This window comes from Akebia trifoliata, chromosome 16 (assembly GCF_017979445.1).
Source record: "Akebia trifoliata isolate Shusen 1 chromosome 16, ASM1797944v1, whole genome shotgun sequence".
In the NCBI taxonomy this organism is placed as follows: Eukaryota; Viridiplantae; Streptophyta; class Magnoliopsida; order Ranunculales; family Lardizabalaceae; genus Akebia; species Akebia trifoliata.
The window spans coordinates 29,087,443-29,230,645 of NC_141390.1; the positions used below are offsets into that span (position 1 = coordinate 29,087,443).

Consider the following 143,203-nt stretch of genomic DNA (forward strand, 5'->3'; position numbering starts at 1 on the left):
TTAATTATATATGGATTGATAATTACAAATAAGACATTTAATCGTTTTGTTGTAACCATTAAAAAACATGGTTGGTTTTATTAATTTTTGTAGAAGTCAAGGCTATTTTTGTAGATATTTGCTATTGACACCCCAACTTTTAATTGTTACACCAATTAAAATAAAGATAAATAAATGAAAGATTTTCTCAACATGTGCCCTAAGGGCACATGTTAAGGTGCATTAAATACATATTGGAAATAAGCATTTGAGGGCATTTTTTTATATGGAATTCAAATTTCAAGTTGTATTTGATGGATGGATGAGAATAAATAAAAGTTGGAGTGCCAAATAGAAACTCTCTTTCTTTTTTTTTTTTGATTTTTTTTTTTCAGATTTCTATCGATAAGATTTAGATTTTATATTAGCCTAATCCTAGTTGTACACAATTGTTGAAGTTATTTGAATGTGTTGTAATGTTGAGGTAACAACTTCAACCAATTTTTTAAAGTACGTGAATGGTGTGATTTAATTATAATTAGGGTGTGATAAATAATTTAAGAAATTAAGGTGCCAATAGCAACTCTCTTATTTTACCTCTAATGGTACAAGTGATTTGTTTTGCATAGAGTGTTGTGAACCAATTTGTTACTCGTTGACCAACAACCTTTTGACATGTAGTGCGAATGACATAAGTAAAATGAGAGAGAATTTCTCTCTCCTACCCGTTAGTGGTTCATATAGATTTTTGGTACGTTGGTTCACCAAGGAATGGACCACATATCCAAATAGTTAATGGGTCCCCAAAAATGCCACATGACATAAAATGAGATGCCACCTGACCTTAGTTAGGAATGAGACACCGTTTTGGATCCCTACTTTAAAAAGTGACTTTTTGAACTTTATTTAAGGTGTTGAAAATGGATTGCTATTGGGCGCCCAAACTTAACATTTGAGCTCAATCCATGAAAAATATTTTTTTCTTTCAATTTATAGAATTTCGTCCTCTACAACCCTATGGCATCGGAGCAACTCCAACGGATGTCTCTATTTTGATATATGCTCACATTTTAAAAGTGATTCTCTCCTTTTGTATCTAAATGAACTCTAACTAACGGGTCCCAACCTCTAAATCACCGTTCAAGTCTTTAATTCACTATTCACAGAATAGAAAATAATATATTTACTATCGGGCAAATTATAAGCATGTTAATCCAGTGAAACACCACAAAAAAAAAAAAAAAAAAAAAAAAAAGTTTGAAATCTACTTTTTATGGAACCAATTCAAACAACAAACAGTCTGTTATAATTATTGAGTCCGTACAAGGTTATCTTCAAAGCCAATAATTAAAATTCTTCCACAGGCTACACAGTTCTACCACACAATTTCTTTCCTCCATTAATTCGTTCTGTTTCTGAAAAATCCTTTTTTTTTTTTTTTGTTGCCCAAGTTGTCGAAGAAAAGAAAGAAAATATCTAGAACCCATGTGACCTATTATCTCATGTAATTACCTCGTGCAAGGTTATTCTTCAAAACCAACTATTAAAGTTCTTCTAAAACATTCACATTTTCATTCCTTCATTTCTTATATGTTTCTAAACCAACCAAAAACCCAATATTTTTTTTTTCTTCTCCAAGTTGTTGAAGAAAAAGAGAAAAAATTCTGAACCCATGTGAGCTCTTTTGTCAATCTCATGTGATTACTTCATACAAGGTTGTTCTTCAAAGCCCACCATAAAAGTTCTACTAACTTCCCCATTTTCATTCCTCCATTTCTTTTGTTTCTAAACCTAAAACCCAACTTTTTTCCCAAGTTGTTGGAGAAAAGTGAGGGAAAAAAAAAATCCAGAACCCATGGGAGCTATTGTGTCACGAGTCTCATATAATTACACTGTTCAAGATTTCTTCTTCAAAGACCAGTATTAAAGTCCTTCATTTTTTATTTATTTATTTTTGTTTCTAAACCAAAAAACCAACTATTTTTTGAAGAAGTTGAAGAAAAGAGAGAAAAAAACCCAGAAACCCATGGGAGCTTTTGTGTCCAAGAGGGTGAAGTGGCTGAGTTGGAGTGGATCTCTGGAGTTAATAAAGGAGAAGGACATAGAATGTGCAGTTTGCCTATCTGAGTTGTGCCATGAAGGAAAGAGAGTTTGGGTTCTCCCCAAATGCAAACATAGTTTCCATGAGGATTGCATCCAAAAGTGGCTACAAACCAACTCAACTTGCCCAATCTGTAGAAACAAATTTCCTCCTCTTCATCTTCAACAAAATGGTGTCATTACTTACTTTTGCTCACTTGTTTTTGAGAATTTCATCAAAAGATTAGGGGCTTATCTCAACTTAGAAACTCTCTGGGAAGTATTTGAAGGTCCCCAATATATTTGCCGTAATTACACTTCTTTCTGAGGGTCGGTTCATCTGTGTACTTCTTGGAGACTATATGATCAAAACTCAGAATGAGGATGTACAAGTTTAAGATAGTTTAATATTTCTATTTAATATAATCTTAGTGGAGATATCCATCTCTCTCTCCACATATATTGTTTAGTTTATCTAAAGCTCATTTGGCATTTGATTAAACATAAAAGGTTGAATCGTCCAATTTATTATTATTATTTTTTATTAGGGAGGCTATCGCAGATCTCTTTGTTCCCACAATTTTTTTTCAACTCTTGGTTACCCTCACATGAGCAAAATTCTGACTCCGCCTCTACCCACCGACACTTTGTAATTTGTATAATTACTACTACAAAGACTTCTCAAGAAATTCTCAAGTTATAGGAAATGGGGCTAACACAAATCTATGGCATGACCCATGGACTTCGAATGGGATCTTGTTCGACAACTTCCCAATAGAGCTAACTAATGACTCAAGGATTAATGCAAAGGCTAAGGTGAGAGCTCTTATTAGGAATGGAGATTGGGTGATGCCCCGATCAGGAGTAGAGGCTCTAAACTCAGTTTGGCAGGAGATTGCTCAGATGAGAGAGTGGAGACCGAAGAAGATAGGGTAGTGTGGACTGCTGATTCCACTGGGATTTTCACCACCTCTTCGGCTTATTCTTTTCTTTGTCAGGAAGCTACCAACAAGGACTGGGCCAAGATTGTGTGGAGCAACAAAGTGGTCCCTAAGCATCGGTTATATCCTGGATATGCTTTAGTGGCAGCCTTAAAACCCAAGATTGGTTAGTCAGGAGAGGTAAGCTTAATCAGGCTTGTTGTGTGTTTTGTCGCGCAAATGAAGAAAATAGAGACCATCTTTTCTGCTCATGTCCCTTCACCAAACAGATATGGATCAATGTTCTCAAAAGATCCCTTACTACGAGAGCGCTTTCCTCATGGGAATCTGAAATCGAGTGGATCACAAGAAATTGGAAGGGTAATGAACCGGCCACTGAGGTCAAAAGAAGCAGCTTTTGTGCTTTCATCTACCATGTTGGACAGAAAGATGCCGGAGAATTTTCCAAAATGAATACCTGCCAGCTTCTCAGATCGAAAGACTAATCACTAATGATGTTCGATTGAGATTCTCTTACTTAAGGCTAAAAGTTGAAGACATGCCTTATTCTAGACAGTTTTTTGACTCTTGGGCGATTAATGTGACTTTTTACCACAAGGAGTATATTAGATGCCAGTGGAAAAAACCTCCTTGTGGATGGCACGCTCTTAATACAGATGGATCTCTTAGAGGACTTTATGGGGGCCAAGGGGCCATTATAAGGGATGATCAAGGATCACCTCTAGCAGCTCATGCCAGCTGTATTATAGGAGACAATGTTCTAATGCATGAACTCCGAGCTATTAAAGAAGGGTTGAAGTTGGCTATCTTTCTACAAGTTAACAAGCTGTGTGTGGACTCTGATTCTAAGCTTGCTGTCCAATTTCTCTCGGGTCAAGCTGTTATGCCTTGGTATGCAAGGAGGATGATCAACTCTATCAAGGAGCTTTCGAGGTCTTTTCAAGAGGTCAGTTCTCGTTATCTATAGAGAAACAAATAAGGCTGCAGATTTTTTGGCGTCGTGGTATAGGTCCTTTCAAAGTTCAACTTTGTATCCTTTTGAATTTCCAACACAGCTAAGTTCCATTGTAATGAGGATGCCGTGGGCAAATCCTATGTGAGATTGTAACCTTCTTTAGTCGGCTGGGGGTCCGCTAAATACCCCCATTACCTTCCAAAAAAAAAAAAAAAGAAATTCTCAAGTTGCAAGTTTTTTTTCTCATCCAAATATTGTATCCTTCAACTAAGTCATCTTGGAGATTTTAAGCAATGTGGAAAGAGAGATGCCTCTTCAACTAGCAATGATGGACCACCTTCAATCTGAGTGGTTCTGGTGGTAAATGACACTCCTACGTCAAGATCAAAACTAGCAAAGCAAGGTCGTTCAACTTTATTGGAAACGGTAGTTATTCTATCTTTTGTTTTAAGATAATGTTTATGGTAGATAATTATTTGTTATAGTAGCCAGTAGCTCCGTTATTAATCTCTCTTATTGTCAGTCGATTGTGGCTCGTGTGTCCAAACAAAGAGAACATCTATATATATAGGGTTGGGTTCCTGCGACACACATTGCGACAACGTGCTTGTCTTATATGGGCAAAAATGTTTGGAATGGGCTGATTTTTTGTGAGGATGATCTCTGTGATGAGGGGATCAACCTGACAAAAAATCATCCCATTTCAAAACTTGTAACCCCATCCAAATTGATGTACAAAAATTGGACGGTCTATAATTTTCAACAAAAATTGGATGGCCTAGAAGTTTCATAATGAGCTGATTTTTGGCAAGGATGATCTCCTCACCACAGAGATCATCCTCACAAAAAATCAGCTCATTCCAAACATTTTTGCCCATATAAGCAAAACACGTTGTCTATATGTGTGTTGAAATGGTTGTCGTTTGAACCTGACCCATATATATATATATATATATACACTTTTTTCTATAACTGGGTATCCTGTAGACAGCGGACCGGGCCTGTATATGAGCTTTGCCCAGTCCATAGAGTCTTGTCTAAGGACTAGTCTCGAGACATGTGCAACACCTGCACATCACATGCGCCAGATAATTGAGGGTGCACCCTCATGAGTGGCCCCTGATGCTCATACTGGGTATCGAACTCACAACCTACAGGTATTAACCGCTCATCGGTCCGAAATTGACATTGAGAAAATCACTTGGGGTTTATACATATAATTTTAGTTTATCTATATCTATTTTTTTCCGGTCCTTAATTAGAGACACAAGGTTGAGTGATCTATTTCTTTCTTTTCATTGAGAAAACTTATGAAAATAACTCCACTGACACCTTTGTACTTTGAATTATTACCATCAATCATTCTCGCATGATTCAATCAATTTTTTTTAATTGGGTAATAATTGGTTAATTGATGATTAAACAATTAATGGAAAAATAGCCCAATTTTCTTATTCTTAGTCTCATTATATGGATGTTTTCGAATGAGAGGGGAGAGCTCCTGAATGAGAGAGGAGAGCTCAAAAGGAGGGTCATAATCTTTAGAGTTATGTTGTGGTTAGGTCAAGGCTTTATATGTTTTGTTCCATCATGTTATTGTTTGAAAGGAGGGCCACATAGATCATATAAGCAAATGTCCCCGTAGTATCAAATATCGTAATTCTTATGATATTTAATTGAAGCTAAAATATTGTAATTCTTACAATATATGTTGAATCATCCATGACACACTATATCACATTACAACTACCAACTCTTGCTCTCATTGTAGTGAAAGATGGATGAACAACAAGAGAAGCCATTGATCAAAGCAAGACAAAGGGGTTTAACATGTGAAGGATTCTGAAAAATCTTGCATTTGACAATGATCGTGGGAAAAATGACAAGATCCCAATATTATTTTTCTCGAGTTTCCTTGCCTTCTAATGCATGAGAAAAGAAAAGATAATGATATAACAATGAGAATTATATTAAGAATGATATCTATGTAAAAATATGAATTTTGTTATCTAGGATGTAAAAAATATGAATTTTATCTCTATCTGGAGAGAATTCTCCGCATCTTTACTATTATAATGAGAGAAGGCATAGTAGAAGTGCTTCGATACCAAAATTTGAATTTCAAAAATGCCCTTAGCTTAATATCTAAATTTAATATAATCAAGGTCATTTTGGTTAAAAATCAAGAAAATTACTATCTCACATCCCTATAATCACATTGCTTAGTTTTCAAAATTACAAAAGTGTTATTTTTTTCTATGTAATCTTTAAAAACATTTTACTCAACATTTTAAATTACAAATGAATCCTTTTAATACATGTGTGTCTGCATATGCCACCTTTTAGTAGATTATAAAAGTAAATGTTACACTAGTATCCAATATTGTAGTTCTTACAATGCTTGATCGAAGCTAAAATGTTGTAATTCTTACAAGATAAATTGAGTCATCCATGATACTATGTTTGTCACCTTACAACTACCATCGGTTACTCTCAATGTAGTGGAAAGATGGATGAAAGAAGCAAGACAACAAGGATTAACATGTGAAGAAATCTACAAAATGTTGTATATGTTGATCGTTATAGAAAAAACGACAAGATCCCATAATTTATCTTGAGTTTCCTTGCTTCTAATGCACGAGAAAACAAAAACATGATAAATTTGATTTATCTATATATAACAGTGAGAATTATACACTATCTTTGTATTTCATCGGGGCCACCTGTGAGGGTGCACCCTTGCTTACCCAATGTGTGATGTGTGGGCGTTGCACGTGCTCAGGGGAAGGGACCCATATGCCTTGGCTCTAGTTTTGGCTCTTCCGGTCACCCTAGTCGAACGTAAGTTCGGACACCCCCGTCATAAATAAATAAAAAATCTAAGTAAAATGTATGTATTTTGATCTCTTTTATCAACACCGAATCATCTGATTAGGAAAATCACTTTGTATAAATTTGGGAGTTTTGTAGTCCTTCATTTTCAAAATTGTTGATCAAATCAGTTTTCTTATTTTTAAAAAGAACTTATATTGCTGCACCAACTTTTGCAATTGAAGTGGCATTAGCAAAAGTTGGTGCGGCAATAGAATCGCTCTTTTCAATTCTTAAATTTTCCTTAATAGGATACTACAGTTTGTCTCTAGTGATAGTGTAAATTTTCCTTAATAGGATACTACTCTAGTTATAGTGAATGATGTCCGTATAGTGCGATTTCCACGTTGTCGAGCACGAAAAGACGGGACCATTTCTCTCTCTTCTGTTTGTATTTATTTGTATCTTTAAATTCAAACCTAATTTTGTCCATTTATAGAAAAATATAGTAAAGAAAGCGATAGTGAAGGACATCGTCCTTGGCATTAAAAGGAGTAAAACTGAAAAATGAAAATAAAAAAATTGAAGGGGTATTAACTATGAATCGTTATAATTTGACTATCCCACGTGACAAACTCAATCGACTACAGGATACACGATTGCAGTTCCCCATAAAAATATGTATCTCCAGGGAACCGTGTATCCTGAGAAGCGCAAATCTTCGATTTCCAAACTTGTCATGTCAGGTAGTCAATTGAGTATGCCACGTGGGATAATCGGACTATCACAACTCATTAACTATTAACTATGCTTATTTCTACTTGAAATCGAATTGAGCGTAAGATCATATATGATTTAGTCTCCATAAACCAAATCCTAATCAAAGGAGAGACACACACACACACGCGGGTCAAACAAATGTGGTACATTATTAATAGTGTTGTACTATGGAACATAAGGCCCACCATTGTATATGCATGCACAAACAAAACTAACTTAGATTCATAATTTTTAACCATGAATTTTTTTTAATTTTTTTTTAACGTGGACTTGATGAATAGGTTTATGAGATATTATGATGGAAAGTACTTGAACCTTACTAGGAAAAATTATTATCTATAAATCTCAATGTTGTACACTAGAGTGGGTGTATACTTTATTCAATCTTGTGCTTTTGGAACATTTTAGGGTTGAGACTCTCCATCAACATGACCCCTTATGATTTGAGGAAAAATGCAAATTTCTTAGAGATCAAGTTCAATTTTTAGGGATTAACACACTTTTTCTGAGGCAAAATGTTGTAGTCACAATGTTACACACTGCATTGATGTAGAGGTGCGCATGGAACCATAGATATTTTTTCTTGGGATATGAGTGAAAAGCATTCTATGCATACCTTTAATCATTTTTTTTTTATTAAAAAAAGAAGAAGAAAAGCTTCATGTACTCATAGATGAATTTTTGAGTTACATACTCTCTGTTCTCTCGCAAATCTTGAATTTACAGAGAATTTAAGAAAATAAAACCTAATCTAATTGGGGAAGAAGACTTAAGGCTAAGAACTGTCTTATCTTTTTTTACAAAGGCTTTAGGGTTCTATTTATAGACCTAATTGGGTTCTGGAATCATCTCATACTTGTAGCAGTCATCTCTTCAATCCTTCTTACGCGTGAGAATCTACCATGCAAAATTAGAGTGACTTGATTGCATTAGGCTGCAAAGCGGTTAAGGTTAACAGCGGCGCGGTGAGCTTGCATTGAAAATTCTTGAAACTCAGTCCTACCCATATTTTGATACATTGATGGTCAACAGTTGCTTGAAAACCTTGTTCTTGTTTATTTTCATTCATTTGATTTTTGGTCTGTTCGAAATGGACATACATGTAATTATTTTTTTCGAGATTATAAATTTACATGCATTTATGCTATGCAAGGCATTAAAATAATCAAAATGCATGATTGTACGTTGATCGAGGTAAAATTAGGTTAGAAAATCTAATAAGTGCCTCAATAATTAAGTTTAAAATGTGGATTCTTAAGCACTAATCACACCTCCATGAGATGCGATGCTTTTCCCAGATATAATGGAAAGTCAAAACCCTGGGTTGAGGCTAGCTAAGGCATAATTCAATGATTGATCTATTCCTATATACACCTGTGCATATGAAATCAACTTGATTCGCGATCTCTAGTCAGTACATTCTAAGATTTTACCTTGGACTTTATGAAAAATGAAATAGCAAAGATAACACAATCGCACAAAACACAAGTATTTACGTGGTTTGATAGTGTACCTACGTCCACAGAACAAAACAAGAACAATCACTATTTTTTCAAAAGTTTTACAACCATATAAATCTCTATTATATAATCGAGAATTACCAAAAACATGTAAAACTCCCCAAAAAATAGAAAAAAATCCTTAAGAAAACATTATATGATTGCCCTTTTCGTACCACAACTTTGTGTAGCGCAACAAAATACAAGACATTTACACAACATGCTTCATGAACTACTTGACTTGTGGGTTTTACCAATAGAAAGATAATAGAATTTTATGGTTCAAAATCACTAATAAACTTTATTTTTTGTACTTAAGTTTACGTTGTGGAAAGTTTCATGTAGGTTTGTTAATGGATGATCAAAAAAATTAAGAACGAGAAAGAAGAAGAAGAACAAGGTGGGAGAAGTTCTACCACAACCCCCCTTTCTAATCCCTCATTCTCATCACCCTATTAATTACTTTAATTATTTAATTTCAAGCTTTTATTCATGTTTATTTAATAATGTAGGTCTCTAAGCTTTAATCTAAATGCTGAGGGGGTAAAGAGTAATCCCTTGTAGAGGTGATTTCCCCCCAATAAGTCATCAATAAACTCCGTAATAATACTATAATAGGTTGTATTTAATTTCTTTACTTATGCAATTTAAATTCATAGTGTAGATGCTTTATTTTCTTTATTTTTCTTGCATTTTAAGTTTCCTAAAATAATGATTTTTTATTTTATTTGGTGACAATAGAATTAGAAAGTAAACCCTCTTAAGAGGTAATCTTCTCTTGTTAAGTCCATCCCATGCATATACATTCCCACACACACCACATTTTACTTTACAGAAGGGTTAAGAGTAAAAGTTGATGATCTCTTTGGATTCTCACATAGCTTTTTATACCAACAAAAAAATAGTCTCAAAAGGGATACAAATCATGCATGAAGGTCCCTAGTCTTTTAAATGGTGGTGTCCAACTCATGGACACCTCCAAAAGATTAAATCAATAAAAAGTTACTCCTTAGTGAGTAGATAATCTTATTTTGAAGCTTTGAGACTCAAAATGGTAGAAACCAAATGGATTCTAATTAAAGTTTTTGGCTCACAAAAAATTCAGTAAGCACCTACTTCTAGTAGGGACTTGCTCATCATTTTAATTTGCTCATTTTTCAAAATAAAACTATAGCCAATTTTTCCCTAATTTCATTTATGTTCTCCTCTATCTTCAAAAATCCAAAAATAGTTTTTACAACTTCATCTATGGTCATATTGATAACCATCTTTGGATGGGAGGGATAAGGTGCCAATACCTTATTTGTCCCTCAACAAAATTCCCTATTTAAAACTCTAGGTAGACCTTTACCTATTCATTTGGATATGAAAGTCACTATAAGTCAATAAAAACAAATTTCAAAACAATTTTATGGTGTCCATTTATACGTTAATTGAATGATGGCAACTCCATAACCCAAGTAGATGAGTTTAAACATTCGTAAGGTTTTAATACCCATGTATCTACAATAGAGTTTAAATTTTTCTAATTAAATTTCTTGATAGAATTGATCTCTCTATATAGAGAACAATTTCAAAAGTCACATCCATTCAAAAATGGACAAAGGAACCTAATATGTAAGAAACTCATTAGAACGTGTCCTTTGGGAGGCACCCCTTTACATCGAAATCCAATGACACCTTTTGGAACCACTAGACACATATTCGGATCTGAGAACCCAATAGGCCCGTCGTGACATCCTTTGGGCCAGTTTGGAGCCTATCCAAAGTTGGACGGGGCCCTCTTTTTCTTTATTTTTGTCTGTCTTTCTTTCTTTTAAATTATATAAAATCTAAAAATTGTTTAAATTTTTTTATATTGCTAAAATGCTATTAGGAGCTCTTGAGGAGAGAGTCTTTGGAATGAAAAAAGAGGTGAGAATAAATTTTTATTTATAGGTTTCAAAAAACCCCCTCCTAAATTTGTAAAAAGCAATGTAGGATTTACAATATATTTTAAAAAAGAGCCAAAATCACTTTTTTTCACAAATTCTATCCATGCCTGTAACTGGAATTTGTCGAATACGTGTAAACCAACTCAATTGACTTTTTTTAGTTTAACACCTATTTTCTCATACATTTATTTCTATTATCTTTCCTATTATTTCCACACATATATACCAACATTATCATATTTGCTACATTAAATTTATTAATACGACACTTGTTGACCATTGAACATTTATTTTCATAAACTATAATTGGTCCTCTTACCATTGTATACATTTCTTAATTTTGATTGATATACAATCGCTTAAATATCATTCCAAAACAAACCTCCAATTTAACCATCTAGTTCGCTAAACATACCATCAAGATTCATGTTGGGAAGTAGTGGATTTTAACATCGAAGATCTTCCTCCTCAAATATGACTTAGAAATGGTGTAGGTGCCAACTAGTTAGTCGGTAAAGTCTTTGGGTGATGATACAAGAGACCTGGTTTCATTCAAACCTAGATTATTTAATTTATTAAAAATAAGCTTATCATATTGGGGAAAAAAAATGACTTAGAAATGCTGAAGCAACATTAAAATTGACATTGATTCTCACATTGCTGATGTGGAAGTGCACATATAGCCATAGATACTTTTAACTTGTATCTCGATGAGAGTATTTATAATTCCGTACATATATCCACGTTAACAATGTGAGAATTGATGCCAACTTTAATGTTACTTCAACATTTTCCTAAGAGGAACACTACATAAGCAAAGTGGTAACAATAGATACAGACAGACAGTATGGAGGATGAGGATTTTCCACGTCAGCTTACATGTCTAATAAAATATAAATGGTGTAGTGCACTGCAGAGAACATGTTTAGTCGGCCCTCCAGCGAAGCCTTTTCCAACCTTGCCAACCAAGTTTACCAGCCTCAAGCCCTCAAAGCACCTAGTTTTCTCTTCTTTCCTCCTTTTCCCGTCTAAAGCTGTTTAGAACTGAAGAACAAAGAAAACCAGCAAAGAATCTCTATCTCTCTCTTTGCAACTCGCAATCTCTTGTTCTCTGCAATCCATCAATCATAGTTTCTTAAACCCTCAAATCGAGATGGAGGAGAACAGTATAGTAAGCAATGTTGCTCGAGCCATAGCTGCAGCCTTAAATTGGAACTCTTCACCTGAAGAAAGAAAAGCTGCTGTAGCCTACTTAGAGTCTGTGAGTTTTATATTACCTTTTCAAAATCTTTCTGGAAGGATCATCTACTCATCTCTACTTCGTTTTATCAGTCAAATTATTTATTTGTTTGATTAGTTGAATCACGATACGTGTTTCCTTTTTACAGTATTAAAACACTATCTCCAATGATCCAATAAAATTTTAAATCCCTGGAAGTGTTTCGGTAGAGTTCTTGGATCAAATACATATAAACTCTTGCAAGATTATGTTTTTTTCTTTTTTCCTTTTTCTTTTTGTTGAATTTCTTTGAATAAATTTTTGGTATTCTGATGTCTAGAAGTAGAATTGTGTAATGGAAATTGTTGTTACGTGGGTTTCACTCGATAAATTCGTGTATTTGTGTGTGAAAGGCAGGGTTTTGGGGGTTAAAAGTATTTGGCTTTGGCATGTGTTTTGATTGTAACGGTTTTTAAGTTCGAAAAAACGTAACTTGTCCAAAGAAGAGAGGCCCATTGAACCAAACAACATTATAACAAAAAAAGAGAGGCCTATTTTAAATTAGGACATTTGTGAAATACTGTGTAAAATTGCATCCGAGCATCCCCTTATACTTTGTTTTTGATAATTAATGAAATTTATTGAAAAAGTGGTTGAGAAGACCAAGTAAGTTACAAAACCCTAAGTAAAAGCAATAGAACAAAACCAATCCCACGGAGCGACAAAGTCCTCGAAGAACACACCCCTATACTCAATAAGCAACTTACACAAAAAAAAAAAAAAAAGAGATACATGAAAGGATTGATAAAGAAACCTTTGAAACATCCACACCCTTGCTATCAAATCATCTTTTGTTTCGCTCCTTCCTAATCTCACAACAAATGGCAAATGGATTATAACCCTCCAAAGAATTCTCTCGGCATCAAAGAACCGAGAGCCCCATTCCTGCCAAGACTGAAAAAGGCACAAGGCAGAAGCATGAAGGCAACCTTCCACACCAAATCTCCCTAGAAAGAAACCCAAACTTGTCTCCCAAAGGTGCAATGCAAGAGTACATGATCAATAATTTCCTCATCCCTCATGCAAAGCAAACAAATATTTGGTCCCCCCACACCTCTTAACATAAGTTGGTCCATGGTCAAATTCTCCCTCAAGGAAGCACACCAAATGAAAAAAACCGCCTTCAAGGGAACTTTCTGACCCCACCCCTCCTTCGTTGGGAAACTAGAAGGATCCCCTTGTATTGCCACTACTCGCTTGCAATTTTGGGACCTTAACAGATAAAACCTTAAGAGTTGATGTTTATGATATCATAAACTAATTTTTCACGAAACAGTGAACCGATAAGATTATTTGTATTATCTGGCATTTGATTTTCTTCACTTAGCAAGTACGCCTTTTGGCTTTCTAACTTCCTATTTCTCATTTACTCACCTACTTCGCTTCAACTTTTGCAGATAAAAGCTGGAGATATTCGGAGTTTGGCAAACACATCATTTGTTTTAGTCAAGAAAGATTGGTCATCTGAGATTCGGTTGCATGCGTTCAAAATGTTGCAGGTTCGTATTCATGTTTTAGTGTTCCTTGCTATTTGATGGAAAATCTTATGTTTCTAAACTGGTGGACTATAAGGACAATTTACCAATGAAGTAGGGATCTTTGGCGCACATTGGTGAGCTTGGGATCCGTTTTCGATGGGTTCACTTAAGAGATTTCATCAACCAAAAATCAATAAGATTAGTTGATTGGGTTGGGTTGATATTGAATGTCCCGTTGTAAAATCTTGTTCAGGATCCTAGGGATTTATGTAGAGGGTTTAATTCCTAAACTTTTAATTATTTGGAAAACAACAAGAAATAATGTGGATACCATGGTATTAAATTTCAACATATTTCCACGAACTATTTTTATTACACAAGTTCCGACATGAAATTTAATCAACAGTTTCTTTTTGTATATATTTCGGTGGAAATCACTATTCATTTCGCGAAATATTTCAATGAATAGTGAATTTTGACCGAAATTATCAAATTTTAATTATAAAAATGTAATATTTCGATGGATAGTATATTTCAACTGAAATATTCTTTTTTGAAAAAAACTTATAATTACTTTTAGAAAGAACTTGTAAATTACACATAGTATTTACTAATGAAAAATTGCATATAACATTCATCCGTTAGTATAAACTATAAAAGAATTATGACTGGTTAGTTATATCTATTTCATCTTAGTTTAATATTTTCTAAGTATATTAGTACGTTTATATAAGCACACACACAATCGGCCATATTTTAATTAGATGAATACATTAGCTATTTATACATATTCAAATAATACAAGAAATATTATAACACATGAATGCAATATGAAATAGTTTCTTCATTTCAATGTGTTACATATTAAGTTGTATGTAGTTAACGCAACACTATTATTCTTATTTCAACTGTCGGATTCTCAATACTTGGTATATTTGTAGCAACATGTTGTCAATCTTCGATTTCACACTCCATATGATAGTTTATTGTATTTTGATAATTCAATGAATGTGGTTTAATGCCTATTTTATCATTTCCCACAAGGTCAATGAAAATTTCTTCATTATTTCTGTCATTTCCATAATGTCAAAAAATTATATTAATTTCTCCACTAATCGAAATATACCAAAATCAAAATTTAGTACTTGGTGGATACTGATATATCATGGTCATGGGAGTGTCTTTGTTGGAGTCAAGGAATCGCGTTTATACCTTTAGAATGTTTTAATGGAATCTCTATTGACCTATAAAGAAAAAGTCAGTACATAAATTTGGTTGAATATTTTTAGTGTTATCACTTATCAGCTGAGATGGAGCTTTAGTAATTTATAGCTATCCTGGTCCCGTAATCATTTACCATGTAAAAGCCTGCAGACATTCATTTATGTGCTAATTATCCTAAAATTAACCATTATCATTGTCTTTAAGAAATTGAGTAAAACATACATGCAAATTTCCCCAAAAAGGATTTCCCAGGAAAACCTGTCAGCCTAAAAACAAAGTATTCCATGGAAAAATTATTGACCCACTTGTTGTTCACTCATGAGGTGAAAATTTCAATTTAATTATATATCCTGATGTATTGTGAATGCAAGGTATCGTGTGTCAAGTATGCTAGTCCACTATGAATGTCCCAAATTCGGACAACCCTGCTATTTCCTCCATTTCCCTAGTCCATCAGAATGATACTCTAGTAGGAATTTCTAAACAATCTCTCCCAGTAAAAACTCTTTCCTTTAATTGCCTTACATGTGAGGACTGAATAACGTTCAATGGGTAGCCTGACCGTTTTTCCTCTTTGTATCTGTCTGCAGCATTTGGTCCGGTTGCGTTGGGAGGAATTGAGCCCCATGGAAAGAAGAAACTTTGCCAATGTTGCTGTTGATTTGATTTCTGAGATGGTGAACCCTTGTGAAGAATGGGCATTGAAGAGTCAAACTGCTGCTCTTGTTGCTGAGGTTTTTTGCTCAACTTTCTGTCAACTCTTCTGCTAGTAGAGAACTCATTTTTTTTAATGTGGCAGATAGTTAGAAGGGAAGGACTAAATCTATGGCAAGAACTGCTTCCATCCCTCGTTTCCATCTCTAATATTGGTCCTATACAAGTATGCTTCTATCTTATGCCATTTGCACTTGTTGATTTGCCTTGTCACTTTGTAATCTAAAATCTGCATGAAGTTGTTGATATTTATATTTTTTAATTGATTATTGTAATGTAAGAATCTTTGTCTTATTCTAGGCTGAGTTGGTTTCCATGATGCTGAGGTGGCTTCCCGAAGATATCACGGTTCATAATGAGGACCTCGAAGGTAATGATTATTTTGTATCATCGTAAATATGTTCTTTCCTTTTGAATTCTGAGCTTAGAAACACACACACACACACAAATATACATGTATATATATATATATTTGTGTGTGTGTGTGTGTAGCGATATTGATGATCATGGTAAGCATTGTATTGTTGGGTCATCCAATATAATATTCACATGAGCTGTAGTACTTGGGAGTAGCTAAACTAACGCTATATATAGGTAAAAGTTACCAAATTTTTGTTCACATGGGTCAGCCCATTCTGATATTTAGCCTTGTAAAATGTGGTTTGCAAGTTCAACAAGTATGGACCATCTACATTTGTTAGGGTTAAAACTTTCAAAAGGGGCTGATTTTATGTATGTTCAAGGAAATTTGGTCAGTTGTACTTACTTAGATTCAAACAAATTTTTTTTTTTTTTTTTCTGGCCATTACTAGATTATAAAAGAAAAAAGACGAGTACAAACAAAGAGGATGAGGAGACCTCACTAGTCGTTATCATGAATCATAGATAAACAGGAAGACTTACTGGCAGGAACCAAAATAGTACAAAGAGAAAAGAAAAGGTCTCCTGTATCCCTTCGCAGATGTACCCCATCTAGATATAAGGTCCTTGAACACAATTCCCTGCAATTCATAAACTATTTGCCCTCCCCCCCAACCCTAAAAAACAATAGTAGTAGACAAGTAGTAATTATAATAGTTATAATTGTGATTATTCTATTATCTTTATTATATGTGTGTTTGTAGATATTGATTTTGTTGCTTGCATGTACTGTGCTGTTTCTGAATAGATATATTGTACAGGTGATCGACGTAGGCTATTATTACGTGGGCTTACTCAATCTTTGCCCGAAATTTTACCATTATTATACACTGTAAGTCTTGGTTCTTAACTTCTCGTACAAAACTATGTTCTAGGACTACTGCAAAGCCCTAATTTGTGATATAGTTACTTGAAAGGCACTTTGGAGCTGCTTTGAGTGAAGCTGGCAGGCAACAATTGGACAGTGCTAAAGTACATGCAGCCACAGTAACTGCCACTCTGAATGCCATTAATGCATATGCAGAGTGGGCCCCCTTACCTGATTTTGCAAAATATGGTCTGATTAATGGGTATGAAGATTTTCCTCTTTGTAGTTCCCTCAACTCTGTTTCGTGTTGGAATCTCTGGTATGGAGAGTCTTACTTTACTTTTTCTAACAGATGTGGTTTCTTACTTTCTTCCCCCGACTTCCGCCTCCATGCTTGTGAATTCTTCAAACTAGTCTCCTCAAGGTACCTAATATGATGTCAGTCTAGTTACATTCACTACTTTTCTGGTGAAAACATTTTTTATGTATTTAAGTTCATTGTGATATGTGACTTGCAGGAAGAGACCTATCGACACATCTGCTTCTGAGTTTGATTCTGCAATTAGTAGTATCTTTCAGATCCTGATGAATGTATCTAGTGACTTCTTATATAGATCAAGTTCCACTGCTGGTGGTATCAATGAGAGTGAATTTGAGTTTGCCGAAGTTATATGTGAGAGTATGGTGTCTCTGGGTTCTTCGAACTTGCAATGCATTTCTGGGGATAACAATATACTTTCTCTTTATCTTCAACAGGTATGTTACCTATCAACTAACATAGTTCATCATCATCTTCTAGACTTTATCCCAAAAATCTGGGCTCAGCTGAACGAATCATGTTCCTCCATTCAATTGTATCTAAATCCATGTCTTTTGTTAATTCAAGTGTCTCTAAATCTGCTCTCACTTCTGAACTCCATGTCTTTTTTGACCGTCCCCTTTCTCTTATAAACCTTCAGCTTGCATATTCCATCTAACTGGGGCTTTTATCAGATTTGGTGATTTTGAAGTGTAAGCCACTACTTATGAAGTGTATTGCTCTTTGTAGAATATTTCATCGTATGACCCATAGAAACAAGGAGAGGAAAATAATAAAATAATAGACAAAAGCATAACCAAGGCTAGTTGTGGAATTATTTTCCTCATGTAAACCTTATTCCTTCCAGGTTTGAGTGTTCATATGGGTGTCAAAACTTTTTGAAAAAAAAAAATCTATACAAAGTTCCGTGACGAATTTGACTATTGTGAGTGCTTACAAAAGGAATCTGAGTGGGTTTTCAATATGTTACTCTTATACAGCAAGGGAGGCACAAGCCCGGTATGGTGTGGATAGTACATATTCGCCCAAAATTGGAGCATCTGATACGGATATAGCACCCGTGAACTATGTGGATAGAGCATTTGACCTATTTGTGACACAGGTTGTTGAATGTAGCATACCAGTGTTTACTTTGGACGGATTTTGTGGCTAAAAATAAAAGAACATCAATATCTTGTCTTTGTCTCTGTCTCCTGGACCTACCTCCTATAACATCCAAGTGAATTCTTTATGTAACCACTGAAAATGCACATTATCCCTAGTACTAAATCATGGTGCCTTATTGTAATTTTTACATGTTTCTTAGTCACTTCCCTGTGTAAATTACTCTGTTTATTGTTGTATTTGGTTTGGAATTGAACCATGTATGCTTGGTTTTAACACCTCATTGTTATTTCAGATGCTGGGATATTTTCAACACTCTAAGCTTGCCCTTCATTTTCAGTCTTCGCTTTTTTGGTTGGTATGTGAAGTTTTTTATCAAGTAATTCTACGATGAGCTGGCCAATAATAGAGGCTGGTAACTGACTCCTCTTTTAAATATTTTATATTCCTGTTTTCTTGTTCTGTTAGGCACTAATGAGAGAATCGATGTCCAAGCTGAAGATCATTCCACAAGCAGCTGGAGAAAATCCTGTTGACAAGGCAAAGAAAGGGATTTTGATTTTGATTAATGACGATATCTGCGGTACTATTTTGGATGTATCTTTCCAACGCATGCTCAAGAGAGAGAAAGTTTCACCTGGAGCTACTCTTTCTTTAGGGGCATTGGAGTTGTGGAGTGATGAGTTTGAGGGCAAGGGAGAATTCAGCCAGTATCGTTCTAGGCTGGTATATCTTATAATGGAAACATTTCTTTTTAGCTCTTTAAACTTAAATTCAACTATAGCCCAAAAGCTTTTATTTTCTATGAACCCAAGGTCAGCTGTTTGGGGGCACTTATTGCAATGGCCATAAGATTTTAGAGGTGTTTATGTTATTCCAAAATGCTTAGGTATTTTGTGCTATAACATAATTTTTTTTTTCTTTTCCATGCATTATTTACGCAAAAGGTAGAAAAAAACAAGAATACACAAAGAGTAGGAAACTAACTTAGTTAAGGAAAAAAGGCCTTTCTAAGGCTCATCCACAGTCAAAACCTCAAGATTCATAACAAATCTCGAGGTTTTATTTTGACAATGGATGAGCCTTAGTAAGGCCTTTTTTCCTTGCTAAGTTTAGTCAGGAAAGTGTTTGTGATACACAAAACCTACATTATCGAAGTTCCGAATCCACAATGATTGAAATGCACATAGGTTTAGTGTTTAAGTAGTCTTCAATAGGGTCGTTAATGAATGGATGTAGTGCTTTGGTGGTCTTTCTTCTCACACTGACTCATAAATTCTTCTTGCAGCTGGAACTTATCCGGTTCATCGCTTCCTACAAGCCCTTTGTAGCCGCAGCTAGGGTTTCCAATAGAATTGATACAATTATTAAAAGCCTCTTGCATGCTCCAATACCTGCTCAGGTCTTGTTAACAAACTTTACTATGAATTTGGCCCCTGAGGCTTTAGTCATTGATTTAGGTTATAAACTCTCTTGTTTAACCCTTTTCTTTGTGCTTATTCGTTTGGTATTCCAAATTTTCAGGACGTAGCTATAATGGAAAGCATGCAATTAGCATTAGAGAATGTTATAAATGGAATTTTTGAAGGATCCACTGAATTTGGAGGTGGTAATTCTGAAATTCGGCTTGCGTTATGTGGAATCTTTGAAGGTTGTCCAGTGAGTTCTTCATACATTATTAGGGCTTATAAATGATTTCATCCTAAGGTTTACTGAAACTTTGGCTATCAACGTGCACTGAAGGTTTACTGCAGCAACTTCTTTCTTTGAAATGGACTGAGCCAGAACTAGCAGAAGTACTTGGCCGCTATTTAGATGCATTGGGTCCCTTTCTGAAACACTTCCCTGATGCAGTCGGTGGTGTCATCAATAAACTTTTTGAACTTCTAACATCACTTCCATCTGCTCTTAAGGTTAATATATATGTCTATATATTTCACTTTTTATCCCTCCTTTTGGTTATATTCCATTACATGTAAATGCAGCCAGACTAGGCATGTATTTAATCAGTTTTGAACACCTGATTGTTTGCAGGATCCTTCAGCAATTAGTGCCCGGCATGCAAGGTTGCAGATTTGTACCTCATTTATCCGCATTGCCAAGACTGCTGACAAAAGCCTTCTTCCTCATATGAAGGTAATTCATATTTTCCACCACCTAGCAGGAAATAGTATTAAGATAAAGTTGATATTTTCAGTTTTTTTTTGGGTGGAGTGATTCAAATGGTTGTGGAAAATCACTAATTATCTGGATGATTGCTTTGGACTGGAGATAAGAGTTAGGGTCAATTGGCCTAAAGTCTTGGAACCTGCAAAGAGTCGGGGACCCATGCATGTAGCACCCATATGGTGATTGTATATAATGTAAGTCATATGGGGCTCAACCTAGATGGGTTTAGTTGCCCCTTGGGTTGGTCTTGATGCCACAGCCTTATTAGATTACCCCTATGCTTTAAGAAGAATGTTGGGCTGTAGCTTGGTTGGCAGTAATCCCCAAGTCCTGGAATTCCTTCCTTCTAGTCACATGGCACTGCACCAGAAGGAAAACTAAAGTTAAGCCTAGACAATAGTAAGGCTTGGACCTTGAGCGTTCCAGGTGCTTGTATATTGCAAATTGTAGTCGAGCTCTGTAGGCCTGTGCTGCATGTGTTACGAGGCACATAACTTTCCCATTTGTCAGACATTTTTCTTTGGCAAGCAAGTTCTGTTGCTGGCAGCATTATGCAATGTGGTCACTTCAGAATGTGTCTAACCTGTTGAAGACCACATGTCTGCTGGTACCAATCACAAGGCTATGCACCCTGTTACATTATCCAGGGCAGATAGATCATTGCTCTATTGAATGGTGTGATTCTACAGTTCATTGAACAGCAAAAGTTATAGAGGGCAACCAATAACCCACCAAAAATTTGTGTTGACCAAGCTCTGTCAAATATTTTTCTTTCAGCTATAACTTATATATATATATGATTTTAATATCTATCAGCTTATTTAAATACAATCTTTCTATGTTGTAAATTTAAATACAATCTCGAATAGGTATTTCAAGAAAATATTACTTCTAATTTATTGAATAAATTGTATGGCGTATTTCTGTATTGGGTTCATGGGGATCAGCATGTCTAGACTTTGTGTCAATGTTGGACACAGAAACACACATCTGTCTTTGTGAGATAGCTTAAATGCATTTTAGAACACCCTCGGTTTGTGAAGGCAACCATATGATGCATGATCTTTTTTGAGAATGCTAGTTTAGCAACGCTAACAGTTGATATTGATTATGCACTATATCAAAATGAAACATTACCTGATGGTACAATGGATGCTTGAAATACTTCCAGAGGTTTTTGAATTTCCATTTAGGAGAAATTTAAAAGGGAATTTATTTTTCAGAGGAAAATTTACCTTCTCTAGATAAACATATCTTTTCACTCCATTTTACTTCATCCAGTGAACTGAAAAGGAATGGAGAGACAGTTAGTTATTTTGAATGAGTAAATGTTATCTGGAAAAATCTATTTTCATTCCAAAATATCTAGCCTTTAGAGTAAGCGAAAAACTTCTTTGCATTATGGATCTAAACATCATATTATACTGATATACATGTATGTTATGTACATATATTGTTCTTACTTGTGGATATATGTAAGTGTGGAAATACCATTTGATTTGTTTACTCTGTTATTGTGTTGAATTTACAGGGAATTGCTGACACTATGGGTTATCTGCAAAGAGAAGGTCGTTTACTTCGTGGGGAGCATAATCTTCTAGGTGAAGCATTTCTTATTATGGCATCTGCTGCTGGGTAATTATTTACCAAGGGCTGGTTTTGTAGATATTTTCTCCTGATCGGTCTGCTTGATTTTATTCACAATGTCTACTTACTTGGATTTTTTTTGTCATTGAAGGTTTTTTAAGTTTCTAAATTCTGATGCAGGATACAACAACAGCAAGAAGTTTTGGCCTGGTTGCTAGAACCTTTGAGCAAACAGTGGACACAGATAGAATGGCAAAATGCTTATTTGTCTGAACCTACAGGTCTTGTCCGCTTGTGTTCTGATACAGCATTTATGTGGTCACTTTTCCATACTGTAACATTCTTTGAAAGGGCTCTAAAAAGAAGTGGAATTAGAAAAAGCAATTTGAATGTGCAAAATGGCTCACTAACAAATACCAACTCTAAGCTTTTGCATCCAATGGCTTCTCATTTGTCATGGATGCTGCCCCCTCTTTTAAGGGTAAGTTTATCACTCATACGTCAATATTACGTTGTATTTATTCTTTGTCTTTATCTGCACTTGATGCATTTCAAAAACTGTTACTTGAAGAACACACTGAACATATATTGGCGTTGAACATAAAATTTATGTATAGGATTACGATCAAGAGCCAACTATTTGGCCAACATCCTCACAAAAAATCAGTCCAATCTGAAACTTCTAACCCATATAGGACAACATTGGCTGCTGAACGCTACCCATACTATATATTGCTGTTTATGCAGTTACAACCCATACTTTTTCTATGTAAAGAGCACTTCATAGTAACAACTAACAAGGTACTTTTTATTTATTAACATGCAGTTGCTTCGTGCTATACATGCTCTTTGGTCTCCACCAGTAACTCAAGCACTGCCAGGAGAGCTGAAGGCAGCAATGAGTATGAGTGATTTTGAGCAAGCCAGTCTTCTTGGGGAAGCAAACCCTAAACATCAAAAGGGCAACTTAACTTTTACAGATGGGTCTCAGAATGAAATGAATAAGGAAGGATATGCAGAGCCGAATGAAAATGATATACGAAATTGGTTGAAAGGTATCCGAGACAGTGGGTGAGTGAATATTTTTTGGGATGATAATTTTACCACCCTTCAAGAATTTTGATCTTATGGGCTTGAATCTATTCTGATGTTTTTTCTTTTTCAGCTCAATACATGTTTTAAAAATATCTGAAATCCATCTCATTGATATAGTACCCAAGCTTCTCATAGTCTTAAGAGAATTATGTATGCAAATCTTGGAAGGAGTTCTTTTGACGAGTTCCTCTGGCTAAGGCTCTTTTATTCATTTCACATAAATACGCTTATTTAATATTTTTATTCCTAAAGTAGAAATATTTCTCCTGAAGCAATTATTCATTGTGTTGGAACCAAATTCATTTGGTCAATTTCTTTAAGCATGCTTCAAAGTGTTGTTCTGTCTCATAATGCCTCGGCTGAGATGTATTAGTCTAGGAAATAACTTGAATAACGCATTGGGGATTTGTCTTGCCTTGTATCAGTTTGTACATCTTGATCAGTGAAGTATTGGTTTTTCTACTAAGAGACGTACCTTGGCACCAAGGCTTTAAACATATGATTGCTGGGGAAATCGTGTAGCTGTAGCACATTAGCTATTCTGTGAATTTTGTATCTAGATGAATTTTTTGTTTTTTCCTCAACCAGGGGAATGAGGTACTGTCTTAATTTTCCATCATGTTCTCGAGGTACTTCTAAACACGTATCACAATGTTTTACCAAACAGAACCATAACATATGGGTACATATAGAAAAAATCTTACTAAAATCAAATGTTTCGCAAAACATACTGGAACATGTCAAATGCAATGTTTCAATACCAAATTAACCATTAAACAAATTTTGGAACTTTTAAGATACATTTAATCAAATGAGAAAGACTAAAACAATGTTTTATATATATATATAATGAGAAAGGCTAATCCAGTGTTTCAAGGTTTCTATGTTTGTTTTAGAATGTTTTGAAGTATTTCTAATGCTTAACAATGTGAAAAGAAATTGTGATTTCTTAACTCTTAACTTTCATTTTAAACCCCAAAGAATAGTTTTCTATATTTATTTATGAATAGAACTTGAGTTTAATAATTTGAAGTGAATGTCTTGGAACATTTGCATGTTTTGGTACCTTTTTGGTTTTTGGAAAACCAAAACAATGGAGCAATACTAGATTTTAAACCTTGGTTCTAGATAATAATGACAAATCTTGTTTGGGATAAGGTTTTGATGATGATGATTTACTAACACATCTTTAATTGCTGTAGGTATAATGTTTTGGGTCTATCAACAACCATAGGGGATTCATTTTTCAAATGCTTGGAAAGTCATTCCGTTGCTGTAGCACTTGTGGAGAACATACAATCGATGGAGTTCAGACATATAAGACAGCTTGTTCATTCGGTTTTGATCCCTTTGGTCAAATTCTGCCCTTCAGATTTATGGGAAGAGTGGCTAGAAAGATTCCTGCATCCATTGTTTCTCCACTCTCAGCAATGTCTTAGTTGTTCATGGTCCAGTCTTCTTGGTGAAGGTAGAGCAAAGGTTCCAGATATACATGGAAATATTTATGGATTGGACCTAAAAGTTGAAGTAATGGAGGAAAAGTTACTTCGAGATTTAACTCGTGAGATATGTTCTCTCCTCTCGGTTTTAGCTTCCCCAGGGTTAAATAGCGGGCTGCCTTCTTTAGAACAGTTTGGACATGCCGGTCGTGTTGAGATGTCTTCCCTCAAAGATTTAGATGCATTTGCCTCAAACTCTCTGATTGGGTATGTCTAGAGCACTTCATACATCATGGGTCTTTTGTTACATCTGAAAAGTTTAGCTTTATTGTTGTCTAACAGTGGTTCATTTGCAGATTTCTCTTGAAGCATAAAGGTCTAGCTCTTCCAGCACTGCAAATAAGTATACAAGCCTTTACATGGACAGATGGGGATGCTGTAACTAAAATTTCTTCTTTCTGCGGATCTGTGGTTCTTCTAGCTGTTTCAACAAATAATGTAGAACTCCGAGAATTTGTTGCCAAAGATTTATTTTATGCTATTATTCAAGGTTTGGCCCTCGAATCAAATGCTATTATCAGTGCAGATCTGGTTGGTCTCTGCCGCGAAATTTTCATGTATCTTGCAGATAGGGATCCCGCTTCCAGACAGGTTTGCTTATATTTTAGTTTTTGATTCTTAGTTGAGTGAATGTTTGGTTGTTTGATCGTTTTTAATATGATGTGCACCGAACCAAAGTTTCTGATGAGTAGGATATGATCTCTTTTTGTGGGTTACAGGTTTTGCTCTCTCTACCTAACATTACACCCCATGATTTGCTTGCTTTTGAGGAAGCTTTGGCAAAGATATCTAGTCCCAAGGAACAAAAGCAGCATATGAGGAGTTTGCTTTTATTAGCTACCGGAAACAAGTTGAAGGCACTTGCTGCTCAAAAAAGCACAAATGTAATCACAAATGTTTCAAGTAAGCACCCTGGCATCTTTATTCAATTCTTGAATTTCTTTTATTTTTTGAGAGATTTTGACTTCTTTCTGCCTTATGTTTTGGTACACCCTTTCTCCAGTTATGGTAAGAGGATTTGGTTTCTTAATGTTCCAAAATTGCACCAATTTTTCTGTATAAATCTATTTACTCCTGGGTTTGTTATTGCGTTGGGTAAACAAGATTTAAAAAAAAAAGCACTATGTACGTAAGGAGAAATAAGGGAATGCTCTCCCTTATAACAAATTTGCAAGTTCTACAGCTAATAATTCAGCATTACACATACTTGCTCAAAATTTTGCATCGAAATGGAAAGGTACTATTAGGATCTATGAAGCCTGAGGAGCTGATCGGTGCGCTATGACCTTGAAGTCAAAGCCTAACATTAGATTTCTGTTTAGTGTTGTCATAATATCATCTCCCTTGATTTTGTACTCTTTGGCATACTTTATTACCTTCCTAAGATGCCACTCAAATTTATGCTTTGACATAGTCACAGAAACAAAACGTTTTTTTTTTTTTTTTTTTTTCACATTTAAAACAGGTTTTGTCCCTCTAGCAAATAAAAGCAAGTAAAAAAACTTGACTTCTGAATGTGTTTTTACATTTTAAACTCACTTTTTTAAGGAATTTTTTTTTTCTAACAGTTTTTTGTGAGCCTATGGTTAATATTTGTGGTCTGGTTGTTTGTGATTTGGTTTCTAAATTTTGTTTAATGTGGGATTTGATACATAATATAAGATTTGGTGATTCATAAATGTAGTTTAATGTGGGATTTGGTGATATTATCTTGATGTTATCGTTGTTATTTTTTCTTTTTCGATCGATAGTTGTTAATTTTTTCAATAGTGTGTTATTTTGCTCAAAAGATATGTTAATGGTTAGACTTTTATTTTATTTTATCGTAGTTGCATAATTATATGTGGATACATGTTATCATGTATGGATTTCCAATTGTATGTTATCGTGTTTAGAAATCCCCTTTTTTCCAAAGTTATCCTTTGCCTTTTCAAATACTTCAACTTGGGTGATATGTGCTCCAATGAGTGTATGGCTGGTTATCAAAGGCTGCACTCTGATTCTAATGAGTCTAAGTAGGATTTAATCGAGTCCTGATCAGCTGTTGACTGGGAATTCTTGCCGCAAGACTGTTTTATATTGAACTTAGTACCGATTTGATCAATTATAATTGGAACAATACAATAATACAATCGGTGTCCAAATATTAGTGTATTTTCTCTTCAAAACCATATGTGATTGTCATCATTGTTGCATCTTTCATTGTCAGTTCCCTCCCAGTTACGACTCAGGAGGTGTCACTTCTAGCATGATTTTCAAGTCACACCTGAGCTGTCTGGGTGTTCTTGAGGACAGTACATTAATGCTAGGTCTTCAAATGTTTTATGTAATTTGTCTTCTGCTCTTCGAATGATTATCAACACTGTTAGATCTTTCATTCTCAGTTGACACTATGAAGTCACCCACGTTAACGTCAAATAAAATGGTTGGTTTTCTAGTCAGCTAATGAATACTGTAGTGGTAGAATCTAATCTGATGCATAAACAAAGTTTTGGTACCAAACACATGATTCTGCTTCGTGGGGTTGCAAATATTTGCATCCATAGCTCACATTATCTCATACTATTCCTCAAACTTAAAATGATATTTCTTCAACTTAAAACCAGTTAGTTTTAACTTTTAACATGGAAGAGGATAAGAAATTTTGAGCCATTCTTATCTATGCTTGAGATTTAGAAAACAATTTGCTAACAAGCCTGTTTCCTCTGATACATTCCAGCTAGAAATCGCAACTCCACTTCAGCGCAAGAAGCCAGCACCGAAGACGGTGAATTGGTGGGATTGGCAGCGATTACATAAATTACTTTTCAACTACTGGATATACAGAAAATGTGATCTAATTTATAGAAGGAAAGACATCTTGTTTAAGAAATACAATGAGGGCATCGGCAACATTTTTATTTCACCGTAGGTCGAGGTCAATAGAAGATGTAAATTATTTCACATTCTGAGGTTGCCCAATCAGAGAGACATTTCACATTTTGATCAGTTTTTTAGAAGGCGTTTGAGGCAGCTTGCACATCAAGATGAGTGGTGATGTTGTGGTGGTTATTTATAATATCTTGAAAGGTTTAATTTTATTTTATTTTTTGGTTTTTCCCTAATCCCTAATCCCTGGTTGAATTATTATTGACTTAATTTTAAATTAAACAAATATAAGATGAAAATATCTAGTTCCCCATATAAGATTTACCCCTCTTTTATTTTTATTTTTTTAAATCTCCAAACTTCTCAGATAAATGGACTGCTCAAGCATGTGAACTTCAAAAGAAAATTAAGGGAAAAAAATTGAAATTCTTGAAAAAGTGAGAAGGGAAAAAAAAATCTTGGGTTTAAATGCGTTTGGGGGAAATGTGGAAAAAGTAGTGTTGGGTTTTCAATATTGGGAGGGTGTAATGGTGAGAATAACATCAGGAGATGAGAAAATATCATTTTAAGTTTTCATATACAAAATCATTCTTCAAAGAGGAATATTATTTTTTCCCCATCTTACCTGGTTTGATCGGTTGGTTCGAGTCCAAGTTTGTGGTTCATGGTTTGCCACTCTTGAATGAACCCGGTTGGTAGAGTTCGGTTATGGTGGGTATTTAAGTCATTTATGTTAATCTCGTATAAGAAGACTCAGTCAAGAGGGCATATCATCAGTTTGAAAATAAAGGGGTATCTTTAATATTAACCAAATCTTGGGATTTCTAAAATAATGGTTATCTCAGAGCCAACTATTTGGCCAACATCTTGGACAATACATTTTGTCCTACATGGGTTAGAAGTTTTGGAATGGACTGATTTTTGGTGATTCCAAAACTTCTAATCCCATGTTTGTGAGTCGAAGAATCATGGACCGTCCATTTTTAGTATATCACTTTTGATGGGGTCAAAAGTTTTGGAATGAACTGATTTTTAATGATGAAAGCTTCCTCATTATAGAGATCATCTTCATAAAAAATCAGCTCATTCCGAAACTTCTAACACCTATAGACAAAATGTGGTGGCCAAAAAGTTGACATATATGTATATATATATATATATATATATATATATAATTTTTCTTTTTTAAAAGGAAGGGGGGAACTATTTTCCCTCAATTTTTTTTCCCACAATTATAGAGGACCCTTATTTGATGTTCTTCATGACGGGTAGATTGCCGATCAAAAATTAGGTTAGTCATATTCATGACCTTCTTTGGACTAGTATTGAAAAATATCCCAACCCAATGGTTGAGGCCACGAGATTTACCATTACAACATCATCCCACATGGAATAGGATCTCGAGGCAATGGTGCAAGATATCTAATGAAACCATAGTTAGAATTGAGATTTCATTCAAAGATAAAGATATTAAATATCTCGAGTTTCCTCCTGTATCTTATTCAGATGATCCGATCCACATGAACAACTTGTGATCAATTGAAACCGTCCATTTAATAGATGAATCCTCAAAATTAAGAAAAATAGATTCATAATCATGTGTCTTGTTAACGCGTGCCCTTATAGCACACATTAAAGTGCAATAAATACACTTTGGGAACATGCATATGTGGGTATTTTGATATATAAAAAAAAAAATTAAGGGGGTTTTCAGTACAAATTCAATTTCCTAAGTGTATTTATTACACTTAAACATGTGCCCTAATTTCCTAAGTGTATTTATTACACTTAAACATGTGCCCTTTAGGGCACATGTTAACAAAACCCCATAATCATATTCTAAAGTGATATGGTTTGTATCATAATACCCATATAAAAGAAAACATATGAAAAGTGACTTTTTCATTCCATCAATCATAATCATCACTTTTTCGAGGTTGTGGATTTTTCTCTCGTATTCATGGTTTTCAATCTCCAAATTTAATCTCGTCTTTTTTTCATGAACGATGCCAAGATGACTCAATATCTCAGATGAGGCATCTCGTTATCTAAGATAAGATAAAGAATTTACTAACATTACCAAGATGACTGAAGCAAGTCATCTCTGTCTCGAACGATTTTCAAAACCAAGCTTGTGTTAGAAAATACTGTGCCATATATTAACTCACATATACTATTTGACACATTAATGTACAATGTGGAACCTATACGTCGATAAGGCAGCAAGACTGGTTTTTTATGATATAAGATCGTATTAATCGTAATTGAATCAATTAAAACTTAAAACACTTCTGAACCATTTTTTGTTTATTAATTTAATATCTCAAATGGATTAATAAAATAATAAAAATATTTATATTAAAAAATATTTATATTTTTTAAGTTCCGTCAATTTGTAACAAACCTTAAATCATGGTTGGATCCAAGGGTGGAGCTAGTAAGGAGGCAGTGGGGGGCACTTGCCCCACAAAACTTTGAGATACCCCTTATTTTCAACTAATTACATGTCTTATTTGCCCCCACTCCCTCATTATTTGCCCTCACCCTCTCTCCCTTGACTAAGTCTTCTCTCATAGGCTAATTAAAAATGATCCAAATATCCTTTTCTTCAACTTCTAACAAAAACCCTCAATTTTCTTCCCGAAACTATTTATCTTCAAACTCTTCAAGTGTACCATTAACGTCAAAAAAATCTTGGCTCCGACCCTGGTTGGATCTTGATTCATTTTGGCCGAAACTAAAAAATACAACATGATTTTTCATAGATTACTTCTATAAATACTAATAATATATATTTTACAATTTTAAAATTTTGTATTTTTAAAACACTTAACCTAGATGTTCAATGTTGACTACTTGACTATTAACAAAAGTGGTTAAAGAACCATTTCTATATGAACCGAACCAACTTTAGTACAAAATCTAATTGGGTCCGGTCAGACCACCGGTTCAACTCTTAAAGGACTGGTTTAAGTCCTTTCTTTTTGTTCCATTTTTACCCTTTGTGCTTACATGCAAAAACAAGCTCTTTTCAACTCTTGGGACCCACCCTCTGTTCTCTTTCCTCTCTCCTTTCGCTCTCCCCATTGTGACAAAATTCCCCCATCTATTATTATTATTATTAGTTTTTATTTTTTATTTTTTATTTTTTTTTAGAAGTTGATATTAGTTATAAGATGGTATCTTTTTCAATAAATTTAATTTTTTCCATATAATAACAGAATGAAAATAATATTTTATATTGTTCATAATTAATAATAATAATTTTTATTTTTTTTCGATTTCGTGAATTTTGCTGATTTTTTTTCCCAAACCCTAACTTTATCACCATGTTCTCCATCCAAAATTCTCTATAATAAATTTGATCCATGATATAAATTTATTTTCTTAATATTATTTGTGGGGCAAACTATTTTTGGAGTTTATAGCTCTACATTTATTATGGTATCCTAAGGAAGGTGTGGTCCCAAGCATCATTGTTCATTCCCTTTGTTCTTCTCTTTTCTTTTATTAAATTGTGACTAAGGTTGGACGGTCACGATTCTCTTTGTATTCCACAAGTGTGTCAACATCTTATCCCAAAAATTTGAGGTTGATTGAACGAATCATGTTTCTTTATTTAATTTTAGCTACAATAATTTCTTCTGGTCGTATTCATATCTATTCTCACTCTCTCAATCCATGTTCTTTTGTATCATCCTCTCGCTTTCTTACAACCTTCAACTTGCACATCCTTTCAAATTGTACTGTGCTTAGCCTTCGAGACATATGGCCGCGATATGAATTGATTTTCCATTAGTATATCACTTATTGAGGTGCACTTTTAAATTTTAAGAATGCATTTATTGTAATTTTCTCTTTATTAATATCTTTAAATAATGATTTCCTGACCCCCCGCCCCCTCTCTCTGACACATATCCCCTGACATGGCATGTGCTAGAACCATAGATTCTTTCCTCGTGATACACAACAATATATATTTATGGGGATATGTAGTTGTGTATCTCGACCATGCGACATTAGGGGGCATCAGAAAATCACGACTCTTTATCTTTTACCCATTTATCCCAACAATAAACAATAACAAAGCCTTGTCAATTTGGGGTTCTTGAAACAAATCATGATCCTCCATTCCACCCTGTCCAAAGTTAAGTCTTTTGTTATTAGGAGTGAGTTCATATCTGCTTTCATTGTTTTTATCAAAATCCTTTTGTGTTTTTTTCATTAACTTTTAGAACTTTTAACTTGAATATTTCTTCTAATTGAAGTTATAATCGACCTTTATTACATGCCCAAACAATGCCATCCAACAAACTCTAAGTTCATCATCCAATAAAGTCACAATTTTTTTTTCAAATGTGTAAGTTTTTCCACTCATCCATCGAAACATCCTTGAAAAAACAAAAAGTTGGGGGTGCCAATAGCAGCTCTCAATACTTTTCTCAGTAATCCAACACCTTCTTCGAAAAATTCAGATTCAAATTTATTTATTTTTCAAAAAATAATTTCTTTTGAGCTTGATCAAAAGTTTTAAAAATGGACAACTACCGAACTTTCACATAACTCCCGAACTTAAAATTGAAATTCAACGTGGAAAAATAACTTTTTTTAAAAAAAATTCATAGAATTTTGTCCTCTACAACCCTGAAGCATCGGATCATGTCTTTGTATGCAACAACAAGGTGAGCCCAAGACCCTTTGTGAGGGTGAAATCCTTAGTAAGGCTTAGTTGGACTCATTATAGATAATACCTCCACTTTGACTTGCCTTGCTTAAGTTCTATGGGCAAAGCCTCGTCAATCCCTGTTTGGAAACAAGTAAAACAACAAGAGAAAATAGTGCAAGAGAACCCATTTCCCCAGATTGGAAGACCCATGTAGAATATGATTTTAGAACTCATTTTGGCGTCTCGCCTTGTCCATGAACGAGACCAAGTTGCTTCGAACGAGATATCGGATTTATTTGAGTCGTGATAAGATTTATAAAAAAAACTTTGAGATGACTTGCCAACCTCGTCTCGTTGGTGGACGATACCAAGACAACTCGGACAAGTCATCTCGGTGGACGAGATTTAAAACCATGATGTAGAAAGCCTGGTAAAATACAAGTACGTGACCATCAATCTATAAATATTTCAAATAACTAATTAGTGATTATTACATATGCCTCCACAGTTGTTCAGTCTGTGTTGTCTGTGTTGGGTTACTATCTGTCCCCCCTCTCTCTCCCTCCTTTCACATATGATGTGTGGTAGCTCTTGTGGAGAAAAAAAGAAAAGAAAACAAAGAGTGAATGAATGGTGGTAATAAAAGATGTGGTCCTCAAGGAATCTATCACACAACACAACATTCAAGGCTCTGAGGCATCTCTGTCTCTCTGAAAATTACACCAACCATTTGATGAAAGTGAAACCTATATGTTTCTTTTGATTTCAACCATAAAATACAACAATTGAATGAAATTTTAAACCAATCTACCATCTTTTCACACTGATGGATACAAAGGCAGAGAATACTGGGCCCACTTAGGAGATTGAAAAAGAATACTGAAAATGAAAGATCATAACCGTCTGATCTTTTACTTACTTTACATAACTGATGGTTATGAGCTAGTAATTAAGATTACCAATCCAATATATATTTGAGATTTTGCAAAGCAGATGTTTGTAGATTTGCTAAGATTACAAACAATTAGTTTGATTAATGTCTACCCAAGCATCTAACAACACAATGGCCAACCTATAAATCTCTAGACATCGACGAGGAAAAGAAATCTACACATCTACTAATTAGGATTAGCAGATCGATGAGAATTGATACTAGTACACGGTTTTATAAATGGATGAGTTATGGTTAGCCCTGATTCTGTTGGACCCATTTGAGTCCCAACTCTTGTACATACGAAAATTGTGTTCATTTAATGTCAGTACTGCTCTGGATTCAAATAAAAATCCCATATATGATTCCACGAGGCAAAAGAATCGAGCAAAGTGAAAAATTATCTCTAAGTCGAGTTCAATTCCAAATGAGACGGAGAAGAAACCACCAATGAGCAATTTTGTTCCACAATATGATTTATTTCTAATGGACTAAGAATTCTACAAGTTCTGATAACATCGTTTCAATCGAAGAAGAGAAAAGGTAACATTACAGACGCAATGATAGGCGTGAGAGCCATTGAAAGTATACAAACTAAGATCATGCTGATCGACTTAATCGGATTATTAATCTAATCAGTAGTTCTTCTCCCATGCTCAGCCAAATAATAAAAGAAATGGCATTTGAGCTTCCAATCCTATACCATCTTTACTAAACCCTCGCTATAATCCATCCAATCATCGCTGAAGTTTAAGTGCCCGAAAATAAATAAATATAAAGAGGACGCTAATATAGAACCTTACCGATCAACCCTCCCCTTGATACAAATATTTGCAACAATTGCTGAACTCGAATTAAATCACCGTTAACTTAAGACAGCCTCGAGGAGGAATTTCCATCCATTGTACAGACAAAGTCTGGCATGTCAAATCTGGGCCCAGCTACTGTCCTGTAAGCATAGAGCCTCTCAACATAACAATCATCCGATCTTGAATCTGGGGGTCCTCTCTCATCAATAACCTCAGCGTTGAGTCTCAACATCTTCTGACCAAGAAGCTTGCACGCCCCAAAACTAACAGAGCATGAAGACATCCAAAGGGATCGCATTGTCTCCAGCTTCTCTGCATTGGCCAAGAGGGCCTTGTCACCAAAGGGGCAGTCCCTAATCTCTAGCTTCCGAAGGCTCTTACAACCCGATAATACATGATGGAGGCCCAAGTCACTATCTCCAGCAAAGGCCACCGATAGCATTTCGAGCTTCTTTGCGTGAGTTCCAATATACTCGAACACACGGTCCGTTAGAAGACCGGAAAGAGAAAGACGTTGGAGGTCCTTGCAGTGCTCGACGATGGCACCAAAGCCCGCATCAAGTGGTTGTAGGGTCAGGTAATCGGGGGTGCGAGGCACAATGATGCAGAGACGGAAACGGGTCAGGTTTGGACGGTTTCTAGCAACAGTAAATAGTGCAGCATTGGACATCTGGTGACAGAAGTAGAGGACTGAATGAAGCTTGGGACAACCTTCGGAAACAGAGACGAGGCCTTGTTCGGTCAGGGATACATTATGCTCCATGTCATCTAGTTCGGAAGGGAACACTCGTAGTTCTTGCAAGTCCTTACAAGATGCTGCAACTGCTTTAAGGCCACCATCTTCTATGAAATCTAATACCTGTAGGAGTGCGTTTCTTTATGAGAAAAATAAAATGCAATAAACACACTTGAACAATTATTGCATGCAAAATCACACATAAGTAAAATAATAATAATAATAAATCCTTACTAAGTAAGATTTAATTGAGCTCAAATGGATTACCACATAGGCAATCCATCGCCACAGCCTTTTATATTTCATGGAAAAACTCATAAAAAAAAATTTAGTTTTTGGACTTGATCCAAGGTGCTGAAAATGGATGGCTACAGAACTCCCAAACTTAAAATTAAAATTAAATTTCAATAGTGAAAAATAACTTTTTTTATTATCAAAGTTCATAGACTTTTGGTTCTCTAAACCCCTGTGGCATCGGATCATGGTTTTGGATGTCACAATGTGAGTTCAATCACCCTTAGTAAGACAGTAAGGCTAGCCCCATTCAAAATAATACACTGGCAGATGGAGAGAATGGGCATACCCACAAACGCTGCAGATTCCGACATTGGCTAACAAGTTTGATTATATCAGGGCTTTGGATACCAGCATAGCTCAAGTTCAAAGATGTCAGTCCAGCGCAAATCGTGTAAACAGCTGGAAGATAGGCAGGGGCCACCGCCCAGAACCCAGACAAACCCTTGAGCCCCTTACATCCTGCAAAGGCACCAGAAAGCTTCGAGTAGAGGTCGGACCGGTCATCAGCCGAGAACTCACCTGTACCCAGATCGACAAGCTGTGGGGCCCGACATAGAAGGTTGGGAATCTTCTCAAGGGTCACGGCATGATTGAGCCGAAGAGTCCTCAGGTTCGTGCACCTACCCACTAAGCGTTCCAGAGCAGAGAAGCTTACCTCCCCCTCGAGACACGCAAAGTTGAGGGAAACCAGTGATGTACACGATTCGGGGAAATGGCTAAGCCAATGGCCACGCCGATCATCTACTTCACACTCTCGTAAGTCCAACTCTTTCAGATTCCTGCATTAGCAGGCACCCACCAAATTCAGCTGAGAATTTGAAATAAAATTGTAATGGTGGGACTGCATTATGAAATGAAACCAGTTTCTTACTGAAATTCAATGTTACGTCAACTAGTTCTCTCTTATTTGCTTTTTTATCTGGGGCATACTTTCATTAACGCGAGAAGAAACAGAATTTCACTAATCAATAATCAAATCGCAGATATGAACAGAATCAGTAATTCAAACCAGTAAAGATGAACTTCTCTTTTAATTCCAACAAATGGGATACCCAAAATTCAAATAAGTACAATCCCAAAAATGTAAAACACCAAAGAATAGTATAAAGAATGAAGTAAACAAAGCCATTCCATTTATTGCAATAATGCAAAGAAAGGAGAAAAAGGAAAAAATAAATAAAAATACAATCTGGGAATCCAAAAAGAACCCACAATGCTCCAAGAAACAAGCATCCAAAATATGAGATGCACCCCACATTAACAATAGTCCATAATAAAACAAAAGACGAAAGAAAAGGCGACCAATTGATCTTGACTAGATTTTCCACATTACCAATTCAAACGCTAACCCTCCCAATAGATCTCTCAAAGAACAAAGGGGAATCACAAGTACAACCCAAGCTTCAGAATCATGGATTCCTAATTTTATATGTCAAAAACATAACCACCTGAACAAAACCAATTTTTTTTTCTTAGGGAAGGTAACAAAACCAACTATTTTCATAAACAAACCACAAATGACCTACCAAATCACCATTTAACTTGGGTTTCAGCTCAATCAACCAAAAATGGGGATCAAAATAACCGAAAGGAGTAGAAATAGAAAAGATCTTAGAAAGAAAAACTCCAATTCAAAACCAAAACAGTCAAATAAAGCAGAAAACCTCACAAAATCAACTCTTTCCACAGAATCAACTTTTTTTTCAGGAAGGTAACGAAACGAACTATTTTCATAAACAAACCACAAATGACCTACCTAATCATCATTTAACTACGGTTTCAGCTCAATCTACTAAAAATGGGTGACAAAATAATCAAAGTGAGTAGAAATAGAAAAGATATAAGAGAGAAAAACTACAAATCAAAACAAAAAAACAGTCAACTAAAGCAGAAAATCACACAAAATCAAATCTTTCCACGCAGTTTACTATCAAACTAAGGCTTCAGCTCAGCCAACCCAAAATAAGTAAGAAAAAAAAAAACCCAAAACAAAGGGATAACTAAAAAAAAAATAAGAAAAAAAACCTGCAATTTGCAGCAATGGCGGCTAATCCATCAGTAGTGAAACCCTCGCAAGAAGAAAGAACCAAACTTTTAAAATTCTTAAACGACTTCGAGATCAGCTCCAAACCCTCGTCTGTAACCACCATTCGCTTCAACCTAAGCTCCTCCAACCACGTATACGAATCTGCCATGGCCACGATCCAAGGATAAACATACCCTCCCCAACCTTCTGGAACCAGATTGAAATCTGCAAAATGTGGTTTCCCCTTCAACGAAACAGATCGAATCTCTGGGAATCGTTGGATCACAATACTGGGTTTTACAGCGTAACAGTTCCCAACGAAGATCCTTCGTCGACAACACCTCTCGATCTCATACCAAGATTTGCAGACCAGTGATATTGCGTTTCGGTCCTTATCGGAATCAATGAAGGAGAAAACGTGTTCTAATACTTCTTCTGGAAATGAATACGACATTAAAGCAAGCTTCATGTTGCAGAGCTTTCAATATCACAGTAATGGCGATTTCAAACTTTGTAGTTCAAAGAGAGATTTAGGGTTTGGCGATTATAGTGGAAGAGATCTGCAACGCCATTAACGAGCTTAGAGAGAACGAGAGAGAGAGAGACAGCGAAGGAGGTTGGGAGGATAAAGTTTTCTTTTATGACCGATTTTGGTTCACACTTAACCGGGGTTGAATGATCCCGTGTTAAGTGTGGTTTAATTGATCGACGATTAAAATATTGACAGGTGTCTTTCGTTGTATTTTAACCGTTAGATTAACGGTGAGTTGTCGTGAGGAGGCGTCCTTATCCATTTGAAATGAAACGCAGTCGCATTAGAAAATTTTATACGGAAGCGTAAAACCGTATAAAAGGAGGCCTTTGAACTTTAACTCTTCAAGTGTATAATTGAAAATATCGTATCGGCAATTTATCGAGATAAATTTGAAGAAAATTTTTGAAAATTCAATTCTTCTTTCAAAAATGGTGTGTAAAATGCTTTATGCATCTTTAATGTCATGTCAACTTTTCTTATAACACTCCAAATACAGAATAAAATCAAGGTCAATGAGAACAAGGGTATTTTGGTCTTTTAAATTAGACTTATGAGTAGACTAAGGTCAATGGATTTATGTGATGTAGAGTGATTTGGATTTATTTTAATTTATAAAATTTTAAATATTTGTGATTAGTATCAAATAGAATCGTGATAATTTTATACTCTTTTTTGTACGCTCCTTGTCTAACAATTTAGAGAATCACAAATCTTTGTCCTTATGTATCTCGGAGCAAAGGATTTACGATTATGTGAAGGGAGTGTACAAATAACGACTGAAATAGAGCGTCAGATCACAACTCTAACAAATAAGATAAAATATGTTAAAAGAAAAATTATTTTTAAAATTTATATATGTATGTGTGTGTGCATGACGCACAGAGACGTGTGTGTTGTTAGATACTTAGACCTCCTCTAGGAGTTGTATTTATGTTTTCTAAGTAGCTAAAATCTTGTCGAAGTAATAAAAGATAAGATATTAAAAAATTATGCGACTAATAAACAAAATTAAAATAAAAAATTACAAAACTAATTACTATTTATGAAACAATATAAAATATAAAATTAAGTTGAGCATTGTAGAGTTGATCACCACCAATCCAAAATGGTCTCGTCGCAAAAAATGTAAGAGTAGATCCAATAAATAATAAATCAAGAGAAAGTTGATTGAAATAGTTTGATTATACTTAGTGAAGTTCAGTTACATTAGTGGCTCTTTTGTAATACTTTTTTTTTTTCTAGTTCCATGTAACATTTTTAGACGATTGATGGAACGCAATGTCAACAGGACAATAAAATCAATCTGTTTAAATGTAGTTGCTCAGTGACCGTTATTTTAAAAACCTATAATCAGACAAGAAAAAAGGTTATGTCTTTACTATTACAATGGTAGAAGGTGGAGTAGAAATGCTTCGACACCCAAATATGAATAATCATAAATGCTCAAATTTTTATATTTAAATTTAATATAATTAGGATTTAAAAAAATTAAAAAAATTACAATTCACGACCTAAGAATCAGGGGCAATTTACATTAGGGGTACTTGCCCCCTTAAGAATTTTAAAAGTCTATAGATTAATGAGTTATTGCAACAGATACTAACGACGGATAAAAAATCTTTAATTATTGTCCCCACAAAAAAAAAAAAAAAAAAACTCTTAGTTGCTTCCACAAAATATTTTTTTCACTCTAAATTGTCCCTACAAAAAAAATTATACTCTTAGTTGCCCCCACATGGGAAAAATTATGGCTCTGCTCCTATATAGAATTGTGTTGTTTTATTTTCAAAATTACAAAAATATAATTTTTTAGTATCTTAAAAAAAAAATTTGAACCAATATTTTAAATTATAAATAAGTCATTTTGATACGTATGCATCTGCACATACCGTCTTCTAGTACGTATAATACAAAATCTAGATCATGAAATCCAAAAGTGTTATTTATTATTATTTTTGAATAATGTTGAAGTGACCATAAGATTGGACCTCACATTACACACCCTGACGTTAAAGTGTACGATAATCATAAATACTTTTCTCGAGATATGAGTGAAAAACATCTATGATTCCTATCTATCCAACGTGATGCTCTCAAGTATGTGAAAAGTACTTTGGGAAGTTAAAAAAAAAAGTTGTTGAGAGGATAAATACAAGAGAAAGATCCAAAAGAACTTGAATGGTAAGAATTAAAACATCTTTTAAATTACTCTCAAAAATAGAAATCTTGACCTTTTCTTTTTTTTTTTTTTTTTCGGAGTGGAATGAATGGAAGAACAAAATCCGTTATCACACCCACCAAATCGTAGCATACTGGATATTCAAACTTGAAATATCATACTTTTGCTTTTTTCTCGAGATGATAAAATATGACTAAATTCCTATAAACAGAATAAGAATTAAGAAATTACGTACTTCTAATATTCCCAAAATATACGATTTTGTATATTTTATATCCTTTTAAAATGTTTTTAAAAATAAAAATACGTCACTTATTAAGTACACCTGTACGTAATTCCTCCTCTCTCAGTCTGATTAACTGAATTATTGATTTTCTTTATGAAATGACATAATTACCCTTACTAGTAAGACTATAAACTTCTTTCGGTTTACAAATTTAAAGGATATTTTGATAATTTAATCAATGGAAGCAGTAGTATGGGAATTGGGAAGCTGTACAATTTACCTGTCCAGCGGTCCTTTCAGTTTAGATGGTAAAGAGTTAAAAATGGACGGTTGAGATTTAGTGGTGGAACTGGAATGATCTAGACCGTTAATATGTGCTTTGGATTACTTTGGTTGGCGTCTCTATCGATGGCAACTGCAGCGTTTGTCTCCATCGTACTCTATTCTCAACCATACAAAGGAAAGATTTAAAAAATAATAATAAGATACTACCAGTAGTATTATAATTATAATACTCTTCTTTTTAGATTAATAAAGTGGCCCACAATATCATCAATCTTGTATGTCTCGTGTGATAAACCCGAATCCTAAATATAAATTAGATTCTAGACTTAAAATCATAGTTTAAAAACTCGACTCGGCTGATGTCCACTGAGTAGTATATTTTTAAACTCGTCCAAGATTGAGACGTATAGCCTAAGTTAATTTGGTATCAGAATTGAACGAGACCAACTCACAAAATCATTTTTTGATTGAGATTTACGAGTCACAATTCAATTTATTGATTTGTCTCACGAGATGTCTCAAATGTATCGAAAAATTCATTTGAAATGATTCGGTATTAGAGCTGAACGAGACGAGATGAAATATCGAGTTTAAAAATCATGTTGAGTAGAGACAACTCAATGACCCTTAAATTTACCATCAAATTCTTTACCTGACTTAGTAATGTTTTGAGTTGACTCATCCAAATTTATAAATATCTAAAATAAAAAATAATTCCACAGAGTTGATACCATCTAGAAATTTAGTAGAGTTAAGTTGACTCAAATAAGTTTCGAGTTGACTCAACGAGTTCTCAATCTGATTTCGTAAGTTGTGACTAGCCGTTTTAAGTGGAGAGCAAGTTCATGCGAGCTGTCCCATGAGAAGGTGTGGTAAAGCATAAATAGACTGACACCGTGACATTTCATTAGAGGTACAGATTTACTATCTTTCAAGTACATAATGCTTGATGCAATAAAAGTCTTGTGGGGCTTTGACCATGTTAGCATTCATGTTTTTTTTTTTTAGTGGATAGATATGATGACTTTTTATTATTAAAATAATAATTATTGATTTTAATTTTTTTTTTTTTAAGACTCATAAAAGATGATTTCAATTGGAAATGAATCACGTGGATTTGGATTGACGATTTGGGTTCCTATAGGTTTCGATTAGAGATCGAATAAATTTAGATTTGAGAAAATATGAGAAAGTGTATAAATTATGTTATATTTTATTTAACATATGGAATTTTATTCAAATTCTATATACATCAAATTAGGTTTGACTTAGTTCAGACATGATTTGATTGTTATTGGACTATGTCAAAAGGGGCATCACGAAATAACGACTCAAATGCCTGAACTACTTTGAGGTCCATTAAATTTGAATTTGGTACACGAACCCAAGTCATTGGATTTGATTAAAAATCGATGGTCTTTATGGGATTTGAAATTTCACATTTAACTGATTTTAAGTCATATAAGACAAACATGTTAGCTCTATGTTGATTGTCAAACCTAACTTATATACATATAAAAACAGAGAGATGGGGTTATATAGACCGAATGACCATTTATTTCTATGGATCACATGCCACCATTAGGTATCACGTGTATATAAAATGTGAAAATTTTATGAATTTTCAAAAAAAAAAAAAAAATCACATTGAATTTATTTTAAGAATAATGCTAAAGTGATTTCAATTTAGAACCTCATATCGCACTTCTTGACTTGAAAATGCATGAGAACCATAGATACTCTTATCAAGATGTAAGTAAAAAAGCATCTATAATTCTTATCCACTTTCATGTCGAGAAGTGTGATATAAGGTTTCAGCTTGAAGTCACCCCAGCACAACTCTTATTTTAAATTTGGGAGTTAAGTGATCATCAATTTTCAAAACTCAGTATCTAGTTAAATATTTTTTTTTTTTCAAACCCAATCTAGATCACAAATCAAAAGTGATTGAGGTTCAAATGTTAATCTCAATCCATGCAATCTTTTCTCATATATATATATATATATATATATATAACAATTTCGTGGTTATGATGACATGTCGGCGTGGGAATAGTTCACATAACTTTTTCTATGTGAGGAACTCGCATCAAAGTGTCTTATTGATATAATGTATAATTATTATTTAATTATTACGATGAAATTCATTATTTAATTGTTTAAATTTAAATAATTGTTATGTGAGTTTTTTTTTACTGAAATATATTATTTAATTATTGTAATGTGAGCTGGTTAGCACGTAAACAGTATTTTTTATTTAAATCATACAATAGAGATTAATAAAAAATTAAGAAATAAAATAATTAAAATAATTAATACGCCCACGCTTGGATTTCCGGGATTCTCTCTTCCCCTCAAGGGGGTCTTTGTACTTTGTTGTATGTTGTATACATTCTAACAAGAGTTCTTTAATAAATCTACTATTGCCACACTAATTTTGTGTATTTGAATTGGTGTGGCAATAGTATATGTTAAATATTAAAAAATACAAATCTCAATTAAGAGATAATTAACAATAAAACTTTTGACTGTCTTATCACATCAGTTGCAGTTGCATGTGATGGTTACCTCGATTTCTCTTAATCTTTAATTATTTATTATTTTATAATATATTAAGGAAGAGTTCAATCAAAACTCTCCCTCTCCCTCTCATCACTTATTACTATTTGTCGGTTTCTAACAGTCTCTGAAGTAACTTTTTTTTATAACAAAAAATATTATAGAAAGAACTTTATCTACCGTAATTGATTGGTGCGATTTTGAGGTGTTATGAACTACATAAAAGGTAAAATTTTTATAGATGTCTCGTATTGATTTTATATTGTTGTAAGTGGGAATCTCGATGAATTGGGTTATTGTACCAAATCCAAATTTGATGGACCTATAAGTTTAGGTCTAGACACAGTTGAATGTGATATATATTTGAGTTGCGATTTCCTAACGCTCTTTGTCATACACCCCTTGATGTGGCATGAGTCGAAACTATAGAATTTTTCTCTCGAGACATATAATTGTGCATTCTCGTAAATATGTGCAATTGTATATTTCGAGGAAATGAATTTATGATTCTAGCACATGCCACGTCAGGGGCGTGTGTCAGAGGGAGAATCAATAAATCATTATTTTATGTATTTTTCCTGATAAAAATTAAAAAACTTTATATCAATCTTAACTGCTTAATAAAAATATACACAACATGCAATATATATCATTTATCTAAATAATATATAAAAATAGATTATTTGAGGGATAATTGATTTAAAACCAATTTGATAAATTATTAAATTGGAGTCTTATCAGATCGAGTCTTTATCAAAACCTAGATCCTTTTGAAAATGTAGTTATCAGATCAATACGAATTAAATTTTGGGCATGACTTGATCCATTGATAAATCTAATTCTCACGAACAAAAAGATTTCACCAGATAATATCACCCACGTGACTGATGGACAAGCATTATTGAATGGAAGAATCATAATTTTATAATTATAAAATAAATATGATACACTTTTTATGTACAATATTTTTTTTTGTTGACTTATCATGGATATCCCCCACTTTATACTTACATATTAATGCACATCAGGCACCCTAGGACATGGCATGGCGTGATTAGATGGTTTAATGTGTAAGGCATATATAGAAGCAACGAGCTTTGGCTCAAAGGTAAATTAGCATGAGTGGAGACTTGACTAATGTTCACAATGAAACTAAGCGAATTAACTAACTAGTTAAAAGAAAAGAATAATGATTTTCTAATGCCCCCCTTTGACATATGCCTTCATCATAGAATTGTAAATCACTTGCCTTAGGATACACAAATCATAAATATCTTTTCTTGTGTATCCCGGGGCAAACAAACTATGATTTTGTGATGAGGGCGTAAGGGGGCATCAGATTATCACAACTAATAAGAAAATTGTATGAACCTTCCAATTAACTATTGATTGTTGGTGGTACTTTAAAAGGATACACCCCTCTTTATATATTTATATATATATGAGCGGATCAAGGGACATATAAAAAAAACATATGTAAAAACAATGTAACATTAATAATTTTTCAAAATATGGGTTAGAAGTTTCGGATTGAGCTGATTTTTTGTGAGAGTTATCTCTATGATGGGAAGATCATCCGAAAAAAAAATCAGTTCAATTCGATGCCCTCACCATGTTAGCCGAGTACAAACCTAATGAAAATTTTATACACTTAATTTCAATCTTGAGGAAATCACACAACTCCTTATATTTATCTTTGATGGATTTTCTTCCACTTTGATATATAAAAAAATAAAAATAAAAACATATTCGATGCCCTAAGACGGCAGATAGTAAAAGACATAAGACCTAATTTGAAGGATGGGAACGGTGGTGGGGTCCAAGTCACATAAAATTTTCTTCACTTTTAAAGATGGAAGAGAAAAAGGTTACATACAAAGCGTGTTCTAAGGCCCCTTAAGCTTTATATCCAAATAAATGGGTCTTGACGTAAAACACGAATCTACCTAAAAGGAGTCCCTGTACCACCTGACTCACTCATGATGTCCAATCTTTTGTCAAATCGAGTACACGTGTCGCATCTCCATTTGTCGAAGTAGTTGACCAATCTGCTCAGTTCCACACAAATCTACCAACTTTCCTCAATCTTTTCCTGCTTCTTATCTTAATTAACGAAAGAAAAACTAATCGACACGTGGCTTAAGTACAAGAGACTTGGATGGGTCCCCATATAGAAAATGACCATTGTAACCCTAATCTCTGGGATTAGACTTGATTATGAAGATGATAGATCATAGAATTTCAATGGTCTAGATGTTGTACTGATTTTAGACTCTTGTTGACAAGTTGTGCAGTTGGACAAGAGTGTGGGATTGTATGTTTGTCTTACAATAGACTTGAGATGCTATAGGGTTCAACGAAAGGGTGTGAACATGTATATCTAATTGCATCTTTATCCTATCCAATATATCCAAAATTGATTGGTTGATTTTAGATCTATCATCATAGATTCTTTTACAAATAATGAGTTTTCGATGCCCCCATCTAACATACGTCCCTTGACGTGGCATGTATCAGAATTATAGATTCTTTCCTCGAGATACATAATTACCCATTCTATGTCAAGGAGCGTGTGTTAGAAAATCACGACTCTTCTTTTATTTTTCAAGTTCTAAATGATTATCTTTTACAAATCCATTTGGATACCACAAGAAATCCAATAGTAGATTTGTTTTGCTTGTAACATATTTATAAAGGTATTAAGTAGTAGGTCCCAACTAATTTAGTTGGTAAAGTCTCTTGATGATGATATTAGAGACCTGGGTTCAAATCTCATTAGTGATAGGTTGCTGATTTCATTAAAAAGAGGTTTATCGATAGAAAAATGATATTAAAAATTCTAATTAAGTAATTAACGAGAGAAATAATTAGAACTACATGTATTTAAGCTGAAATAAGAAAAAAAAAATTGATTTGCCTGTTGATTTCATTATTAATATCAACTATCAAACGGGAAATTACATGTTAATTTTTTTTAATATTTTAGTCAAAAATAATTATCTATCTTATCAAGTACCCTATTAATAATTCATCTTCAAAAGATCGAATATGGTTCAAAGGGTTTCATATCTGGAATCGAAATAAATAATTAGTTTTATTTAAGTTTAAATTCTACATATAGAACCAAACAAAAATAAACCCGTCGGCAACGTACTAAGATCATAATAAATCTAGGTCAACAAATATAAATCCTTCATTGACCTCAACAATCTCTAGTCTCTCTAAAACGTGTTTTTCACTTATTCTCATTTCGTGGCTTCAACTATTTACTCCAACAAAAATAAGAGATTTGACAAAGTTAGGCTCCTCATAATTTGATACGTTTTGTTTATTTGTGACGGCACCACAACCAACGACACAACCTTCCCCGATTGGTTCATTTTAACCAATCAAAATTTCGCCTCAATGAATCACGCATTGTTCATTATCCACTAAATTAAAAACATTAAAAACTGTTCATCAACTTAATTTTAAGCTCGGGACCCACACATGAGGTGGTCAATTTACTTCACAGAGTAATGCATGATAAGCTACAGTAACTTAAATGTAGAGATTATGGGATCCCCCACCCCTCATCAACTCTGAAAGACATCTAGCCGATTTCAATTAAGATGGAGTACCTTAGATATGGGGCCCACAAATGAGGATAAAACAAAGTAAGTTGGAGCGTTGAAATGAGATGGTGTGGGCCTAGAAGTAAACGTGGGATTTGATAATACACCTACCATGCCCACATGCACGCCAATGGATCACACGTTGATTACGGACATTATTAGTACCACAATTCAACGGTTAGATTGCAATCAGTGATGTAGGTCCCTTTTTTTGATTGGTAATGTGGGCCTGTGTTTTGGTTAGGTGATTAACCTCTTTCGTCAATTTATATTTTTTTATTTCTATTGGGAGTCTTTTAAATGTGTTTTTAAAAAAAAAATTGGTAAAAAATTGTGCTTTTGGTTTGGTTTGGTTTGATTTCTAAATTTTAAAAGTCAAGGGTTTTTAGTCAACTTTTTACTGCTGGTGTAGTTGCGTTGCATTTTCTTGTACAGGGTTTAATTTAATTATTTTATAGATTTTTAAAAGTTGGTCAATAAAAGAAGGTAACCGAGAGATTCTTTGAATTTGATTATCCAATTGTGCCACGTGGACATTTTAAACTTGATTGAGTGGGAAATGTGTATTAACACACACGCATGCATAAGTAGGGATAGTCAACGAATCGGGTTTGGATCAGATTGGTACCAATCTCAAATATGTTAGGTATGGTTTGGAATCTGATCCGATTAGAAAATCACTATCTTTGGATTGGTCTAATTACTCAAAATTATATGTATAGATTATGAGAGCTTCTATAGCCACACACCAAGTTTTTTTAAGAGCACCCCAATTCATATGAATCCACCTAAGAAATAACATACATCTTGGGGTGCTCTTAGTAAAAGTTAGTCTGGCAATATAAGTTATCTCTAAAATATAATACATGTCACATATAGGAAATCCAAATCCTTTATTTTGTATCATAGTTATTGGATCAGATTTCCGGTTTGATCCAATCCGTTGACATTTCCTACAGATAAATGTGTCAAATGGATCGGGCATTTTTGAAAAAAATAGCATGTTCAAACCAGTTCCACCTTAGACTAACCCGATTGGATTTGGATCAGTTTGACAGACCGAGAACTACTTCCCTCCTTTTGAGAGAGAGAGAGAGAGAGGATAGGACCGGGTCACAAATGGTCTCCAACCCAACCCAAAACTCGGCCCTTTACTTCAAACAAATGGGCCAAAATATTCAAGTTTAGTTCCCTTACCCAAGTCTGATCCATTTTTAACCCGATCCGGGATCAATCCAACCCGACCCATTTAACACTCTAATACACCAACAGTGATATAAAAGCAAAGTAAGTTTATTTTTTGACCATGACCATATCCTCAATTGACTCTACTCCCAATGGATATACATGCCACGTGGCATACTTTTTTCTAGGCTTACTGATCCATAATATTGGCCTACCTCTTCTAAGACATTCAAAAAAAAAAAAGTTTGATTGGTGGTGATATAAGTCAAAATCAGGATGATATTTTTCGTGTTGTTCTATGTTTAGGTGGGCCCAACATTTAGATAATTTAACTTTACAAAGATATCTGAAATCAAACTTTATTTCAACTAAGGGAGAGGTAACTTTTAATGGTAGGCAGAACTAAATGGTATTTTAATCTCTTCTTCTTCACCCACCGGCCTACCCCCAAAGACATTAATAATAAAGATAGAAAGAGAAAAACTTTTTTTCTAGAGTGACCTTCCAAAACTCTTTCATGTTGTTTATAATGCTTTTTCTTCACATGTGGAAGCTGATGTTGTCAATCAAAACTCGAATCCAATAGCCAACCTTGAAAGCAATGTTTTCAGACGATGCGACGTGATGAGGCAAAACGCTCAATTAGTTAGTGCCTTGAGGCCTAAGTTTCATTTTAACGGTTTTTTTTTTTTTTAAATAAATAATATAGGCTAATAATAATATGACTTGAAAATTTTAACTCGATCTGTACTCGACTGACATGGTAAGTGCCCAGAATCGTAGAACTTTTCATTGTACATCTCGAAGAAAATGATCTATGGTTTTGCGCACTTGCCATGTTGACGGAGTGCAATTGGAGTGAAAATTTTTGAGTCAAAATATTGTGACTCAATAATATAACATGCATAAATAATTAAAATTAAAAAAAAAATCAGGGTAAATATTTGGTAACTATTATATATTTATATTAAAAATATAACAATACTTTTTAAAAGTAATTTTATATGTATAATTTTAAATAAAATTTAAATAAAATAAAATCAATTTGACAAAGTCAAGTTTATTTATCAATGCTCCAATCATATTGCATGACGGCAAAAAAACAAAGAACTAAAAGAGTAAGAATAAGTGAACTACAATAAAAATATGATTAATATATATTTAAAAATACACTAATCGAAAGTATATTCATATATGCTTTCACCATCTCAATATATGTTATTTTTGTTTCTCTCTTTTATGACATTCCTTGTAATTAGGATTATAATATGCTTTTGATGAATATGCCAAAATCATCTTAATTGACTTTTTCTTTTATTTTAAAGCATAATTAATTTATTCAAAAAAAAAAAAAAATCCAAATTAGGTATTGAAGTTCAATATTGAATCACATTTCAACTCTTATGAAAGAAAATATTTGTGGAAAATTTCTTATCTGCTATACAAACAACAAATTTAGAAAGTGATAGAGTTATCGGAATTTTAAAAAGAGTGATTTAGACATGCTCACTCCCATTTTAATCAATATTAGAGACACCCTTTATGTTTTCAGATAGACAACATAACCTTTCCCACGTGTGGAATGGGAAAATTATTTTACTCTAGGATCAACAACAAGTTTCGACGAAAAATCAAATTCAAAGAACATGTATAATCAAGGGATTGGCTTAGTGGCAAGCCAAGCCTTAATAAACTCCTCAGGAAATGTCGGTCAAGTGTTCGAAACCTCAACGAAGCAATAAATTCCTTGAAGCCACCTTCTAGGGTTCGATTAAGGCTTGACTCAATCAGTTGCCCATAGAACTTTTCGAGGGGGCAGTGTGTGTGACCGTGGGATTAGTCTCAATCGAAGGGTGGGGATACCCACGATTAAAAAAAAAAAAAAAGGCCACAAAAGTCGATTTCGCTTAAATCTCAAAAGAATAATGAAAATCTAACACATTATAGAAATAAATTTTGTGAGCATGTTGTAGAGTGCTATTAGGTTGAACTTTGCTACACCTGGGAAGATCTCTGGACTGCAGCTCCAGAAAACCGTCCAAATAAAACATCAATCACAAGGTGGTCCTAATCACCTAGATGTATTGTAATTTTCTAGTGGACCTACCACGTGTCCTGAAAATATCCGATTGAGAAGAATTGTCGCCTTGTTGTGTGGAGTCCTTATTTTTTTGGTTTTTATTTTTTGAGTGAAAAACAAATTCACAAAAACTCAAAAGATAGGCGGCTTCAAGACAAGTGATGTGATGGGAGTGATTTTTTTTCTTTCGGCCCAGCCCAGCCTGGCCCAACCAATAGAAAGATCAGAGTTGGGCTTGGGTTTTGAGGCCCAATTAACAGAGGACAAGCCCATTGACTATCCCAATTTTAGTTGGTTGGCTCAATTAAAATTTGGATAAATCAAGCATGTAAGCAAGTTACGAGTATAATCATAATATTAAAAAATATATTAAATTTTATAATAAAATAAAAATACATGTATTGAATCAAATTTAAAATATGAAAAATATATATATATATTTTTTAAACCCATTAAGATCGTGTTAATGGATTGACCATCGCCAATCATTGAAAAAGTGATCATAATTAATATATATATATAAAAAAAAAAGATGGATCGAGGAGGATACCTAGAAAAACTTAAATTGAGGTAATGAAAGAGAATATAATTGAGTCGTGATAATCTGATGCCCCCCCTCTGACATACCCCACCCCCTGCCCATATCACAGAACATAGATCATTTGCCTCGGGATACACAATACACACGAAAAGATTTATGGTTATGCATATCCCAAGGCAAATGATCTATGGTTCTATGATGGGGGGACTGGGGTGTACGTCGGAGGGGGGTGTCAGAAAATCACTATTCAATATATTTACACTTCTAACAATAGAAGACATGGACTTTTGAAAAGGGCCGTAAATGGTCCAATGAGAATTGGATCTTGAAATTGTAGTCCAAGGCTCCATGCCCAATCTGTCTAATAGTCGGATCAGGCTTGGATGGACTGCGAACGGGCCTACTTTCTAAACCTAAGATCGAAAAATAATTAATTGGGCCTAGTAGCAAGACCTAAACTAAATCCATGACGGACCACGCCCACATCCAGCCCATTCACAGCCCTACCTACACTTTAGTGATAGGGGCGTACTTTCTAAACCTGAGATCTACCCAATAATTAATTGGGCCTAGTAGCACGACCTAAGATAAATCCATGATGGATCAGGCCCATAACCAGCCCATTCACAGCCCTACCATTCTGTTTTAAGGCTCATTTATTGGGATTTTTGGACATTTTATTATGTGGGCTTCTAGATCGTCCACAATCATGGTTTTAAATCTCGTCCGAGTCATCTCGGTATCGTCAATGAATGGAATGGATAAACAAGGCATCTCACCTCTGCAAAATCTCGTGAGACGATATTTTAGAAAATTCAATCAGGATTTTGTATATTTTAATTAAAATAATTAATTTTTGTTTTTAAATTTAAATATTTATTATCTAAATAAAATATGATTTTATGATTAAACATCTTATATAATCTACCTCATTTTATAAATATATAACTATTTTCATATAATATGTATAATTATAAACATAATTAAATGATTTATTTCATCCGAGATGAGTTGACTCATCTAAGACAACTCAGTCTTGTCTATGAACCATGTCCACAAGACAAAATAAAGCCATAATTAAAAACATAAACCCCAATAAGAATTTGTCAATCAAACTGATTTATGGCATATGTAAAAGGGACTAATTAGTTGCACACCACCCATTACCAATTGCACTCCATTTGGACGATTGCACTAATTTTTTTTAATAATAATAATAATATTGTTCCACTATTTTTTTCTTCTTCAACTACACCCACGAAAAATTGTTAGTAGTTCAATAATTTTTGTAAGAAATACTTGATCATATAGTAAGCATGTTTACAGTATACATGAACATATAAGACAAAGCCACACAAATGTGAATATCCCTAAATCCTTATGTAAACTTACTGAAGTGCAATTAGAAGTTGAGCCGTGATCTTTTGACTTGAAAATTTTCACTCTGTCGACGTATCAAAGGCACAAAACCATAGATCTTTTTCTTCAGGATACACAAGGAAAAAGATCCATGGTTAGGTGCCCTTGCCATGTCGACTAGGTGAAGACCAAGTGAAAATTTTTGAGTTAAAAAATCATTTGTGATTTTCTAATGTTTTTCTGACTCAAAATGACTCACTTGGTCTGTACGCAACTGATGTGGTAAGGGCACAAAATTGTTGATCTTTTTCCTTGTGTATTATGAAGAAAAAGATATATGGTTATGTGCCCTTGCTACTTCGGCCATATCTAGACTGAGTGAGTCTTTTCAAGTCAGAATATCAAGATTGGCGTGCAACCAGTGACTAGTGAGGTGGCAAAATCATGAGAAGAGAAGTTCTGTGTAATGTTAACTACTGGAGTAGAGGATCAGCGCTCCCAATTTAAAACCATAGAATGATCAGTTTTCTCAACTAAAACCCTAGAATACAAGAGAGAGAGATTGGTCTTCAAACACGCCCTTTGTCCGTTATCTTCTCTACTTTCTCTCTCTCTCTCTCTCTCTCTCTCTCTCTCTCTCTCTCTCTCGCTAGTCTTAAATTATTGTTTGATTTTCTTATGTGTATGTATATGTGTGTGTTTCTTATTTTGTAGAGTCAATGATGAAAAACAAAGAGCATGAGCCTCCACAAGAACCGCGCACCGAGGTTGTTTTAAGACCCGGCTTGTGGGTGGCTAAGACTAATGTGCCATTATGCTAATCTGAGACTCATTCTTACATTTTTTTTTTCCCCTTTTTCCTCCATCTGTAATCTTTCCCCACTTTTTTTTTTTTTTTTTTTTTTCTTTTTTGTTTATTGGGAGGGGTGTGTTTACAGAAAAAGATTTAGAAGAAAAAAAAAAATCAAAGCGGGAAGGTATCAAGTACCAACATACTAGGCACTTTTTTTAGTTTGAATGGATCGAATGAATAATTATCTTTTTCAATTTATTAAAAAATCATAATTTCCCCCATATCAGAAATTATTAGGGATAATCTAACTTAAAATGGGTCATATATCATAGGCTGTGTGTGATTTCTTAGAGTTATATATAATAATATATAAAAAAAAAAACTTAAGAGATATAGTTGCAAAAAAAATGATTTTTCTCACAATTATTATGTTTCCAAATTAACTTGAATAATTTATATATATGGTATTATGGTTCAAAATACTGGAATGCATTGGCTGGTAGAACATTGGTATTGGCCGAGAGCTATATGAAGCATTGATCTCAAGACATTGAATAATTTTGAGAATGTATCTGAATGTTTCAAAATGTCTTATTTTTGAACTTGTCTATATGGTATTAGGGTTCAAAATACCAGAATGCATTGGCTGATACACATCAGTATCAGCCGAGAGCTATATGAAGCATTGATCCCAAGACATTAAATGTTTTGGGAATGTATCTGAATGTTTCGAAATGTATCAGCCAATACTTTAAAACTTGTCTAATGGTATTACCACACGTAAACTTTACAAACTTACCAAGTTGGCACCTTCAAAAGGGTGTGCAAATATCAAATCCTATCATTTTGAATGGGATTGTCTCCTACATTTTTAGTATCAACAATGACAAGTAAGGATATTGATTATTGGGGTTTATTTCTCATGATTATTTATTGATTGGATTGGAATCCAATTTAAATTGTAGAAGTAATTGGAAACGAGAATCCAAGGGGTACTCTTTTGATTACTTTTCTAGTTTTATTGTTGACACATGTTTATTGGAGCCATATACATATTGGGAAACCTAATATGTAATTATCCATTGTTAATCATGATATAGTATACTAAACATAATAACTAGATAGTGTTTCGATAATGTTTGTTGCAATTTATGTTTTTGCTAATAATTGACATTCTTTATCTTTGATTATTTCTACAAATTCAACCTTATTTTCTATATCCTGCATTTCTAACCTTCTTCTTATATTTTGCTTCCTCATTGATGCGAGCGAAGTATATGTGGCAAGGCCTTGTTGTCCTAGTTGTGGGAGTCCCTCAATGGTGTTACTTAAAGTTGTTAAGTATACTAAATGAGGCAAAAAAAAAAATGTAGTTCACGCGTACATAGTCCCAGATGTGAGTGAAGTACATGTGTTAGTTTGCATACAAAGAAGCTTATATTAAAGCTGTTGAGGTGACGTCCAAATTGTGTGTTATTTACGCTGGCAAGAGCTCCATTGTTGGATACGAACGTGAAGGGGTATGGGTGGAACAGACACGCATCATCGGAGCCAAATGCAAATGGTTTATTTCACATAAACATACATTAATATGTGTATATATATTACCTGATCACACAGTATGATTGCAAGGGATCCATTTGAATGTATTGGAAGGTCCTGTCTTTAATGGAACAAGTGGTGAACCAATGCTCACTTGGGCCATATAGTATGAAAGACAGAGTGGTCGACACCATAACCAGGACCGATCCCAAAATCTCCATTTGTTGTCATGTTGGTCATGATCATTATTGGTGATGCAAGTTAATTGGTTCGTTGTGTTCACCAGAAAAGACGTGATAGCTGCCCAAGTCTTTCTTCTTGAGTGAGGTTTGTTTCCAAGGGAATGAGCTTTGATTTTTAAGCCATTGGGGCTTACTCCTTTTACAAAACAGAGGTAACCGATGAGAGGGAATACAGGACAAGTAAAAGGGCTCCTCTGTGTGAAATAAGCTGACGACATGTCTATTTCCCGAAGTATATTTAATATAAGAGAACCAATAAATAAACAAGAAATCCAAAAAACAATGAAAAATCCCACCACAAAAAATGTGAAAACATGCGAATAAGATAAGAAAGTTATAAATGTGAAAATTTGACAGTAATACTAGCTCACTCTCAGCAGTTGCAAACTTGTTGCTAATTGAACAAACTCATTAATCAGAACATGCAAGGCTAAAACAGGGGGGAAAAATAGGCCGATTAGCTTGTAGAGTTGAGGTGCTCACTTGATGGAGAGGACTCACTAGAAGGCTCTGAACTGGTGTTTCCGTCAGAGCTTGTTTCTGATGCTATGCTGACTATTTCTTCGGCAGTCTCCTTCTCACCATTCTTATTATGTTCGTCAACCGCTGCTGCCTCGGCCATTACTAACTCCTCTGCCTCGACCATTACTTCATCCTCATCGCCAACCATGGTTTCAACTCCATTTTGAAGTGGACTAGAGTGGGCTAGGGGCTCTACACTTCCTTTATCAGGTTCATCATCAGGTTCAGTTTTTTTTAACATTGATGATAGATATGGGTCGGTAGAAATAGTTAGAGTAGATGTTACCAACAGATTCTACAAAACGAGAGAGAAAATAAGAAAAATCTAGAAGGCACAATCCATTTTTATAAATTAAAAAATGCATTTGATGGCAATGATAACTTTGCCAAGCAAATAATAATCACGCTGAATGTGGACCTAAACCAAAGGCAAATTACAATTATTCTTGACTGTCAAATTTAACAAGTTCATTATGATAATGCATGCCTTTGCACAAGCTTATGATATCCATTGTGGGGGAGGGGGGGGGGCTCATTTTCTCTTGGAGCGAATGTAGAGTACTTTTTTAGGACTTCTCATTCAAGTGGGATCTTTTATGTGATATGTAGTCTTTTGTTTTTATTTTATTTTCCTGCATCTTTATGGAAATTTATCCCCCCTCCCCAAAACAAACAAAAAAAAAAAGTTTAGGACTTCCCTTCAAGTTTAGAAATTCTTTAGCAAAAATATGAGTGTTTAAATCCTAAATAAATATACTAGTGAAAAGCCGAAACCTCTGTCAACATACCTTTTCCAGTGCGAGAGCCAGCTTTGAGAGGTTGGGATATATGCTTCGTGCGGCCAATAGAATCTGTCAACACCAAAAGAACAATGAGATACAGTACACATGTAATCTTACTTGTATTTAAAAAAATACAAAAAACTATCCAAAGGAATCAAAACATCTCAAACATCTTGAAAGGATGAAACCAAGCTGTTTCAAAATTTAGAAGACTTTGAACGTTCATTTATGGCTTCTGCATTAGGTCCACCATAGGAAAATTCAAAGGTCAGCCTAGAAATTTCGTGAATACAGGGATCCCATGGACAAATATGAACACAATGCTCTAAAATTAGTATATAATGAAATGAGAGTACATAAACTCAACATCGATACTGGAATCACCTCACAAAGTCTCTGCAGAGTAAACGGAGGACCTTCTATGAAGCAAAGAAGTGCTGCAAAGCATAAGAAGTATACATTGTCAATTCCTTCTCATAAAAATAGGAAAATGATGACATATGTCTGTAAGTATCATGATAAGCAGATACAATTTGTCATCATAGATATCAACTGGCTCGGTTGATGATGTCCCAAATGTGCGAAGCCATTCGCACACTCCATGAAATACTCCCAAACTAACATACAATAGCCATGGATATGTTCTTTTTGTTTGCTAACCACAAGAATGCAGAACATGCACGGAGGCCTAATTAACCATTTCAATCAGTTGCTTATTTCCAGACAGGCCTATACATGAAAAGGAATCTTCACTTACACTCAAAAATGGACAAGCCTACTATGCAAGGGAGGCAGAACTCTGAGGTTCTCCAAATTAGTAAAATCTAGTAAAGTTGAGCCACGTGTGAATTAGACCTTCTCGGACTGTATGCCAATCAATACCCATTCGTGCTCATTATTGTGGTGTGTTGAAGGTGCCAACTAGCTTAGCTGGGAAAGTCTATGGGTGATCATACCATAGATCTGGGTCCAATTCCTGCCATGACACAATTTTAGTTTTCTTTCCCTTTATTGTTTACATATGTTAAAACTCATGTAAAAAACCAGAGGTGTCTTACAAGATGTTTCAAGGATGTGTCTGGCCTTCAGATTAATCTGAGTAAGATAAAGATCTATGATATTGAGGTGGAAGCCTTGGAGCACTATGTGTTAGGTTTGGGTTTCCATATGGGTCGTATGTTGTTATCTAGGTTTCCTATGGTAAAGGGTTACATAATGAAGGCCAATTCGGCGCCCTGTTAGAATACGTTTCAAGAGAGATCTATCAAATGGAGGAATGTTCACTATGTTCAGAAGCACCCTTTCAAGCTTACATATATATTTTCTCTCCCTATTTTCAACTCTAGTGGTGATGGCTAATCATCTCGAGAAGAGATAAGAAGTTTCTTGTGAAATGATAGGAGAGTCTATGGAGGATGTATGGAAGGAAGGTATGGCAAACATCTGAATGCATTAAAAATGGCATCTGTTTTGAAGTGGATTTTGAATCATCGATTAGCTTTAGGGAGGACTAGTGGGTCTGGGTATGCGCCTACAAATGCTTCAATCTCCTTCATTTCGTGTTGTTGACATTAAAGGTACCCTTACCAATCAGACTTAGAATGATCAATAGATCTCTCTCAGTACAAGGAAGAAGAAAATTGATGGGGAAATCAATGGTATGGAAGCCCTTGGCATAGAGAACATCATATTTTCAAGCCTAGACAGAGACTTTGGAGATGGTCTCCTAATAATAAATTTTCTGTAGGATTCTTTTGTAAAGAAATTACTCACAGGGACCTTTTTCCATTCCTCTCCAAGAAGATTTGGATAACTCTACTCCTGTCTACGGCGACTTTCTTTGTTTGGATGACTATCCTGATACAAGTTTTATTCCATCATTAAACATCTCATTAGTAAGGTCACCCAATCCCCAATATGTATATTATCTGCAAATCCTTGGGAATATCAGTGAGGCATTTCTCATCCAGTGCCTAATTGCTTGGGGTGTGTGGGTGGAATTCTAACATGATTCTAGTATGAGGTGGATCACCCCTTATTTGGTTCATGATCTTTTCAAAAGATAACACAAAGGCCTTCACAAAAAGTTGTGATGATTCAAGGAAAAATTCCTTGGGAGTTTGTTGGTACTTTTGTTAGGAGAGGAAAAGAAAAATGTTGGGGGATAAGGAGGATCCCACGGATTTAGTGTTGAAGATCAAGGCTATTTTGGTTGCATGGACGGTTTTCTTGTCGTAGTTCAGGGCTTGCAGACTTGAAGATAAGGTATTCAGATGAGATTGTTTGATTTTTGTTTCATGGACCCCTGGTGAAGCTCTTGTTCACTATAAGTCATTTTTGCACTTCGATTATTTTTTTTCTAATAAATTCTTCTTTAATCAACTAAAGAAAAAGCTAGCATAGATAAAACATAGTGTTTATTCATATTATAAAAATAAAAAGATGCAGAACAAACAGAAAGCATATGATACATTCACTTACATGTGCAACAACTCCAGACACAGATTCAAAAGCTCTACTTGAAAATACTAATTGTAAAAAGTACATGTGCAAGCCAAAGACACAGACGAAAGGAAAAAAGATAATGCAAGAGGAATGAAGTAACAAACACAAGGTAATAAGTGCAAATTTAGCAGAATCGGAATTAAACATACGAAGACAAACACGTTTTGGTCCCCTCACAAAAATGGGATACCTAATAGATAATGATAGTTACATTCTTCACTTTTATATCCATAGCATCACATCGATCAAGACATGGTTATGAATGTGAAAATTTTCAAACAAAAAATAAATTTGGGGAAAGAAATCAACATCTTAGAAATACCTTCGTCCAACCTTTTTACTAACTCAGGGTAGGTTTCTCCTAATGAAGAAGTTTGTTGATCGGTAACCATCTGAGCTTCAGGATACTCTGCCAAGACCTTTAGGTAGTTCAAATTGAAACTGAGAATTAGGATCATCCATAAACTCCATGACTAACATAAGTAATGTAAAACTATGAATTGCCATCACTTAGTAGCATGAGACTAATATGCTGGCGTACCTCGCCATACCTGCTTCAGCCGAAAGGACAGCAAGTTCTTCAACATGTCCCAATCATGCCTGAAATACAACTAGGCAATATGAGTACTTTCAACAAAAGTCTATCAGGTAAACATCAAACTTAGAACTTCATCACATTATTGTGTGGGCATGGGCGCGCGTGTACGTGCAGGGGTGCGAGGGTTTGTCTGTAAATACACAAAATAGCATCCATGGTCTAAAATATCGGAATGTATTGATTGATACGTATTGGTAATGGCCAAGACCGATACAAAACATTGAATGTTTCGGGAAAGTAGCAGGTATGTATCGGTACGTATCGAAATGTCCGATACCGTATTGATTTTTTCAGAAACCGAAACATTCAATCAATATGATATTTTAAACCATGATGGCATCCCATAAAGGAATTTGTGTAATGAATCTATTTTATAACCTAAACATTCAAAATGTCCGATACCGTATTGATTTTTTCAGAAACTGAAACATTCAATCAATATGATATTTTAAACCATGATGGCATCCCATAAAGGAATTTGTGTAATGAGTCTATTTTATAACCTGCAAACAGCACATACCGCACTGGCACATTGCATCAGCACATATGGAATCCTTTCTATGCTAAAAATGGAAAAATGGCCGACTCATTTCCGTATTAATAATTGTCCCTAGTATATTTACTATACATAGATTTAAAACACAAGTCTAGATACGAGGATGGACTACATACCAAAACTTCCCAGTGGCCGCAATAACTTCCAGCATACTTGTTACTTCTACCTCAGTGATCTCACACTTAGTTTCTGTGTCCCTAGAATTTAGGAAATAACACATAAAACACAGTTTTAAAATAACCGTAAAGATAATATAATAACCATTATAACAGATTAAGCAGGAACAAATAGCCCGCTCCTTTTTTTGTATTAAATTCTAGGGACACTTAGTTTCTGTGTCCCTAGAATTTAGGAAATAACACATAAAACACAGTTTTAAAATAACAGTAAAGATAATATAATAACCATTATAACAGATTAAGCAGGAAAAAATAGCCCGCTCCTTTTTTTTGTATTAAAAAAGGGCAATCCATTATGGGGCCATTTACCGTATATAGGGGCCATTATTTGAGCAGATAATGGTAAATAACAGCTATTATAACAGGTCATAACAGCTCTTTTGAAATATATTTTGGAGGAAAGATGTTTTCAAAAACAAATAACATCATGATTTATTTTGACTTTTAAATAGAGGACATAATAAAATGCAGACTGGATTGCTATACCACCAAATGAGAGCAAAAAATAAACATACGTTGTAACAGTTTCATTTGCAGTCATATTTTCAATTTCTAGCCAACTGAATTAAGAGTTCAATGACCAACAAACTCGATCTTTGTGGAGTGTGATACCATTGAACTCCAAAAGAGAAAATGTAAGATTATAAAATACTTTTATTTGTAAAAAAAATAAGATGAAAAATGATATGATCATGTCTAACATAATCTCATTTTTTTAATAAGCAGAAATTCATTGATAGGGACAAGGTGGGGCAAGTTGACCGACCAAGCGAAACAGAAACAAACCAACTAATCTCTTACAATACGACAAACCCCTCCCAATTTCTCACAAGATCATCAAACAAGACCCACCTTAGCTCTTTAAAAACTTTTGACCAAAGGAAAATTAAACTCAAAACAGAAAAAATAGTAGAATGGTGACAGACCTCATTTTTATAGATCTTCAAACATAACCTCATTTTTATAGATCTTTTGATCCTTATGCATGACAGGCCACCCTTTCATAGCCCTAACCTTTATGGACATTACATGACTATAAACAATTATCTTAAGTATGCCTCCAAAATTCAAATGCCACACTAGCACAAGAAGTAAATATGAGATCACACTAGAAATGACCGACTAACAAATGAAACATGTACCCATGATTTACGAGTTGTGGGTCCAGATTTTCACTGTGATGTCCCAAGTCATTGGAAGAAAATGTTGAGACTTCTGAATTTTCAACTAATGGCAGCTCCATCACCAGGCCTTCTTCACCTGCATAAGAATAAGAGTAAAAAACAGTTATTATTAACCACAACTTATATATGTAATTAGAGAAATTATATAGGCACCCCAAGTTTTACTTATTACATCTCAATTACTTAAATTATTTACCACTTCCAACTAAAAATTAACATACACCATTTAAAATAGGAGTTAACATTTTCACATCCAAATTGTCTTCATAATACTTGCACAAGATAAAAATGCCACGAATTGCCACTGACGATGTAAAAAAAAAAAAGAGTTGGCATCAACGACAAGCATCTACTTTGACCTCTTGATGTTGATCTCGTGCTATTCGCTATTTAATATCTCTCCGTCAAAGAGAAGAAAATATAAATACCTAATGTTATTTCCTAGAGTGAGAGAATTATATTCTCACCCTATTAATTTCCGATTTTTTAAAATTTAGCTGGGGTGTAATAATTAAAGGTTGGGGTGCCAATAGAAGTTCTCTTACAGTCTGTTTGGATTGAGAGAAACAGAGAGATAACAATAAGCAACTTTCTCTCCACCCTATTTGGATAGATAGGAGAGAAAAAAATACAATAGGAAGTAATTTGTTCTATTTTTTCACTCTCTTTCCCTTTCTCTCCAAATTTCTTTGATTTGGGGGAGAAAAAAAAAATTGAACAATTTTCTCTCCTACTTTGTCTCCATTTCTCTCCATTAACTTTCTCTTCTCTCCTCATTTAACTTCCCAGACAAGAGAAATGGAGAGAACCAATTCCTTTCTCTTCTCTTCTCTCAATCCTAAAACCAAGTATACTGATGGTTATGGTTTGATAACTAACACTAATGCTGAAATTAAACTTGCAATTTGTATTAACGTCCTCCACCCCTAGAACTGTGGGAAAGGGGAAGGGGCTATTGAGCATGACCCACCCCCCTCTTTGCTCTACCCACTTTGGGGGGGGTGTTGTTCTTTGAGCATGAACATTGATGAGGACATCACAGGCATATCATCCTAGGGTAACATTCACGGTCCTGCATCAAACATTAATCCACCTTCCCTGTCGGGAGTAGGAAAAGGAATGTTTCCTCCCTCACTTCATTTTGCCCTCTCAGGGAGTGTCCACGCCATACCCTACTCCCTTCTTCCGGACCCTCAAACCCGCCGCTTCACTCTGCCCCCTTGAGAGGGGCGTTAAAGGGGCAACCTAAAATTATCATTGGACATATAAATCTTTAGCATGACCAGAACCGAAATTATTGTCTTGTACAAAGTACTTCAAGATGTAAACATAAAAACACATGTTTATGTCTTACTTAAAGGAAAGCAAGATAGTTTCACACAAAATCACCGAAGAACAGAACTCGTGCAGCCAACACCATATAATTGAGATATACACCTACTGCTGCTATCTTTAAGAATTAAGAACAACATTTTGAAGGGATAAAGTAAAAGTTTTGTGACAAAAATCATTCTCCCAATTATGTGTCCTTTAGGTCACAAAGACTTCAAATTAGTTACTAATCTAGGAAATTATTGCATCAAAATTGCTAGAAATTTCTGCAGATCTTCTACACTCAAATCTAAACAGTTATAAACAATGTATAAATTGAATATGATCGAAAAAACAATCATCGACATAAAAAAAATTAAAAAACTAATAACGAAGTCTGAAACCCTAGTTTACTTCCTAACAGATTCAATAGTTGATAAACAAGACGATAAAACGAATAGAAAAAGATCAGATTGAATATTAAAGAGATTATTAGATAAATCACCAAAAGTAATTAGAGTCCCACAAACTTCTTCTTGAAATCTGATTTTCAATCTGCAACAAAATTTGGAAATTGGGAGGGAGAGAGAGAGAGAGAAAGAGAGGGTACACTACAAATAGAAGACGTGGATGCTCTGGAGTCTGGAGTCTGGAGTTGTGCTGAAGCCTGAAGGGGTTGGAGGATGTGAGAATGTATTCGGTGCAATTGGAAGCATCATAGGATACAACTTCTGAATTTTGTTGATTCAGTGGCTTCTATTGGATATTTGGATTGATTAGTAGATGGGTAATTTAAAATACCCCTCCTGATTTTGATGAATATTTGAGATACCCCTTGTGTTTTCAAAGTGACGATGAAAGTACCCCTGGACTGTGGTCTTCTTAAAATGACAAAGATACCACCCAACCCTTTTTTTTTCTGCAAAAATTAAGCATCATTTACCTCTTCAATGTTTAAGATAATTTTTTTTTTTTTTTTCATTTTAATAGATAATAATTGGAAAGGTTTAAAATATTTGTTTCGAAACAATAGTAAGCGTTGAAGTCTTGAGAGATTCAGGGTTTGATAAAATTCTGATGACCAATCACATGAAGCCTAATGCAGTTAGTTTTGCAAATTTGGGATGACCTTAATACATATGCGGGTCATGTGAGTGGTAGATCTGATATTTTGTTAAATCTTGGATTGACTTTTTGTGATTTTTTTTTTTTTTGTTATTTTCCCCTGTGTCTTGTTGGAGTGACTTCAAGATGGGAATCATATGTGCTTATCACTCGTATCTCGATGAATGTCTATGATTCCCATACACTTTCACGTCGAGGTATGCGATGGGAGGTCCAATCTCGAGGTCACTTCTGTATTATTCATTTTTTTTTTCCTGAACTCTCTATGTCTTATAAATTAGGAATCAAGACTGAGAGCCTAAATCCATTATATAGGGAAAATTACTTAACAGATCCTACATAATGGACGTGTTTGTAAATGCACCATGCGTAAAATCAATGCCCCCTTGCTCCCATGGCGAGGTCAAATAGTTGTGATTGACAATTCACATCATTGACTATTTCAATCGTCAATCTCATGATATGAATTGCTAATCTCGATGATTCATGTTGAAATGTTGAGATCGACAATCATGACTAGGTTGATCTCGACAATTTACAACCTTTAATCTCTACGATTGTAAAGGATGATCACAACGATTGGAACAAAAGTCCATCTCAATTATGTGAATTATCAATCTTAACAATTTGAAGTGTCCATCTTGCCAATTGAAATGAGGGTCCACGGCATTAAGAAAGAAATAAAGTTTACAAAATACTTTTTTTTTTTTTTTTTTATTATGGATTTTTCTCAAAATATGCGCAACTTATGTCCAAATTCTTATTTCGGTATAGTATTCACTTTTAATTCCCAAAACATGGTTTTCTTATTAATTCGTCACGTTTATAATCAACGAAATCGTAGATAAATTACCAGCGAGATCACTGGTAAGGCAAAATCCCTAGTATTTTATCAACGAATTCATAAATTATAAAAGTGACGAATTCACTGTAAAAACATATTTTGATAATTAAATTGAACAGTGTATCGAAGCCAGAATTTCATCATTTTCAGTGCACGAAATGGAGATTAACCCTTTTCTTTATTTTTAATTGAGGTGTAATATGTAAAAGTTGAGGCACCACTAGCAGCTATAAAAATTTGTGAGGAACTTAGGGTTAAGTAAATTTCCCTTTCATTTGTCCTATTAATTTCATAACCTTAGGTCTGCCGCATCATAAGTTGTGTCACCCGAAGATACCACCGGGCTGGTTTGGGTCTTGTTACATGGGCCCCATTTTCTCAAGATAATTACAGTCAAGTTGACCTCAACCGGACTTGGACCCGGACCCGGACCCAAATCCATAATCCCACAATGGTTGCATGAGAATATCAACATGTCGGCCGGAACTCTTCCATAGATGGTTTCAAATCTCGGCCCAGATCGAGCCGATGTTGTTTAGAAACAAGGCAGATTTATATCGTGTCTCGCGCTTCATATCATCTCACGAGATAAACAAGATGACTCAGACAATATTTTGAAAACGTGAGATTTTATATATTTTTTTATAAATATAATTATTTTTTATGATTTGAATATTTAATATTTAGATAAAAAATGATATTGTGACTAAGCATCTTATTGTCTATATTATTTATATAAAAAATATAATAAAATATATATATATATATATATATATATATATATATATAATATATATATATATATATATATATATATATATATATGAATAAATAATTGTAAATCGATTTAAATGGTTATCTCGTCCAAATCTGTAGGTCGACTCATATGAGATAACTCGATCTCGTCCATGGACGAGACTGAACCATCAAACCAAGATTTGAAACCATTTGTCTATAGCATTACGTAAGGAGATGTTTAGGAAATGTTTAGTGTGCTACCCCACCCCCACAAATAATAATAAATAAGTCAAAAGCGAAAGGCACCGCCTTGACCTTTCAACTTTTCCAAAATTCTGATAGAACTTTAAACGATAATGTCATCAATTTTTTTAATTAATGTCCACAATTTTTTTTAGAGTATTTAGAAGATATTAGTTCAATGATCAATATTTTCAAAACTTTTCTACGCAAAAAAAAATATCTTGAGAAATCGTTTGATGACCAGATATTTTACAACGTTCTCTCGATCCTAGAATGTACTTTTCAAATAAGACTCTTAGTACTTGTTGGTTTCATATTTAGAGAGTGCTCTTTGATACATTTGATTGTTTAAAAATGCTTATTGCCTTAAAATCACCATTTTGGGAACGATGTGGATTTTTGCTTCTCGTTAAACACAATCACCAAAGATATATAACTTGCGCAATCACATTTCCACTCCTTTTGCTTCCAACACTTTCGCTCCACAATTCTTATGAAAGTGATTCAAAGAGAAGCACGATCACAGAAGGCAATGCATTCCCGAACAAGGCTTAATAACCCAAAAAATTATTGATCCTAACCTCAAGGGTAGAGTTCAATAGTTAGATGAATTCAAATTTACCTAAAAAACTCGTAAACATGATAGAGAGATACTATTGACACACCAACTATTTTTACTTATTACACTTCAATTTCTTAAATTATTTATTATACCCTAGTTAAATATTAAAATACACCATTCAAACATTATAAAAGTTTGATTCAAGTAATTTACTTCAACAATATTACAAAAGAGTCATGCTGGAGTGAGTTCGGGATTGTACCTCATATCACACTTGTGTGCAGGAATCATAAATGCTTTTTCATTCATCTCGATGAAAAGCATCTATGGTCCCTGCACACTTCCACATCAAGAATGTGTGATATGAGGTACAATCCTGAGGTCACTTCAGTATTATTCTATTACAACATATTCAAACAATTTCAACATTTTATAATTATGATTAAGCTCATATAAAAACGTAAATCTAGCAAATAAAAAAAATTAAATAAGAGAGAGTGAGAGTGAAGGAGAGAGTTTCTATTCCCACCCCAACTTTGACTTATTCTCAATCATTGACTTATTTTCTCATACTTTTTATTGGAATGTTACAAGTAAAAGTAGGGGTTCCAACGGAAACTCTCAAAATGAAAGGGGTATTTAGGTAAATTCAAATAGAATTTAGTGCGGTAGGTGCAAATTAGCAAAAACCTCCCAAACTTAATTTCGTATTAATGGCTTGTGAAAAAAGTAGAGCCTTCTTTTATCGTAGTAGTGAAGGAGTAAGCAAACTCAGCAGTAGAGTTTGTAGTAGAAAGAGAGAGAGAGAGAGAGAAGCAAAAGCAGAGGTTTTTAGATAGATAGATAGATAGATAGATAGATAGATAGATACAGGCAGAGATCATAAAAGGGCGTGAAAATTCAGTTTGTTGTTCAGATCTTTTTAGCACTTATTCTTTCTTTTTAAAGAGATCATCTTCTTTCACCGGATTTCAACTTTTCCGGTCAATCTGATGTCAGTTTCAGGTGGATTCCCGATCATTTTAATGACCCACAAGCCGGAAATTCCAATAGTTTGAGAGAGGAAGAGAAAGGTTAGTAATTTTCATGTGTTTATCAAATGGGTTTTTGTTTCCTCTTTGTTTCTCTTGAGTTTTTTGAGGTTTTATGTTAGTGGTATCTGTTCTTGAGATCTTAGAGTAGTTTTTTGGCTGTTTTGGTGGGTTTTTTGGGTACCCTTTGTGGTATTTTGAGTATATGTGAAGTGGTTTTTTCTATTCGATTGAGTTTTGGGTGATTGAGTTGAGGTGGGTTTCTGATATTGGATTTTTTTTATTATAATTTTTTAAAGAAAATTAATATTCTGTTGTGGATTTCATTGGAGATTTGGTTAACTTAGTGTTGAAGCTCCAATAAATGAGGTTTAAATTATGATTTATTGGTTTTTGGGACATTTTCTGGAAGGTTTTTGATTGTAGGGTTTGTTTGGAGATCTGGGTTTGGTGAGTTATAAGTAGAAAATTCAACTTTTATTGTCTGAGAGATTTATGGTTGTCAAACTGTTTGTGCTCATTTGTTTGTAAAGTACAGTAGTTGGAGCTGGAAGTCGATTTATTGGTTTTTAGGACTTTTTCTGCAAGGTTTTTATTATAGGGTTTGTTTGGTGATCTGGTTTTGGTGAGTCATAAGTGGAAAATTAACTTTTTATTGTTGTTGAATCGATTTATTGGGAGATTTATGGTTATCAAACTGTTTGAGGTCATTTGTTTGTAAAGTACAGTGGTTGGAGCTTGAAGTCCCTTTAAATATATATAGGGAACGGATCAAGGGACATATGAAAAACATATGTAAAAACAATGTAACATTAATAAATTTTCAAAATATGGGTTAGAAGTTTCGGATTGAGCTGAGTTTTTGTGAGGATGATCTTTATGATGGGAAGATCATCCGGAAAAAAAAAATAGTCCAATCTAAAACTTCTAACCCCATTAAAAGTGATTTAGAATGTGGACCGTCGATTTTTTACCAATTTTTGCCAATAATTTGTAAATCACTTTTGATGGATTTAAAAGTTTCAGATTGAGCTGATTTTTTGTGAGGATGATCTTCTCATCATAGTGACCATCCTCGCAAAAAATCAGCTCAATCCAAATCCTCTAACCCATATTTTGAAAAACCATTGTTTTTACATATGTCCCATGAACCACCCCCATATATATATATATATATATATATGTATATATGGATGTATAAACTTCTAAACTATTGGGACAAGACTTTGATGATGATGATTGTTATATGATAATGACTATGATTATGATGATTTACTTTTACGATTCTATTCACTTATGTGGGAGCCGAGTATCCTAACCATGTTTTAAAGTATTGTACCGATTTGGAATGTTTCGTCCAAGACAGAAACAAAACATTGACCTCAAAAAACTAAATGTTTCTGGTATGTTTTGGCCTCAAGACAAGATTTTAAACCTTGATCCTAATTATCTGCAATTCAACACATCTGGTAAGATCATGTAGGGATCCATTAAATTGCTTCTAGCACACCAAAATGAAATTTGGTGGTTTGAGTTTCTAGCTCAAGTAGAGGATGTTGTGTCAGATATATGAGTTTGCAGGTTATCCCATTTTGCACCACAAAAAGGTGGGAAAAACAAACAAAAGAGAAGGAAAGGAGTTGAAGGCTTGTTAGTTATAGTGTTTGTCACCAAGATAGCTTTTATTATAACCAATAACTTTTTAAATTGTTTGTGGTGATTGGAACATATTTGATGACAATTTTTTCCAGAACGATCTCAATTTCATGGTAAAATAGTCATAAGAGCAAAGGGAAGGCAATTTCTCACCTGTTTTTTTCGAAGTAATTCTTGAAAATACAATAGGTTTCTTTCTTTCTCTCCCCCCTCCAAAAAAAAAGTTGGGAACTTAAAGTTTCATTTTTATTGGGGGATGAATCCTTTTTGTTTCTTTTAATTTGTGTTTTATTATTATTATTATTTTTATTTTTTCATTTTTTCCAGATTCGATTTTTGGTGTACGTGTGGTATCACATCCAGGCATGTACAAGAACCAGTTGCAAGAATTAGCTCAGAGAAGCTGTTTCAACCTGCCATCATATGCATGTATCCGGGAAGGACCAGATCATGCTCCTCGATTCAAAGCCACTGTTAATTTCAATGGGGAGATCTTTGAAAGCCCAACCTTTTGCACCACTTTGAGACAAGCAGAACATGCTGCAGCTGAGGTAGCACTTAACTCGCTCGCGAAGAGAGGCCCATCTAGATCACTTGCTGCAAGAGTTCTGGTATGCATTACACGCCTCCATTTCTTTATGCCATCTATCTCAAATTTGGTGCATGGAAATCTAGGGCGAACAATTGTTTGATCATGTCTCACATGTGTAAGACGACAGTCTTAAACAGTGGCCCAAAAAAATAAATGCAATTAGAGGCTATGTTTTCATATCATATGTATTCCCATGAAGTTAAAATAAGGATTTAGGCTGCTGTTTTTTTTTTTTTTAATTTTAATTACTGCCAAGTTGCTTTGCAAACTATTGGGATTTCTTAGATTAGCACCCGACAAGATGTTTTCAGAGTATTGATTTATCCCTGCTTCAATACTTTAGCATTTTCTATCTTAGTGACATATTGCCATGCAAAACTTTAATGATACAAAATGCGGGCTAGGTAATGGGGGTTCAGTGAGATGAGACCTATGTTAAAAAGGAGGGTGGGATTCTTCTCCAAAGACCTTTCATATCGCGCTGGAAAATCATTTCTAGAATATAGAATGAAAATTTGAAGTACAAACATTAAAATACTAAACAATATTGGTGATCAACTATTAATTGCAATATGGAGTCCCAGCTGGGGAGGAGAACAACAACAAAAATAAAGGTAAACAGAAACCGGACTTTTAGCAAAACTGGTATATGATACAATAGAAATGGTAACGATCTTTTACTTGTATCATCTTAATGTTACCATTTTCCAGTTAAGTTTTCATGGCTAGTCACCTACTTGTCACTAATCCGTGTCTAGTTGCACCGTCATATTTGCCAAAAATGTGTGCTTGCTTGCATGCGTGTGTGGCAGGTTTTTATAGACATGGCAGATGAGGTGATGGCCATAAGGATCCATGTATTTCACCATCACAGCATATCCCTATTTTTTTTTTTTTGATAAGTATAAGATATATTGAAGAAAGGAGAGGAACAAAATACAAGAAGAGAAGGCTGAGGTAGCCCCTCAAAGAAAAGCAAAAACGAACACAAAAAAAAAATCAAAACATCAATGATTACACAAGGAATTTCATCTAAAAACAAAGTCATCGAAAGTAGTTCTCACAAACTCTATGTTCAGATTTGACCAAAGGTATAGAAAGCCCAAGATCTCCAAGCATATCCCTATGTGGCACCCCCCATCCTAATTGTGCTGTTCTAAGTGGCAAAAATAAATGGTAGAATTTAGGCTTGACATGGATAGTGACAATATCCAATCCAATGGGTCTCTATCATATAGAAGGTATGGATAGGTCACATCACCTCTCCATTTGTTAAGATGTACTCTTTGTCTTCATTGAAGAGGTCTGAAGTTTTACTCCACCAAACCTTTTCCCATATATTCATGTGTATCATTGAATGTACATATGTATGTGGCGTGTGTGTGTGTGCGCATGCGTGCGGGTGGGTGTGGGTGTGTGTGAGTGTGTATCTCTATAATTTTCCTACTTTATTGTTCTGATTTCTTTTAGGTTCTCATTGAAGAAACCAAACCCGAACATTTTTATACATTCTATACCAATTAGTTTGAAATAATCACTAATGCCAGAAAATTTGAGTAAAAATGTTAATAAGGCCCTATTCTAATAACTGTATGTTGTTTCATGAACACAAGGATGATTTCTCGTGGATTTTGCTTTGAATCATGCAAAAAAATAAATATTTGGGATGAAGTTTGGAATGATAATGAGTGACAAAGGAAATTGCTTGTTCGAGAAATTTGATGACTATGGCATCCAGTTATTAGTAAATGACTCAAGGAATCTCTCTGGGAATTGAGAGAGAATTTAAGGTTTATTTGTATGTCCTTAGTTTTCCGCTGATGTTATGTAGTTATGATCCCTATATCTAACTGGAATCCAATGGTCAGAATCACCCCATTTTCATGTAGTAAGAGTTTTTTTTTTTTTTCTTTCTCTGCTGAGTAGAATAGCTACATTCTGAAGGTACCCCATGTAATCTCTTGACTCAATTGAGATATTGCTTCTATAATCTTTACTATTATAATGAGAGAAGGCGAAGTAGAAGTGGTTTGACATCAAAATTTGGATTCCAAAAATGCCCCCACCTTAACATTTAAACTTAATATAATCAGGGTCATTTTGGTCAAAATTCAAGAAAATTACAATTGCACATCCCTAAAATCGCATTAGTTTTCAAAATTTTTAAAAAAATATTTTTACTATGTAATCATCAAAACCACCCTTTAATTAATATTTTAAATTACAAAGAAGCCCTTCAGAGATTTGCATTTGCACGTGCCACCTTCTAGTTGATATAATGTGAAGTTTTTTTTTTTTTTTTTTGATAAACCCTCTTCTCCTTTTAATTTCATTGGCTATCTTTCGGGAAAATATCACTGCTTCACATGTGATATAGTTGTTAAATTATAAGCCGTTTGCCAGAGTAATATGGTTAGTTATCTGAGGTCTCTTTTGATGTTTTTTTACTTAACAGGATGAAACTGGAGTTTACAAGAATTTGCTTCAAGAGACAGTCCATAGAGCCGGATTAAACCTACCAGTTTATACAACAGTTCGATCTGGACCAGGCCATGTTCCTGTATTCACATGCACAGTTGAACTTGCGGGAATGAGCTTTGCAGGAGACCCCGCAAAGACCAAGAAGCAAGCTCAGAAGAACGCTGCCATGGTTGCTTGGTCTGCCTTGAAACAATGTATACAGCTTTTTTCTTTTTCTCTTGTATTTTTGTTTTGGTTTTATTTCTGTTTGATCAAAATATAAAATCTGAGACATAAAACCATACGTGAGAAATTGTTCCTATTGGATGTTCATGGCTGTCCCATTTATTTTGGAAGACCAGTAATCTATGGTCCATCATATAATCATCATGGCTTTTACCGCCATTGATCAAGAGATATTCTATTGTCCACGCCAACTTTTACTAAGAGCACCCCAAGATGTGTGCTAATTCTTTGTTAATATCATATGAATTGGGGTGCTCTTAGTAAAATTTGATGTGGCAATAAAATCTCCCTTGATTAATATATGCCCATGAAATCTGTTACCAATGTAGTTGTGTTTGCAATTCTGATTCCTTTCCTGGTGCACGTGCAGTGCCTCATTTACGCTCTTCTTCATCCTCTTCTTCCTCTCCTCTATCATCAGAGTCTGAACGAAATGATGAACAAGAACAAGTCATTGTTGCTCGTGCTCTTGCAAGTTTGTGTCCTCCTGAGGCAAAAAAGTCATCGGTGCAAGATGATAGGCATCGTGGACGGCAGAGATCATCGGCTCCTGTTCGTAGGGACATGAACCCATCTGGCGGTGGCATGTCATTGTATCCTATGCAATACCCAAGTTGGCCTTATTCAAATTTCTCCCCTGAAGTGGCCATGTACCAAATTTGGCAACAACAACAAGCATCCCAACAGCAGAGTCGCTTATTAACACTTCCCATGCCCCCGAACCCACCTGGTCCTCAAATTCTTCCATTTATTCGTTCGATATTCCAACCCGATCATGGGCAGTATTTTCTCGCAAGAGGTCAAGAACCCATCAGTGTTGTACCCGGGATTACGGTCTCTCCCACTGGGCCATCATTTTACATCTCTAACCCTTCTATGCCTGTTCAAATCAGTAGGTCTCAAGTAACCATACAAGAGATACAAGAGGAAAGAACCCAAGGGGAAGAGAATTGGTTCCATGGTGATGCAGATCCCGACACTCGGAAAGTCAATATCCAGTCAAACTCCTCTCTGTTTAGTCCTCCTTTTGAAGTTCAAAGTCGCCCTGTTTCAGGTGAGGATTCTTCCGAAACACCGTCACACGACACACCTCATGAGGACCAACAAAACAATGCTGTCAGTGGGTTAGAATCCAATGTTGGAAAATCTGTTCAACCAGAAGGAACCCTAAGTGAGCAATCATCTCTTGGATTTGACTCTAGTGCATCTAATGTTAAACCTCATCATCTCCCGAGACCGAGCTCCGCAGGAATGGCGAGATGTTACACGCCACCTTCATCTGCAACTCCTGTGAGAATCAGAACTGTCGGGCCGGTATCTTCGGTGAGACCCAGACCAGAAAGTTTGAACACCCGTGTTCCCACTCCTGTAACAATCAGAACTGCAGTTCCTCCACAAACAACTAGACCCAGATCGATGAACTTTGGAGGGAGGCCTTCGGTTAATTTCATGGCCCCCGCAGTCCAAATCAGATCGGTTATACCAGTTTGTTCGGCACCGCCAGCTAGGAAAATATCGGATTCAGACCAGGAGGGACCGTCTTCTAAAACTAAAGAAGAAGAAGAAGATGCATCATCGGCAAGTTCTGAATTGGGTAAGCTTCGAATATGATTAGCAAATGTGATTGTATGTTTCGATATCGGGTTGATCCTTTCTGATTATCCCAAGTGCAAATTTTTTTTTTTTTTACTTTACTTTATAAACTTATTTATAGCTGTGTGATTGAGAATTAAGGGTGATTTCCGAGGCCCCGAAACTTCAAATTAATAAAATAACAATGAAAGGATCATTTTTTTTTCTCTTGAAAAAACTGATTTCAACTTTTTTTTTTTTTAATTTATAACTTTCGCCGTGTTGTCAACTGGACTGAAAAAACTGATTTCGAGTTGTGTTGTCGAAGTTTGTGATCTTAACTTGGGATTTGTAACGTTAGATGATAAATGATTTTATCGATGAGAATAATAATGGAGATATATTATCTAAGTTACACTCAACACTTGATGCATGGGGGATTTAGGGACTTTTTTTTTATAATTTTGATGTCCTATGCTTATCAGAGTTTGATGTTAGGGAAAAACATTGGATGGATAATTGTTGCGAGTGAAGACCTGCTGATGAAGCCCATGGGCCTAGTTAAGAAGCCCATAATGAAAAATAATAAAATTCAATGTCTGACTGAAATTATCATGTAGACTGATTTTCAGTTTGTAGGTGAGACAAGGGGGTCCAAAAGTCAGTTAGTATTGCCACGTGGCAGATTTTACGTGACCTATTTTCTGTCTGATTGAGTAGATTTTTCCAACGTTGAAGTGGTTAATCGGATGGTCAAAAGGGCACCAAAATCAAACCCAACAGGCTTAATTGTCACGCCAACATTTGTTTCAAAAGATTTAAAACAATAAAATTTGTTAAATATCAACCAATTTTCTCTGTGATTGAGTAAACATTTCCAACGTTTAAGTGGTTAATCAGATGGTCAGAGGCGTGCCAAAATCAAATCCAACCGGCTTATATTGCCACACCAACATTTGTTTGGAAGATTTGGTTTGACTATTTTGTTTGTACCACATCAAACCATAAAATTAATTAAATATGATGGGTTTACAGATAACTTTTATATATATATATATATATATATATATATATATATATATATATATATATTTTTTTTTTTTTTTTTTCTTGTTTGCTTCCCCTCTAACTAACGAGTCTGACTTTGAAATGGCTAACCCACTTAATATTTTGGGACGATTATTTTTTCAAGAATATGTACTAATTAGTCCCCTAGAAAAGAATATGGATCATTTAAGTCTCATTTAATAAAATATTCATTTATTAAGAATCTTTTGAATATTTTTTAAGAAAAATACTTAAAATACCCTTTTAACATCTTTACAAAGTGGTTTAAATTAAAAACATATTGAGTCAAATAAAAAACTTGACCAATTTATTTGATTATTAATATTTTTATCATAATAAATCATAAATATTTTTATTTATAAATTCAATATAATTTTAATTGACTCATTTAATTAGATTTTACTAATTTTTTAGTTGAATCAATTCGATGAACATTCAAGTCGAGTTTTAAAATAGCATTTTAATTATTTAAAATTATTTATATTTTTTAATAAATCTAATATACATAACTCAAATTAGTTGATGGTGATGATAACCATATTCATTATCATCATCATCATCTATGCGAGTTAAAAATCACTAGTTATGGAAAGAGTACACAAGGAATTTTAATTTTCATTTAGGGTATGTTTGATTGCATGGAAAGTCACTTTCCATGGAATTTGAAATCCATGGAAAATTAGTTGTGGAAAATAGGTAGGGTTGGAAAATCAAATTCCATTGTTTGATTTCACTTGGATAAAATCATGGAAAAAATATGAGAAAAAATAAGAAGAGGAGAAGGAGGATGTGGCGACGACGAGGGCGACGGTTGTGGCGATGACGGCGGCGGTGGCTGCTACGACGACGATGGTGAAGGCGGTGGCGGCGACGACGACGACGACGACGGTGGCGGCGGCGACTACGGCGATGACGACGACGGTAGTGGCGGTGACAGTGAAGGTAAGTGAGGAAAATGGGGGGAGAACTTGGTGGTGGTGGTGGCGGAGGAGGTGAGGGATGGAGAAGAAGAAAAATAAGAAGAGAGAGAGAGAAGGTGGTCGGAGACGGAGCCGACGGCGACAGCGATGGTGACGACGACGATGACGACGACGGCAAAGTTAGTGTAATGGTGGTGGTGGTGGTAGGGAATAATTGATGATGGAAAACATTGGTGGATTTCATTTTCCCACCCATATGGGTGGGAAAGTGAAATCCATGATTTAGTGGACTTTTTGAATGGGGTGGAAAATGAATTCCATTTCCATGTGCAATCAAACACTTGAAAAATGTCATTTTCCATGGAAATTGATTTTCCACCTTATTTTCCATGTGCAATCAAACATACCCTTAGATCGTTTCTTTTTTTCATTGTTATATAAGAGATGACCATAGTCAACAGGAATGTCATTAATTTAAAAACAGAGGATAACTTCACATATTCTCAAATAATCACATTTCTTTAAACCTCAAAATTCGTTGAAAGGGTAATTACAAAATTTTCATTTCAAAAATTCTTTTCAGAATAATATTAATTAAATGAATACTAAAGAGTCCCTATGTTTTTTTAGAAGGGATTTTTAGTACATATTATCACAAAATAGGTCTTTGGGGTCATTATCCCTAAAAAGTTTTAAGGAACCCTCCCATTCCAAGAAACATATTCCTCATATCTCCTTGTTTTTAATAAAAATGATTTTAATACCCTCAGCATCATCATCATCGGCTCCTCATCACGTCATCGTTGTCATCATATTCAGTTGATCTTATAACACTAAGTGGATTGAGTTGGTTTAACGAATCTGGTTAGAACTTCAGCCCAGCTTATTACAAGCTTTTTTTTTTGGTGTAGATCTCCTGATTTCTCTTAATAGGACAGGAGTATGAGAGTTCTTGGAGTGTGCTTCTTGTCTTTAAAGATAAATGGTTTCAGCCCAGCTTATTACAACTAAAATGAGAAGCTCTACAGAAACTTCGGATTAAAAAACAAACAAACCAGCAATGCACGCGTGTGATCATTGAAAACCTTAAACCAATCTTATGTACACATATATGCAAATTTGTTATGTATTAACCCATGTCAAAGAGACGACTCACATCCACACCTACTCTTGTATTCCAAGAAAATGAGCAAATGATGGATACTTTGGCTCCCATCCAATTTCAGTGCGAGTTTTTGAGTTATTTAATTTCTTCCCTAAAGGATCAGTGGTGCCTGCAAAATAAAATATATTCAAGTGAACGGTCTAAAGTTTTCGGGATATCAGAGAAAGTAAGCGATAAATGATCAAAACTCATGAATGTCTCGATCTTTTAACATAAGTGATGAGCTTGCCTGTAAAAGCTTGAAACTTTTTGCTGAATTTTCCGCTTCTGTCAACCAAGTCCATTACTTCCTGTCTGCAAGAATGCAAGATTGTATACATGTAAAGAAAATAGATTCAAGTTGCTCCTACATGTTCTAGTTTTATTGGGCGCCAAGGAGCCTAGTATTGAGACCTGGATAGCGGGTGATTGTCACAGCCCAAGAAAATCTGACCACGGCATTTCTTCTTCAAGATTGCAATAGCGAGGGATGCTGCATCCTGTCATACCAGTAACAAGTCAGAAGTCGGAACAAAGATTCATTCCATGGTTTCAACATATGGCATTCAAATCCTAAATATAATACCAAGGTTCAACCCAGGACGGCAAACAATGAGAGACGATAGTTCTGTAAGCAAAGGAAAGTATCATGCTTACACATTAAAGCATGATATGAAATAGAGGGAAGTGTTTTCTGAAACAGACTCGATAAAGACCTACGGTTTAGTGTCTTTTACATTATTTGCCAGATATAATTTTTCTAGTCCGTGGTTTGGATAAATGATAAATGGTGCGGAGGAACCACAATGGCCCTAAGCTACCAGTAGTGGTTACTTAAACCAACAGAATTGAATTACCAGAAAGAGTTTGTTAGTTAATTCACATCTCAATGTGGGTGCTGTTTTTAATAGGAGGCATTGCAGCTTCTGATTTCCTTAACCAAATTGTACGAATAAAAAATGAAAGAAAATGTAGCAGAAAAGTAAAGAAATCCCAAACAACGGTATGATCTAACCCAATGAGTATGTCTTGGTGAAACTTCAAGATGTTTTTTTATGCAGAATGTTCAACACATTTTTATATATTTAGATATGTATAAATTTAGAGAGCTTTTATTGAAGTACCAACTTTTACTAACAGCACCCCAAATGTGATTTACATATGAATTGGGGTGCTGTTAGCAAACAAATTGGTGTCAATAGAATCTCTTTAAATTTATTCAAAGAACAAGTGTATGTACAGAAGGCAGTTGAGGTGACCGACCTCACAACAAGGAAAGTAAAAAAAGCATGATTTTCATTTGTGGACAAGCATAGAACAATACTGTTGCTTTCTCTATTACCTCGTAGTGAATAAGATTGAGGATGTGATCTGGACGAGTTTCAACCGTCCCTTTCTCCAACCAATATGTATGAGCACCCCTATCCGACTTGTTTAAATAGTTAAGATAACACTATAAATTTAATTATAGTAAAAAAATTCATCATGAACTCCTGCAGTAAAAGCCCCAGGTTTCAGACTTGGAGCAACAATGGTAAGGATATATAAAGTCCTGCCAGTCTAAGAACACAACCCCCAACCTCCAGCACTGCTTTTTCTGCCTTTAAAAGGACATCTGTTCGAAGGCTTCTCCCAATTGGCACAACGGGAGAGTTCTGCATAGTTATAACCAAGAATGCCAATCAAAATTTCCTCACAAATATCTCTAATATAATAGCAATAAGTTTTATGAAGAAAAAATAAATATGGGTCTTGTTAACGTGTGCCCTAAGGGCACATGTTAAAGTGCAATAAATACACTTTGGAAATTGGATTTTGTACCGAAAATGCCCTTAAAAATTATCTTTTACCAAAATACCCTCAGATTCCAATTTCCAAAGTGTTTTCATTGCACTTTTAGGGCACACGCTAACAAAATCCAATAAATATAACTGATAGTTTTGAAGATTTAGCGATTTTCTGTGATCTAAAAAAGGAAAGAAGAAAAAGAGTTGGCAACTCATGTGGAATAAGGTATTTCTGTGATGTTACAACAAAGTTCAGTTTATGAAGGGATTTCAAGCAGGTCAACAGACAGCATGGCAACTCTGTCCCATCCATTTGATAGATGACCTTCTTGATAACTTTAACCAATAATCCATGAATTGCTCACATAGGCAATGAATGGCAGTTTTTTTTTTTTTCCGGCATGTAGGGCAGGGCTATGGACTGTAACTTGTCATGAGGGGACGAGATGAAGGGTCAAACAGAGGGAATCCTTTGGTCCAAATCCACAATCCTTAGCTATAGCGTCCAAAAAAAAATCCCTGCCTAGTAGGAAATAGTCTTTGCTCAGATCGAAATGCCCCTCGTCTAATTAGGTAGCATACAATAAATTGACCATTTAATTGCTGCGATTAACAATAAATAAATGTTTATAGTTTAATAAATAGATTTCTTCTATTTTATCAGTCACTCCGAACCATTTGGGATGGCTACATGATTCCTGTTCCGCCATTCAAGTCTACAAAGGCAATACAAGCTTTCTTAAGACGAGTCCATTTCATTTTCTATATTCTTTCTTTTTTCGGCAGCTACAATAATTTTCCTACGAATCCCCAAAAATAAAAACAAACCCATCCTTTGGGCATGTTAAACAATGAATGCTAATGGTACAAGTAAGATAAATACTCTAAAAGGGTGATAGTAAAACTCAAAAAGGGTGTGAATATGAATGTGGGTATGAAGAAAAGATCTGAAATAACAGGCACTCATAAAAGATACAGACATAGAATGTGTAGGAGGATCGATGCAGTTGACATCAAATCGATGGCAAAAAAAATGGAGAAGTCTTTGTCGATGGCCCGACTGAAATATAAAAACATAATCAGGAACTCAAATAACATAGGCCTACTTGGTATGAGCATAGATCAGTATAACGCTAAGAAAATTCAGGCATACTAAGCTGATAGCTTCATATATATATTTTTTGACAAACAAGTATCCCTGTAGACAGTGGACTGGGCCTGTATCTAGGCTTTGCCCAGTCCATAGATCATGGTCTTATCCAAGGACTAGTCCCGGGGCACGTGCAACGCCCGCAACTCACATGCACCAGGTAAGTGACAGTGCGCTATCGCAGGTGGCCCTGAGGAATTATTGCTCATACTGGGTATCGAACTCACGACTTACGTGCATCAATCGCTCATCGGTCCGAAATTGCCATTGAGCCAACCCCTTGGGGTTCTGATACCTTCATATTATAATAAGAACACACAAAACAAATCGGCCACCATTAAAACAATTAGTTTTATTTGATGCAACACCTCATCACATAATCCATTGTCATTGCAATCATATGGAGCAGAGCTTGATGTAAAAACAAAAGAACCTTCACCACTCCAGTTTGATCCAGCCAGTCTGCATAATGTTTTTAACTCAATCAAAACCTTAGATCTGTAATGTATTAAACTTCTATCCTTAGATTCAATACTAGATGTATAAGATTGGCATCATCAAGGTAAATTTTAAAATTTTCATACAAAAACACAAAATTGGCTGCACCTTCTTATAATCATGGTCTTCAATTTCAACATATTTCCACAAGATATAATGAAATCTTTCCATTTCCACAAATTTTGTACAAAAACACAAAATTGACTGCACCTTCTTATTTTTGTATTTGAAAATAAAATTATTGTGAGTGATAGAAGAAAAGTAATTAGAAAATAAATGAAACGGGAAAGTCGTTGCATATTTTCTATGATTAGTGTATATGAACACAAATTGTGTCTATAAAATTGTCGTAATTAAAAAATAAAATATTTCAAAAACTTGAAAAATAAAAGAAAAAAGAAAAACAAATAAACAGGGAATAGAGGACTTAAATCAGATTATCATAAACATTCAAATGTATGAATACACTAGATACCTTACGTCGCCAGGATAATCTGTAGTTCGTGATGGAGGAGCACAGAAAATAATATAGGGAAATCGACGATTTTCTTTCGAGCTCCTTAAAGAAGGATTGATCCCAATTTTGATCAATTCTTCATGGTGATCTGTAGTCATTGTTTCCCCAAAAATTTGGCACCCAGGGTGTTCCTGTAAACATGAACAAAATAAAAAATCGAATCACCGTTCAATCCGACCTATGTCACCTTAGATCGAAAGCCAATTCTAGATATCCAAGATTGATATAGCAAATAATAGAACAGAAAGTGAAAATTTAAACCAGATAAGATATAATTATCCAAAATTATCTAAAATTATTTGCAATTTTGAAGAATACCTTCCGCCATTGTTCTGCTACCATGCGCCCGAGTACACCAGGACCTACAATCAACAAATCATTCCGCCCAATCGAACCAGTCGATGAAACTCCCGATCCTTCATCAGTTGCTCCTGCACCAATCAGAATTATTTCTAATTCATCAAAAAACAAAAAAACAAAAAAAACAAAACAAAAATTAACAGAACACATGCATCCATAGAAAGAGATATTGGTCGAAGATACATACCAACAGTAGAGGAAGCAGAGAATTGAATAGGTGACGCCATTGATGATGAGCTTCGTTTCGTTCGGAAATTAGGGTTTCTGAAGAGCGAAATCTGGGATTTATGGAGTTTTGTTGAGTGGAGGATAGATAGAGAAGTAATTTGCTTCGAAAAATGAGTGACACATGGAGGTGTAGAGATAAAAGCAGATAAGCTTTCCATGGAAATAAAGAATTTTAAGATTGGAATGTTTTGATACTTTGGGGGTGAGTTTTACTCGGATGTCGCGCTTCGACGTTGTCAGATGAAAATTTTCGGATTGGTTGTATGAAAGAAATGGAAAAGACTCGTGCAGCAGTGACATCGAAATTGACATCGTTTGGGACATAAATGTGGACAAAATCATAGATGCTTCTCACTCGTATCTCGATGAAAAGATATAAAGTAGGTTGTGAATGGTTTGGTTAAGGAATTTATAACTATAACCATTATATTAATTCGACTCCGATTCTCAAGAATCAAATGAGAAAAAAAATATTTTAAATTATTATAATAAAAAAATTAACATATTATAAATAAAACTATTAACTTAGTTATAATTTGTTATACTTCAGATACAAATTAATTTTTTTTTTTTTAATATATATATATATTTTTTTAAAGTAATAATTTTTTTAGAAAAGTAACTCATTTTAAGTTTCAATTGATAATTTATTTGAAAAATTGAAGAATGTTATATAACATGCATTTATTTTTTAAATAAAAATATACCTTAAATCATTTATAGTATGAAAATAAATGACAAAATAAATCAGTACCTGCGGGTACTCATTGGATAGATCTAACGGTTCCGATTCATATCGATTTGGTTCCATTTTAGACTTGGCTCTCATTAGTTCCAATAAAAAGGGATCCGGAACTGAGGTATTTGATTTTGATTCTGGTTTGATTTCAGTTAAATGGGAATCCATTGACACTCCTATCCCAAACGATGTCAATTTCAATGTTATTTCAACATTTTCCATTGGAAAATGCTATAGTGACTGTGTTACGTGTCAAGAATCATAGTCTTCATTATAAATGTTTTTCCTCAAGATACTAATTTGTACACTTGGCGTGCTTCTTTGTACATGTGTGAAGTCTTGTATCCTAAGAGACAGACATATATAAATTATTAATACATTGTAGGGATGAAATTTGTTTTAAGGTTATTGTGTCCAAAACAAGTCTCACTCAATTAAGATATATAACTATTTACATTCGATATTTATAGGTTATTTAATTTTGTTATTCTACACTCAACCTTTTTTGTCTATCTATTTTATTCTTACACCACATAAATAACAACATAATCAAATTTACCATTAACAAAATTTTAATGAATCAAAATAATACATTATTTTTTAAGATTTATATGAATTTGAAGTGATGAGGTTATCTACGCATCCTAGTTTAAGATGTTGGAACTCAAAAGGATACACATTCATAAAGGTCAGGGCATTTAACAAGAGAAGAAGAAACAAAAAATTGTTTTTTTGGTTCTAGAACTCGGACTTAGCCGAACACCATGCCTGAAAAATTTTAAGTGACATTTAAAGAAGTAAAAGAATCGTTTGAATTTTATCTTGCTTGATCGTGAGAGAGCAGAGTGTCTATATTTATAATTAATATTATAAGGATTTTTACAAAATATTATAAGAGAGACTGTCTTTTGATCTATATTGAATTACGACTGTGAATGAAAATATTTCCAACTATGTTCTACATGTGTGTCAAACGGCAATGTTGAGATCTCACAACATCCATCGAGGATTTTATAGCTTGAGAATTTCCTTGTGAATGAAAACTCTTTTCAAAATATCTCCATGTATACTAACGTTGAGATGTGTCTAACGACAATGTTGACATCTCACAATTACTCAGTATCGAGATCTCATGTTTCCAACGGCTGTACAACTAGACATTGAGAGTCACACATTTCTTCAATAACATTGATTCAATTGGAAGATTTCCCATTGAAATGTTCCTACTTGCAATATTCGACTCTTGTACCACTACTGCGACCAATAATATGAAAGGAAAGAAGTCTATCGATATTGCCCTCACAATTTACAAAATAAAAAATAAATAAAAATTATAAGGACCTTAATTGTCCTACGCAAACAAAATTTTGACCCCATCCTTAGTTTCTCTAAAATTTTATTGACGAAAAAAGAGATAATTAGACAGAGCGAAACCAGAATTTTCTTGCAGTGGGGGCAAATTATAGATAATGGTACAATTGAAGAGCTTGAAGATGAATGGCTTTGAAGAGCAATCTAAAGGTTTTTGGTTAGGAGTTGACGAAAATGATATTTAGGTCATTCTCAAGTAGTCTATGAGAGAAGACCCAATCAAGAGGAAATAAAATTGAAAGGGAAAAAGGGGGAAGCGGGGAGAAATTGGAGAGAGGGGAGGAGGGGGGGGGGGCGCAAATGGGGAGGAAAGTGAGGGAGTGGGGGCATGAAATTAGTTGAGAATACAAAGATATCTTAATGCTCTGTGGAGGAAATTTCCCCCCACTCTCCTTACTAATTCCATCGTGGTAATTAGTCCTCGAATCTTGTCGTTGCATGCTTGGGAGTGGTGTTTGGTCTTTTTTTTTTTTTTTTTTTTTTTGGGATTTAAAAAAAAAAGTTTCTAGACTTTTTTTAAGGGCTCAAAGTGCATGGACAAATTTGGGAGATTGGGTTGAGTTTTCTTCGATTTATTTGATCTGAGAATGGATTAGAGAATATCTCATAAAGTTTGGGAATACTTGAAAATAAGTCTAGAAATAGTTTTTCAAGGTCTAGTTAGGTATCTAACAAGTCTAAGTGCGCAAGGCTATAAGCGGGGGAGATTTATTGGCTCGTGGCCATTGAAATCAAATCAATATATAGAAGTCAAATTCAAATTATTTCTGTGTTTATTTATTATGTTTATGCTCATTTTTTGAAATTATACGCTCAAACCCTAAACCCAATGCTACTTCCCAATTGATAAAACAATATTGCAAGAACATAATTGAATCAACAAGCATGATTTGTTCATCAAACCCTAAGTTTTAATATAAGACCTCGATGATGATAATGACGACTAGTAGTTATTTTCACCACACACCTAATATCAAGCATGCAATGGAGCTCACACTCACTTGATGCACCGCATTACCAAAAGCCATTCTACTCTAACAAGCATTGGATCATTCCTCATTTAAACAAAAAAAAGACTTCATGTATCATCCTAAACCTAATCAACCAAAATATGGCCCACTTAATTGTCATCCCAAGTCAAAATCCACCTAATCCTCAGTCACGATAACTGTTTTATTCACCAAATAATATAAACTCTGTTACCTTTCTGCCACGTGGAGCATCCCAAGCCATCCGATGAATCAGATCAAGATAAATTTATAAAAAAATGTCGCCTTCGAGAGTCTAATATTTACTAATAAGTCAGCTTATTTGTCTTTCCTAGACATCTAATTCAATTTTTTTTCCTAAACAGCTCATCAACTGATAGAGAAATACTATGTGTTGTCAACATTTTCTCACCTGCCTTTGCAACTATTTTATGTACTTTTTGTCGTACGTGAAGCCAATTGCATCGCTATCCGGAAAATATTTGTGTATTAGTTAAAAATTTCAGTTAGCTTTTTTTTACTTAAAATATTATTCTTTTGTGTTGCATAATATAGGAATTTTCGAAAAGTGTTCTCCACAAAAAGTTTTCACTCTGGTCGTTATATTGTTGGTTTTTTGGGTAATCTTGAAATGCCCCTATTGAATTAGGTTTATTTTTGAGATACCCTTTGTTTTAAATCTGAAGACATATCCTTTGACCTTTGACCCTGGTCAATTGTGAAAGAATATAAAATAATGAATAATTCTCCACCACCACCTCAACCCCAAACAAACACCCCCCCCCCTTTCAACAATAATAATAATGTAATAATAATATAAGATTTTAAGAGAGAGAGGTAGGTGGAGAGGTAAGGTAAAATGGTTTTCTTTGAAAACAAAAAACATTACAAATGAGATGAAAAGGGATTCCAATAAAGAGAGAGATGGTAATTTTTACATCTTGGAAGAATTATCAAGAAATGATATTTTTTGTACATTTAGAATTTTAAACTATCTTTGATTCTTGAAGAAGTGTAATTTTTTTAAAATATTTTCTAAGGACTTTTCCTACCCTAAATATTATTTGAGACTCTTGATGCATAACATAGTTTTTAGTGATTTTGTACCTATTTTATGATGATTAGTAATAGTATTTAGGGATTCAATTTTGTTTTTTAAAGAACGACTAAGGGTATTATCCCATCTCAATTGTTGGTTTGACTGGACAGTAATTTCTTCGAAAGAAAAGAAGAAAAAGATAAAGAGACTAAAACAACTGATGTGGATATTCTAATATTTGAGGTGTTATATTTATTTTCGTTAATCATGATACTGCAAAGAAAAGTTGGTATGGTAGAGATTCTTTTAGAAAGGGTGATTTAGATGTACACCTCCATGTTTTGATGAATATTAGAGATACTTGTGTGTTTAAGTGATAACATACCGCTTGACCTCGCATCACGAGCTGCTCTACAGATTAACGAAAATGATTCAAATGGCCACATCTTTAATCTCTATAATTTAATCTTTAGACAAACAACTCCATATTTTGATGGATATTTTAGATACCTGTGTGTTCAAAGCGATGACCTCACATTTTGATTTATTCTAATAGATTAACGAAAATGATTCAAATGACCACATCTTTAATCTTTATAAAAATCTAAGCTATTGAACACACACACACACACATACATATATATATATATATATATATAGGGAGCGGTTCGGCAACCCTAAAGTTTGCCAAGTTTGGTGCCAAACATTTTTTGTAAATCACTTTTGATGGGGTAAGAAGTTTTGGAATAGGCTGATTTTTTATGAGAATGATCTCTACGGTGAAGAGATCATCTTCAAAAAAAATCAAACTCATTTTGAAACTTCTAACCCTAGTTTACAAGTTGAAGAATCATTGACCGTCCAATTTTTGTAAATCATTTTTGATGGGGTTAGAAGTTTTGGAATATACTGATTTTTGGTGAGGTTGATCTCCTCGTTATAGAGATCATCCTCACAAAAAATCAGCTCATTCCAAAGCTTCTAACCCATATTTTGAAAAATGTTTGGCACCAAACTTGGCAAACTTTAGGGCTGCTGAACCATCCCCATATATATATATATATATATCTTCTAGGGACGTTAGTATTCTCCAGTACTTTATTTTTTCAATAAAATCACTATCCATTTTATTTTTTAGTGAAAACAAATTGGGGTATGGTGGTATTATATATATATGGAAATGTTCAACACCCTAAGCTTTACCCTACACTTTAACAAACGTGTTTTGTCCTACATGGGTTAGAAGTTTTGGAATGGGCTGATTTTTGGTGAGGATGATCTCTATGATTAGAAGATCATCCTCACCAAAAATCAGCTCATTCCGAAATTTTTAGCCCCAAGTGTACAAGTTGAAAAATTGTGGACCGTCCATTTTTTGTAAACCATTTTTTATGGGGTTAGAAGTTTTTGAATGGGCTGATTTTTGGTGAGGATGATCTCCTCACCATAGAGATCATCCTCACAAAAAACCAGCCTATTCCAAAACTTTTAACCCATGTAAGACAAAACACGTTTGTTAAAGTGTAGGGTAAAGCTTAGGGTGACGAACGGAACCCATATATATATAGGATCTCGTTTGGCAACCAATGCTAGGGAGACAATGTCCATGTCCTATATAAGTTAGAAGTTTCAGAATGGATTGATTTTTTGTGAGAATATTTTCCATGATGAGTGGATCATCTTCAAAAAAATCAATCTAGTTTGAAACTTTTAACCCCAAAAGTGATTTAAAATTATGGATCGTCGATTTTTTGTCAATAATTTGTAAATATCACTTTTGATGGAGTTAAAAGTTTTAGATTGTATTGATTTTTTGTGAGGATGATTTTCTCACCATAAAAATCATTCTCACAAAAAATCAGCCCAATCCAAGATATTTAAGCGAGAAAGAACGTTAGTTTTTGAGTAGTCTTTGCATAAGTTTACAAGAGAAGACGGTAAGGGGGCATGTTATTAGTATGGAAACATGAGGGATGTCTAAGAGATTCCCCAAAATGTGGAGGGGTGGGTACTTCTATTTCTAAATCTAGCTCCCAAACAGATTCAAATCGACCAACTCGACCGAGTTATAAAATATTAGTCGATTTCAACTGGATTTCAGTTGAGTCAGAGCGGAATCGTAAATCCTAGTCAGATACATTGGGAACGATCGATTGACATCTAAATCGAACGAGTCAAACAGGAATCAACCGAGTTAGGGAGAGTTTGACTTTTGGGAGATTGGGAAATTCGGAATTTCAGATGTAAATAGATACTGTGCAATACTGTCATTTCATCTCTTACCATCTCGAGTCGCTACGGAGAGAAAAAGCGAAGACCAGAAGTGAGAGAGAAACTAAAACTCTCATCAAAGGCCCTACACCATCAAAACTCTTTCTTACTAACTGTGAATCAGATCAAGTAAGATCAAAACCCTATCTCTCTCTCTCTGCAACTTTAATGGTGGATCTTCGTTAATCTTCAAAAAAGCTAGTTTTTCTTTACTGTTTCACTTTTATTTTTGTTAATTGATCGTCAAGTTTGACTGCCACCAATCGTGGCAACTCAAATAATTGCTTCTTCTGCTTTATCGTGGGAAAAAGTTAGGGTTACTGAATTAGGGTTTTAACGAAGCGATCGCGGCGAGATTTCCAGGATTTTTTAGCTGGATTTCGATGATTAGTTGGTTTTGGATGAAGGGGAGGGGAGTAGAATGTGTTGAGAAATGAGGGTTTGGATGCGTGAGAGATGGGTTGTGTATTTGGAAGAGAAGCTTCAGCTTCTGGGGTGGAATCGGAGGTGAGAGAGAAGGAGAGAGATTTGGTTGCTTCGTCTGGTCCGAAGGAAACAACATCGACAAAAATCGAGAGTGGTGAGGTTCAAAATGGGGAGAAACAGAGAGAGGAGAAGCAAGTTGGGAGCCATCGTCCACGTGGCGAGAGGAGAAGATCGAAGCCGAATCCGAGGTTGAGTAATCCCCCGAACAATGTTCGCGGGGAGCAAATTGCGGCCGGATGGCCGTCTTGGCTCACCGCTGTTGCCGGGGAGGCGATCAAGGGTTGGATTCCTCGGGTTGCCAATTCTTTTGAGAAGATTGATAAGGTGATGACTGATGAGTGATTTAATCTCTCACAGTTTTTAGTTAATTTTGATTATGTTTCTAATTTAATTTTTCTGTTTCGGCGTTTTTTAGATTGGGCAAGGAACATATAGTAATGTATACAAAGCTAGAGATAGTTTGACAGGAAAAATTGTTGCATTAAAGAAGGTAAGATTTGACAATTTGGAGCCCGAGAGTGTGAAATTTATGGCTAGAGAGATTCTCATATTGAGGAGATTGGATCATCCCAATGTTGTAAAGTTAGAGGGATTGGTTACTTCAAGGATGTCATGTAGTTTATACCTTGTACTTGAATACATGGAGCATGATTTGGCTGGTCTTGCTGCGAGCCCGGGAATTAAGTTTACGGAACCTCAGGTTAGTTCTCGAAGCCATCAAGTGAAATTCATGCTTCGATTTAGTCTCAAAATTTAATATGTAACGTTATTTCTTTATGTATCCATGACAGGTAAAATGTTATATGCATCAACTGTTGTCGGGGCTTGAACACTGTCACAACTGTGGGGTATTGCATCGTGACATCAAAGGTTCTAATCTTCTTCTTGACAACGGAGGAGTTCTTAAAATTGCCGATTTTGGGTTGGCGTCCTTCTTCGATCCAAACCATAAGCAGCCCATGACTAGTCGGGTCGTAACTCTATGGTATAGACCCCCAGAGCTTCTTTTGGGGGCTACTGATTATGGTGTTGGTGTAGACCTTTGGAGTGCGGGTTGCATTCTTGCCGAGTTGTTGGCTGGAAAGCCTATCATGCCCGGGCGTACTGAGGTTAATCATATGATTGGTGTTTCTATGCTTTAACTTTCTTTGTTAGGCCTAATTTGTTTTCGTTTCTCTACTGCAATTTCCTCCAATTACATTTTTCTGTTGATCATTTAGGCAGATATTAGCTATAGTCATCTGTGTGCTGTACCCTTATTTAGAAATCCCAAGATTTTGTCAATGTTTAAGATACCCTTTTGTTTTTAGACTTATGATATGCCCCCTTGACCCGAGTCTTTTTCTATGAGATTAAAATAAATGACTTAAATATCTGCCACAAACTACCTCTACGAACTGGGTTCGTTCGAGAGTGGTGAACCACGAACCTGAATTCAATCCGAGCGAACCAACAAACCAGGTAACATAGTTCCATAACATGAAGATTCAGCAGTTATACTTTTTGATGGTGTAGAGCATATGTTTTCAGTGCATCATCTGTTCTTATCCCCAGCCTATAAAAACATTTACAGACAGAAGGCCTATAATACCATTAAAAAAAAAAAATCATCCTTATTTGGGGAGAAAGAAGTAATTCAACTTCTTGAACACAATCTAACTGAAGTTTGGTCTCTCGTTTTTTAAGCTATATCACTCTAAGCTCTTTCTTCACTCTTCTACTCTCTTCTAATCTCTCAATATCCTATTTTCATGACTCAAAATTTTGAGTTTATGCATTTTTCCATACTTATTAGTTATTAAGCATGATTCAGAAGATTTTCATCAGGAATTTATTGTCATTCTAGTGTTCCCAGTTTTATAGCTGATACACATTACATAATTAACCATTTGAACACTGGTAATGCATTAATTTCTGTTAATCTTTTTTCCATTCATTTAGGTGGAGCAACTGCACAAGATTTTCAAACTATGTGGCTCCCCGCCGGAGGAATATTGGAAAAGGTCAAAATTGCCTCATGCAACCATATTTAAGCCCCAACAGCCCTACAAACGGTGCATAGCAGAGACATTTAATGATTTTCCGCCATCATCACTGCCTCTAATCGAAACTCTTCTAGCAATTGACCCATCTGAACGCCAAACTGCCACTGCTGCATTGATTAGTGAAGTAAGCTTGTATATTATACTGTTTTGTTATAACTGCTCTCTTTCAATTATCTACTGTATGTAATTTTGCTATTGGCATGGGTGGTTCTTTTATCCTTACCATGCCGTAATCACAACTTTTGATTGATTTGCGTTTCATTGTTAGAATTTAAATGAGGAAAAGTTTGTGGCAATGTTTTGAAATTTAAGGAATGGGTGAGGCTTTTCAACGTAAGCCTCCAGACATGGGTGTAAGCCATATTTTCCTGTTTTTTAAAATTGGCATTAGTTTGATCTTACCATATGCATGCCAAATTGTTTGGCTGTTTGCAGTGGGTTTTGTCTAGATTTGTGTTCTTTCTTGTAAAATTATAAAGCGTGTTATTGTTAAATATTCTAATGGAACTTCTGATGGCAACATAATTGATAATGAATGTCTTCATAGTTCTTCTAATTTTGGATGGGCAGAAACGCTTGATTGTCCATGCTCTAACTGGTAATGTTCTGCTTCATCTATTGCTTCAAAGCCTTTTTAGCATCACCTTTTGCTATTGTTGAAGAACCTTGAGGAATGGGCATGCAGATGGAAAATCTCAATGGAAAATCATTTTCTACCATTTGATTCCCTTGGAAAATCACAAGGAAAATCATTTTACTAATTTTTTTGGGTTCAAATAGTGATGTCTGACATTGTTTGCCTGTGTTTGATTGCATATGGAACATCATTTTTTGATGTTTATTCCCTTGGAAAAAAAAGGGAAAATCATTGCACCTTTTTTCCAGTTACAAGTATGGATGTCTCCCATTGTTTTGAACCCAACACATAAATATATCCTGGAGTTTTATGAAGAATTGTAGGATCCACTCATTACAAAAAAATAAAAAAAAATAAAAAATGCAACAGACCTTTGTAAAAAGTATATATTTGGCCATTTGATTGTCATACATGGAGGTATGTCTGTCAGTGGACTGGGTCATAAATGATGTGTTAAACGGGCCTGAAAATATAGTCCAAGCCCAACTCATATAATGACCGAGCCTGGCCAGGCTAGACCGTAAAAAATTATGCATGTCCAAGCCCACCTGCGATGTATTCGGGCCATTTTACAAGTTAGGCTGGACCGAGCTAAGTTCATTGACAGCCCTACATTTTATGATCCTTCCTATTCATTTGTTGTGAATCCTGATAACCATCCCATGTTGAGGACCTGGCCTTTTTGTCTCAATGGGGGTCTTGATATGAGTCATATCTGTCCTCTGGTTCCATATCATATGAATGCTTAGATCTTTTAGAGAAGCTTGTTGTTTTTCGTTGCAGACAACTCAAGGGATGGTCAAGCATCAACATGTTCATTCGCAAAAATATTTTTTAGATTTTCCTACACCATTTAGGGTGCATTTGGCAGCAAGATAAATTGACGGTGACCGGTCATTGAAAATCATGTATATGTATTGGTCATTGGTGGATTTATGGTGCGATGGTTGGTTGAGTTATTCTACCCTTGTTTCATGTGATTCTAGTTCCCTTTTGTTCCTAGTGTCTGCTATTTGAGGTCCAAAAGTCCCACATCTAAGATGGTATTCTTCATTTCATTGGCGGCCTTAGAATCTTGACCCTTGATCATGTCATGCCTAGAGGTATTACCTGTGGTAATTTCTGTTACTTATGCAAATGTGATGAGGAATCAGTTGATCATCTTCGTACCTATTGTTCATTTTCTAGGATCAGTTGGTCTCATTTCCTTGTTCCAAATTTCTTGGTCTTTACCTAAAGCAGTTTCTTCCATTTTCCAAAGTTGTCAATTGTCATGCTTTGGTGGTAGGAAGAAAATTCGTTGGAGTTTGGTGCCCTTGTGTTTGTAGGTACCTATGGAAGGATAGATATGATTGTGTTTGTCAAGGGATGAAGAATTTTATTACTGATATTATCATTTCTTCACCGGGCCTCATCTTCTTTTTGTGTTAGTTATTGCCAGATTTTAAGGGTTTACTCTTAGACATTTTCTTGTTTAAATGGGAGAATATATGTTGTATTAGCTCCGATCGTAATTTGTAATTTGTGTAGGGCTTCGTCCGTTTTGTATCTCTTTTCTCGTTAGGATGGTTTTCTCAATCTCCTGTGTTGTCTTTGATTTACACTTTCATGAAATTTTACTTATAAAATAAACAAAATGTTGTGCAACTACCATTGGGGTGTTAGTTCGTTGTTGGCATTAAGTTAGTGCTTAAATGTTTTATCCCACATGAAAATTTAATTGTTCAAATTTTATTATTCAGTATATACTCTGTAAGATCCCTCCCCATCCCACCCCCCACACCAAAAAAAAAAAAAAATTCAATTTGACCAGTGTGTTGTTTGTGGTGTAGTTTTTCACAACCAAACCTTATGCATGCGAGCCTTCAAGCCTCCCACAATATCCTCCAAGCAAAGAGATGGATGCTAAGCTGCGGGATGAAGAAGCTAGAAGGTCCGTGGATCACTGAATTTCCATTATATATGCCTTTGATATCTGCTTGTGCTTGTTTCTTTCTTAGCATGCTAAAACTTCAGACTGCTACCACAATTCATAGAATAACACAATGGAAAATGTAGACCATGTCTATCTGACAGCGAGGTGCCTATAAAAAATAAATTTTTTTATAAGGAAAAATTTATCCAAGGAGAAAATACGTAGGAAATGTAATAAGGAAGATATTAAAAATAAAAAGGTTACTTTTTTGTGTCAAATAATTGTGCAAAGGGAAAATTCAATAAGGAAGACACTCGGTTCATACTTTCAAATATCTGACTTAAAGCCAATAATCAATGTTGTATCATGTGTAATGCATGCCTCCGGGTGAAGTTTCCATTGGTAGAATGTATTTCTATTTCCATAAATGAGATCGAAATTTGGGACATTAAAACCACTCGGTCATTCAGTGTTCCATATGCTAACCTTTAACTGGTTTTATGTTAGCAACTCCAGGTGCCATGAACTAGACTAATACAATTTGTATCAAGTCTGTCGTCTTTGATTTTTCTTTTTCATATCTCTAGTCTAATTGCCCTAATCTTGACAAGCAAAGTTGACTTAATTTAGATAGTTCTTCATGTTACTGTTTCTTTTACATTTCGCACTAATATTATTATAATTATTTTGAATGGTTTATTATATTGTTTTTATGTTTCTGTTACAATAATCTTCTATGTAAATATATGACCATTCTATTATTTTGATTGATCAACTCTAGCTATCCAGATCTTAGCAGTTGAAGTTTATTCTACACAATGTTTCTTTGGGCTGATATACTATTACACTTCTCACTTTTATTTGTTGGACATACCTTCTACTCAATGGGTTTTGGTTATCCAGTAATCTTTAAAGCTTTCACCCTTTTGGTTTTCTAAATGTTTCATGAATAGATCTATATGAGGCTTAAATCTAATTTGTATCTTGTGACCTAATCACTTGTGGCTGTAGACTTCGAGCTGCTGGGGCCAAAGTCAATGGTGATGGTGTGAAGAAACATCGCACTCGTGATCGAGCTGTAAGAGCATTTCCTGCTCCTGAAGCAAATGCGGAGCTTCAAGTCAATCTAGATGTATGTCAAAAAAGCTGTTTTTTCCTGTCATTTTATTTTTCCTGATCTCCTTTCCTGGGTTATTATATACTTAAAATTGGATGGGTTATTAGGTATAACTGGCAGCTGATTTCAATTTTTTTTAAGGTTAATTAATTATGATGTTGATAAAGATGAAGCATCTGATTAAATTACTAGGAATTGAAGGGGTGTCATGAAAAGTATTTCTATGAGACTAAGACATGCATATGATGCTAAAAAGAATTGTCTGTATGGTGAAACATTGTTTATTCTGCATGACACTGTTGTAGTTTTCCTTCTGTTTGGTGAACTGCAAAAAAGAGTGTTTCTTACCCTTTTTGTTTGATATTACAAGACGACATGTTAATTTTGCACTTTGGAGGTCTGGCCAATTTATTCTTAGTTTAGCCCTTATGTTTCCCTTTTATGTGTCTGTTGCCATTAGTGAGCATTTTTGTGATGACAGTGTATTTCCAGCACTTCTTTAACTTTTTGTTTATTTTATCTATTTTCTTTACCTGTTCTCTGCAATTTTATAAATTGATTCGACTTTTTCAAATTTTATGATAATAAAATATAGAAACTATTAATCAAATTCTTTAATTTTGAAGCTTTGTTAATTGTCTAATGTTGAGCCTCCCTTGTTGTTCCTTAGCTTTCAAATTCATCCATCCCCAAAAATCTCTTTCCGCATTTTGTTCTTGCCTCTCTCTCTCTCTCTCTTGCTCACACACATTTTTATTTTTCTGTGCAATGAACTTGGTTGCTCTTGTTCTTTTCTGCATGTTTCATAGACCTAACCAATAGACCAAAAGCACGTAGGCGGCAATGGAGGAGAATTAAGCCTCATCTCTTTGGGGTTGTAACACACCACAACACTCCCTGGTCCCTTTTCCAGGTTGCACCTTCTGAGAATCAAACTTGAGATGTGATCCTGGCATTGATACATTTTTTCCCACTAATCAGCTCTGATATCATTTGATTAGAACCTAACCAATACAACAAAAGCTTCTAGTCGTTAATGTTACATAAAGTTAAGCCCTTCTACCCACCCCCTGTCAAAGAAAATGGGTCGTAACAGTTTATTAGGCATTGAAAGAGATTTTAAATATTTTGATATATTTTTCTCCTGCTTTTTGTTTTTCTTCATGCGACTCAAGCAGCAATGTTATATATTTATTTCATGTTTTTTTTTTTTTTTTTGTTCTCAAACAGAGACGACGTCTAATCACTCATGCAAATGCGAAGAGCAAGAGCGAGAAGTTTCCTCCTCCACACCAGGACGGAGCACTTGGCTTTCCCTTGGGTACCTCACAGTATATCGATCCAACCTTCGATCCTCCTGATGTCCCATTTAGTTCCACAATCTTCACACACCAAAAAGGGTCAGTGCAAACTTGGTCTGGTCCGCTGTTGGACCCCACTGCAGTTGGTGCTCCAAGACGTAAGAAAGACGCACGTGGATCCTCCAAACCACCAACAAAGGAATCTCATAAAGATAAGGGCGGTGTACGTGTTAAAGGTTAAGGAGGGCGCACCATAAACTTTCTGCTCTCATGGCCTTCGTCGTGTTTCTTGATTCATGGAGGTTACTTGTTCTGTCATGGTTCATGAGGTTGCTTTTGCTATTGGTTGAACAAATTTCTTAAACCGATGGGGGAAAGCTGATACAAAATTTATGGAGAGGTTTCTTCATTTTTCAAATTTCATTTATCTTCTAACATTTTTATTTTTTTATTTTGATGGCTGGCCTTTTTTATAGGTCAGGTGCAGAAGCTTCCTTGTTATGTATATTTCTTATGTTGAAAACTGAGTAATGGTTAGGTTTGTGAGAAACCAAATAAATATGTCATGGGAAGTATTCTTGTCTTGTGTTCAATTTTCTTTGGATAAATTATACTTTTGACCCCCTAATATTTTGATAATTGTACTTTCCTCTCTTATAGTTATCTAAAATAAGAGGGTGACATAGTAAAATAACATCTGAATTTTAATCCCGTCAATGCAAGGAGAGGTAAGTGTAATTATCAAACTATTAAGGGGTTAAAATGGAATTATACCCAACTTCAGGGGTCAAAAATGTAATTTACCCATTTTCTTGTCCAGGTTCTAATTCTATTTTATTTCCAAATCATTAAAATTTGAAGGATTCTTTTCAAATTTTCTAATAGAGCTGCTATTGCCGCACCAACATTTACTAATGCCACACCATTCCATGTAAATCACTGAAGCATTGCACAGTTGGTATGCCATTAGTAAATGTTGGTGTGGCAATAGCAGCTCTCATTTTTTATCTTTCTCTGTCTATTACTGTTTCTTCTTCCTAGCGGGTTATTTTATTTTATTTTTTTATATATCTTTTAGAGTGATTTAGGCATAACACTCCTCATTTTGGTGAATATTTGAGTTAGCCCCCTATATTATTAAACTGATTAGATGCCTCCCCCTTCCCCTTGACATTCTTATTCTCATGTAAGGTAATGAAAAATGAAACAAACACCCTCATTTTCAACCTTCAACAACAAAACAAACAAAAAAAAAAAACCAAATTTTTATCCTCAAAATTTGTCTTCTTCAAGCTCTTGAACCAATTATGAATCCATTTAGACTATGTTTGGTAACACTTTTGAAGACTAAAGTCTGGAGTCTGGAAACATCTAAAATTAGAAATTAGACTTTAGAAGTTTCATCCAGCATCTTTCTATCACTTGTTCAAAAGTTCTGAATTTTTGTTTTCAAGTCTGAAATCTAAACCAAAACAAACGGAAATAAAATTTCTAAAGTTTAAATTTTAAAAGTGGACCACCAGTTTCTTTGCTTTATCACAAAATACCCTTGATTTTTCTTGCTAAAACCAATCATCGTAAGCCCTCAAATAAATTATATTTTTGTAATTTACTCTTCAACCTCAAGAATATGATAGAATTTTGGATAAAATACTCAAAAAGTACTTTTATTAAGTTGAGATTGAAAACATGGATACTAGATGAGGTTCAAAATTTTAAGATATGCCCCTCCCCGATGTGGAGGTTTAGCAATGGACACCAATATATAATGTTCTAAATGCTCTGGTCTTCAAATCAAACTCTAGTATCCCACTTGATTTTCTTCCTCAAACCAGTAAAAATTTGGGGTGCAACTTGGTTCGGTTTGATTCGGATTGAAGTCAAATTGGAACCAAACCGACATAGGTCAGTTTCACTAAATAAGAACTACAACCAAACAAATTCCATTGGAACTAAATCAACCCAAACCAAACTAAAGTTGATTTTGTTTGGTTCAGTTCTACGAATTGCCAATATTCTATAAATTTTAAGTAATATTTTTTAATGAAAAAACAAACATATAATAAACATAAAATTTCATACAATAATCACTAATCTATTCATAAAAAATCATTAGTTTATCCACACAAAAAATATTAATCTATGTCCTAACTCGTAAAATAATTTATAATAATTATTATTTACATACATATTTATTTATTGCATAGGGGTTCAGTTCTATACAAGTTTGATCCGAGAACCGAACCAAATTAATCAGTTCTCCATTTTCATAATCTGGAACTGAACCAAACCACTCCAAAGCTATCGGTTTGAACCGGACCAATTTGCACCCCTAGTAAAAATGTTTTAAAATAGGGACGAAGACAATTCTAAATGTATCTTACAAACATTTTTAAAATTATAATAATTTTTTTTAAAAACATTCTCCTCAAATCAATAGTAGATTTTTTTAAAGAAGTATAAACAATTTTTTTTTGCGATAAAAGAAAGGTAAGGACATTTTTATGTATCTTTTAATAAGAGAGTTGATATTGGCACCCCAACTTCTACTTATTACACCCTAATTAAAAGTAAAGAAAATAGGGTGAATCTCCATTTCGTGTGTTGAATATGACAAAATTTCGAGTTTGTACACTGTTCATTTTAATATTTCCAAAACATGTTTTTCGAGTGAATTAGTCACTTTTGTTATCCATGAATTTACTGATAAAATACTAGTGATTTTGCTATATCAACGATCTCGTTGGTAATTTATTAGTGAATTTGTTGATTATAAAAGTGACAGATTCACTGGAAAAAACATGTTTTGGGAATTAAAATGAATAGTGTATTAGAATCGGAATTTTGACATAAGTTGCCCATGTTTTGGAAAAAATCCTAAGAAGATAAGTGAAGGATTGAGAATAAGTAAAAGTTGGGGTTCCCATAGAAACTCTCTGATTTTTTTCTTGTTACATTTCTATTTTTTGGGTTTAGGATTTTTTATGAACCTAATCATAATTTGAAAACAACTACTAATGCTGTTTGAACAAGAGTTATAATGTTGAGATTATAATTTGAGCCAAACCATTGTAATGTTTGAATAGTATGTTTTAATCTTTAATTGGGGTGTAATAAATAACAATTTAGGAAATTGAGGTGTAATAAGTAAAAGTTGGAGTGCCAATAACAACTATCTATAATAAGTACATGTGACCTTGAAGTAATGATAAATTAATTTAAAAAAACAATAAATAAAAAAAACTCAAATATACCCAATTGACGTGGAACGAGAACAAAATCATAGAATTTTCTCTTGTGAATCTAGAGAAAAAAAAATCTATGATTCTGTGCACATGCCACATTAGTTCAGTATGTTCTTTTAAATTTAAATTTTTGATTCAATTAGAAAACTGTTATTGGCACCCCAACTTTTATTTATTACATTCTAATTTTTTAATTATGTATCACACCCCAATTAAAGATTAAAACACATCATTCAAACATTAGAAAGATTTGGCTCAAATTATTATCTCAAACATTATAAGAATTATTCAAACAATTTCAATAGTCGTTTACAATTATGATGATTAGGCTCATATAAAATCTTAAACCCGTCCCCCACCCAACCACTCACCCCAACCCGAAAAAAATAAATAAATAAATAAAAAGAAAAAAAAGAAGAAAGAAAACAAATAAAACAAAACAACAATAGAGAGCTTCTATTGGCACCCCAACTTTAACGTATTTTCTTTCTTTTTAATTCGGGTGTAATAAATAAAAGTTGGGGCGCCGAGAGAAAGTATACAGTGGGCCCCGAGTATCACGACTCATAAATAATTTAAGAGAAAAATGAATAAAATTAAGAGACGAAAAACCAGGGAGAGGTACGTACGAGAGGCCGAGAGCAATTTCTCGTTCTAGCTTCGTATGGTTTAAAATCTCTAAATTCTAATACGTCTCTCTCTCTCTCTGTCTCATCTTATAGTTCGCCTTCAGTAATTCTAGGGTTTATGCTCTCTTCTCTATCTGGTTTCTAGGGTTTTGGTCTGCATGAACTAGGTAAGCTCTTCGTCGCTTTTACGTCTCAATTGAATGTATTTTATGCCATTAATTGATGAATCTTCGTGATCATTGATCCATTCTTGCATATTTTTTCTGTTTCAGAGTCGATTTATTTTTTATTTTTTGTTGTTTATATTTCATTATTTTGCTCTAGCCGTACTTTTTAATATGTTAATGTATTTACAGTTATTGGTTTATGTTTCCTTAGTCGTCATTTTCATCCTAAATTGTTTAGGGTTTTATTTCGATCACTAGAGGAATCTGATTTTTGATAGGTTCAAGCATTATTGGTTTCTTCACTTATCACATTTTGGAAGATTCAGAATTCGAGGTTTGTATTTTACGAATTTGTTTCTTGGTTGAATTTTTGGATTTTATTTATTTAAAAGGTTGATTCTAGAACTGAAGTATGAGTTGGTTTTAGGAATCCAATGTATGGGAAATTATAATATGTTTGATAATTATTGATTGATTGATTATATGCAGAATTGGATTTTGTTGGAGATAGTTAGGGCTTGGATACTTGAGAATGAATCAACAGAAGACAATCAACTTAGAACAAGGATGGGATTTGATGCAAAAGGGTATCACAAAACTGAAGAATATTCTAGAGGGGTTACCAGTACAATTCAACTCCGAGGAATATATAATGCACTACACGTATCCTGTTGTGTCTTTATTAATTGTTATTTCCACAATGCATTTAGTTTTTTAATCTTTATTGAGAGTTGTTTATATGTTTAATTTTAATTTTTATGGTTGTTTATTTCCTTTACCTCGAGGACAGAACTGTTTACAATATGTGCACTCAGAAACCGCCTCATGATTACTCGCAACAGCTTTACGAAAAATATCAAGAATCTTTCGAAGAATACATTAATTCAACGGTGAGTGATTTTGCTGCTGTGTATATACATCAGAGTAACTAAGTTTGGATTTGTAAATTATTCAACTTGGGTATGGTTCGATTTAATTCAGATAAATCCAGGAATGTTTCCTTAAGACATTGAGGATTCTACTAATGATATTTTTTGGGTTTATTCCCCCAAACCCATCAACTTCAACCTCCCTAAAAGCCCTATTTTGTTTGTGAGGTTTGAAGGTTGAAGATCATAAAATCTTGAGGTTGAAGAGGGGGAGGGTCGTTAAATGACAAATCTCCGATTAATTTGTTGATTCACTTATTTAATTGGCCGGAGAATTTTTCCAAAATTTTCATAAAAATTTACCAAATTTTAGCTACTTGTTTGACACAGTCGTTAAGTGATTTCTTCTTCTCTATGAGTCCTATGGTGAGATATTAATGGTGTTCATGAGTCCTATCGGCATCAAGGATTCCTTGTTAACATGGGTCTGTCTGATATCATTCAGAAGGTTTGGTTAATCAGGATTATTAATAGCTAGGAGAAATTTTTTCAAAGTTGAATTCTTCCTTGAGGAGATGGAAGAAGTTTCTGGTCTGAAATTTTTTTGTCTCAATATATCATTAAGTCAAACCATAATTTAACCTTGTGTGGAAATACTAATTTATCAAATGATTATATGGGGGGGTACTCTTGGGAGTCGACATATAGCCCTTCCTATTAGTTTTTTACACCTAGACATGCTTTTGTATCTATGTTACATAGGAATTGATGATTACTTGGAATTTGTATTTATTATGGTTATTAAATTTTCCCTACAAATTAAAATATTTGGTATTTGATATTTGTTCCCTTGGCATATTCTTTTAAACTTACTCTACACTTTTTTTCTTAATAATATTTCATTTTTACATATAAAAAAAAATTGATCTATGGGTCGATACTTTCATACATTTTATTATGGAATGTGTTATTAGCAGAGAGCCACAAAAAGGTGTGTTTCACTTTTTTTGTCAATGTTTTACCTTGCTCTTATTCATATTTTGGCTTGTTGTATCTCTCTACGAATTAGATTCTCACCTTGGAATATTTTCGTTGCTTAGATTTTCAACTGCAATTACCAAATTTTAAAATGAAACACATGATTGAATAATCTTTAATTTAATTTCTGAGTACTTGTCTTGTGAACCTCATTGTGGTTTGTTGCCCTTCTTAGGTATTGCCATCTTTAAAAGAGAAGCATGATGAGTATATGTTGAGAGAACTTGTAAAAAGGTGGGCAAATCATAAAGTTATGGTCAGGTGGCTTTCACGCTTCTTTTTTTATCTTGATAGATACTTCATTTCTCGGAGGTGTCTTCCAGCTCTCAAGGATGTTGGGTCCACTTGCTTTCGTGATCTGGTACCTAAATAGCTTAATACTAATATTAAAAACAAGTGTCTTTATTTTTCTTTTGGACATTGGGCTTGTTGGGGCTAAAAATTTATGTTGACTGAAACCGTCTTGTTTGACTTGTGTGATTTTCTCTTTTTGTATATTCTAATTTCAGGTATATCAGGAGATCAATGGTAAAGTCAAAGATGCTGTAATCTCTATGGTATATTGAAGCAATGTATCAAACATGTAACAACATTCTTTTCTATTTCAAGGTTAATTAACTAATGTTTCTGCACCAGGTTAATCAAGAACGAGAGGGTGAGCAGATTGATCGAACTTTGCTAAAGAATATTTTAGACATTTTTGTTGAAATGGGAATGGGGAAAATGGATTGCTATGAAAACGACTTGGAAGCGGCCATGCTTGAAGATGTAGCTGCTTACTATTCTCGGAAAGCTTCTAACTGGATTCAAGAAGATTCTTGTCCAGACTACATGTTGAAGGTAGTTCTTTGTATAGTTTGCATACCATTTGGTCAAATGAGTTTGTAGAGACAATTTGGCTGATGTATAGTACTTTTTTTTTTTTTTTTTTGGTGATCTTAGGCTGAGGTGTGCTTGAAACGGGAGAAGGATAGGGTTTCTCATTACTTGCATTCTAGTAGTGAGCAAAGGTTATTGGAGGTTTGTTCCTATTTTTACTTGATATTGTAGTTAGACATGAACATTGAGGATATTGCAGTATCATGAAAAGTAAAAAGTGTGTGCACCATCAATTTATTTGTGGATTATTTTATTATGAACTTCCATGTTCGACTGAGGAACATGATTTGTCCAGTTCAATTTTATATTCATTAATCATATGTTCTTTCTATAGAAAGCACAACATGAGTTGTTGTTTGTATATGCAAGCCAACTGCTTGAAAAGGAACAATCAGGATGCCATGCATTGCTTAGGGATGACAAGGTATTTATTGGGATGCACATCATGTCAATTTCTGAGATTTTGGTACTTTGCGCTTTTGAAGATTGGATTTATATTACAATTTACTAAGCACAAGTCTTTTTGGCTATAATGTATATTGTGTTAGGTGGAGGATTTGTCAAGAATGTATAGGCTCTTTTGTCAAATACCTCATGGCCTTGAACCCATATCTAACATATTTAAACAGGTTGGGTAATTTTTACATGTATGCATTTGTTTTACAAGTGGAAGATACTTTGACTCCTATCATTTTCATATTTGTTTATTTACATTTTAAGTTTTCTTTGATGCAGCATATTACTGCTGAAGGTATGTCCTTGGTCAAACAAGCAGAAGACGCAGCAAGTAACAAGAAGGTTGGTTATTCTAACTGTTTTTGTTCAGTGCCTATCTTTATTTTTGTACAATACAGGTGTTGCTAAGTTGCATAAGATGGTATCACATGATTGCAATGTTACCTAAATAACAAGTATATTTTTCACAGGCAGAGAAAAAGGATATTGTTGGTTTGCAAGAACAGGTAAATCCCAGAACTTCTTGTACACTTGGGAGTCTGATAGGAGAGTTGAAAAGGATGGGATGGTCTTGTGATCTTCAGGTTTTTGTTAGAAAAGTTATCGAGCTGCATGACAAATATTTGGCATATGTGACTGGTTGCTTTATGAGCCACACACTCTTCCACAAGGTTTGTATTCGAGAACATTATCTGGATTGTTTGGTTATTGTGTTATTGCTCTCATGTTACACTTCTGAAATGTCTTTTTTTTTTTTCTTCCTTCAGGCACTCAAAGAGGCTTTTGAGGTCTTTTGCAACAAGGGTATTGGTGGCAGCTCAAGTGCAGAACTAATGGCTACTTTCTGTGACAATATCCTTAAGAAGGGAGGGAGTGAGAAATTGAGTGATGAAGCTATTGAGGAAACACTTGAGAAAGTAGCCTTCTGTTTTTTCATTTTTGGTTATATAGTATGTTCCTTTCCAACCTTCCGGGCCTTGAAACTACTTAGCGACTAATTGTTTTAAATGCTCAATAGGTAGTTAGGCTACTTGCTTATATCGGTGATAAAGATCTTTTCGCTGAATTCTATAGGTAAATGTTCCCTTAAGTGAAATTGCCTTAGTTTTTTTGCTTTTGATCTACACTAGGAAAACAGTCCCATTTTAACTGTTGCTTCTTGTACGTTGCCTGTCTATTGTCAGGAAAAAACTCGCTCGTCGACTTCTATTTGACAAGAGTGCGAGCGATGATCATGAGAGGAGTATTCTGACAAAGCTGAAGCAACAATGTGGCGGACAGTTCACTTCAAAGATGGAAGGCATGGTCAGTTGCTTGTGGTCATCACTTGTGAATTAGAACTTTTATATATGCACATATCATTGAATTTCTAATTCAAGTTTTTGGATTTTGTATTCCAAATTTTCCTTTTAGGTCACGGACTTGGCATTGGCGAGGGAGAATCAGTCCAATTTTGAGGAGTATCTTAATAGTAATCCTCAAGCAAGTCCTGGGATCGACTTGACAGTCACCGTCTTAACTACAGGATTCTGGCCAAGTTATAAATCATTCGACTTGAACCTCCCTTTGGAGATGGTAAATATTTTCATATTCTGTTAATTCTTCAAGTGTTGGCTTGATTTTATATTTTATCACTCCTCAACTGTCTATATGTATCTTTCAGGTAAAGTGTGTGAATGTTTTCAAGGAGTTCTATGAAACAAAAACCAAACACAGAAAGCTGACGTGGATATACTCACTGGGTACTTGTAACATCAACGGCAAGTTTGATCCGAAAACTATGGAGCTGATTGTGACAACTTATCAAGTAACTCACTATAAACCTTACTCACTGTGTGATGGTTGATCATGAATACATGGGATTGAGCTTTTAGTGATTCTTCTTTATAGGCATCTGCACTGCTGCTATTCAATGCTTCAGATAGATTGAGTTATTCAGAAATCATGACTCAGTTGAACTTGAATGACGATGATGTCGTTAGATTGCTTCATTCCCTCTGCTGTGCAAAATACAAGATCCTTAATAAAGAGCCAAAGAATAAAACCATCTCTCCAACGGATCACTTCGAGTTCAATTCCAAATTTACAGACAAATTGAGGAGGATCAGGGTTTGGGCTTTTCTTTTCACATCCTTCTCATGTATATGTTACCAATTTTCTTTATTCTAGATAAGAGATGAAATAATGTCGTTGTTGAAACTGCAGATTCCTCTCCCTCCAGTGGATGAGAAGAAGAAAGTGATCGAAGATGTTGACAAGGACAGACGATATGCTATTGATGCCTCAATTGTACGGATCATGAAGAGTCGGAAAGTTCTGACTTATCAACACCTATCGATGGAATGTGTTGAGCAGCTCGGATACATGTTTAAGGTATTTGTGGCATGTTTTGTTTTAGTAGGTTTTTGATAACATTTCTCAACGGACTGACTGACATTTTTCGATGAATTGTGCAATGCAGCCTGATTTTAAGGTAATTAAGAAGCGGATTGAAGACCTGATCACTCGGGATTATCTTGAAAGAGATAAAAACAATCCAAACTTGTTCAAGTACCTGGCCTGATTACGTTGATTGTCAGATGCAGTACTATCACTATATCGGGGATGTTAGACGTTAGAAATTGAACACAAGTTGATATAAATGATTTTGCAGTTACAGTGGCAGTTTTAGAGTACTCAGAACCATGAGGGACGATTCATGTCCATTTGACCTTGGTGTCCAGTTCAGTAATCTCACATTTCTCTTAATAAAGAAATAGGAACCACACTTGAAATGATTTAAATGCACTTATTGAGCGTCCCGTGCATCTTTTCCATTATTACAATAATGCCTTCATGACACTGTTGGTTGTTTTTGCTGTGCGCGCTACCATCACCCCTTCTCCATTGTAATTTTTTTCACTCGAGGAACGACAAACAAAAAAAATTCGTCATCTTCATATCTGAAGAATAACAAACTTAAATGCAAACCCTATGCGCATGAATTTGATAACTTTTGATTTGATTGAGCCTCAATTGTGAGCAGTTTTTTGAAAAAAATAAAATAAAATTGGAGAGTTGTACTTCCAAATTATTGAACCGAAATTATTGGACTAATTTATTTATAGATTTTTGAGAAATATGGGGTGGATTGATAACAAAATTTCCTTTCACCAACCCTACTCCATTGTTTTTGGAGATAGGAGATGCCATTGGAAATATGGGTAATCTACCGCAAGTTTTGAAAAAAATTTAAAGCGAAGGAGCCAACTATATTTTTTAAACATTTCATATATTTCTATAAATAGATTATTAAGATCATAGACTTCCTTAGGATTTGAGTGATATCTTTCTTGATCTAGTCTCATACACCACCTATAGATTAAATTTAGATAAGAAGCTCGAGCCACTTAACCAAATTCCATCCTTGATGTAGTCTTATCTTTTGGCTATCTTTGCGATTTTAAATATTGGTTTTGGATCTCATCTCATTCACTAGCACTCATCTTGAAAATGGCTTTTTCTTCTTTCTCATATCTTTTTATGATTCAATTGGAATGTCAGAAATTCAATTTTTTGGATAAAAATGGTGAGTTTGAATGGTTATGATAGTTATGAAGAAATGTATGGACTCTAGAGTAGGGCTCAGGGATTGACTAGAAAATAATAAAAAAAAAAGTTTTACTAAACGGACTATTAAGAGAAGTCCTCAAATTTAGGGATTAATTAAAAAAAAAAAAAAATCCTTCATCAGGTCCTTTTAAGTAATTTTTCGTTTTTTTAGCCCTCAGTGCTTCACCAAAAACTATTTATTACCTTTGGTAGGGGCCAAAGTTCCATATCAAAGTTATAACGACATGACCAAAATACCCTTATTTTCATTGGATAAAAAGCTCGCTCGTAGTGTCAACCCATTAAAAGGTAATTTTCTCTCTATCACCACCAATTATCATTTCCTCCAAAACCAATGCTTAAATTTCTGTACAAACACCCACTTCGTTCAACAACTCCAAAATTCTCACAACTTCAATTCTGTGATCTCAATCCACTCCAACGTTCTAAAATCTGGATTTTTGGAAGACATCTTCACCACAAACCATCTCATAAATGCTTATGTAAGACTTCAAAGAACCAAAGATGCCCATCGAGTTTTCGACGAAATGCCCGCACCAAATGTTGTTTCTTGGACTTCTCTCATGTCTGGTTACATTGACATAGGCCAACCCAATATGGCTCTTAAACTTTTCGAAACTATGCCGAAAACTTATATTTGGCCGAATTCCTTCACATTCACTACTGCAATTAACGCTTGTTCGTTCCTTGCTGATCTTGAAAACGGTCGAAAAATTCATGCCCAAGTTGAAACACTTGGTTTTCAAACTAACCTTATAGTCAGTACTTCACTTATCGACATGTATGGTAAGTCCAACGATGTTGATGAAGCTCGTAGAGTTTTCGATGCAATGGGTTATAAGAATGTTGTTTCTTGGGCTTCTATGATTTCAGTGTATGCCCAAAATGCACAAGGTGAAGATGCACTCAAACTTTTTAGAGAATTCATCGGAACAATGTCGGCATCACCGAACCATTTCATGTTGGCCAGCGTTATTAATGTTTATGCAAGCTTGGGCAGGTTAGTAGCTGGGAAAGTGGCACATGCATCAGTGATTCGCCGTGGGCATGACACGAATGACGTGATTTCAAGTGCCCTTGTTGACATGTATGCAAAATGTGGGTGTGTCAAATATTCAGGTATGGTCTTCCGACGGATTAAAGACCCATCTGTAATCCCATATACTGCGATGATCGTGGGAGCTGCAAAACATGGACTTGGGAATTTATCGCTTGAACTCTTTGAGGAGATGCTCGAGAGGGGAATAAGACCCAATGATGTCACCTTTGTTGGTGTCTTATATGCTTGTAGCCATTCAGGTCTCATTGACATAGGCCTTGATCACTTGAATTCTATGTACCCGAAACATGCGATTGTTCCCAAGGCAAAACACCATGTGTGTGCTGTTGATATGCTAGGCCGCGTGGGTCGCCTTGATGAGGCTTACCAGCTAGCCATGACTATTTCCCCAAAAGCCAAAGACACGGCTTTATTGTGGGGTTCGTTACTATCGGCTAGTAGGACCCATGGAAGGTTAGATCTTGCTGTCAAGGCTGGGGAAAAACTAATTGAATCGAACCAACAAGTAGCGGCAGCATATGTAACAATGTCAAACACATATGCATCGGTTGGAAAATGGGAGAATGTTCATAGAATAAGATCAGAGATGAAGCGAAAACAGGTTGTCAAAGATCCTGGGTGCAGTTGGGTTGAGATCAAGGATGTAACTTATGTCTTCTATGCAGGTGACATGTCTTTGTGCCCACGAGGCGATGAAGTTGTGACGGTGTTGAGGGAGTTAGAGGTGAGAATGAAGGAGAGAGGGTATGTGAGGGGTGGTGATGGGTTGGTGTTTGTTGATGTTGAAGAGGAGGCCAAGGAGGTTATTGTGGGTCTTCATAGTGAGAAATTGGCTTTGGGATTTGGGTTGATAAGCATTCCTAAAGGGGTACCAATTAGAGTGATGAAGAACTTGAGGATGTGTGGGGATTGTCATCAGACCTTCAAGTTGATTAGTGAGATTGTGGAGAGAGATTTTGTTGTGAGAGATGTAAATAGATTTCATCATTTTAAAAATGGGTCATGTACTTGCAGGGATTTTTGGTGATCATATTTCAAATATATCATGTGATGGCGCTACGTAAATCGTCTTGTTTTATATTAATTAGCTAATGACCCTTTTCAAGTAGAATGTGTACATGGAACAGTAGATGTTTTTCATTCGTATCTCGAGGAAATGTTGAGTGTTGTGTTATCCGCTTCCACTCTCGGATGTTACATGTTCACGTATCGTGCCCCAATTCGACCCGTGACCCTAATATATTCATGGTTGCGCCTTCCTCATCAAATCGGTCTTTTGGGGTAAATGGTTGTCAACAAAAAACACGTATGATTCTGAGCATACTTCAATGTCAGTGTAGTGATGAACGTAGTAGTATCATAAGGGGTTATTGTAGAATTTTTCATAATTTTTGCAAGAAAACTGATGAACTGACTTCCTACGACACTGCACCGATGTGGTAGTATGCACAGAACCATAGATTTATAAACTTAGTTTTCGAAGAGTCATTTTCTGATTCCATTATAACATTTTAATTAAAATAAGATGCGATTATAGATAGAATTGAATGGAGGGAGACACATGATTCAATCGACCTGCCCAGATTTTTGAGATAACAGTTTGATTGGTGGTACGCAGAATTTATGTCTTCTATTCGATGAAAGAATAATACTAAACGAACTCAAAAAAAGATACTCAAATCTACTCACCCGACATGAAATATGCACAAATCAAAATCTGATTTGAGTCGATGTATCACGACTCATGCTGAAAACTTCTTTACTACTATTATAATGCTCACGTTTTTATATTTAAATTTAATATAATTAGTCATTTTGGTCAAAATAAAGAAAATTGCAATCCCGCATCTTTTAAATTAAGTTGGTTAATTTTCAAAATTACAAAAATATCTTCCTCTTTTTTTAACTTTGTAATCTTCAAAATCACTTTTTAATTAATATTTTAAATTACAAATAAACCTTTTTGGAGACATTGTGTTTGCACGCGCCACCTTCCGTTATGTTGTAATATCAATTGTTACAATAGCTTCACTCGGTTGTCTACGTTTATATTTTTTTGATAAAAAAAATACAAAAATAAATAACTATAAAATTCAAATCCAAATTTTTATAACATAGCATTTATTTAGTAAGCGGCACGAATTGACTCATTAGGCATCGAGTTCACAAATTGAATGAACTTTACAATTATGGTTTAATATTAGGATCATAGAGGAGCAGGGATGTCAATGGGCGGGTATTGGCAAGATCCAGCCAAGTCCGCTATGGATCAGGTTTGGATTTAATTATTAAGTCCATTTAGTTATCGGGTCAAACTAAACTCGTTTACTTATAAGGTCAGTTTTAAGTTTTAAATGTAGTCCTGGCCTATCATACATAAAGTCATAAATTCATTGTCTAAATCTTTAGAAAAAAGAGAGAGAAAGAGATAGCGAGAAAAGAAAAAGAAAAGAAAAAAGAGAGAGAGAGAGGAAGAAAGAGAGATTGATAGAGAGAGGAAGAAAGAGAGAGAGGGAGAGGATATCTATTCGTTACAAGCAATCAAGAGTTAGTGACTTATTATCTACTTCGAAAATCAATGGGAAACCTTCCACCATCACATGGAGATGTGATCGTGGAATTTAATGTTTACTTGACCGCACTATGGAACCTTCCAATTATTAAAGGAGGTATTGCAAAATGATATTACTTTGCTTTAAGAGAAAAGAAATGTAAAAATGGAAGATCTCGAGCCAATAAAGAACTAAGTGATTGAGGTGGTCAGTGAAAAGCTTCGTGTGGAGATAAGAACATTCTTGATGCACTCGGAAATGTTGTTGTTCGCCTATTTTAGAGATATTTACGAAAATGTGATAAACTTTTGGCGATTTCATTTCGACTAACTATTCATTTTAAGTATCAAAGCATGAATGGAAATGATATTAGAGGTTCTAAAGTCACAATCTCGTCAGCATCAAATGCTATCTAATAAGTATGTTTCGCTATCACTATACAAACCAGTGAGTTTGTCACTTTAAACCTGCGATCTCGTCAGAGATGGAAAAAGCAATGATTCTGAAAGACATGAAGAAAATGTATGTGGCCTTCTCTAACAACAATGAAGAACAAACCATTAATGGTTCTGATCAAGTAGAAGAAGAAGAAGAAGAATAAGGTTTGATGCTTTTGAAAGACAAGATTAATTACGATTATCAAGGGCAAGATATAAACAAGATCTTGCTTCCACAATGAAGAACCATGCATTAATGCTTGTGAAAGAGAAAAAGAAGAAGAAGGTGCAATCGTCTACCCCAATGAAGAACAAGGCTTTAATCCTACTAAAAGACAAGAAGATGTGGTTTTCTTCGAAGATTATGATTCTGAAAGACGAGAAGACCCATTAATCAATAATGTTTCTAAAGAAGAAGAAGAAGAAGAACATATGTTTGCCTACCACAATGAAGAACCACATATTAATGCTTTTGAAGGTGTTTTTGAAGGAGTTGAAGAAGAAGAAGGTGTGGTTTCCTACGACGATTACGATTAAAACATCCACCTTGTCTTCTAATTTTCTCCAATATTTTAAAACTTGATAATTCTGATTAACTCAACTTATCCATTAAGTTGAGTCAATCTTGATTACTTGCAAATCTACAAAAGCAAGTTAATAAACATGTTCAATCTAACAAAATAAAACATAAATATCGTAAAATTATGTTAATGCTACCCAGCCACTATTGATTAGTCTTATGAGTTAACTCAATGTGGTTGGGTGACTTTCTCTTAAACTGGCACTTTCAATTTTATTTTAAACTTGGTTTTCAGTTGTTTAAATGAGTCAAAAAAAAATCATTTAAAATTAACAGCTACTGAACTTCTAAATTTAAAATTAAAATTTAACAGTGAAAAAAAATCATTTAAAAAAAAAAAAAAAAAAAATTGTTCTTTAAAGTTCATATACAGAATTTTGTCCTCTACATCCATGTGGCATTGGATCATGTTTTTAGATGCCTCATGCCACAACTCAAAGACACTTAGTAAGATTAGATTTACTTGTTCAGTAGTTGTAACAAACTTTCAATTGTTTAACTTTTGATTGCAAGAAAAATCCTGCAGCAAAGCAAAGCAAATCGTTTGCCATGGATTGTTTGACAACACCAGTAATTAAACGAAGGCGGAGAAAATATTTCTCTAACGCACAAGATTTACCACCTAAAATAACAAATCTTCTTCTTAATTACCCCCCCTGAAAAGGAATTGCCACAGCTCTCAAGGTTTTCTAACTTACATGTTAATTGTTGTCCTAGCTAGCCTTTTGGTGGTTGTTATAATAAGTGTCCGACTAGCTTTGTTAAGTTAGTAAGGATTTCACCCTTACTAAGAGTCCTTCGGCTCACCTTGTGGCATCCAAACATGATTTGATTTTTTTCAGGCTGTTGAGGAAAAAATTCTTTGAACTTTCAAAAAGTAACAAAGAAAAAATATATATATTTTTCACCGTTGTTTTTCAATTTTAAGGTTTGGAGTTATGAGGAAGTTCGAAGTTCGGTAGCCGTCCATTTCAAAACCTTTTTACCAAAAGAGTTAACCAATCCATTTAACCAAAGGTACCTTAGTAAGGCTTAAAATCTTACAAAGTTGTAAGTAAAGGTTTCAATTATAATAATTGAGTCTTACTAACCTTACTAAGTTACCAAGGATTTTCACCCTTGCTAGGGTCCATGGATTCACCTTGTCGTATCACAAAAACATTTTTGTTTTTTTTTTTTTTTTTTATAAACACGACATCCCCGTTGGTAGAGGACCAGGACCTGGTCCACCAGGCAGTGCACAGGACAGGCCCAATCCAGATTTCCTGGCCATACCGAACAGGACTAATCCATGACCACATGCACCGAACCCACACAACCCATGCGACATTTTAATCAAGAAATTCATCCAGGTTTAAATTTTAATAAATTACTCCAAACATGAATTAATGACAGAGCTTACAAATGTCTATCCTCTCAAAGCTTGATCTGCTTTGGTTAAAAGGGATCTTCAGAATATATTTAAGGGTCACTTGGTACAGTATGATTCAGTCTCTGAAGATCTATATCACAGAAAATGTAAAATTTAACAACTGAACAGAATGTTTCATGCTTCCAAGGTAATATAAACTCTTGTATAACCAAAACCTGTTGTAAGAATTTTACAAACACAAGAATTAATGATGTTGCCAAGTCTCATGTGACAGGTGGTTGCATCAGCTGTAGGTCAGAAGGGGGGGGAAGAAAAGAAAAGAAAAAAATTTGTGCACGACCCCAACGGAATATTCATTGCAGTCCATTCATTTGTGCAGCTGCTGCCAGATACCAAAGCCACTGCAAACCACCAAACCTGAAACGAAGACTCAATATGGTTAGTTAACCATTACCCATTCTAATGAAATTCACAAACAACTCACATTATGTTGGGTAAATATATATACTTAACACATGGTGTCACAAAATACCCAAGTTGATCGTCATTTTGTTTGGACAAAGTCCAAGCGAGATGTGAACCCTTGATCTATTCTTTTCTTTAAATACAATAATGTGTACCGTAAGATTGAATTACAGAGAGAACATAATTTACCAAGATATACTTGTACGAAAAATACATAATTAGACAAACAGTCCAAGAGATACAATGTCAAGGCTGCTGTTCCAACAGTTTAGATCCCCACCATATTTATAATCCACCATAGTAGCTATGATGTTGTGCCATTAGTGGATCCTTACACGCTATATCTTTATTCCTGGAAGCCGGTGGTGGAGAACAAACCACGGCAAAGTACTAGCATCACTACCAATTTTGATTGAAGTTTATTGATATGTAAATAGACTGACATCCCCCTGCCACCCAAATAGAGAGGATGATAGAAGTTAGAAGTGAATAAACAGATAAATAAACATTCCACAGCAAAACATACTTCTTCACTATGTTCTTTTTTTTAATGGATAAAAATATTCACAATGTTTAAGACCTTGGCAAACCTTTTTTGTTGAATGACGCAAGCCCCCACATAAGATATCCTACAAAGTAGCTCCACATGAAATATCATAATATTCCTTTCTTTTTATGTATAAGCGCCTCTATTTCTTCTAACTTGTCTCATTTATCAACAGCAGATGGTAAATCATTACAACCTACAACAAATTAAAATAAAATACTATTAGAACTTTTCTTTTTTATTTTTTCTTTTTTCTTTTTTTAAAAAAAAAAGGAGAAAAGGAGATTGATAAAATGATGTAAATGAAAGATTGCATACCTAAGGTTGCCATTTATTGTTGACCTCTGATTAGTGGCACATTTGAACAAGAAATATTCAACAGGCACTGCGAACAAAATCAAGCTTGGGCGATAAAAATGATTCATGGATGTATCAGCAACTTCTACCCCCATTTGCTATTTCTATATAAAATAAATTTAAAAAAAAAAAAAAGAGTGGGACAAAATTTGATGTCCTCTGTAGAAAAGCCAGAAAGATGGTATCAATCCGACTACACACCATTATTGAACCTGAAACCGATTTCTGAATGATTTTTTATGTTTATCATCTTTTTCTCCCAGATCGAATCCCATTGGTTCCATAGAACTGCATTTTCTATGTTAACATCAAATCCTGAGCAGAGAAACCACAACTCATGACGGAAGCCACCTCTCTTAAACAGCTCTTTCAAAGGCTCACAAAGAATGGTTACAGAAACCGCAACTGATCCCATTTTGTAGAAGTTTATAGAGAGGAACCGAGCTGGCCATAATCTGTCCCTTCCCAGTAATGAATTGGGAGCAGAGAGATTCAGCTTCACTTCTTTCTTTCTTCTCCTTTACGATCTGCTTACCAAAGAAATAAACCGGAGAAACACAAGATATTGACAAGATTGACGTAATCCCAAATACCACAGGAATGAATGTCAACGGCTAATTGCTTCCATAGCAAGACGTACAAGACGCAGTAGTCCCTGAACATCATGGAAGTTGAAATCAAGTGCCCTTCTGACGGATGATAGGCCTTCCCCATACTTTGCCTCTTCCAGGCTTGCATTGGCAGCTGTGAAAGCATTCTGGGATTTCCTCGAAGCCTCCATCGCAAGATTCGCATCCAATGCCTGCAGAAATCCACATATAATATATATACTTAGGGTTTTCTACCACCTAAACCAAATAAAATAAAAAGGACACGGCCGAGATATTTTGAGACATCTTGAGATTTTGAGCATTAGACTCAACATTCAGTAATTATCACCTGAAAGGTATAGATGATCGTAACATTACTACTACCGCATTTTTATGCAGCCACGAAAGATATGATTGCTTTAGGAGAAATTCTACAAGATCAATTGTTGCAACCTTTCAATGTAGATTCTTGGGTACAACCAACAAATGCGGAGCTCCACCACTCTCTGCATGTTGGCTACACAATCTCTTACCACTATTTTGCTGAACTGAACTCCCTCTCTTAATTAGAAGACCCATAATGGGAGACCATATGAGTCCACCTTCTTGTCTGTAAAGTAAGGGTTATGGTCCTTTAAAATTGCACCATCTTTATTTCTTATAATTTAATTCTTGTTTATTTAGTAAAAAATATTCTTCTTAGATTGGATTTCAGCACATGTAAAGATAAAGCGGAGACAGTATGATCTAACAGTTCAAGTACAGTTGATATAGTTGAGGTGCAGTCAAAATATGGTAGCGAGGAGACATACAAAATGGAGCAACCGCACGAAGTTGGACCGGTTCTGAGCAACAATGGCAAGATTTCCAGCAGGATGAGAAGAAGTAACTCCCTTGCCTAAAGCAACCTTATCCATGCCTTGATTGTTTAAGTTGTCAACATCTGAGGCAGACGAAGATGAAGATTCACCTGAGGTATAAAAGAAACAAGATCAAATCTATGATAAGACAATTTTATTGAAGTCTTTCGACCAGCATTGCATCAGAAGTGGAGAAGCACATTTACTCAAAGAACTGATTCCAGAAGAAAAGAAGCAAACTATCTCTTAAAGAAACATTTTCCTTTAACAAACAATTCATTAGAAACTTAATCAGGGTTACAAGCATGTACATTTCAGTACTCAACAAAGAACCCATGCTTCTTTTTAATCTTTTGAAAAAGGCTCAAACCCAATGTGGAAAAAAAAAAAAGATTCAATATTTTAAAATAATTTAAGGTGCATTTCAATGAATTGTAGACTTATGTCTTTGTTCAAAAGGGACACTAATCAGTAAGTTCTCCACAAAAAGAAATTGGTAAATAGTTTTCAAGTTCAAATAAATTGATAACTAAGCGATCCAAAGACAACCTTTTCTGTAATAAATCACTACCTACCTGGAAGAACCATTTGCAGAGCTGCTTGCAGCTCATGCCGGTCTTTGTTTGCATTTGAATGTTTGGAATAAATAACCCTCATGTACGCCACCTCCATGCATTTGTAAGCTAGTGCAGCAGCAGCCATTTCTTTGCATCTTTCATATTCATGGGCAACAAACCTATGTATTAAGAAAGAATATAATGTCAACAAGTAGCAAATATAAGCTTTTTTTGTGAGTAAAAGCTGGACTTGAATCTAGAACCTCAAAGTTGCATTATAATGAGTCAATAAGCTGAGCTATGGGTCTAAGCTCAGGAATATAAACTTTAAAATCATTAAACATTAACTTTAATCCATTTGTCAGATGTTGAACTCGAAATATCACATAAATTTATTAAAGTTTCACAAACAAGAAACCGGGTGAAAAAGAACGAAGATGTAATAGTCACCACTGAAATATTAGTCTTCATCATCTATGCCTTATCCCAAATACTGGGGTCAACGACAAGGAGATTAATCTGACCTACATTATAGACAAATTCTTAAGTACTACAGCTTCCACTACTTCTGTAATGTTATCAAAGGATAACATTTTCACGGCAATCTCATTATTCACGGCACAAAGAAACCCACCACTACTGGTGTAGCCCCCAAAATTGGAAATGGCTTCAGATCTGGAACTTGAAAGAGAATGGCAACAGTTCCAATATCCAGAACGGTAAACAAAAAAAGAAAAAAGAGTTCAACTTCAATTCCATTGTACTCGAATATTCAAATAAGCAGAATACAATCAAGCAGACTACAAAGATGGGCTTGACGTATAAGGATTTTACGGGTTTCTTTTTCGAGGACTTATGTTTAGATGGGATTCTGTTAGTAAAAAGGAGTTAAGAGGGGGGACTGTTTATAATGTTTTTCATTATTTTTTTCTTTTCTCCATGTTTCAATTTGAGGATGGTTCACTGAACCTCCTGCTATATTTGCTTTCCCTCTTCTCTTTAATGAATAAATTTACCTATATTTGTTTCCAGTCGTACTGCCACAAGCAACCAAGCAGAACACAACAGAAACCCATCGAGACCACAGTGCACCAAACTGCCTTTGTCATTATCTCATATTGAAATTCACTAAACATTGGTTGGTGACCAGTATCTCATCCCCTACTCTAAGCTATGTGATTTGGTAAGGTTTTGAGTGTTCAGTGGACTCAAGACTCTGTCTCCCTACCAGCTAAGCTGTCACTGATTTTCTGCTACTACGACAATTGATCACAGGTTGCACACATTTCATTGCAGCGCCTGCAAAGGAAAAAATGCTTGTTCTAATATATTTTCTTCTTTTCTCTTTCTTAGATGAAGGTACTAGCGGTTAACAAGCTATATAACTCATCGAAAACATGCTTGTACTACTGGTGCAAATGGAGTAGAGATTTTGATGCCGTTTCGTTTGAGGATTTTGTGTTGAAATGGGATTCGCTTAGTGGATTTTAGATGGAGGGCTTTTTAGCCATTTGGTCTTCTCTTTTCTTTTTTGGCTTTCCTGTATTCTCGTTTAGGGGGCCACCTCAGCCTCCCATTTCACTTTCACTTTATTAATAAATTTTTATACTTACCAAGAAAAAAAACTTCATCGCAAGCGTAGCGACTATATTTGTCTGCATGTGAATGTTGAGGCACCGATCCTTCATCTCATTCTTATAACCAAATATGATCATTTTGGACATTTGTTTGAATATTACCTCCAGTCCATATTCTGAAAATATCTATTGCCAGAGCCTTCGCATTGTCTCATCACTTCACATGGCACGCGAACTTTATGTCTATTTTCTTCATTTAAATTGAGCAGGTGAGTGGTATGGGATCCTTCCCATTCAGTTTTACCTCCTCAGCAGAATACTCAGGCTGATATATAGGAGGCAGAACCGAATGTTTTACACATGGGTGCCATAAATTAAACTCTACAAAGTTGAACTACAACCTTTAGAACCAATTGACAATAACTGTGGAACTTGTACGTATGTAAAGGTTGACTTGTTACGAATAAGGATTTATATCAAGTCACATACCAGCCGATCAGTTGGTAAGAAGTTTGAGTATATTCATTCCCTCTTTTATCTATGTGTTAGAGATTTTGGAAACATTAATATAGAACTCATAATAATCTTGAAGTAAGAAGTTGAGCCCATGTAAACTCTAAACCCAAAACTTCACCTTCACTTTGCGCTCTTGGCACTACTAAAAGTGGCACCACCATTAAGAAGCATGAACCTTGGTACATATTTATTAGTGATTGGAAACAGACCTTTCTTGCCACAGTGAGCAGTATAACCACAGAAGTAGAAGATGCCTAGAATTAGTAACATAATGGTAACCGATAAATACTAACTAAGAAGAATATTTAGGGGATCAAGTGAGAAACACATTTTGTTAAGATAATACAAACTCTAAAATCTATGCAAGAAGTCCACCAAGGTAGACTCGATTCTAAAATGTCGGAGAAAAATAATTTCCCTATTTTCAAATTATAATAGCTCCCTGCCATCAAAAGACCGAAGGGGGGAAGAAAAAGGTCTTTCCTGCTGGAATAAAACAAAATACAGACAAATGATATAACTGGAGCTAGAAAAGTGGAAGTGTAGCTTAGGAGGCACTAAGGCCTAATTTGAATCAACTGAAGAAGATGTTAGCAATATACATGTCTGTGCCTAATAACATTTGGCAATGCAATTAAGCCAATTAGAAGAAAGTGTAATAAACACATCATAGAAAATAAAGGCTACGTGCAACTTACTCGCAAAGATGTGCGGTTTCACTATAAACTTGTGTTGATTGAGTTTCCCCGTGTTTGGCACTCTCAACATTTGAAGGTTCTAAAAGAGAGGCACCATGAAGAAACTTCAAGACTGCCTGAAAGTATAACCCAGTGCTTTCAAGATCTAACCCGGAATTCTACATAAGATGATCCAATAAGACAAAGATTTAGGACCAGAACAAGCACAAGACCAAATCAAGCTTGCCAAAAGATTGAGAAAAGCAAATAAGAAAAACCTTAAGACGATCGGCAGAATGTTTAAGACCCTTGGCTTCTTTCAGGGCATTAGCAGCCTGATTGGAGGAGTCCTTTCTAACTGGACTTGGGGCCGCAGGATCGTTGCCAACAAGCCCATTCGGTGTGGAATGCCTCAAACTATTATAGTGGGCACCATCCTGGTTATCTGGTTTCAAAGGATGCTTTGTCGCCTTCGATGCATCACCACCACCACCACCAGAGACATCAACTGGAAATAACTCTGATCCGCTTGCTTTGTGAGTTCCTGACATAGGTCGGGGACACCGAGTCTTAGTTTCTTGTTTATCTCTGGAATGTGGGAACAGTTGTGATTTCCCATCGTTTCTATCAGAACGAAACCGGTATGAAGATCTTTCACCATTATGGTCCAGTCGTAAATCTTGTTGTAGGTTAGATTTCCCATCCTTGCTGCTGTAGTAGCACCCAATTTTACATCTGAAACATCATGGCTTCCAAATTTTGACCGGTTCTCTATTTTACCTTCACTTGACCATTTTCCAGCAGAATCTTTCTTGCCCGAATAATTATTTTCATCATTACCAGACTTCACACCACACCTGTTCTGAAAACTATGCTTTCCATCCCTTGATTCTTCGGGATAAGGTAAATGATCATGAGACTCAATCTCTGCCTCTTTTGTTGATTTCTTCGGTGGGTACAAGTCTCCTTGACCATTGCATGAATCAACCCTGATCTTACCTTTATCAATGTCAGACTTGGAACTTTTTTGCTTGTCTTTTGACCGTGAAGAGGAACCCTTTCCGGACTTACGTGGAAGAGACCCATTAGAATGATTGTGGTGGTTGTTCACTCTCTCTTCATCCTGACCATGTTCCTTATGCAGCAGTTCCTGATATTGGTTATGTTGATCTAAGGTATCACAACCACCATTCACCAAACGAGAACTTTTGAATTTATAAGAAGGTTCAGTATGTAATTTAGCTTTGCCACCAGATGTTCGATTGGCATCCTTGTCCTGGTAATCAAGAGAAGATTTAAGGGATACACGATGAAAGACAGAGGAAACTTTCTCCTCCTTTACTGTCTCGGACTGATCACTCCCACCATCCCCTTCACCATCAAAGCATTTTCTTGGGCTATTCATGCCAGAGAAACCAACATTTGTTGCATCATTTTTACCCAAGAGGATCCTTCTTGCCGATGTAACCTTGTCAGAATTGGAAATTCTCAAAGGTGATGAAGAAACTGATTCTACCGGTGACCCTTTCACCTCCTGGAAGTTGGCTTTACTTTTACGGGAGCCTGAAACCTTCGAAGAGCTTGAAGTAGCAGCCATAGAAGGTTGTCCAAAATCCCTTTTCAGTGACTCTATACCATCCAACATCCGTTGTGAGTCTTGTGACAGTATGTTCCCTCCTCGATATTGCCTAAGTTCCCGATCCTTCTCTATACAAACCCTGCCATCTTCCATTCCATCGATAACTAAATCTCTACTAGAGGAATCAAGGACCCGGGTCCCTCTACCCCTTTTTTCTGCTTTACTATCACCCTTGCTTGTACTGGATTCCTTCCCCTCAGACTGGGACAACCTAGCATTCTTTACCTTCCTAAGTTGACTCTCACTAATCTCCTCCTCCAAAGGAATTCTGTTGACCTGGAGATGATTCCCAACATTTGGTTGAGTCTCTAGTGTACAACTCTGACTCTCCTGCCACTCCTTCACTTTCCTCTTTTTCGCAGCAAAATCCCTTTGATCACATTTCCCTATATCAAAGGCCTGGTCTTCCAAAGAAACCTGAACTGGGTCTTTCGGCTTCTTCCTGGAAGTTGACAAATAATCCTTTGCACCACATTTCGAGTCCTTAGAAGATGAGTATTCACCATATTTCTGGACATCCTTTCCAGATGCCCCACTTGGAAAACCATCATTAGAGCTGGGACACACCTTCCCCGTGATCCCACCATGGTCAGAATTCCAGTCATCTGCAGAATACAATCCTCCTGTCTTCATTTTCTTAGAAGCTCTAAGTCCATCTTGGTCAGCCTCCCTTTTGCTTTTCGTTTTTAAGAACTTTCCATCACCTGCAGCAATTTTACATTTTTTTTAAATAAAAAAACATAATTGCATACTTTCCATGAAGGAGAGTAAGCACAACAAAGAAATGTTAGCTTCTAAAACTATACCTCCATCTGGTACCAGTCTGTGCTTCTCTTTCTGTTTATGCCTATGTTTTGGGGCAGCTGGATCACTTGAATTACTTGAATGCTGAAACCCGACTTTGTTTGCCGAGTTGGGTTCCAACAAGTTCACTTCATTTAATCTGCCGTTCTTCATAGACACCTGTAGATTGTTATTATTAGAATTTGAAAATTGCAGAAGACCTGTACAGCTATATAAGTTTGATGTCTCTTTTGATCCATGCTTCTTTTTTACCTGGCTGGGCATGGCATGCTGATTATGATCTTGCTGTATTTGGTCGAAATGTCGCACCTCAGTCGATGTTAATGCAACTCCATCATGCTGACTTGGCAAATTATTTTGAGTCTCCGGAACAGGAAGTAGGTACAATGCATTCAGAGCTTTTGTCGTCTCCTCTTCACTGAAACTACAGTTATTCATTCCAGGCCTAGAGAACAGTTTCAACAAAGAACTATCAGTCTTACAAAGAAGACCTAAGGCATTTGAAACAATGTAACTAACTCTTAAGGTTCAGAAAAAAAAATTAACTACAACCTCAGATTTATTACCTAAAACTACGCTTAACTATCTTGTGAATTTAATACCAGTGTTTTCATATTCGTATGCTTCATGCCTTGAGGCTTAAGCCTCAACATAAATTAACGAGGCTTACGCCTCATGCCTCACGCCTAAAGAATAACTGAGGCTTAAGCCTCAGTTTGTTCACCAGACCCCAATGCCATGGGTCAAAAATTCAAAATTTTATTTTATTTTTCTTGGTTTATTTTACACAAATACCCCCCCCCCCCCCCCCAAAAAAAAAAAAAAAAAAAAAACCACCCACCCATGTTTTTTATTTACTAAAGACTACTAAATAAAAGTGTCTTTTGTCTTCTAGACATACCAATTTCAAATCTATCAATTTTTATAACTTTCTCACAAAGATTGTGGTCAAATAGAACCAACAAATTAAGGATTTTCTTAGGTTTTGAGGTATGAGATTTTTCAATGTACTTTCTTGAACTTTTTACCCTTTTCTTTCAAAATCTCATATTTTTCTCCCTTTTTAAAAAAAAAAAAAAAATTCTTCTCTAGTGTAGAATAGGGTCTAAAACTTCATTTCTAGGCCTAGACTAGTTGTTTATTTGATGTTTGATACTCTATGAGTGATGATACATTGCTACTTCCTTAAATTTTTATTGTTTGATGTTTTATTTGATGCTTGAAGGTTGTTTACTGGTTTTTATATATTTTTTGAATTTATTATAATTTTTTATGATTTTTTTTTTTAAATTCATTGAGGCTTACGCCTCGCCTCAAAAACCCAAAATGCCTCAAGTACGCCTTGGGTACTTTGAAACACTGTTTAATACTACTACTAAGGAAGAAACATAGAATGCAACCGTAAGGAACTTACAGCCAGTCAAGCATGCTACACAACCACTTCTTGGGGAGGTGGTCCGGATTTGTACCGTATGGTAGGAGCCTCCACGTCTGACACCTGTCACAGCAGACCCAGTTTTCTTCTATTACAACAGGAGCCACAATTGCAGGGACTGCATCACAAAGAAGCCCACTTCCTGTTGAAGGAGGAGCAAAAATCTGAGCTGACTCAGGATATGCCCCTGACATCGAATCAGCCTTTTTACTACTTGATCTCTCCTTCGATTTTTCGACGAATGAATGGATTTCTTTCTCCACAACCTCAAGTTTAGAGTTCTTTGTCCTAGCTTTAGAAGACGTTTCCAAAGAATTCTCTACACGTTCCATTTTTACATTCCCAAATGAATCTCTATGCCTTTCTCTGGTCTTACTAGACTCCTTCAACAATCGATTGTCAACCAATTTATTTTTAGATGGGTAATCACCAGTGCTCTTCTTTTTATCTTTTGATGATGCTGCAGAAGAACTAAACCTCAAGCTGTCCTTTGGAAACTCTGTAACCGGGTTTGTTTTATTTCGGCTTCCCTTCGATTTCTTTTTTACTCCGGACGAAGATTGTTCCTTCCCATTATGAATCGCTCCACCTTGTTCAGATTTAGCTTTCATGCTAACCTTATCTTTTGGAGGATCTATGAATGAACCATTAAGACCTTTCCTCCCCTTAGAAACACTGAAATCAGCTTTAAACGAATCATAACTTGTGTCAGCTTTGTTCTTCCCATCGTTCCTAGGGACAAATTGGACATCTTTATGATAACGTGCTTTTCCATCTTCCAAGACCTTGTCAGCTGAACAGATCTTGGAATTCAGCGTCTCATCCCTGTTTGCTTCCTTGCTGGCTACTGACTCAAGGGTTTCCTCCTTTTTAAGATTAGGAGATGAGAATTTGTCCTTTAACACAACTTTATGGGCTTCCAGGGAAACTTCAGGTGCTTTAACCGTAGATTTTGAATTAGATGGGAGTGGAAGCTTCAGGGAATTAGGAACAAGCTCCTTAACTACTGGGGTCTCAATGTCTATTTCCTTCCTCAGATGACCACTGACTTCATTCCCTGCATCCTTACCAATCCCATGCTTCACTTCCATTAACTTAAGGCTTCTCTCTACTGACTCCATTTTCTTTTCTAAGCAAATTTTTCCTTCCCCTCTTGTTAAAGAAGACTCATCTACCATCATGGAAGAACTTTCTAGGCTACCCTTGCAGGTGAGACCAGATCTACTATCTCTCAAAAGCTTTTCATTTTCCAACAAGTGCAAGAGACTATCACAAAGAGGTGATAACAAAGGAATCGTAAAAGATGTCATAACCTGATCCATCACAACCAAGCACGGAAAACATACCAGGTCACTTGTGGTTCATCCAACAGAAAACTAGAAATAAAAGATAAGAAAAAATGACGATAAGATTTACATGAAGAATTCTTGTGGGCGATTCATCAGGAAAGTCATGAGATTCAGGAGTTAATCCTCCACTATCAATAGGGCTCTCCTCCAGTGATATAGATGGAGAGAAGTCAAGGCCGAGACCACTATAAATAGCGGCATTCGCTGGAGCCTTATTATCAGAACCCACTTTAATGCGAACCTTCAGTGGTTTATGATTAGTTGAATTGATTGATTTGTTGACAGCTTCGTTTTTGGGAGTGAATTCCCCCATTCCCCTGGCGGAAGACAAGCACATATCTCTTTTGGATGAATTTTCAACAAAAGGGGCCCTTGAAACATGTTGCGATGCGGCACTTGTTGCAGTTGATCCAATCCTTGCAGCGGTGGTTGCATTAAATGGAGTTGTAGAGTTCGGACGAGCACCCTATATGGAAACATAACCAACAGTGCTCAAGTTGAACTAGAATTTCCCTATCTAGGAAAAAAAAAGTTGTCGTGTTTTCTTTGGAACCAAATTTATAAATTCATACCTCCGATGGTAAAATGTAGGGAGATTTTGGTGTGTTGTAGCCCTGGACTTTCGGTGGAGTCTTTGGATGAGACCAAATAGATGGAGAACGCTGATAAGTTGGTAAAAATGAACCATAACCACCAAATTTTGCCCCTGCCAAAATGGGAAAAAAAATCCAAACCATCACATCCAGATTACAAAGAAAGCATTTATGATTCTTTTTGGGGTCTACAAGATCCACGATCTGTCATGGGTCACTTACCCAAATTTTCTGCGGAAACCCCACCTTCAAAATCTTTTTGAAAATGTCCCAAGACATCTTGAACCTTCTCATCCTTTACGAAGCAGAAACCAAATTCTTACTATGTTGTAGAAAATATTGAAAAGAAGAAGAAAATAACAAACTGCGAACTTGGAGTGTCAATAGTAATGGCAACCAGAAAACGAGGTATCAACCATAACAAGTCCACAAAAAGGGGCATGCATTTATGAAGTATTGGGCAGTGCATTTATGAATGTTCTAAAAAACAAAAAAAAATCAATGATAAGTGACAAGAAATAGCTCTGTTGGCCAGTGTTCGCAAATATGGAAGTTTGCAGAAAGAGAGATCCATGCTGGATATCCCATTACATTGGCTTAAAAAATGGGGAACGTTGTGAAAATGGTTCCTATGAAAGTAGCGGTAAAGGTTTACCACTGCCTTCGAGTAAATGGGAAGACAAGTGGCAACTAATGGCATTAGAACTCTGACCTATACAGCTCACGTAATTCATTAACTATAGAACCACACCAAAAGTGCGAACTTAGCTAAGTTGGTAAAACACGTGGAGTGTCATTTCCACGTCCTAAGGTTCAAACCCAACTTTTTTTTTTTTCCCCCGATAAATAGGTTCAAACCCAACTTCACCTTGCTAACCACTAGCACTTTACCTATAAAAAAAAATAATCTAGAACTCACCAAAAATATTTATAAAAAAAAAAAAAACTAGTGATTCATCGACAGAACCCTCTCCACATAACAATCTAGTTTCATACAAAAACAATTGTGTAATTTAGTTAAACCAACTAGAACTGTTTTCCCTAATCAAGGAATTAGTCAAAGACAATTCTCTCATGATTCACATTGGTTCAAACTGAAGCCTTGAATAGAAAATCACCGAACCAATTTCTAGAGCCAATCCAAGTAAAGAAAGAGATCAAGAGATTGCACCATCAGTTTATATGAGTTTCTTTTTCTTCCTTTTTTTTTTGGATCTCCCAAATCAGGGACACCCAAAAAGCATACATTAAACAATGGATTGAAGTTTCTTAAGTGTCAGAGACAGATGTTTAAAGAATCAGAGACAAAAAATCACAGATAATTGAAGACAAATATAGAAAAAACAAACACATAAAATTCAAATATAGAATTCTTGTAAAAAAAATCAAAACTTTCTCCCAGTAAAATAAACATCAGCCTTACAAGGTAAGAGAGATCGACATCTGGGTCGATGTCTGCGTCATCATCCTGATAATAACAAGCCTCGCCTTCTTCGATCTCAAACTCTTCCATCTCTCCTCTAACACCAAATCCTAACCCTAACCCCTTCCGCCCATCTCTACTCCCCACAGAAATCATAAAAATCGCACCCAAAAAAACTTCAATTTCTCACACAAAAAACCAATATTTCTTAAATCCTGCATCACTCTAAACAAACAAATATCTGAAACCAACTTCAGAAATCAAAAAGGGTGCAAAACTTGTCAAAGAATTTCCCAAAACCAACATGATCGGAGAAGATAAAAAACCCTCATCAAATCCACCAAACCCTTAATAAGAACCTCAAGAAACTCTCCATCAAATATCTTTTACGATCATGAACAGTGATATCGAAGAAACGATTACGAAATCTTTTCACGTTTGATGATCTCAAGCTCGATTCGATTTGATTCGATTTACACTCTGGTTTTGATATTAGAGAGAGAGAGAGAGACTAGTTTTTCTCTCTTTATTTCCTTTTTCTCCCCTTTTGTCTTTTTTTTCTTAAATGAAATAATTTAAGTCCGCTCCCATACCAATCTAAATCCCAACGAGAATCCGAAACAAAGAAGAGTTTTTACGAAAATTACGTAATTTTTTTATTTTTATTTCTTCTATTTATCTGATTTTTTATTTTTATTTCAAAAAATAATTAATAAATTTATTAAATAATTAGTTGGCTACTTTTCACAAGAGAAAGTAAAACCACTATTCTGTTTATTAACTGCGGTGAATATTCTAATTGACGAATATACCCTCATGATTATGTGGTTCTGGTTCTTACAGTCTGCTTTCAGAGAAGGGTAGGAATGTCATTTTGAGGGTTAAAGAACTGTCAATTAGGACGGCTTCGTTATTCGGCGTTATAATGACTGTGTTTTTATTTGTTTGTCTGTGGGGTCACTTTCGTAATCAAGAATTACTTTGATGCAATCTTTGTATAGCAAATATGATGATGTACAGAAAATCAAGACCCTCGAACAAATATTCAAATTTTGATCAATCGGTTAATCTGATGGTTTTCATCAACTCGTTTGATTTGGTGATTTTATTGCTCTATTGTGTTAGAGATGAAAACTATCAAGTAATGATCATTTGACTTGTACGGTGAGGATCGATTGATTGGTTACAATTTTGGAATGAGTTTTAAGGTGCATCATTCATTGAACAGCCAAGAGTTATACATTAAAAGTTTTCCCACCCACTTTTCCAAACAAATCTCTTCTTTATTTTTATTTGAATTTACAAAAATGCCCTCAAGTTTGCTTGGTTTGGATGAGTGAGATTGCCTCTTTTGGGAATATTTCTAGATTCTTCCCTTCATGCTGATCCCTACTCTATTTTTATGTTTATTATTATTATTTATTACCTTTTTTATCATTGAAAATATATGGGGCTCCTGTTCACATAGAGGGGTCAAGTCAATTATTGTCAACAGTTGACCTACTTGCAAATCACATTTCAAAGTCAACTTATGAAGAGTGATAATAATCATCTTAATTTGTATGATCTTTTTCTTTTAGATCATTTATAATTATACTACCTTGTACAGTGGATCGATGGTTATGTCATACGATCGAGTTGATATCGGGTGTAAGATCCTGGTTGTATATGTAGCCACTTTACATAGTTTAGGCCCTTAAGTCACGACCTGTGAAGCAAATTTAGTCGTGTCTTACCATCTCGGCTAACCCCTGATGGCTATAAAATTGATATATTCATGATAGAGTTCGATGAAAAACATTTATGGTTCCTACACACTTTCACGTCAAGAAAGTGCGATGTGAGATACAATCTTAAGGTCATTTCATCATTATTCTTCATGATATATCATCTCGTGTTTGGATTATTATGTTCTCATCTTGTGTTTTATACAAAGTCATGTTTTCCATTAATTTAGACATACTTTAATATTTTCGTAAAATATATTTGTATCCAAACTATTATAATGAGAGAAGGATGAGTATTGTTAATCAATATCCACGATATTTTTTTATATAATTATATAATTACTCTTGGATAGCTATATTATTTATGTATTTGAAATAATTTATTTATAATAAGAACTAATTTTTCTTATGAGATTCTTTTGACAAGTAACAAACTTTGCAATAACAGTAGCCCAACAATTTTGAATAAATTTTGCCTTACTAGAAGATGCATAATACATGATTGGTATATATTAAACATCGTAACATTTTACTTTTAGAACTCAAAGACATCCTTTGAAGGATTCAGTCTTAAAAGTCAAATCGTCAGAGAAAAAGAGTCATACAAAAACTCATAGAACATCAAGGAGACAGCAGACAATACCCAAATAATTTGTTGAAAAACCTTTCACAGAAATGCTAAAAAATACTTAATATGGGTTTAAAAATAAGAACTCTATTGAAATACTTTAACGTCAAGAAGTAAAATTGACTCGAAAAATAAGGGGAAACTTTAAGAAAAATTGTTTTAGTTCTAAAAAGGTTGCAGTCTCTAAGGACATCAAAAGAGGATACCCTTAATAAGAGTTAGAATATTACAAGAACAATGAAGAAGAAGGCGCCTCTGATCGGTAAAAAACCCACAAGTAGAGTCCTTTTGTTAACATAATATTAGGTATTTATGTTCAGTCAACAATGATATATATATATATATATATATATATATATATATATATATCAATGGAATCAAATAGGTTTATCAACATAGTAAAAATATTTTTTCAACCTAAGAAAATGTGTTTGTCAACATTATATTACGCATATCAATTTTATATTGATTCATTTCCCATGACAAACACTATGAATTATCTATCTAAGATTTATGTAAATATACGTGCAAGACCAATCAATATTGTAAGATCTAGTTGTCAATTTAATTGAAGAATTTTGTCAACATAATGAGAATATTATGTCAACATCATAATAGGTATTTGTCAATGGTAATTTCTGTTGTAGTTAAACAACACATTCTGTAAATAGCATATGAATCATCTTGCATTTTTTTTCTTGATTAAATTCGCAATCCATTTTGTCGAAGCCTGCAAACATCCCGAGTCATTCATATTCATTGATATTGCATATGGGTTGAGTAAAATTTACTAAAGAGAAATATTACAAATCTGTCACATCTATATTAACCTTTAAAAGATGAACAAAGACTCAAAACCCATCACACAATTTTCGAAGTTCTTAAAAAATCAGCTATAATTCTCATTATTTCCAACTTCCACAATTGCAAATGCTAAGAAAAAAGTATAATTATCTCTATCAATACATATGGCAAAAAAGAGCATTCCATCATATTTATTTCAAAATTTTAGTCAAACTTTCCAGGTATTTTAGTTGGAAAAACTTAGAAATTAAAAATGGGTGGGTTTTACTAAGGTCTAGTTCACCATTTTTTATTAAAAAAGTGCTGAACTTGACAATAAATAAAAGGTGTCGAGTTCGACAGTAAATAACAAGTGTTGAACTCGACAATAAATAGTGGTGAGTTTAACAAATAAAAAAGCGTTCAGTTTCACAATAAATAAAAAGTGGTGAACTCGGCTATAAATAAAAAAGCTGTGAGTTCACCAATAACGAGGGATTAATAAGAAAGAAAAAAGTTCACTAAGGTGCTGTTTGTTAAACTGAAAAAAATAAGTGCTGAATAGCATTAAGCGCTGAAACTTATAAGCGCTGAATTTAAGTGCTGAAAAAGTTATTTGTTTAGATGCTGAATCATATTTATTACACATTGCTGAAACTGGTAAATTGTCTTTGTTACCCTTACAATCATATTATACATTGTTTGCATGTGTCAAATGCTTATCTATTATCAAACACAATAAAATATATTATTTCTTATAAAATTAAAATACAATTTATTTTTAAATAATAAATAATACTCAAATATTCAATTTATAAATAATAATTTTTATTTATAAAAGCCCACAAATTTCAATTTAAAAATAATAATGTCATACAAGTCACCAAAATTTGAAATCAATTTTAAAAGAACTTAATTTTGGATGAATAATTTTCGATGGAAATGAAGGATGTGTAATTATAAAAGCACCCTATGAATTAATAAGGGCAACCCACACTATAGCCATTTTTTGTTTTGTTTTATATGGGTTAAAGTTTTTGGAATGAGCAAATTTTTAGTGAGGATAGTCTATATAGTCTAGAGATCATCCTCACAAAAAATCAGTCTATTTTGAAACTTTTAACTCGTCAAAAATAGTTTTCAAAAAAAAAAAAAGGGACAATTTACGATTCTTGAATTTGTTTTGATAGGATTAGAAGTTTCAAGATGTGCTAATTTTTTGTGAGGATGATCTCCTCATTGTAGAGATCATCCTCACCAAAAATCAACTCATTCCAAAACTTTTAACCCATATAAGACAAAATAATTTAGCTATGGTGTGAGTTTATTAATTTGTGAGGTGTTTATATACTTATCCATGGGATATAAGAGGCAATATCCTTTTAAGAATAAGGGCATACTTGTCCATGTTTAAAAAAACAAAAGGCATACTTGTCTGTATTGAAAAAAGCGAAGTGCTTATTGCTTCAGCACTTTTTTTCAGCATCAAAATAGTGCTGAATTTTTTTCATTTATTTTCAGTAATAAGCGCTAAAAATATAGAGTAAACAAACGTGCTATTTTGACAAAAGTGCTGAATTTAATTTTTTTCAGTAATAAGCGCTAAAAAATAGCGCAAACAAACACCGCCTAAATGTCCTATTAAGCTATTAGGCAAAACTTAGGGGATATTTAGAAATAAAACCCTCCGCAGGTTCCTTCAAGTAATTTTTTCAAAAGAAAAAGACAAAGATGAGTAATGGCAGTCACTGTAATTTCCCCAATAATAAAGGGGCGATAAAGGTAAAATAAAATATTCCATCTCGTGTACTCCGAAAAGAGTTGTGCTGGAATTACTTAAGCTACAACTTCATATCGCACTTCAGGACGTGAAAGTGATAGGAACCATAGATTCCTTTCATCGAGATACTATCTTCCAGCTTTAGTCACTTCAGCATTATACCTCTCATATCCTTTCCCGTTTTAGCGGAGCCTGCCCGGGAATCTCGGTCACAACGAAGCTAAAGTATCGGGCCAAGAGATACAAAAGGTCCCCACAATGTGGCGCACTTTTAAATAGTACGTCCACCGTTGGATCTGATTACTGTGGACCCCACTCAGCCATTTTCCCACACTGCCCGTTGCCCGTCCCCCAAGCCCTATTATTTCACCTCGTTCTCTCCGGCTTTCTTCCCTATTTTCTTCTCTCGTTATTTTTTCACTCAGTCGAGCTTCTTCGAGATCCAACATTGTCGAATATTCAGTGAGATCTCTCTCTTCCTCTCTATCATTTCTAGGGTTAGTGTTAGTTGATGTAATTTCTATATGTGCGTGCATGTTTGTTAATTATTTTGTTGTTCTTGAAAATTTATCAATTATTTGTTTTTTCTAATGTTTTTATAGCTCAAATTTTTTTTGGGGGGCGGGTGTGTTGTGATTGGGAGATTGGATGAGATTGTATTGGAGTGGTTTCGGTTTAGATCAGAGATGGTTTTTTTTTTTTTTTTTCTTTTAAAGTGTCGCTTAACAGTATTTTTATTTTTATATATGTTATTTATTTTTAGCTTTTTGATTTGTGGTTCATGCATTGTGAGTGGATGTGTAGGTATTTTCGATTTCAAGGGCTAGAGATGAATGTCTGAATTGAATTGTCGAGGAAAGGAGAGTTTGTATAAACGGATTTTTGATTTGGCGTTTGTTTGAACTGATAGAGTTGGTAAATTATCGAGTGTTTGAAGGGAGTGGTATTCGTTCTCTGGTGTTGAAGATTTCATCTTTGAATTCCGGTTTCTAAGCTTATGTGGAGAGTGAATTGGATTCTCTAGTTGGGAATGGTTAATTTCTGAGGGGTCCTCTCCAGTTGTATGAAGGATCCCACTTGGAGGAACCTAAATTTTCCGTTTCTATCGATGGGTTTGGAGGTTTTGTCGTGAAAAGTGCTATTTTTTTCATCATTTCGATGAAGTGTTTGAAGTTTGATTGTTTCCATTAAGCGCAAGGGTTTGTACATTATCTTCTCTGGAGGTTGTTTTTTGTGCAATTTTTATAAGATCGGAGAAAATGTTCTCCTCTTGGGGTCCGGATTCTATGCAAGAAACAAATGCAGCTGCAGGACAGGTGTTGGTTCCGACACGGTTTGTGTGGCCTTATGGGGGAAGAAGAGTATTTCTCACTGGTTCTTTCTTGAGGTGAGACTTGAATGACAGTATGATGGGGAAAAAACTTTTAAACAGGCAGCCCACTTCAAAATTTTGAAAGAACCTTCTTCACTTCTCACTATTACACCGTGGCGTCTTCAAGGAGGTATCCCAAATATTGATGAAAAAGTAGGGATGTGAGTTAAATACGAAAAGCCAAGTGTCATAGTGTGAAGAGGGTTCCTTCAAAATTTTGAAGCGGGCTGCCCGCTTCAAAGTCGGTCTGTGTAATTGGGAGTTTTCCTTGTTTCGGACTTTGAAATTTTTGTCTCTTGCTTTAGTTATGTTTATTGTTGGTTACTCTGTATGCAAGGTTAGTTGTAGGCATTATTTTCTCATCCTTAATGGATATGTCATGGCGGTATTAATTGCAGTATATTTCTCTTAGGTGGTCCGAGCATTTGCCGATGTCCCCGGTGGAGGGTTGTCACACTGTGTTTCAGGCTATTTGCAGCTTAACACCAGGGTATTATCAGGTCAATAGTCGTGACTTCTTCTAGTAGTGTTTCAGTTCTATTTAATACTTTGAGATGCTCTCACTTAAACGCAAGTGGTTTAAGAATCTCTTTTCATCCTTGGGTGGACCTCATTTGCTTGTAATTATTATAGAATCCATCTTCTTTGGCAATTCCGATAACATATGTGGATCCTCTGAGATACTTCATTCATGTTATAATTTGGTAGTTTCTTTATAATCACCTTGAGCTGAATGTAATGTGATTCTTTTTAAAACTGAGAAAGTTGAAATAACCATATATTGGTCAATTGAATGAGCTGTAGCTTGCCCACACAATCCTAATATGATACTTTTGGGAGAGATCACGGACCTGATCAAGTGAACTGTCAACTTCAACAGACTCAAGAACGAGTGGGATGCGATGGTGGTGGACTTCATAGAAAGGCGGTGACCACCATCAAACATGATCGGTTGTTTGCAACTACCCATCAACTTTTTCATGAGATCAAGATTTGATAACAGCTATTAATTAAACCAATTACACGTTTCTTCTTCTAAGGATCATGCAATTGCGGGAGAGTATTAGAGAATAGGATGTATCATATTATAATGTATGAGATACATTGTATCATTTATCAATATATCTCAACCCAAATGGTAGGTTGTGATGGAAAATGATATATTTGGTATATCTTTTAGGATTCTCCACATTAGGAAGTATTGATAGTTTAGATATCTAAATTTAAATATCAGGAGTGATAATTAGGATCTTTATATTAGACCTACCTTTTATATCTCGGTTGATGTAACCTATAAATACTCTATTAAGTTCGTGTAATAATCATCAAAGAATTCATCAAAAAATTTAATTCTTCTACACTTATCAAGAAAAAAGAAAAAAAAATGATTAAGCGGATATGTTGTCTAATAATAGGCACAAAATGTGAGGTTATGGATTAGGATAATGGATGTATTCTTCACTATATTTTGGGTCTAGAGGAGAATATATAGGGAAACTGGCTGAACATATTTTGACCAAAGGATAATATATATGGTTGAAACAATATAGGATTCGTGTTTCCAACCCCAATATATGGGAAAAGGATGATGATGGATTCGAAGGGCTGCATTTCCTTTTTCTTTTAGTGTAACTTTGTGGCACCATAATTGGAAGAGTGAAATTTTTTTCATAGACCCGAAACAATCATCTCGGCTTCTAGAATGCACCAAATTTATCAACTAACCCAGAGGAATATGTCTTGTCAAAAGCAAGGAACATGAGATGAAGCTATGTGTTAAGGTGATATTTTGATTCTTCACCAGATTTAGGCTAGTAATGGAAAATTTGGGGAAATTAGTTCAATATGTATTGGTCACAACTCACAATTCGCAAAGGGAGGACTTGGAAATATAAGTATTTTTTAGTCAATGGGGAAGATTTTGGGAAAACGCGTTGACCTTTTGTTTTTCCAAAATTTTTATGTATTCTTTGAAATGCTATATTAACCTAATTGAAAGAGGTAAGTGGCGATTTTGAAGAAAAAACCTAATTTGAAGAGGAATGAAACTTAAGTTTTGAGGTTGAGTTAGGCCCATGGACCTTAATAGGTACTACCCCACAAATTCTCAAGGGAATTAAGTTGCATCATTAGGGAGGATGCCATGGGCAAAACCTCTGTAAAACTGTAATGTTTTTTCTCTTTTTAATATAGTCGGTTGGGGGTCCACTTAAACCCCTGATTACCTTCCCTTAAAAAAAAAGGATTTAATGAAGTCCTCTTAAATTGCCGTAAATTTAATCGAGAAATCTTTACTGATATGCTAAATTTCTTCTATCCATTATGAAAGACAGTATTTACCTTTTGATATTGCAAGAATATTTTTTTAACTATTTCCCGAGACATATATATATATATATATATATATATATATAAGATTACATAATTTGATTTTTCTAACTAATAAGCATAATGTTCATTAAAATAATGTCCAAAATTATTGGGATAAGGTGGGATATGCCATGGAACTGCCTGGAATTCCTTGAGAAACTGCCAATTATTTAAAATTCCATATAAATGTCATGTACACATGGTTCTCTAAATCTGGAAGTTTTTGATTTGTTTGTGTTGTTTTGGTTTACATGCAGTACAAGTTTTTGGTTGATGGAGAATGGCGGCACGATCAGGGTCAGCCATTTGTCACTGGAAACTATGGGATAGTGAATACTCTCCTGGTAGCTAGGGAACCTGATGCAATTCCCGCAATCTTTAGTCCGACACCTGGCTGCAGATCGAACATGGATGTGGACAGTTATTCTTTTCAGCGTGTGGTAAGTCTATCTTTTTCAGTTCCATAGGTGGTGGTTTTTGTCAATATAGGTACAACTTTGACCTTCCCTTTCTCATTCTGTTCGTTTTGTGCTTTAGATTATTGCCTTCTAGGTGTATTGGTGCCTTTTCTGCTTGCAGGATCCTTTTACTTCTTCGTGCCTAGGGGAATTTGGGCTTATAATTCCCATCTTTTAGATACACATTCATCACTGACATTCATGCTATATAGGCTTACATACTAGTTTTTGGAATTTTGTACAAGAGAACCGAGTCTTACTGTTTTGGATTCTGTAAACATTTTACACTAAGGGGGTTGGTTTAATTTAGATATAACTTTTACTCTTTGGTGGTGAAACCAATTTTTCTTATCACACCTGAAATATCACACCTGAAAAGTATAGAAATGAAAATGAGAGTACAAAAAAGTTAACTTGCTATCTTTTGGCTGAAGAAGGATTCTTAGAATTTGGATTTCGACCTATAGCTTTAAAGTATCATATTCTTATTAAATTTGTTGGACACATGCCTTTCCTTAAAAGACTTGAGGCAATCCTCAAGGCATAAACCTCCAACGCTTTGCCTCAAGGCTTAAACCTCGAACACCTTTGAATGTACAATTAATAGAACTATGGGTGATACAAACGGCGCCTGGCTCGATGTGTGCCACGACATGTTCAGGTGTATGCCATATGTTGCTACTGTGGTTTGGTTTGATTGGTCTCACATGTCAAAGATTCTTGTAGACTTTTTAATTATTTTATAATTTTCCCCACGTATAAACCACCAGGAGCATACAAATTTTGAGGTTCAAAATTCGAGATGAGCCATCTGAAGTCCATATTGTTTTACGCAAATTCATATTCATACTTCAGCATCTATTCTCTTTTTCAGGCAGGATTTAAAATGCAAAGAAATAGATTTTAGTGTACGTTAAAAGAGATAGTAGGTACGCAGTATAACATGGTGTGTTCTTTTGCAACTTCATTGTAGATTTCATCTACTAGAGTTTTTTTTTTCCTACATGAGCAATAAAAAATACAGGTCACATTGTCAGATGGTACCCTGCAGGAGGCTGTGCCAAGGATTTCAGAGGCTGATCTAGAGGTCTCTCGCGGCCGTATTTCTGTATTTTTGTCTACACATACAGCTTACGAATTGCTTCCTGAGTCAGGCAAGGTCAGGATGCTTCACCCTTCTTTTACGAGCACAAATTCTATTTTCTTTTGAATCTGGTCACTGCAAATAGAAGTGGACCTATGTCTGGTTCTGTTAATTGCAGGTCCTTGCTTTGGATGTTAATTTACCCGTGAAGCAAGCATTTCATATTCTTTATGAGCAGGTATTTCTTTAATTCTTCGGTGGTTAGTATAGATTACCTAGTTCTCAGGTACCATTCACATATCTTAGATTATTACTTGCTGCTATTCCCTTGTATGATTCTCCGTGCTAACTCCTTGTTTCTTAATTAAGCACTGAAACAATGGTAACTCCAACATTTGTTCATTTTGGCAACTCATAGTGAAAACTTCTCATGATCCATTGATTACCTCATAGTCGATATTTGGAAGAGAATCAAGACAAAATGCAATATGAAGGTTCCATTCGTGGGAAGATAAAAAAGTTTGGTGTATAAATGAGTAAGACCTTCACCTTGTTGTGGGCCTTCCGGGTTTTCACAATTCCTTATACGTACACAAAAGGTTTCTTTAAGTGCTGAATATGTGAGTTATAGTGAAAACTTATTGGTGAAAGTTCATCTAAGCTTGAAGTCTAATTGGCCATTTTTTGCTTTTTCTAAGTTCTCTCGAGCATTTACTACCTGTTGCTGGGAAGTAGTGTTGGATATGCAACTTTTCTGAATGAAGCTCTTTCCAGGGAATTCCTGTGGCTCCTCTATGGGACTTCTGCAAGGGGCGATTCGTTGGAGTCCTTAGCGCGTCAGACTTCATATTAATTTTGAGAGAGGTTTGCTTTATTTCTCATCAGTGCTTCTTTCAAATGCAAGCATTTACTATTACCAATTAAGAGGAAAAAGTATGTTCCTGCCATCGCTACATTTATTTATCAACTTATGATTCTCTTATACATTAGGGTCTTTCATGGACTTCATTGTTCAAATTATCACCAAGTCTTACTATTTACTTAATATTCCTATGACAAGAACATGACCATGTTCCAAACGTAGGAGAGATCTTTATCCTTCTTTGTTGTGGGTGAATTCTGACCTTAGAGGAGATTGTCTATATGGTTTATGTCTGTATGTGCAAGTCTTCACTCACATAAAAGCTTTTCATTTCTCACAATAATTTTTTTAATTTAAAGATCCATTTTCATCATGTTTTCTTGGAACCGAGTTAAAAAAATTATACAAAAGGAGGTGGAATTCGAGGTGGCGGCTATGGGGTCACTGGAAAGTCATTGCGCATCATCTGTTCAAGTTTTGTTTGTTATATTAGGAATTTTTATTTGTTGCATGACCTCTTTACTGTATCTTGTTATGAGCTTCTTGTTATGAGCTTCATCTAGTAGCTTACAAGCCTAGATGAATGAAAGGGAGGTTACTATATTGGAATGCTCTCTTACCCTTTGAATTGCAGCTTGGGAATCATGGTTCAAATCTGACGGAGGAAGAGCTTGAGACCCATACTATATCTGCCTGGAAAGAGGGAAAATTGCATCTTGACAGACAAACCAATGGGCATGGAAGAGCATTTCCGAGGCGTCTAGTCCATGTAAGTAGTTCTTGTGGTGCAGTTCCAACCTTCTCTAGCTTGCAACTGGAGCATTGAACTTAATTGGAAAGTATTATCAATTAGTGGATAATTTTGGGAAGATTGATTGTATGAAGTGGAGGTCTTCGTGTTATTTTTTTGGTGTAAAAGGTTTAAAGAGTTTATGGGTATTTTCTTCAAAGATTTCTTAGACAGATGGGAGAGGGTCTGTACTTTAGATATGGGGTAATCTCGATTTTTCTTTTTCGGCGGCTTGCTCCTCTTTTGGTAGATTTGTATTTCTTTTTTTCGGTTGGTCCTCTCAACCTCCATTTTTTATTAATGAAATTATCTTTACCTATCAAAAAAAAAAAAAAAGCCTTCGTTTTAATATTTCATTGGGATAAGGTGTAGATAATGATGATTGTAGAAGGTGCCACCTTAATAAAATCAGTTTTATTTAACCCCCCGGCCACCCCCGAAAATAAAATAAAAATTGTAAGAGATGCCAGCTTCGTGAGGTGGTAAAGTATGTTGCATGGTAGTACCAGAGGCCTGAGATCACCGCCTTCACACTTAAATTTACAAAAATAAAATAAAATATGATGATTGTAATATTTCAAAATTATAATTATTGGAGTCTTATCTAATGACCTAAGTGTTTATTATTTACAGGCTGGGCCATATGATTCTCTAAAAGATGTCGCCTTAAAGATTTTGCAAAACAAAGTTGCAACAGTCCCAATTATCCATTCTTCCTCACAGGATGGTTCATTTCCGCAACTACTGCATCTTGCTTCCCTGTCAGGAATACTGAAATGTATGTTTTTTTTTATCTTCATGGTTTACTAATCTAACTATCTCTTACTAACAATTGATGTTAAATTTCCAGGTATTTGCAGGCATTTTAGACATTCTTCTAGCTCCTTGCCTATCCTTCAACAACCAATTTTTTCAATTCCTTTGGGCACGTGGGTTCCAAAAATTGGTGAATCAAATGGACGGGCATTAGCAATGTTGAGACCAAATGCATCTCTTAGTTCTGCACTATCTTTGTTACTTCAAGGTAGATTTCTAGTTTCTATTGATTACTGGTTCCATGCATTAACTTCTGAAGTTCTTGAAAGTTGAAAAATATGATGTCCTTTTGATGTCTTGCAAATATACACTCTTGTATATGGCTCTTGGCTTGTTGCTTCAAGTTCTGCAACCTTTTGTTAGGGTCATTTATCTTGTGTAGTGCAGTTTGACAAAATAGATCTTCTTTGAGAAATATTAGTTGATAAGAATCAACCTTTTTAGTTCACCAGGGAACTTAGATCATTGGGATTTTTTTTTTTTTGTTCTTCAGGCCTGGGGTTAGGCTCTTTGTGGAGATATGTTCCATAAAGAATATTTGACTTCAAAAATTTGTTCAAGCATGATCTTATAAACAGATTGGAGTACTTTAATCTTTTTCTCTGGTTCAAATATTGTGGTTATATAGTTATACCTTGGAGAGGTGCATACGAAAACTACTCTCTTTACATTTCTGAAGTTCTTGTATTAATTGAGAATGTGGGGAAAGAATTTGAATGGTTTGTTAGAGATACAAGTAAATGCTCTTCAGCACAACTTCTTTGACACCGCTTCTTTGTTGATGCTATTGCACTTTCTGCGTTTGCAGCTCAAGTTAGTTCAATACCAATTGTCGATGACAATGACTCATTACTGGATGTGTATTCCCGAAGGTAATTAGCCCATTTTCTTCTTAAAGCTTTCTTATAAGTTGTACTTATTTTAGGTGACTATATTCTAGAATCAATTTTCTGTAGTCGGTAATATTTTGTTCATTATCTCTTGAACAGTGATATCACAGCTTTGGCTAAAGACAGAGTTTATGCGCAAAGTCACCTTGATGAAATTAGTATTCATCAGGTAATTGCTACAACTTGTTTTTCTTACCGAATTTTCGATCAATGTCTCCATTGATTCATCTGACAAACAGGTTGAGATATGTAGCTAGGTTCCAAAAGGTTTAGTTTTCTTGGGATAGTATATTGATATTTTTCTTATGTCATGGCCTAGCACTAGCTAGATTCATAGGAGAAATTGTATATAAATACTCAGGCAATGTCAGAGCTACTAAGAAATGGTGTTACTGATACCTAGATTATTATTGGTAACTCTATATTTACCGGAATTCTCAAACCAGTTAAAATTCCCTCATTATTTTGTTACATATCATGAGGAAAGAAAAAGATGATCAAGGGTCTACTTTAGGCAATTATTACTGTGCGAAGTTCTTCATGAGGGGTTCTGTAAGTCTCAATTGGATGATGCTTTCACTTGTCATTCATAAGTTTCTTAAATATTCAAACCATTTTGTTGTATAATATTGGAGGTCAACACCCTAAACATCTGGAGATGTTATACATGGATGCATAACCATAGTAAATTTGATAAATTATCATCAAATTGGACATTGCAGGCAAATGTAGAACATTATTTTTTTGGATAAGTATAATTCATTAAAAAGCTGGTCGAGGTGACCAGCAGGGATGGAATAGAAGACACACCACCACAAAAAAGGACCTAAGCCAAGGGAATATCACAAACCTGGTTCCATCTACAAAGGAAATCCTCAAAAAATATACCCATAAACTCTTTGAAGATTTTACACCGCCGCCCCCCCCCCCCTCCCCCTCCCCCCACCACCAAAAAATAAATGATTATAGAAACCCCAAAATAGAGATCAATATATCTTGGACACATAACACTTGTTCTTGTTCTCGTTCTTCAAAAATTCGCCCACTTCTCTCCCTCCAAATACCCTAGCAAACAAAAAACGGTAGGAAGGACCACAACCTCCTCCTAGAGCCCATGAATGAGAACCCCATCTGGATCCACGACACAATCAGCAAACGAAGTGAAGCAAGGAAACAGCCCATCACCCTGAAAAGACTTGAGAAATAGCCCCAAATATCTCAAGCAATTGTACGGTGGAGAAGAAGATGATCCACTGACTTGTCAACTTCTTGGCACAAATAACAAAAGTTCACCGCACATTGGTAGCATTTCTTCCAGTTGAAATCTTTCATTATGAATCTATGAAAAACTTGGACAATAAGGCAATAAGAAAGAAAAAAATTGTCTACAATTGCATGTGAACATATAACTAATGAAATGCAATGCAACTTTGTGGTCGTGGGTTCAAGTCCAGCGTACCCACAAAAAAAATATAAATGATAACTTAATTGCGCACCTATCCTTAATATTGATAGAAGTGCCTCTCAGATTGTGAAGGTATGTTATGCTTGATTGTCCATAATTCTAATACCTGAATCTGCATCTTTTCCTTTGCTTTGTTAACTTATAGGCATTGCTATTGAGCCAAGATGCAAATTCTTCTTATAGCTTTATAAGTGGGCAGAGATGTCAGATGTGTTTGCGCACTGATCCACTGCTCAAAGTTATGGATCGTTTGGCAATTCCAGGTTCCATTTTTTCTTTCCCACTCGTCTCTTTTCACTAGTCAATTAATACAAGTGAGCTCGCTTCTGGATATTTTACTTTTTGATAACCTCTCGCACCACTCGTGGGTTTTCAGGGGTGAGGCGGCTCGTCATTGTGGAGGCTGGAAGCAAGCGTGTAGAAGGTATTGTTTCATTGACCGATGTGTTCAGTTTCTTGCTTGGGGTGGCTGGAAGCATTATTGAAGGATATATTTAAAGAGAGAACCCTACAGGATTTTGGTGGCCTCAGTCCTTTTCGTGCCCCATTGGCTTTAATGGTAGTTAGATGATCTCATTTGTTCTTTGTGAATCTTTGATTTGATAGACCTCATGTTTCATAGTCTGATCTCTTTTTTTGGGGATCTAAGGCTAAAGAAAGAAAGGGGTCTGTATATTAAGGGTTTAGAGATGATTCCATTATTTCCCCCCTTCTTTTTATCCGTTCTTTTCCCAAATAATTATCAACTCTATTTTTTCGGGATCTAAGGCTAAAGAAAGAAAGGGGTCTCGGTATTGTCCACCAACGAGATGAATTGGCAAGTAGTCCCAAAGACATGGTTTGTTGTAATTCTAAGGCTTTTAAAAAAAAAAAAAAAAAAGAAAAATCTCGTCTGAGACGACTTGGTCTCGTTCATGGACGAGACGAGATGTTAAACCGAGTTTTGAAACCATGGCTCCAAGCCCTTGATACTTTTGATTTAAGTCATCGAGGATGACAGTCGTTTACAATTGAAGTCTGTAATCTTAAACAGACTTTATTTTCATGGTTTCTTGCACAGGTCTCCAAGGATCACATTAAGATGAATTAGGTTGTGAAATATTGAAATGGGCAAAGTCCAGTTTACCCAACAAAGAAGAAATTTGAAAAATGGTTTCAAAGTTTGGTTGAATGAATTGCCAGTCTTAACTCATTTAAAAAGTTTAATTTTAATATTGAGAAAGAAAGTTGCCTAGAATACCTGCCTAATCTGCAAAGCAAAATCTTCAAAAGATATCCAAGTTTTCGAATCATAGTTCTAAGACTCAAGAGATCCAATTGCGACGTACGTTGAGAAGGAAATGCAACTGCTCTTGCAATCGAAGACTCTCACTGTCTATTATTCGGGTTGTAAACTAAAGGGAAATCCCTTACTGTAAATTCTTCATGATATGATACAAATCTTGCTTGCTTAACAAAAGAAATAAAAAATAAAAAATAAAAAAATAGAAGAAAGAAATATATAGGAATTTTACTTGTCTCTGATGTTGCATCTGAGCTAGTTTTACTATTATGATCTTTACAACAATGTTAAAGTTATAGAGTTTGGGACTCACATTTCATTTTTGAAAATTCTCAACAAGTTTATTTGAACTTGTATCAGGGTTTCAAATCTGAAATCATTACAAATATTTATTGATTCTTTGATAAATATCTATATTTAATTTAATTTATTTATTTCATTCTTCTGCTTGTATACGTTTTTCAACTCATATTTTTTGGTTCCTCTTATTTTACATAAGCACATTTTACCATCTGAAAAGAGAAGTAAAATGGAGTCTTCTATGTAAGATAGATAATGCTGAAGTGACTGTTCATGACACTGTGTTTGACACTATACTGGCGTCGAGGCATGGATGCAATTTCCTCGAGATACGTGTACAACTGTTCTCTATGAAGATTTAGTTTAGTTTTTTGTTTTTTTAAAGAAATTCTTTCAAAAAAGATGTATGTATAGAAAATTATCTATTGATTTTAAATCTCATTTTGGGTAACATCTATGTAATTTTAAAATATAAAAAGAATTTATATTGTTAATTGAACATGTTTTAATCAATTTGGTGAACCAAATTTGATGAAATTACGATTCTGGCTAATTGTTCATTTTAATTACCAAAACCTGAACGTCAGGTCTTTCAAGTGACGAGATCGCAAATTTAAAGTGACAAACTCGCTGATTTGTATAGTGACGATAAAAGTAACTAAACCTATTTGTTAGATAGTCATTTGATACCGGCGAGATTGTGACTTTAGAACCTCTGATATCATTTTCATTCATATTTTGCTAATCGTCAAAAGTTAGTCACGTTTTCGTAAATATCTCTTAAATAAGCAAAGTTGACTACAAACCTCATTATTTTCTTGACTAGCATTTGATGCAAGTCTGTACTCATGCATGATCCAGCATCAGATCCATGTACGGCTTTCATAAATTTTTTATCAGATCTCTACCAATTCGGTGCCAATGGATCCAATTCTGGAATTGGATCATATCCGGAATAATACATCTCATATTCGATTGGATCCGGATATATAATGATGAACGGGTTCGGATTCAGGTACTGGTTAATAAATTTCTTATCAGATATTCAGATCTCTGTCAATTTGGTGCCAATCTGATCCAAAACCGATCCAAATCTATTAATTTGATGGGCCTAATTATCCAACACATAGCCCAATACCCACGCCAGGCCCAGACACATCCTATAAATACAAGCTTTCTGGAGCATTGGAGTTTCCTGCTTGAACTGTGGGAGAGAGAACAAAAGAAGCTTATCAGGGGCTCCTCGTCACAGCCAACCATGGTAAGTAAAACCCTAATTTTTTCTTCTCGAACTCCAAATTTTATTCTAAATCTTCTCTACTAAACCCTAGTTATCTTTTCCACTTCAGATCATCCCAGAGAAGAACCGTAGAGAGATTTCAAAATACCTCTTTCAAGGTTTCTCTACTCCTCCCGATAATTTTTAGTTTCAAAATTCAATTTTTCGATTTCAAATTTTGATATTCGATCTGATTTTTTTTTTTTTTTTAATTTTTACTGAATCCGATCAGAGGGTGTTTGCTTTGCGAAGAAAGACTATAATCTTGCGAAGCATCCAGACATCGATGTTCCAAACCTACAGGTTATCAAGCTCATGCAGAGCTTCAAATCGAAGGAGTATGTTCGCGAGACCTTCGCTTGGATGCACTATTACTGGTACCTCACCAACGATGGGATCGAATTCCTCAGGACCTATCTCAATCTCCCCTCGGAGATCGTCCCCGCGACATTGAAGAAATCGGTTAAGCCTGGTGGTAGGCCCATGGGTGGCCCACAAGGAGATCGACCTCGGTAAAATTCAACTTCTATAATTTGATGTTGTATTGTTTACTGGGTTTTCTTTAAATTGATTGATATATGTTGGGTTTCAGTTAAA

The 143,203-nt window shown here is 34.9% G+C and overlaps 11 protein-coding genes and 1 pseudogene across 16 annotated transcripts in view; 8 read left to right on the forward strand and 4 right to left on the reverse strand.

Moving 5' to 3' along the window:
• The first annotated feature begins 3,537 nt into the window (after positions 1 to 3,537).
• LOC147383333 (uncharacterized) lies at positions 3,538 to 3,966 on the forward strand. The gene has a single exon (XM_086427292.1). The coding sequence runs from the start codon at positions 3,538 to 3,540 to the stop codon at positions 3,964 to 3,966; it is 429 nt and encodes a 142-aa protein (XP_086283418.1).
• A 7,952-nt stretch (positions 3,967 to 11,918) lies between these two features.
• LOC147383334 (ARM repeat superfamily protein) lies at positions 11,919 to 27,778 on the forward strand. 2 transcript variants are annotated; one of them, XM_086427394.1, is made up of 22 exons: positions 11,919 to 12,239; positions 13,655 to 13,756; positions 15,550 to 15,693; positions 15,759 to 15,839; positions 15,974 to 16,043; positions 16,855 to 16,925; positions 17,000 to 17,163; positions 17,254 to 17,325; positions 17,420 to 17,657; positions 18,620 to 18,682; positions 18,793 to 19,050; positions 19,613 to 19,726; positions 19,849 to 19,975; positions 20,068 to 20,237; positions 20,359 to 20,460; positions 22,025 to 22,128; positions 22,261 to 22,561; positions 22,907 to 23,151; positions 24,378 to 24,881; positions 24,971 to 25,265; positions 25,394 to 25,577; positions 27,394 to 27,778. In XM_086427394.1, the coding sequence occupies exons 1-22, from the start codon at positions 12,132 to 12,134 to the stop codon at positions 27,471 to 27,473; spliced, it is 3,597 nt and encodes a 1,198-aa protein (XP_086283520.1). In that variant the 5' UTR covers positions 11,919 to 12,131; the 3' UTR covers positions 27,474 to 27,778. The 2 variants fall into 2 exon arrangements, with proteins under 2 accessions (XP_086283520.1, XP_086283522.1); XM_086427396.1 differs by lacking the exons at positions 18,620 to 18,682; positions 18,793 to 19,050; positions 19,613 to 19,726; positions 19,849 to 19,975; positions 20,068 to 20,237.
• Positions 27,779 to 33,597: 5,819 nt separating this feature from the next.
• On the reverse strand, positions 33,598 to 37,623 carry LOC147383335 (protein TRANSPORT INHIBITOR RESPONSE 1-like). The gene is made up of 3 exons (XM_086427915.1): positions 37,007 to 37,623; positions 35,268 to 35,760; positions 33,598 to 34,807 (listed from the first exon to the last, which is right to left on the reverse strand). The coding sequence occupies exons 1-3, from the start codon at positions 37,474 to 37,476 to the stop codon at positions 34,010 to 34,012; spliced, it is 1,761 nt and encodes a 586-aa protein (XP_086284041.1). The 5' UTR covers positions 37,477 to 37,623; the 3' UTR covers positions 33,598 to 34,009.
• A 16,829-nt stretch (positions 37,624 to 54,452) lies between these two features.
• Positions 54,453 to 62,451, reverse strand: LOC147383336 (uncharacterized). Its single transcript, XM_086427999.1, has 8 exons — positions 62,400 to 62,451; positions 60,432 to 60,549; positions 59,227 to 59,307; positions 58,508 to 58,556; positions 58,279 to 58,375; positions 55,836 to 55,888; positions 55,458 to 55,520; positions 54,453 to 54,964 (listed from the first exon to the last, which is right to left on the reverse strand). Exons 2-8 carry the CDS (start codon positions 60,530 to 60,532, stop codon positions 54,605 to 54,607), a joined length of 804 nt encoding a protein of 267 aa, XP_086284125.1. The 5' UTR covers positions 60,533 to 60,549; positions 62,400 to 62,451; the 3' UTR covers positions 54,453 to 54,604.
• A 3,581-nt stretch (positions 62,452 to 66,032) lies between these two features.
• On the forward strand, positions 66,033 to 73,070 carry LOC147383337 (double-stranded RNA-binding protein 2-like). Its single transcript, XM_086428171.1, has 4 exons — positions 66,033 to 66,369; positions 68,311 to 68,594; positions 71,031 to 71,250; positions 71,652 to 73,070. The coding sequence occupies exons 2-4, from the start codon at positions 68,349 to 68,351 to the stop codon at positions 72,890 to 72,892; spliced, it is 1,707 nt and encodes a 568-aa protein (XP_086284297.1). The 5' UTR covers positions 66,033 to 66,369; positions 68,311 to 68,348; the 3' UTR covers positions 72,893 to 73,070.
• A 2,809-nt stretch (positions 73,071 to 75,879) lies between these two features.
• EMB2799 (NAD(P)-binding Rossmann-fold superfamily protein) lies at positions 75,880 to 80,780 on the reverse strand. Its single transcript, XM_086429105.1, has 9 exons — positions 80,485 to 80,780; positions 80,256 to 80,368; positions 79,896 to 80,068; positions 79,291 to 79,384; positions 77,529 to 77,640; positions 77,328 to 77,416; positions 76,400 to 76,485; positions 76,236 to 76,300; positions 75,880 to 76,115 (listed from the first exon to the last, which is right to left on the reverse strand). Exons 1-9 carry the CDS (start codon positions 80,681 to 80,683, stop codon positions 76,006 to 76,008), a joined length of 1,041 nt encoding a protein of 346 aa, XP_086285231.1. The 5' UTR covers positions 80,684 to 80,780; the 3' UTR covers positions 75,880 to 76,005.
• Positions 80,781 to 86,931: 6,151 nt separating this feature from the next.
• On the forward strand, positions 86,932 to 95,007 carry LOC147383339 (putative serine/threonine-protein kinase At1g54610). The gene is made up of 7 exons (XM_086429104.1): positions 86,932 to 87,744; positions 87,836 to 88,120; positions 88,212 to 88,529; positions 89,362 to 89,589; positions 91,935 to 92,035; positions 93,029 to 93,149; positions 94,365 to 95,007. The coding sequence occupies exons 1-7, from the start codon at positions 87,391 to 87,393 to the stop codon at positions 94,674 to 94,676; spliced, it is 1,719 nt and encodes a 572-aa protein (XP_086285230.1). The 5' UTR covers positions 86,932 to 87,390; the 3' UTR covers positions 94,677 to 95,007.
• A 3,267-nt stretch (positions 95,008 to 98,274) lies between these two features.
• Positions 98,275 to 104,507, forward strand: LOC147383340 (cullin-1-like). 3 transcript variants are annotated; one of them, XM_086427900.1, is made up of 22 exons: positions 98,284 to 98,301; positions 98,403 to 98,476; positions 98,755 to 98,810; positions 98,966 to 99,139; positions 99,267 to 99,366; positions 100,559 to 100,744; positions 100,893 to 100,940; positions 101,020 to 101,223; positions 101,326 to 101,403; positions 101,597 to 101,686; positions 101,811 to 101,891; positions 101,998 to 102,060; positions 102,189 to 102,224; positions 102,303 to 102,389; positions 102,486 to 102,635; positions 102,737 to 102,792; positions 102,903 to 103,023; positions 103,132 to 103,293; positions 103,382 to 103,525; positions 103,609 to 103,827; positions 103,924 to 104,091; positions 104,180 to 104,507. In XM_086427900.1, exons 4-22 carry the CDS (start codon positions 99,009 to 99,011, stop codon positions 104,279 to 104,281), a joined length of 2,226 nt encoding a protein of 741 aa, XP_086284026.1. In that variant the 5' UTR covers positions 98,284 to 98,301; positions 98,403 to 98,476; positions 98,755 to 98,810; positions 98,966 to 99,008; the 3' UTR covers positions 104,282 to 104,507. The 3 variants fall into 3 exon arrangements, with proteins under 3 accessions (XP_086284027.1, XP_086284025.1, XP_086284026.1); XM_086427899.1 differs by having other exon boundaries at positions 98,276 to 98,476; XM_086427901.1 differs by lacking the exon at positions 98,755 to 98,810 and having other exon boundaries at positions 98,275 to 98,476.
• A 977-nt stretch (positions 104,508 to 105,484) lies between these two features.
• On the forward strand, positions 105,485 to 107,455 carry LOC147383341 (Tetratricopeptide repeat (TPR)-like superfamily protein). The gene is made up of 2 exons (XM_086427902.1): positions 105,485 to 106,116; positions 106,204 to 107,455. The coding sequence occupies exons 1-2, from the start codon at positions 105,555 to 105,557 to the stop codon at positions 107,415 to 107,417; spliced, it is 1,776 nt and encodes a 591-aa protein (XP_086284028.1). The 5' UTR covers positions 105,485 to 105,554; the 3' UTR covers positions 107,418 to 107,455.
• Positions 107,456 to 111,492: 4,037 nt separating this feature from the next.
• On the reverse strand, positions 111,493 to 125,292 carry LOC147383342 (cysteine-tryptophan domain-containing zinc finger protein 7-like; annotated as a pseudogene). Its single transcript, XR_015173786.1, has 15 exons — positions 124,721 to 125,292; positions 123,520 to 123,592; positions 123,277 to 123,410; positions 122,772 to 123,170; positions 121,335 to 122,668; positions 120,173 to 120,365; positions 119,923 to 120,079; positions 117,756 to 119,820; positions 117,499 to 117,656; positions 114,726 to 114,886; positions 114,103 to 114,260; positions 112,662 to 113,502; positions 112,387 to 112,539; positions 112,077 to 112,245; positions 111,493 to 111,748 (listed from the first exon to the last, which is right to left on the reverse strand). The product of XR_015173786.1 is annotated as a cysteine-tryptophan domain-containing zinc finger protein 7-like (transcript).
• Positions 125,293 to 129,948: 4,656 nt separating this feature from the next.
• On the forward strand, positions 129,949 to 140,462 carry LOC147383343 (sucrose nonfermenting 4-like protein). Of its 2 annotated transcripts, none has more exons than XM_086426998.1 (14): positions 129,949 to 130,100; positions 130,443 to 131,025; positions 131,423 to 131,510; positions 133,638 to 133,820; positions 134,890 to 134,997; positions 135,101 to 135,160; positions 135,697 to 135,786; positions 136,419 to 136,553; positions 137,208 to 137,352; positions 137,425 to 137,598; positions 138,199 to 138,262; positions 138,380 to 138,449; positions 139,891 to 140,008; positions 140,122 to 140,462. In XM_086426998.1, the coding sequence occupies exons 2-14, from the start codon at positions 130,898 to 130,900 to the stop codon at positions 140,241 to 140,243; spliced, it is 1,485 nt and encodes a 494-aa protein (XP_086283124.1). In that variant the 5' UTR covers positions 129,949 to 130,100; positions 130,443 to 130,897; the 3' UTR covers positions 140,244 to 140,462. The 2 variants fall into 2 exon arrangements, with proteins under 2 accessions (XP_086283124.1, XP_086283125.1); XM_086426999.1 differs by having other exon boundaries at positions 129,986 to 130,135.
• A 2,037-nt stretch (positions 140,463 to 142,499) lies between these two features.
• Positions 142,500 to 143,203, forward strand: part of LOC147383344 (small ribosomal subunit protein eS10z-like) — a 3,119-nt gene continuing 2,415 nt past the window's right edge. Inside the window, exons 1-3 of the mRNA XM_086427000.1 lie at positions 142,500 to 142,588; positions 142,677 to 142,725; positions 142,839 to 143,118. Of these exons, the coding sequence (XP_086283126.1) occupies positions 142,586 to 142,588; positions 142,677 to 142,725; positions 142,839 to 143,118 (332 nt within the window). The 5' untranslated portion in view covers positions 142,500 to 142,585. The remainder of the gene's footprint in view (positions 142,589 to 142,676; positions 142,726 to 142,838; positions 143,119 to 143,203) is intronic.

Bases quoted from the DNA above. Each gene is read 5' to 3' on its own strand.
- LOC147383333 (XM_086427292.1), top strand. From the start codon at position 3,538: ATGCCTTATTCTAGACAGTTTTTTGACTCTTGGGCGATTAATGTGACT.
- LOC147383334 (XM_086427394.1), top strand. From the start codon at position 12,132: ATGGAGGAGAACAGTATAGTAAGCAATGTTGCTCGAGCCATAGCTGCA. The intron at 15,840-15,973 runs GTATGCTTCTAT...GTCTTATTCTAG, and splicing joins CTAATATTGGTCCTATACAA to GCTGAGTTGGTTTCCATGAT. The intron at 17,326-17,419 runs GTACCTAATATG...TGTGACTTGCAG, and splicing joins TTCAAACTAGTCTCCTCAAG to GAAGAGACCTATCGACACAT.
- LOC147383335 (XM_086427915.1), bottom strand. From the start codon at position 37,476: ATGAAGCTTGCTTTAATGTCGTATTCATTTCCAGAAGAAGTATTAGAA. The intron at 35,761-37,006 runs GTTTTTTTTCTT...CTGCTAATGCAG, and splicing joins GCCATTGCTGCAAATTGCAG to GAATCTGAAAGAGTTGGACT. The intron at 34,808-35,267 runs GTATGCCCATTC...GCACTCCTACAG, and splicing joins GGAATCTGCAGCGTTTGTGG to GTATTAGATTTCATAGAAGA.
- LOC147383336 (XM_086427999.1), bottom strand. From the start codon at position 60,532: ATGGAGCTGCCATTAGTTGAAAATTCAGAAGTCTCAACATTTTCTTCC. The intron at 59,308-60,431 runs GTACATGTTTCA...CCTAAATTCTAG, and splicing joins CCACAACTCGTAAATCATGG to GGACACAGAAACTAAGTGTG. The intron at 55,889-58,278 runs GTATTTCTAAGA...TATGCTTTGCAG, and splicing joins AGTAAAAAGGTTGGACGAAG to CACTTCTTTGCTTCATAGAA.
- LOC147383337 (XM_086428171.1), top strand. From the start codon at position 68,349: ATGTACAAGAACCAGTTGCAAGAATTAGCTCAGAGAAGCTGTTTCAAC. The intron at 68,595-71,030 runs GTATGCATTACA...TTTACTTAACAG, and splicing joins CACTTGCTGCAAGAGTTCTG to GATGAAACTGGAGTTTACAA. The intron at 71,251-71,651 runs GTATACAGCTTT...GTGCACGTGCAG, and splicing joins TTGGTCTGCCTTGAAACAAT to TGCCTCATTTACGCTCTTCT.
- EMB2799 (XM_086429105.1), bottom strand. From the start codon at position 80,683: ATGGAAAGCTTATCTGCTTTTATCTCTACACCTCCATGTGTCACTCAT. The intron at 79,385-79,895 runs GTATCTAGTGTA...AACATTATGCAG, and splicing joins GATTATCCTGGCGACGTAAG to ACTGGCTGGATCAAACTGGA. The intron at 77,417-77,528 runs TATCCTTACCAT...ACTATTTAAACA, and splicing joins TAGACTGGCAGGACTTTATA to AGTCGGATAGGGGTGCTCAT.
- LOC147383339 (XM_086429104.1), top strand. From the start codon at position 87,391: ATGGGTTGTGTATTTGGAAGAGAAGCTTCAGCTTCTGGGGTGGAATCG. The intron at 92,036-93,028 runs GTCCGTGGATCA...TTGTGGCTGTAG, and splicing joins CGGGATGAAGAAGCTAGAAG to ACTTCGAGCTGCTGGGGCCA. The intron at 93,150-94,364 runs GTATGTCAAAAA...GTTCTCAAACAG, and splicing joins AGCTTCAAGTCAATCTAGAT to AGACGACGTCTAATCACTCA.
- LOC147383340 (XM_086427901.1), top strand. From the start codon at position 99,009: ATGAATCAACAGAAGACAATCAACTTAGAACAAGGATGGGATTTGATG. The intron at 102,793-102,902 runs GTAAATGTTCCC...GTCTATTGTCAG, and splicing joins CTTTTCGCTGAATTCTATAG to GAAAAAACTCGCTCGTCGAC. The intron at 103,828-103,923 runs GTTTGGGCTTTT...TTGAAACTGCAG, and splicing joins ACAAATTGAGGAGGATCAGG to ATTCCTCTCCCTCCAGTGGA.
- LOC147383341 (XM_086427902.1), top strand. From the start codon at position 105,555: ATGACCAAAATACCCTTATTTTCATTGGATAAAAAGCTCGCTCGTAGT. The intron at 106,117-106,203 runs GTAAGTCCAACG...CTATGATTTCAG, and splicing joins TTCACTTATCGACATGTATG to TGTATGCCCAAAATGCACAA.
- LOC147383343 (XM_086426998.1), top strand. From the start codon at position 130,898: ATGTTCTCCTCTTGGGGTCCGGATTCTATGCAAGAAACAAATGCAGCT. The intron at 136,554-137,207 runs GTAAGTAGTTCT...TATTATTTACAG, and splicing joins TTCCGAGGCGTCTAGTCCAT to GCTGGGCCATATGATTCTCT. The intron at 140,009-140,121 runs GTTCCATTTTTT...GTGGGTTTTCAG, and splicing joins GGATCGTTTGGCAATTCCAG to GGGTGAGGCGGCTCGTCATT.